The sequence below is a fragment of the Acipenser ruthenus genome, chromosome 30 (genome assembly GCF_902713425.1).
Source record: "Acipenser ruthenus chromosome 30, fAciRut3.2 maternal haplotype, whole genome shotgun sequence".
NCBI classification, from domain to species: domain Eukaryota; kingdom Metazoa; phylum Chordata; class Actinopteri; order Acipenseriformes; family Acipenseridae; genus Acipenser; species Acipenser ruthenus.
In genome coordinates this window covers 8,947,306-9,055,368 of record NC_081218.1, presented here as the reverse complement: position 1 = coordinate 9,055,368, position 108,063 = coordinate 8,947,306, and the positions used below count along the sequence as shown (strand labels likewise).

The 108,063-nt window shown below is 42.5% G+C and overlaps 3 protein-coding genes and 1 long non-coding RNA gene across 9 annotated transcripts; all 4 read left to right on the top strand.

Moving 5' to 3' along the window:
• Window positions 1–9,731: 9,731 nt before the first annotated feature.
• LOC131702774 (uncharacterized) lies at window positions 9,732–13,654 on the top strand. Its single transcript, XR_009309524.1, has 6 exons — window positions 9,732–10,671; window positions 11,300–11,457; window positions 11,573–11,687; window positions 12,537–12,725; window positions 13,040–13,140; window positions 13,267–13,654. It is a non-coding gene; the product is annotated as an uncharacterized LOC131702774 (long non-coding RNA).
• Window positions 13,655–15,698: 2,044 nt separating this feature from the next.
• On the top strand, window positions 15,699–41,026 carry LOC117964403 (mitogen-activated protein kinase 14A-like). 3 transcript variants are annotated; one of them, XM_059004923.1, is made up of 12 exons: window positions 15,701–16,215; window positions 24,027–24,156; window positions 26,953–27,011; window positions 29,318–29,429; window positions 30,321–30,350; window positions 30,836–30,883; window positions 31,174–31,288; window positions 31,457–31,528; window positions 36,363–36,442; window positions 37,484–37,562; window positions 38,003–38,176; window positions 38,981–41,026. In XM_059004923.1, the coding sequence occupies exons 1-12, from the start codon at window positions 16,097–16,099 to the stop codon at window positions 39,046–39,048; spliced, it is 1,086 nt and encodes a 361-aa protein (XP_058860906.1). In that variant the 5' UTR covers window positions 15,701–16,096; the 3' UTR covers window positions 39,049–41,026. The 3 variants fall into 3 exon arrangements, with proteins under 3 accessions (XP_058860905.1, XP_058860906.1, XP_058860907.1); XM_059004924.1 differs by lacking the exon at window positions 36,363–36,442 and adding an exon at window positions 35,039–35,118; XM_059004922.1 differs by lacking the exon at window positions 36,363–36,442 and adding an exon at window positions 35,039–35,118 and having other exon boundaries at window positions 15,699–16,215; window positions 31,174–31,528.
• A 4,822-nt stretch (window positions 41,027–45,848) lies between these two features.
• On the top strand, window positions 45,849–66,158 carry LOC131702772 (mitogen-activated protein kinase 13-like). Its single transcript, XM_059004925.1, has 12 exons — window positions 45,849–46,145; window positions 50,119–50,248; window positions 50,854–50,912; window positions 51,031–51,136; window positions 53,061–53,090; window positions 56,747–56,794; window positions 57,416–57,530; window positions 58,256–58,327; window positions 59,270–59,349; window positions 60,071–60,149; window positions 61,210–61,383; window positions 62,556–66,158. Exons 1-12 carry the CDS (start codon window positions 46,033–46,035, stop codon window positions 62,636–62,638), a joined length of 1,089 nt encoding a protein of 362 aa, XP_058860908.1. The 5' UTR covers window positions 45,849–46,032; the 3' UTR covers window positions 62,639–66,158.
• A 1,999-nt stretch (window positions 66,159–68,157) lies between these two features.
• On the top strand, window positions 68,158–88,779 carry LOC117397295 (bromodomain and PHD finger-containing protein 3). Of its 4 annotated transcripts, none has more exons than XM_059004686.1 (13): window positions 68,158–68,176; window positions 74,884–76,327; window positions 78,617–78,773; window positions 79,129–79,260; window positions 80,592–80,720; window positions 81,382–81,694; window positions 82,136–82,675; window positions 83,293–83,727; window positions 85,987–86,080; window positions 86,407–86,504; window positions 86,924–87,021; window positions 87,198–87,352; window positions 87,807–88,779. In XM_059004686.1, the coding sequence occupies exons 2-13, from the start codon at window positions 74,901–74,903 to the stop codon at window positions 87,988–87,990; spliced, it is 3,762 nt and encodes a 1,253-aa protein (XP_058860669.1). In that variant the 5' UTR covers window positions 68,158–68,176; window positions 74,884–74,900; the 3' UTR covers window positions 87,991–88,779. The 4 variants fall into 4 exon arrangements, with proteins under 4 accessions (XP_058860669.1, XP_058860672.1, XP_058860671.1 ...); XM_059004689.1 differs by lacking the exon at window positions 68,158–68,176 and adding an exon at window positions 70,391–71,093 and having other exon boundaries at window positions 74,887–76,327; XM_059004688.1 differs by lacking the exon at window positions 68,158–68,176 and adding an exon at window positions 70,391–71,093.
• Window positions 88,780–108,063: the final 19,284 nt, after the last annotated feature.

The window sequence follows — 108,063 nt, the reverse complement described above, 5'->3', positions numbered from 1 at the left end:
CTAGACTAGACTGGATTAGACTGGACCTGTGTGGAAGCCCTTGCTTTCAATATACTTGGTGTCCCTCATTTACCCAGGTGTTTCCATTTTTTTGTTCACTACCTGTAGGTTTGTTGTTTGTTTGAGTAGTATTGTTCTTTGGGATAAAAAAAATAGTGAGCTCAAGTCATGTTGTTTCATAAAAATGCCAGGTGCTCAGTGTTTGGTATTTGAATTGCCAAAATGAGTTGATTAAGAATCTGTATAAATAGCCATTTGAAAAGACATGACTTTAATTAACGCAAGAACAAAAGAAAGATATGACCATGCCCCGCTTGAGAAATGAAGATCGCCTAGTTGCTATCGGCATGATTGAAAGGGGTCGTCTGTGAGAGAAGTTGCCCGGAGAGTGAGGTGTTCTGCTTCAACAATCAACAGACTAGTCCAGAGAAACCAGGAAACCAGCTCTGTGATGGACAGACCACGTCTTGGAAGGCAGAGGGTCACTACACCGCCCCAGGGCCATCACATCTGACTGATCCATCTGTGTAATCGTTTTCAGACTGTAGTGGATACAACATAAGAAATTCCAGGAAGAAATAACCCGCGCATCAGCAGAATGATTGTAGCTCACCGTCTGCATGAAAATGATTTGCATGCTAAAAGGCCGTTCAGGGGTAACATGTTGACAGCTAAGAGATTAAATTGCCGTCTTCTGTGGGCCAGAGAACATCTGAGGTGGTGGCAGAGAGAGTGGTGGAGTGTTTTATTCACAGATGAATGCTGTTTTGCCCTTGACAGACCTGACGGAAGACTGATTGCTGACTGTTGCGTTTTCAAGCCAACCTGTGGGGCGGTGGAAGTGTGATGATGTGGGGAGGAATCTCCTTTAACACAAGAATGCCTTTGTTGCAGATTGAGGACAACCTTACTGCTCAGCGATACATTGATAAAGTCCTTGAGGCAACAGTTTTTCCGTTCCTGCAAGCCAATCTGGAAGAGTAGATTTTCCAGCAGGACAATGCAAGACCACACAGTGCTAGGATTACAATTGCATGACTTCAAGAAAACAATGTTGAGGTCTTGCCGTGGCCAGCGTTTTCTCCTGACCTGAGTCCAATAGAAGATCTGTGGGACCACATCACCAGTGCCATCCACAGGAGAAAACCGCGACCAGACAACCTTCACCAGCTGGCTACAGCTACACAGAAAGAGTGGCGGAACATCCCACAGCAGTCTATCTAGAGGCTGATCAGGTCAATGCATCAATGCTGCCAGGATTGTGTTAATGCTCAGGGAGGTCATAACTGATACTAACTTTGTAAATTTTTCATTTTTGACAGTGTGTCACGTTTCATACTGAAACGTTATGATCTTTGATCTGTATTTTTGTTCACGTTTTCTGTGATTTTATTTGATATATGTGTTTAAAATATTTGATTAAATCCATTAGACCTGAGTGTTGCGTTTCTTTGGTGCAGCAGTATATAATTACTTTAGGCTGTGAACCAGGTTATACTGTGTGAATCTGGGGTTGAAGGAAACTTGGTAGATGATTGTTTTTTATGTATATTATTATTGCCCCTAGTGTTATTATTCATCCTATATTGCTGCTAATATTGTTCCTCTTTTTACTATTTTCACTATTTATATTATTTAGCGGAGTGTATACTATAGGCCCTGGGGAGCAGTTTAACTTCAGTAAAGTCAAGACTTTTAAGGGTGGCTGGGTCAAGGAGATCATTATATGTTGCTTATTTAAATACAAATGTTGAGTTACATTTTTTTCTGAATAAGACTATACAATTTTGAGCACCTGAGGTTCAGAATTTGCGGGACCTGTGTGGTTTTGTGGCACAGCACTTCTATACAGAAGTCCTCTCTTTCATGAAAATGCAGTGCTTTGATTGGGTTTTTTTTCCACATCACGTGCAATCTTTCTGCAACCACCGGCATCAAATTTCTGCAAAATATTTGCTGGAGAACAAAGAAGCTAGTTAATTGTCCCGTTTCACTTTTTAATAAAAATAGAGTTGGCAAAAACATTTGTCAGAAATAAAACGCAAATAAAACAGAAACTCTACATATAATTTAAAACCGATATTATACTGTAATACAGACAGTTCACTACACACCAATCAAAGCAACTGTCTATATACCTGTGTGACAGAAATACAATGATTCTTGGTTGTAAATCTCCCTCCCGACCTGTGAGGGCGCTAAGCAGCAAGAACAGAGTTCCCTGGACGGACTGGCCTGACAGTTCTTTCCCAGGGTTCAAGGGAAGTCAGCCAGCTAGGAAGGGGGCGAGACTCAGTTGCAATAACGCATTGACCCGGAAGGGAAACGACGTGGCAGCCACAGATTGGAGAGGCGGTTGCACTCATTTACCAAGGGGTCATGCATAAAAGGGGACGGAGAATCGTAATCTGTTCCTTCACACTGGTTTGTGTAAATAAACTGAGAAGGACTGTGAGAGACCCCGTTCCGTAGTAAAATGTACCGTGAGTGTTTTGTTTGTCTTGTCTTGCACATTACCAGACAGCTAACACAGTTCCGGAGCTGTCGCCAAGGACCAGCACTAAGCCAGAACGGCACTTCACCAATAGTCACAAAATAAACTGTATCACCCACCATGAGCACTACTGCACGCACCCAGGACTGGTGACCGTGTATGTATTATTGTGGGGAGGATATTGTGTTTATTAGTTTATCATTTCGCTTTTCCAAACTGGATTAAAAGGCTCTGTCTGTTTAATTACCGCACTGCATCACTCCTGCACCTGTTTCCACTCATCCACTTTGCCAGAACCTGCCACTCACAAAAGCAGAGAAGTGGGGAGTTATTTTTTCTAGTAAGAAGAAAAGGGGAGATATTAGTATTGAGTTTGAGGGACAACAGTTAAAGATAGTGCCGGCGTTTAAATTTCTGGGGGTTTTGTTGGATGCGAAATTGAAATGTACACAGCAGATAGACAAAATAGTTGTTAGATGTAAAGGAAGGATGAATTTATTGAGGAGTATATCAGGGAATGTATGGGGAGCAAGCATGAAAACTTTGCTAATGGTTTATAGAGCATTGATTAGGCGCATACTGGATTGTGGATGTATGATACATGAGGAGGCAGTTAATAAGGATTTGGGGAAATTGGTTGTGGTACAAGCTAGGGCTCTTAGAGTATGCAGGGGAGTACGGTGTTCATCTCCGATTGCAACACTGCAAGTAGTTACTGGGGAAATGGCACTTTATTTAAAAAGGAAAATGCTGAGAATTCAGTACTGGGTTAGGCAATGAATGGAGGAGATGGAAATCCTGTCCAAAGTATTTCTGAGCCTTGTTGGGAATATGAGGTAATGAAGAGTAAAAGGAATGTGTGTGATAAAACTACTGGGGTGAGAATTCAAAAAGACATTGAGGATCAGGAAACATTGAGGTATTGTATAGGAAGGGTAAGATTATAAAGAGCACATTCTAATATGAGTCTGTAGGGTCTTAGAACGCCTCGGATTGATTGATTCTTGTTGAAATAAAAACAGAAGGTGAAGGACAGAGGTGAATTTTGTAAACGGGCATTGAGATGGGTAAATAATGATTGGGAAAATGATTGTAAGTTGTTTACAGATGGGTCACAAAATACAGGTAATGGCAGAGCTGCAGCAGCTTATTATATACCAGAATTTGAGGTGGGAAAGCATGTTCGTATTGCAGGTGATGTGTCAGTTATGACAGCAGAATTGATAGGGATTATATTGGCATTGCAATGGATTGTAAATGTCAAGGTGAATAGAGCAGTCATCTTTTCAGATTCCTTATCGGGATTACAGGTGATTAAACATGGAGGGGAGGGTGACAGAAGAGATTTAGTGCAGGAAATTTATTTTCAGAATGCTGCTATTTAGGTTTAGACATAGCTTCAGTATGGATTCCGGCTCATATAGGAATAGATAGGAATGAGAGGGTGGATACGTTAGCTAAAATAGCAGTGAAGAAAGAGGATATGGGTGTGTAGTATGGTTTAAATGAATATTATAGAATTATTGAGAAACAGATTATTAATGAATGGCAGACTAAATGGGATAAAGAAAAAAGGGCAGGAAGTTTTATGAGGCTCAAAGTAAGGTTAAAATAAGGGAAGGGTGTTATGGGTGGAATAGGAAGGAGAAGCAGCATTAATAAGGCTTCTTATAGGGCATTCAGCATTAAAGGAACACCTGTATAGAATTGGAGTGCATGAGAATGGGATACAGTGCCTTGCAAAAGTATTCGGCCCCCTTGAACTTTGCGACCTTTTGCCACATTTCAGGCTTCAAACATAAAGATATGAAACTGTAATTTTTTGTGAAGAATCAACAACAAGTGGGACACAATCATGAAGTGGAACGAAATTCATTGGATATTTCAAACTTTTTTAACAAATAAAAAACTGAAAAATTGGGCGTGCAAAATTATTCAGCCCCTTTACTTTCAGTGCAGCAAACTCTCTCCAGAAGTTCAGTGAGGATCTCTGAATGATCCAATGTTGACCTAAATGACTAATGATGATAAATAGAATCCACCTGTGTGTAATCAAGTCTCCGTATAAATGCACCTGCACTGTGATAGTCTCAGAGGTCCGTTTAAAGCGCAGAGAGCATCATGAAGAACAAGGAACACACCAGGCAGGTCCGAGATACTGTTGTGGAGAAGTTTAAAGCCGGATTTGGATACAAAAAGATTTCCCAAGCTTTAAACATCCCAAGGAGCACTGTGCAAGCGATAATATTGAAATGGAAGGAGTATCAGACCACTGCAAATCTACCAAGACCTGGCCGTCCCTCTAAACTTTCAGCTCATACAAGGAGAAGACTGATCAGAGATGCAGCCAAGAGGCCCATGATCACTCTGGATGAACTGCAGAGATCTACAGCTGAGGTGGGAGACTCTGTCCATAGGACAACAATCAGTCGTATACTGCACAAATCTGGCCTTTATGGAAGAGTGGCAAGAAGAAAGCCATTTCTTAAAGATATCCATAAAAAGTGTCATTTACAGTTTGCCACAAGCCACCTGGGAGACACACCAAACATGTGGAAGAAGGTGCTCTGGTCAGATGAAACCAAAATCGAACTTTTTGGCAACAATGCAAAACGTTATGTTTGGCGTAAAAGCAACACAGCTCATCACCCTGAACACACCATCCCCACTGTCAAACATGGTGGTGGCAGCAGGGACAGGGAAGATGGTTAAAATTGATGGGAAGATGGATGGAGCCAAATACAGGACCATTCTGGAAGAAAACCTGATGGAGTCTGCAAAAGACCTGAGACTGGGACGGAGATTTGTCTTCCAACAAGACAATGATCCAAAACATAAAGCAAAATCTACAATGGAATGGTTCACAAATAAACATATCCAGGTGTTAGAATGGCCAAGTCAAAGTCCAGACCTGAATCCAATCGAGAATCTGTGGAAAGAACTGAAAACTGCTGTTCACAAATGCTCTCCATCCAACCTCACTGAGCTCGAGCTGTTTTGCAAGGAGGAATGGGCAAAAATTTCAGTCTCTCGATGTGCAAAACTGATAGAGACATACCCCAAGCGACTTACAGCTGTAATCGCAGCAAAAGGTGGCGCTACAAAGTATTAACTTAAGGGGGTTGAATAAGTTTGCACGCCCAATTTTTCAGTTTTTTATTTGTTAAAAAAGTTTTAAATATCCAATAAATTTCGTTCCACTTCATGACTGTGTCCCACTTGTTGTTGATTCTTCACAAAAAATTACAGTTTCATATCTTTATGTTTGAAGCCTGAAATGTGGCAAAAGGTCGCAAAGTTCAAGGGGGCCGAATACTTTCGCAAGGCACTGTATGTGTGGAATGTAGTGTAAAGATAACATTGGAGCATCTGATGGTTGAATGTGTTAGATATAGGAAGGTGAGAGAAGATATGTGGAAAGAATTAAGGGATTGCAATATTTCCAATATTTTTTTTTAAATGGTATAGGTGATGGAAGAAAAATAGAAAAAGGTATTATTGGATGTATTGCAAAATATATTAGAAAAACTGCAAGATTCAAGAATATTTAACATACAGAGATTTTAAAAGGTTAAGTGTTCACAGTAGTTTTAATAGCCAAATCTGAACAGTAGGTGGCAACAATAAGTTTTGACAGAAGCTTGGTGGCCATTAACAAAACAGAAGAGAGAAGTGGGGGCTATACAGAGACCAGGCCTGTCAACTCTCCCGTATTCACCGGGAGTAAATCCCGTATTTTGGACCCTTCTCCCGGACATCTCCCTAGGTAGGACTTTTTTTTGTTAAATCTACCAGCACTAGGACTGTGCAGTTTTGCTAGTTTTTAAACACAAATTATGCCTGTGTGTTCCATCTTTAAAGAACATTATTAAATATTTAAAAATGGACACAAAGTAAACTGACCTTGGAATGATCTAAACAGCATTTGAATGATGTGTGGTTAATGATGACACTGCCAGGGTCAGGGTATATTCGGTTTGTTTTTCAATCCCAATTTCATTTTAAAATCAATTCTAACATCACAATATAATGTGTGGCTTAGGTGGCACATTTCTTGTAATATGCAAAGGCTGTTGAAGTAGGAGTTCCAACAAACCCCATCTCTCAACAGCTGCCTCTGGAACTTGCTTGTGATCATGTGATTCTCCTATATGTTCAAGCAGTTCTGCAACACATAGTGAGGAGCTATTGTGCCAGTACCACAGTCAAATGCATGCCTTGTAAATTACAGGAAAAAAAAATGATCGATGCTATTTTCAGACAGTTATGTACAGTTAAAATACCTTATCTTTACTCTTCTATATGTTGGGCACTTTGGTGATTATTTGTTAATTTTATTAGCATTAGTCTTTCTTTCCCTTCTTCTTAGGTGAACCAGACCACCCAAACCCCCGAAACGCCAAGCAGTCAGCAGCACTGTGGGAGATGTAATACAGATTCTCCATGGCAACGGGACTAAGGATATCCACCTCTGGCTTTGGAGATTTGCCACTCAAAGAGCGCTTTTTGAATGACGTTTTCCTTTTCCTGGATTGGCGCTGTGCGGTTTTTTTTTGTTTTTTTTTCTCGCTTTTGGGAGGCTGAAATGACACATACAGCTATTCTTTTCAAATTCTTCTGACACTGTTCACAAGCCCAACGATGTTCACTTGCTTTTGTTCAATGTCAAGTGCCAGCTTGTCCGTTCACACTGCAGTACGTCTCAATTCTGACATGCCTCATATTATTATTTGTTTATTTAGCAGATGCCTTTATCCAAGGTGACTTATACAGAGACGAGGGTGTGTGAATTATGCATCAGCTGCAGAGTCACTTGCAACAACATGAAAGACGGAGCACAAGAGGTAATGTGACTTGCTCAGGGTCACACAGTGAGTGAGCCGGGATTTGAACCGGGGACCTCCTGGTTACAAGCCCTTTTCTTCAACCACCGGACCACACAGCCTCATACACGTTACTTGTATCTTTTTATACTAATAGTGTTAAATTTAAAGAAGCAAGTTGTGAAACACATGGGTATTTTGTGTATTTAAAAACATAGATAGGGCACATTGAAATTACATTTAAAAACAAACAAACATACGGTTCAAAATAGAAACATCAAGGGTTTCATAATTCTATTCCACAACTCAGTGCGGACATTCTTATACAGAAATACAGTGTCCTTCCCATTAAACATTAGTGAGTAAAGATATGTTTTATGCAGCTAAAGCCACAGCTGATTTGATAATTCTGTTAAGCATGGCTTTGCATTAACGCTGAAGTGCATCGTTTTGTTACATCTTTAATACGCAGCACCATTGGGAATGCTTCTTTGTTAAGCACCTGTCCTTCTTCTGGTCCTGTTTCTCTTCATGAAACTGAACGGGTTGTGTTCAGGTCCTAAGGAGAGGAGGAATCCAGCATTGGTTAGGTTGTTGATTAACCCCAAGGATCCCTCAAATTGAGATTACTGTTCATTAAGGGACTGACAAGTTTGCTATCATCTGCTTCTCTTTTCATATTAGATTAGATTGATGGGTTTTTTTTTCAGTTATCATTTTTTCCAAATGGCATATTTTAAATACACTGTACAGCTCTGGCCAAAGGCTTTTCATCACCCTATTGAATCCACTGTTTTTTGCTTCATAATGTTAACATATTGAATTACATACCGCTTTGTAGTTTTTCATATACTTAACGAAAAACTGACAAAAAATGAAAAATGTGACATTTTGAAATCTAACATGAAACACTGTATTATGGCTTTTGACTTTTGCGATATCATTGTGTAGTTTATTTGATTACATGATGTCAAATAAAATATCTGAATTATGTTCACAGTTTTTAAAAAACAATTAAGTCAGACTTTTGGCCATAGCTGTATACAGGTCGCTATAACCCTGTCCTTCCCTAAAGGGAAGTAGAGTTGAGGTTGTTCCGCACCAGAAAGAATATCAAGGCGGCGGAACAAGCCTGCTTGCTGCTACAAAAATTGCACAATACTAAACTTTACCGATGCGTTAGGAATAGACAACATTCATTTGTTCATGCTTTTCACATGTCAGCTAATTGCATTCCGCATTACAGAAAACGACATTATTATTATTAACATTTGATAAAATAAAAAATAAAAAATACCACTGTACTCACACTGCTTTCACGTTTCACCATTTACTTCTCGCCCATAGTGAATGCCTGGTGAAGTTTGTTTTGTTGACTCAGTTGCCATGGGAACCTTTAAAGCTCCGTGACAAACTTTACTCAAATGCACAACTGTACAGAACACACACCCTCAGGCATGTACTGTCTATATTCACGACAACAGACTACTGAACCAATTAATTCCAGATGATCGCTGGATACACAATAAACAATTTGATAATTTCCCAAATAAAGTACGAGAGATGCAATGTAACAAAAATGTGAACTGCAAAAGCCGGAGCATCAAACATCAACGACAAAGTTTAACATTTGAATTGAATTTGAATTGAAATAGACAAAGCTCAACACTCGAAGTCAATATGCCAAGTTGAAAATGTTCAATACACTAATTTAATTAATTATACATAAAATAATTAATGTAATTAAGCTCAGTAATTAATACGGGAAGTTAAAATCTTGAATACATTGATTACAGTTTCTGTTCTAAATCAATACTGAGCATTGTGTTTCAAGTTAAGGTGCTTTCCTATTTGGTCATTCTGTTCCCCGGGGACTGCCCCTGTCATGGTAAATTTGACACGCTAAAGAGATGCTTTGCACTGTTTCTTAAATCAAGTGGCCTCGAATAAATGGTCTACTATGTCTGCTTAGCCTACCTATCAGTCTGGGAAAATTGTAAAATCGACAATTGACTTGTGGGTGTTAACATCAGAACTCAAGCTGTCGTTATCGTACTCTCAAACAAACAAATCTGCCTGGATCCCTGCATGATATAAATGTGTTTCTTCATTTGCGCTCCCTTCTTTTTATTATTCATTGGTGTTTGTTTACTACATGCCTCCATAGCTGAGCCTTTATCAGACAGTCCTTGTCGGTGACTGTCCAGTTTGTTCAGCACGTACTTCTGCCAAACTTAAATTCAAAGCACCATCTTCTAAATGGGTTGTTATATAATTTCAAAAACATTATTATTATTATTATTATTATTATTATTATTATTATTATTATTATTATTATTATTATTATTAATAAACGTACTGATTGAAAATGATCGTTGTCTTCTGCAGGCTCGGTGAGGACAGAATGTCAAGGGAGTGTTATGATGATGATGTTGGAGAAGTCTTTTGTGGGAAAATATTTTCGCATCGATGTGATTGGTGACTGGCCATTCTTCTTGAATGGAAAGCTTTTGATGTACAAAGCCTGTTGATTTGTAATTCAATGACCTGAATTAAATACACAGTACTCCTGCACTGTGTGGCATCAATCAGGCTTTATTTTTGCGAAATGCAGGGTAGGAAAGGCTCTTGCATTGGCTTTAAAAGCATGTTGCTGATCATACTAAACATATGTGCTACAACCTTTGTTACCTTTGTTACATTTGTTGACTGCAAGTGCCCAGAAATAGGAACCATTTACTCTAAAATGACTGTTCTGAATGGGTTTTATTTCTATCAATTATTACAAATTTGCAAGTAGATGGAACAGAGCAGTGGGTGTGTTAACTTGCATCTCTCTACCTTGCTTGGTGACATGTAGTTTCTTTTAAAAGGCCAACAATTTCTCTTTCTATAGACAATAAGGGAGTGCTTGTGTCCCTCTCTCCAAGACTGTCCGCACAGTGTGGATATAGCTTAACCGTTGACTTTTTAGGAAATGCCAAGTTCCTTGCTTCTGAGCTGTTTTGCTTGGAACACAGTCAGTCAATTTAATTTCTTGTAAACATGTTTCTAATGGTGACATGTTGTGATTTAACTTTGACTTCTATGACTTCAACTTCCTCCTATGTTCAGAGCATGACATGCCCTTATTCTCCATGGGCGGAGAGGGAAATTCTGTGTGTAAGAAACTACATGGAGGTAAGGGCTGTCGGGATTTGAGTGTTGGGTGGGGGTGGGTGTGTCTTTTTTTTGTGTGTTTGTGGTGTTACTACAGAAGTGCTTCATTCCTGACTAATCTCAAGAAGAGGTGTGCCACTGACTGAACCAAACATTGTTCAAGATTATCCTGACTTGTCCCCTGCATACCCTGAGGTAAAACCATCTGATTCATTCACGTCCCCTTGGTCTTGCCTATTGAGGTCTACTGTCTCATCTAGTTGAAGCAAAATCTAACGACCCCTTAACTTTAACCTGTCTCCCAAGATGACTGCCATATTGAAATTGTGTGACATTAAGGCATTGGCTTTGTATACATGTATTCTATGATTTCCTTTTGTAAAATGATTGTGGAGAAATTAACCCTTTCTTGACAGTTTTTGCAATGTTGTCACTGCCAGTGTGTAAGCCTTGTATTTCAACCATTTCAGGTAGTTGTAAACCTTTCATGCTAAATGTATTATGAGCTTTACCTTTTGAAGACTGCTGCATAGGTACAATTTCATCTGTTGTCCTAAAGTTTGATACACTGATGTCTAGTAAATGTATCAGATACAGATCACATGCTTTCACATAGGCTCTCGTATGCAGTTGTATTTGAGGATTTACTCTGTTCCATTAGATGTCAGGTGAACACATAACTGTTTTCAGTGCTACATTGTTAAACTTTCACACTTCAGTTTTTAGTTCAGATTTATTAAACATCTGTTAAGACCAGTCCTTTAGACCTGGCGGGTGCTTGGTGTTCAAACTCCCCAATTCTAATGAGATTCTCTCCTGCTAGGCAACTGCTGTTGACAATAGCATCTGGAAAATCATGTTCCATCTGCCAGAAAATAGAAAGAAGGCTATGACTGTTGCTCAGGCTATGAAATAAACACTACACCAACTCAAATTCTGGTCAGAGCTGCATACAACTCCATAGAAAGCCAGCCTCGGGTGGTAAGTAGTCTAGGTGCTAATTCAATTGATGTCACATATGAAGTACGTGCTGAAACTTTTTAAAATGTGTAATTTGGGTTCAACAGATTACTGACCTGATGTATTGTCTCTGTAGGTGATCAGTTCTTCAGGCATCAGAAGCAGGCTTGACTTTACCTTGAAGGATATTAAGACCATGGTTGTGGTGGTTAACTTCTCTCTGTCCTGCAGTTTCCGTACAAAGATGATTGGTAACTCCTGCAGACCAAGCATTCTGTTTAATAGCTGCCTTTTGAGATTGGTGCTAATCTCTTTCCTTAACGTGGATCTAAATGCATGTTTTAGATAGCTTGACCAATGAAACTATGGCAGCTCTTGCTGTGAAAGTGGAATCTCTCCCAAGTCGATTTAACTCTAAGGGATCCGAGCTGCCGGCCCCTTCAGTCTGATGCTATCAATGCGTTTTTTATTTCAGTGTCCACTCCTGTGGCACAACTAGAAGGGTTAGTATTTACACATCAAAATAACTGCTGTTGCCCTCCTAGAGGGTACCAAAAACAATACTAAGTTAGTCTAGCAAATTCTGTAGATAAACTTGTGGTGTTGTACTAACTGGAACAAATATGAAATCCCAAAAGTGTATTTTCAATTATGAAACTGAACTACTTGTAACCAAAATCATATCTGAAATTCTGAAAATTGCAATTGGTACTAAATTAGTAAGCAGCTGGGGATGATCCTGAGATTACAATCGACCCACTTTTTTTTTTTTCCTCTTCCAGTTTGACAACCTCCTGACTTATGAGAATGAAGTGCTATTCATATCTCACCAGAAAGGATTGCATCACAAATGAGTATCTATGATTGTGCATAACTCTAACACAACCTCCTGTTTCCAGGTTGAGAGTTGCTTGTCACTATCTGGTCAATGACACAAAGGTAGTACAGTTTTTGTACCAGAATAATCCTGCACCTGTAGTCCAGCCTGGCTTGGGACCTTGTGGTCATCATGCGGCTTGCACTGGGTATGACTTGAAGATTTAAAATATAGATGCTGTAGTAGTGTTTCCGTCTAAAACTTCTCCCTTGTGTCTCTGCAGATTCAAACTACAATGACCTCCTATGGAGCTCAGGATTACCCTGCTGAAGTACTTAAGAAGACCTTTGTATTTTGAGGTAGATCTCCTGTACAGCAGGGATCCTCAGGCTGAATTGTTTTTTGGAAAACTGCTGGGCAACCTATTCTGTTGACTGGAATAGCTCTCCAAAGTGGGATATGTTGTGGACAGGTAAGATGCTGGAATATGATATTGCTGCTACAAACTATAGGAATTGAAATTCTGACTGATGTGCTCCTGACTAATATATATACAGTATATATATACTATATATATATATATATATATATATATATATATATATATATATATATATATATATATATATATATATATTTCTAGCTGTGAGAACTCTGCAGTGGAGTACTTGACCATCTTTCACCCAGTCTCCAGCAATGCGTGTGCTGTTCCCTTCCCATCTGAAGAGGTTTGAATTTGCATGTGTTTCTTTTGTCCAGTTTACTAGACTCCATTCCTCCCTGTAGGTCACAGTGCTGAATGGATGGTGGTGCAATAAAGACACTTGTGTCTTCTGGCCCAATTGAGCTGAAGAGAGATGAATCCCTTTGCTTTATGCCAAGACACGGTAATATGCATAATGTGAACACAGTTGCAGTAAAATTAACTTTTACATGGTGTGGGTTCACTTTGGGGTACGCCTGCTTTTGTATTCCACTAACTTTATTTTATTTATTTTTTTCTTCTCTTGCAGCCCAAGTCAGCGTGGTCCCTTCTGGGAGCTGCAATGGGGTGTGTTCAGTGGCTGTCTCTGTAGCTGGAGTTATCTTCTTGGAAAGTCAGCATGGTCCCTTCTGGGAGCTGCAATGGGGTGTGTTCAGTGGCTGTCTCTGTAGCTGGAGTTATCTTCTTGGAAAGTCAGCGTGGTCCCTTCTGGGAGCTGCAATGGGGTGTGTTCAGTGGCTGTCTCTGTAGCTGGAGTTATCTTCTTGGAAAGTGTATTAATAAATCTTGTTTGTAAAGTCTGGCTATGTGTGGGGTGGGTTGTGTGTTGTTGTTTTTTTGTTTTTTTGTATATGTTTTCTTTCTCTTGCACCATCTAGTGGTTACATTACAAACCTGCAAGATATTTTATTAATAAAGGTTTTAATTTATGTATAAGATGTATCCATTGAGACTGAGGCCTTATTTACAAGGGGGTCCTGTTAGACAATAAAACAAATACAAGCAACACAATAAATACATATGTGCTTCAAACTTAGGCAGCACCCTACACAAGAACAACATAAATAAGACATCTGTGTTAATGTGGACTACAGGAAAAACAATGGCAAGAGGTTCTAAGCAATTCCCAAATACTCTCTTTATAGGAGAGAGTGTCAAATTCCATCTTCATACTATGAAAGAGATCCACTTTGGGAGCTGATAGGTGAAAGATGGTTCTCACAAATGTGTGTGAACCTTCGGGACTGCCAAACTAACAGAATCCTGAGAGAGTAAACTGTTGCAGTGTTAACCCCTTTCACCAGAACAGTCAGATAAGGAGGTACCCAGCATTTAAGAACCTGAAAAACAAAACAGCACCCAGGAAAAAGCTTATTATTAGTTTAATGAGAGCCAGCCTAGTTAGACCATGGTGTGTCAAAGAGGGACAATCTAGAACAAATCTGAAGCAAAAATTATACATTACATCCAATTTGTGTAAGGACTGCTTGGAAGCATACTGGTAGATCTAGTCACCATGATCTAGGATAGGAAGAACAGTAGCCGTCACGTTAGTCTGCTAGATTGAGAAAAAAAAAAACTTCTTATTCCTAAAAGGGAAACCTAATTATAAAGCCAATTTATTAATATTATTGTTAAATGTAAATTGGTCATCATCCATATGCCTCAATATTTCTAAGAAGAACCTTTCTTAAATATCTCTCCATGCAATGTAACAATAACCCAGCACAGAACCCACAACCTTCCTCCTATCAGAACAGCATTGTTTGTGTTTTAGATACATTCAGTAAGAATCTATATTGAAATAGTTTTTGCTGTCCAATATCAAATGCAGTCTGCAGATCCCTCTGCACTGCCTATCTAGCATACCCTACTGTGTTCAAAATAGTGTCATTAGCGTATGCATGGATATTTGTGTTTGTGTTCCCCAGATCTTAGGTTATTAATATAAAGGGTAAAGAGGATTGGTCCAAGGACTGAACACCAGCACATCTGTCAGCATCTAAAGTTAGTGCTACATCGTGAATAAGAACAGCAGAGTGTGCTGTGATTGGATCGAAATCCAGATTGATGATCTGCCAGGATATTGTTCTGTTGTAAAAAACTCTTTCATGCTCATTTACTAAACTCTCAAATATTTTAGCAATAACTGGTAAAACAGATATAGGTCTATAATTAAGACCTGGATGATCGCCTCCCTTAAAAACAGGGACATTGTGTGCCACTTTCCACATTGATGGCATTTAGTAAGAGAGAGAGAGATTAAATAAATTAGCTAATGGCTGAGCAATAAGGCTAGCTGCTACTTTTAAAAAAATACAGCACCAGACTGCCTGGACCAACTGACATTTCATGATCAAGATTCGTTAATAATTGAAGTACCTCTGCTGTTTTTATACAGTACTATGAAAGTACAACTTAGCTGTAGTCTTTTGCTGTCTTAGATCAGTTAAATTAGAATCAATACGTGACAGAGGCCAGTGTTACAGAATGTTCAAATGCTTGACTAGCCCTAATAAAATGCCTTTTAAAGCAATCAATAATGTATTTACCCTCAGTATAATTAAAATGTCACGTGTTGAGAGCTGATGATACACCCGCACATTGTATACTTTTCACGTTTCCAGAATGTGTGTGGGTCATTCACATTGCCAGTAGTTAGTCTCAAAAAGTAATCTGATTTCAAAATTAAATGCGTGCATTTATTCTTCAAAGTACGAAACTGTTACCAATCATGTTCACATTTTGATTTTGGATGTGTGCTGGCCGTTGTACTGTAACCCAAATGCAAATTATAATAAAGAAATTAATTTTTTTTTAAAAATCTAAAAAAATAAGGGCAGTCTTGCGGTGCTCGGAACAGACCTGGCAGCGACAGCAGATTTGGGGAGTTTGCAAAAATTCCTCATGAGTTTACGCTCGTGGGAACTCCCCACATTGCAGGATTTTAAATAATTTTCCTTTTCCTCCTTACTCCGCCCGGGATGCTTTGCACATGTCAACCATCGGTCAGTTAGACGAGCTCCCGCGAGAAGCGCTGCTGAACGCGAGAGAGGCGTGTAGAGGAGCGAGTTGCACTGCGAGTTCTAGACAGGCTGTGAGCGATAAGGCATTGCAGAAGAACAGGCAACCGAGTGAACAAACCGGAGATCAAAAAAAAAAAAAAAAAAAAAAAAACCTGTCTTGGATCGCTGCAACCACCGTCTATCTTACTCCTACTGTTAACTTTTCAAACGCACCTGGATCTTTGCAACTGAGTGCGCCTGCATGTAATTTTTACGTTTAAATTGTTTTTAAAAAGCAGAAGTTCAGATAAGTTGGTGTGTTCCTGCTCGTGCAGGGGATTCGTTTCTGTAGGAATGTCGCACAAGGAGAGACCCACTTTCTACCGACAGGAGGTCAACAAAACAATCTGGGAAGTCCCGCAGCGGTATCAGAGTCTGTCGCCGGTTGGTTCTGGTGCTTACGGAACAGTATGGTAAATATATATTTGATTGCATTTAGTGGTTAGGTTATTGCACAATTCATTGCGTTACGTTGGCATTGCAGGCGTACAGGCCCGTGTTCTTGCTCAATCAAAGCTGACACACACACGCAGGCCCGCCTCGCTTCACTGACACACACTCAGTCCAGTTGTTCACTCCATACATACAAATATTACAGCCATTCCTGCAAAGAAGGTGCGTCAAAGATGAATGCCTGGACTGAACAACATAGGTTTGCCGTTGTGATCTGCAGCCCTCTTTTGTTACAAAAATAGAAAAGGTTGTCAGTGTTGCATGCAGTTGTACCCTTTGATGCTGTGTAAAAAAAAACAAAAAAAAAAAAAAACATGCTTTGCAGTGAGGTACCTGCACATTCACTGTAAGGCTTTTTAAAAGCAGGTTTGTAAATTGTGGTGAGCTTACTTTTTTAATGGACTTGTCCATTGTCCAGAGTTATAGTGTTGTCAGTTGCAGTGTTTAGCTAGCTTTCTTACTTGCTTAGGCGGCTAGACCTACATGAAAATTATCCGGATTCATTTTTTGTATTAAAGTATTTTATTACATAATGCAGATATGATTTTTACAGAACAGGCACGTCCTGTGTGTAGTTTCTCCAGTTATGGGGCTAGATTCTCATTTATATTTTGGAGCTGCTCTGTTTCAAATGTATAACAAAAAAAAAAACATATTTTGTACTGCCGACTACAGTCCCAAGAGATTCAAATTTTGTTTAACAGGAGCTTGTAACTGTGTGAGTTTGTTTTTAAAGCTGAAACATTGTGTTAACATGTTGCTTTACCGTGTTTTTTCTGTCGGGGTCAAATAGCAAGCCCAGCGGGACATGCAGCAAGTATTATAAACTTCTCATTTAACGATACATATGTTTGCTAGGATCCGATGATCCTCGTTGTTTTTTTTATGATGCACAAATCATTTCTTTCTTCTGCAGCCCTAATCAAGTAGTTTGGCTTGAAGGTCACACAGCAGTGCATCAGAGCGATTGGTTTTCCAAACTTTTAAAGAATTGATTAGCTTTGTACACAACCACCTCTATCTTTCGTGGTAGGACTACACTTTGCATATTTATAGTTTTGAAACATTCTGCGTCTTTAAAAAATAAATACAAATAAGATCCTAATAAAAGTTGCAAGTGGTTGTGAGACTCCTTGTGTGTTTGGCAAGATATTTTACTTCAGTACAGTATGAGCTTGCTTTATTGCTATTCTGTACTGTAGTGGGCATCTGATTATGTAAGACTATATGATGTAATGGCAGTATCGACAGTTATGACTCAGTAAGGTGGAATAGTTGGAGCTCTCAAAGGTCCACGGCCCATGAAGTCATCATACTTAAACACTTAAATTAGAATTTGCAACATTTTTTTGGGATGTGGTGCCCCATATAAATATGTTCCTTTACCTCTTGTGTTTTGTGCTCTGATCAGTAACATCAGCATGACAAACAGCATTTTGTTCTGCTTCCTGATCAGAGCTGGGTATTGTGTTTAACCTCCTTCTGCTGCAAATATAACCCGAGCACACTGATTTCATCAGGTCTGGTCTTGTGTCCTTGTCCTACCCCTACAGCTAAAACTACATATGTTTTTGCAGGGGAATGTAAACAAACTAAAAGGTTGTGTAAATTGCACAGGTAGGTGTGGGAGACTGCAGAAAGCAGACATTCATTTTATTTGTAAACACTGCACTCTTCACACATGCAACAAAAAGTTTCATATTTCGTATTCTGGACAGGCACTTCAGGGATCAGAGGGCATGCAGTTAAGTGTAATCCTGGCTAGTGCTGAAGGCACTCTGTTTGACCCGTCTCTTAGCTAGGTGACGGGGCTTGCTGCAGGTTTACTTTCATCTATTACTTTCAGACATGTGTTCCCCTGTGGATGAGAGGGCTGCACATTCCTTTGTGTTTTGGAGACCCTGAAGCAGTAGTCTTGTGGGATAGTGCACGCAGCGAGTCCTGTAGGAACCAACGCTGAGAAAAGCAGCAAACTAATAGCGTCTAGGCCAGGAAATGTTTTGGAAAGCACCAGTCGCTCCATACAGCACCTGAGAAGGAAAGGGGGATTCCTAATGCATCGGGACAGGCACTGGAGGAATTCTGAAATGGACGATTCTAGAGTTAAAGGATTAACAGCAGAACTGCAGGATGCACCTGGTACTGAATCACCAAATTTAATCGGGGGCATTTAATGTTAACTTTTATTTAACTTTTATGGTTGTCTGAAGGCTGTTGGATTCCAAAATTTTAGGGGAGAATGGCAACAAAAAAACTAATATATATATATATATATTTTACTGCATCATTCACACTGGTGTTATTTTAAAATAAGCTGCTTTCAGGAGACCTAACAGCTGTTCATCACTGTGACACAGAGCACTCTCCATTGCTTTTGCCATTGCCTGATGTGAAGTTTTTGCATGCAGCAGAAGAAAAATGCACCAATAGACTCAAAACGAAACCTAAGCTGTGAACTCTGTCACATGATGAGAGGCTTAACTTCAGGCAATTGTAGTTCCAGCTGGGAGTACTTTTAAACAAGCCATGAACCAGATAGGTGGCTTTTACAGTGCCTGAGAAATATGTACGTAACCTTCGGTGCCCTGGCTCCCCAAAATGAAAGGGGCTGAGATTAAAGAGTTAAAGCGAAAGTCACTGCTTGCAAAACAACACCTAGGCTATCCAACACTATTTTTATATTTATTTATTTATTTTAACAGAGCTACTCAATGCAGCTCACAGTGCTTTCGTCACTGACACCCACATTATTATTATTATTATTATTTATTTCTTAGCAGATGCCCTTATCCAGGGAGACGTACAGTTGTTACAAGATATCACATTATTTTTTACATACAATTACCCATTTATACAGTTGGGTTTTTTTACTGAAGCAATCTAGGTAAAGTACCTTGCTCAAGGGTACAGCAGCAGTGTCCCCCAGCTGGGATTGAACCCACAACCCTCCAGTCAAGAGTCCAGAGCCCTAACCACTACTCCACACTGCTGCCCATCCTTAGAGATTGTTGTAGCGTTTCAGGCTTTCTAAATTGGGTGAAAAATACAGTAGCTTGGTGTCTTAAAATATCTCTGCAGGATTTACCCGCACTGAAAGTTGCAGATATGTGGGAGCAACTTGGAAAATGTGCGATTCTCGCGCTGAAATTCAAACTGTGTGTGTGTGTGTATATGTATATATATATTATTATTATTTTATTTTTTTTAAAGAATAATACTTTGTAGCTATCTGATGCACCCTTGTAGGTGTGTCTGTAGTGGAAATCTAAAACAGTGATGAGATGTTTTTGCCAGTCGTGAAGTCCATTCTCTATAAACAAACAAATCACAAAGTTCCTTAACAAGGTGGTTCAGTGTGTATTTATATCAAACAAACTCGCGGGGACTTGGCTCACTTGACTGGTAGCTGAAGATAACAATTAAAAAAATAAAATTGGAGTTCCCAGAAGACAGTTGTGGGTGCTGGTTCAGTAACACTGCAGGTTTTCAGTGATCAACACAAGCAGGTCTGTTGACTTGAACAGCAAACACTTGTATTTGTCAGCTGAGTAAGCATGCTGCCACGGCTCTGCAGAGCGTCTGGTCAGATGCAAAGCATCTCTCACATGTCACTGCCCAGATTCACACGTGCTCACACTGCAGTAGTGTACATTTCATTTTGAAATCATGCATCTTGCACCTTCACTGTAAGGCTGTCGATCTACATTTCAAAAGATGCAGTATTTGAACTCTCTGTTTAAATTGTCCTTGTAGCATTTGAAGCATCACTTCCGAAGCGCAGCTTGATTTACATTCATAGTTATCTTTTTTGTATTTTTCAGACTGTACACTGATTGGGTTCAGTTACAGTGATTTGTTTACAAAGCATCAAACTACTTCAGATGATGCAAGATCCTTCTAAAGCTTTACAGCCTTAGTGCAGTGTGCTTTTTTAAATGGCCTTTTCCTTGTACTGGAACATGAACTGAAAATGTTTACTCTGTGAATTAGTACACTACAGATCGGTCTTTGGACTCTGTGCTATTGTACTTCCACAAGCTGAGCTCTGTTCCCCAAAATGAAAGTGAATTAAACAGGAAACCTACATTTTATAGATAGATAGATAGATAGATGTATGTATGTATTTATTTATTTATTTATTTATTTATTTATTTATTTATTAAATAAATAGTCAAGCACTAATATTTTTCACTAAGCAACCATTAGCAGTACTGTCTATTCAAAGCATTAACTCTCTATTTGCTTAGTTAAGTTTATTTTGCTTCCTGCATAGTGAAAAGCAGCATGTGCCAGTGGTAACTGGAGGGTGTCTCATCGGATACACAAGGTCAGACTTGATGCCACAAGAGAAGACGTGCTGGGAAGCAACAGCAACAAAGCGAATCCTGCCTTTAGGGAATGTTAACAAACTAGACGGGCAACCAAATGCACAAAAGGCTGCTTAAATTGCGTCTGTGATAACACGTTACAGGAATCTCGTGCAGTGTATCGGTAGAGTTGATGTTTTCGTCATGATTGTACATTCAAGATATCAACCATCCCAAATATACAAACTGTTTTAATACATATACTGGCGGCGGGCGCTATGCTTTCACACTGGTCTTCATGATGACCCCTGTACTGCTGTAGGCCGTGTCATTGGCAAAATCATAGACAAAGAAAAAAAATAGCAAATATATTAAATGATTACTTTTCACAGATTTTTACAAAGGAGGACACGGACAACATGCTCCACATGTCGACCTGTTCCTATCCAGTTTTAAATAACTTTAGCGTGAGAGGCAAAGGTGTTAAAGGGACTAGGAGCTCTTAAAATAAACAAATCCCCTGGGCTGGATGAGATCCTCCCAATAGTACTCATAGAAATGAAAGAAATTATTTACAAACCACTAACCAAGATCATGCAACAGTCTCTTGACAAAGGGGTTGTACCGACAGACTGGAAAATTGCAAACGTAATACCGATCCACAAAAAGGGAGACAAAACCGAACCAGGTAACTACAGACCATTAAGCCTGACTTGTATTATATGTAAACTTATGGAAACTATAATAAGATCTAAAATGGAAAATTACCTATATGGTAACAATATCCTGGGAGACAGTCAGCATGGTTTTAGGAAAGTGAGATCGTGTCTAACTAACCTACTTGACTTTTTTGAGGATGCAATATCGACAATGTATAATTGCAAAGCATACGACATGGTTTATTTAGATTTCCAGAAAGTTTTTTACAAAGTCCCGCATAAAAGATTAATTCTCAAATTGAACGCAGTAGGGATTCAAGGAAATGCATGCACATTAATATAATCTAATCTAATCTAATGATTTAGATTCTGGTAGAGTAAGCAGACGACACAAAAATAGGAGGAGTGGCAAGCACTGTTGCAGCAGCAAAGGTCATTCAAAATGATCTACACAGCATTCACAACAAGGCAGACACATGGCAAATGACATTTAATAGAGAAAAGTGTAAAGTATTGCATGCAGGCAATAACAATGTGCATTATAAATATCATATGGGAGAAGCTGAAATTGAAGAAGGGATCTATGAAAACGACCTAGGAGTTTAAAACTTTACAATGCATTAGTAAGACCTCACCTAGAATATTGTGTTCAGTTCTGGTCACCCTGTTACAAAAAGGATATTGCTGCTCTAGAAAGAGTGCAAAGAAGAACAACCAGAATTATCCCGGGTTTAAACGGCATGTCGTATGCAGACAGGCTAAAAGAATTGAATCTATTCTTGAACAAAGAAGACTACGCGACTACGCGGTGATCTGATTCAAGCATTCAAAATCCTAAAAGGTATAGACAATGTCAACCCAGGGGACTTTTCTGACCTGAAAAAAGAAACAAGGACCAGGGGTCACAAATGGAGATTAGCTAAAGGGGCATTCAGAACAGGAAATAGGAGGCACTTTTTTACACGGAGAATTGTGAGAGTATGGAACCAACCAGTAATGTTGTTGAAGCTGACACTGGGATCCTTCAAGAAGCTGCTTGATGAGATTCTGGGGTCAATAAGCTACTAACAACCAAACGAGCAAGATGGGCTGAATGGCCTCCTCTCGTTTGTAAACTTTCTTATGTTCTTATATTCTTAAGTACTCTACCAACCGCCTTTGATTGCTGTGGCCCCAGCTTGTGCAAATATCTCTAATGGAATAGAAACTAACTCACTGGTGCTTTGTAACCAGCTGTGTCATGTTATGTCCGTAAGGAAACCTATTGTTTTTTGGCATTTTGTATTTTGGAAGAATGTGACTGCCAGTGCTGTGTCCAGTTTTAACAGCATGTTCCAGGGGAAATTGCAGGTCAATGGAAAAGTGTTCCTCTAAACCATTTTCTTTTTCTTCCTGAGCTGGGGCTGTGAAGCCAGTGATATTTTCTATTCTTGGACTATAAAAAAAGGGCTTTCTGCAGTCAAGTTTATCGTGCACAGGCTTTTGAACTTGGTCCACAGTTGCATGTAACCCACCCGCCCACACAGCATCATAAACACTAGTTACAGTTGGACAGTGGGTCTTGCAGACACTTATCAGCTGTAAATGCACTCAGTTTAATGCTTTTCAGCAATGAAAATGCATTCAGTAGGTTCAAACCTGCTGTGGTGGGTTGAGGTCATGTGTTCTGTGATCATGAAGACTGGTGTCATGTGGAGCTCACTGCTGAAATGTGGTTTGCACAGTGACATGTGGGGGTGTTGGCGTGATACTCGTGAAATGGTAGTGCTCTGAGTCTTAATGGCTTTGCTGCACTCTGGGTGTCGGTTTGCAAGCTGTTTCACATGCTGACTGACCGCAAGTTACAGGGGCTTCTGTTTGTTTCTGTCTGATTTATATCTAGAGGAAACTGAGAGCTGCTTCTGAACTTAGCTGGAGGGAATGTTTGCATTGCAAGTCATTTTGCTTGTCTGGCATTGCTGGCAGTGTTGGTGGATTGCCTGGATACATCACACGCCGAGCCAGCCCCGCTGTGCCGAGCAGCAGGCTCACTCTGGGGTTCTTTGTGCTGTAAGGATGCTAACACGCTCACCCCACTGCTAACACTGCAGCACCCAAACACGCTCACCCCACTGCTAACACTACAGCTCCCAAACACGCTCAGCCCACTGCTAACACTGCAGCTCCCAAACACGCTCAGCCCACTGCTAACACTGCAGCTCCCAAACACGCTCAGCCCACTGCTAACACTGCAGCACCCAAACACGCTCACCCCACTGCTAACACTGCAGCTCCCAAACACGCTCACCCCACTGCTAACACTGCAGCACACGAACACGCTCCTGCACAGACCCAAAAAGTTTTGCATTGCCTAGAATTTTAGGACTGAGACATAATTTCAAAAATGATATATATATATATATATATATATATATATATATATATATATATATATATATATATATATATATATATATATATATATATAATATATTATATTATTATTATTATTATTATTATTATTATATGTGGACCGTGCAGGAGGTGTTTGAGGCTCTGCTCGTGGTTCAGTCCGGGACCGTGCGGGAGGTGTTTGAGGCACTGAGGGGTGAAAGTCAAACCAAAGCAGTGCCTTTTTTATTTACTTTTGGTGTGTGTCAACTAAGAGTGCAGAGTTTATTGAATTTTGTATTTTTATTTATTTTTTAATTTTTTTTAAAGACTGAAGTAATCTGGTCACCAAAGTAACTTCAATTATTTATGTATGTATTTTGCTGTGATTAAACATATTTCTATATATTTGTATGTATCTCTCTATTTCAACAGCTCCTCCACTGATGTCACATCAGACCTCAAGGTGGCTGTGAAGAAGCTTTCCAGACCTTTTCAATCCATCATTCATGCAAAGAGGACTTACAGAGAGCTGCGGCTGCTCAAACACATGAAACACGAGAATGTAAGTGCAGACAGCCACCCCGCTGCATGGCAATGTTCAGTGTAGTGCCGCTGCAAAGCTAATGGAAGCTCTCCGTGCAAGATCATGTCCTCTCAAGCACTGCAAGCACAGCCCTCTGCTCTGCAAACTGGTGTGCTCTTGGGTTAAAAAGCTGCCACCGTACTAATGGTTTAAAAGATTGCCTTTGATTACATTGGGCAGCAGTGTGGAGTAGTGGTTAGGGCTCTGGACTCTTGACTGGAGGGTCGTGGGTTCAATCCCTGGTCGGGGAAACTGCTGTTGTACCCTTGAGCAAGGTACTTTACCTAGATTGCTCCAGTAAAAACCCAACTGTATAAATGAGTAATTGTATGTAAAAATAATGTGATATCTTGTAACAATTGTAAGTCGCCCTGGATAAGGGCGTCTGCTAAGAAATAAATAATAATAATAATAATAATAATAATAATAATAATAATAATAATTAAGTTACAGAAGGAATATTTTCTTGTGTGGCTGTGACAGATGGCCCAGTCTTGGCCAGCTACCTGCAGACTCGCTTTCCGATTCTCCCCCTGCACAATGCTTTGCTCCCTGGAGTAAACCCTGTCGCAAGGTCTGCTTCCCTTGAGCTGTGACTTCATCCATGTAACTGCAAAACCTCTTTTTCTGGCTGCTATATTTCTAAAATTCGCAAGATTAATGTGGAGTTGTTGTCTATTCTCTCTTGAAAAGGCTGCCAGAGTTTTGTGGCTGTTTTTAAATGCATGAAATCAAAAGCCTTTGGGGTTGTGTTTTTTGGAAGTTTCACAAAGCACAGGGTGCACACCTTTCCATATTTCTACTAGTGATTTTGTGTTGCCTTTTAAGTGACTAACTGATGCAAGTCTGATGCCAACATTGATTTTAAAACAGAGCTTGAAGCCTATATATATATATATATATATATATATATATATATATATATATATTATATACAGTGCCTTGCGAAAGTATTCGGCCCCCTTGAACTTTGCGACCTTTTGCCACATTTCAGGCTTCAAACATAAAGATATGAAACTGTAATTTATTGTGAAGAATCAACAACAAGTGGGACACAGTCGTGAAGTGGAACGAAATTTATTGGATATTTCAAACTTTTTTAACAAATAAAAAACTGAAAAATTGGGCGTGCAAAATTATTCAGCCCCCTTAAGTTAATACTTTGTAGCGCCACCTTTTGCTGCGATTACAGCTGTAAGTCGCTTGGGGTATGTCTCTATCAGTTTTGCACATCGAGAGACTGAAATTTTTGCCCATTCCTCCTTGCAAAACAGCTCAAGCTCAGTGAGGTTGGATGGAGAGCATTTGTGAACAGCAGTTTTCAGTTCTTTCCACAGATTCTCGATTGGATTCAGGTCTGGACTTTGACTTGGCCATTCTAACACCTGGATATGTTTATTTGTGAACCATTCCATTGTAGATTTTGCTTTATGTTTTGGATCATTGTCTTGTTGGAAGACAAATCTCCGTCCCAGTCTCAGGTCTTTTGCAGACTCCATCAGGTTTTCTTCCAGAATGGTCCTGTATTTGGCTCCATCCATCTTCCCATCAATTTTAACCATCTTCCCTGTCCCTGCTGAAGAAAAGCAGGCCCAAACCATGATGCTGCCACCACCATGTTTGACAGTGGGGATGGTGTGTTCAGGGTGATGAGCTGTGTTGCTTTTACGCCAAACATAACGTTTTGCATTGTTGCCAAAAAGTTCGATTTTGGTTTCATCTGACCAGAGCACCTTCTTCCACATGTTTGGTGTGTCTCCCAGGTGGCTTGTGGCAAACTGCAAACGACACTTTTTATGGATATCTTTAAGAAATGGCTTTCTTCTTGCCACTCTTCCATAAAGGCCAGATTTGTGCAGTATACGACTGATTGTTGTCCTATGGACAGAGTCTCCCACCTCAGCTGTAGATCTCTGCAGTTCATCCAGAGTGATCATGGGCCTCTTGGCTGCATCTCTGATCAGTCTTCTCCTTGTATGAGCTGAAAGTTTAGAGGGACGGCCAGGTCTTGGTAGATTTGCAGTGGTCTGATACTCCTTCCATTTCAATATTATCGCTTGCACAGTGCTCCTTGGGATGTTTAAAGCTTGGGAAATCTTTTTGTATCCAAATCCGGCTTTAAACTTCTCCACAACAGTATCTCGGACCTGCCTGGTGTGTTCCTTGTTCTTCATGATGCTCTCTGCGCTTTAAACGGACCTCTGAGACTATCACAGTGCAGGTGCATTTATACGGAGACTTGATTACACACAGGTGGATTCTATTTATCATCATTAGTCATTTAGGTCAACATTGGATCATTCAGAGATCCTCACTGAACTTCTGGAGAGAGTTTGCTGCACTGAAAGTAAAGGGGCTGAATAATTTTGCACGCCCAATTTTTCAGTTTTTTATTTGTTAAAAAAGTTTGAAATATCCAATAAATTTCGTTCCACTTCATGATTGTGTCCCACTTGTTGTTGATTCTTCACAAAAAATTACAGTTTCATATCTTTGTTTGAAGCCTGAAATGTGGCAAAAGGTCGCAAAGTTCAAGGGGGCCGAATACTTTCGCAAGGCACTGTATTCCTTTTTTTACTATGAGTCTTATGACAGAGCTTGTTACCGATACACTATGGCTAATCAAGTTTGTAGCAAAACCTGAAATTGATGAAACTGCTATGCAATAGGAGTCTTATTTCCATTCCTGTTATTACTGTAAAATTGCTAATCAAGAAACCAGCATTCTATGACAATACTGTTTCTTTATTTGTGGGCCTTTTTCTCTTCCTCTAGGTGATTGGACTATTGGATGTTTTCACACCAGCAACAAGCCTGGAAGAATTCAATGATGTGTAAGTTAAACCTCACGCCCATCTCATAGCTGCATTCTAAACAATATAATCCTCTATTTCATGTGTTTAACACAGTACAGTGTTACTCGACGCATAATGAAGAAAATGAATTCTGTCACTTCTGTAATGAAATCCTGGCTCTGCCAAAGGGAAACAGTGTTAAATAGGATGAATGAGTTCCACTGAGATCTGAGCATATCTATACTGCTCTTCTGGACAAGAAAGGAAGGACTGGCTTTATCAAAGCAATTCATGTCAGTCAGGCGTTGGTTATTTCAGAAGTGAGGATTACTGAAGATGGAGAACAAAGTGTCTCCAGTGGTAGTCTGCTCAAAATACATTAACTAAAGTAGAAATGGATTAATAACAGCAGCAGTGCATTCTCCACAGCACACAATGTTTTTATTGTTTTTAAAGATGCATTTCCACTGAGTAAACACAGCTCATGAGCTGCCTGAAACAAAGAAGATTCAATCTTGTTTACCTTCCTAATGGAGAATCCAGCGATTCTCAGCAGTGAGCTGCATCTTTCATCTCCTATCAACTCGAGATGTGCACGAGCTATAATAATGGACAGTTCATTATTACTGCGCTGGAGACGTGGAGATGTTGAATTTTCTCTTTGACTCAAATGGTAATACTTGAATTTTAATAACTTAAAAATTGCAAAGTGCATCAGAGTATAACAAAGTGCAGTAAGATAGACTTTGACGCTGTTGAAAGGAGCACTAACCAAGATTGTAAATGAGTTAACTTGCATGTGGCCTGACTGCAGCGAGACCCCTGCAGTGAGTCTGCACTTCTGTACAGGGAGAAGGTTTGTAATACTGTTGCTCATACTAAGGGATTGGGAAGGGGATGTTCTGAACTGTTTTAAGGGCTCTCTCCTTGTTCTTGGCTGCCCAAGCTCGGAGTCGGATTGGTGCTTTCCTCACTCTGGCCCCTGCGGGGTTAACAGGAAATGAAATCCCGCTCTTGCATGAATGCCATGCGATGACTCCGGTTGGATTGAAGAGTTTTTATTTATTTCTAGCAGGCCAACACAGGCTGTAAAACAAGGTAGAAAGAAGCAGGACTCCACTGTTTGTAAGTCATTAATTCAGCTCAAATTTAAGTTTAAAAAGAATAAATCAGAAAATCCGTGTACAGGATTCATTTACTGCGCAGGCCTACTAAACAATGAGCAGCACACATCAAGGGTGGATTTAAGACTCCCTGCATAGCAGTTTGGTCCATTCCTGGTTTTGCTATGAGTTTAGTAAGACACGCCTGAGCCTGTTACCTATACACTGCAGCAAATCAAGCTCGTATTAAAACCTAGAATGGGTGAAACTGCGATGCAAAAGGAGTCTCATTTCCATCGCTCCACATGGAACTCATTCGAACAGGAAATGTCGTGGCCTAATGCAATCGCCAGACTGCCTTCTGACATTCTTAAACCCTGGACCCTTTGTGTACGGATACTTGGGCATCAAGAGATAACACTGCTGAGATGTGCAGTGCCTGTGATTTGAATTCCTTTGTGTACGGAGACCCTGTGTCAGATACTTGGGCATCAAGAGATAACACTGCTGAGATGTGCAGTGCCTGTGATTTGAATTCCTTTGTGTACGGAGACCCTGTGTCAGAGATACTTGGGCATCAAGAGATAACACTGCTGAGATGTGCAGTGCCTGTGATTGAATTCCGGATCAGTCACTTTCTCCAGCTTTTTTTCTTTGGATGCAAGAACTACAGGTCTTGGAAGGAAGTGTGTGTTTTGGTTTGTTCGTTTACATTTTTTGCTTGTAACAAAATGGCTTTTCAACGGATGTGTTTCTGTTTGGGTAACTGCAACTCATTCCTGCTATTTCCTATAATCTTTCTTGGCGAGTATTCTTTGATGTGGATTAAGTGTTCTTCTGCCAGACAATTACTTCAACGTTTAGGTTGCCTGTCAGCCCTTTGCTGAAATAAAATGACTGAGACACAGCATCTGCAGTGAGAGAAAAGAAAACAATGATGATAATTAATAAAGATTAATGATATTAATAAGAATAACAAGTTATTAATGGAAGCCAGTGATGCCATGTCTGCTGAATAATTCTTTGTGGTCCTAGTAACAGGGAGGTCCCTCTTGGTAATGCATTAAAAGCAGAACCCTTTATTCCTCCCAGGGACTTGCAGCACACACACAGACACGCTGCGTTTTTAATGACTGAGGTTCAGTCTTTATGAAAGATGCACAGATACAGTATATATATGATATTCTATTCCAGTATGTGAACAGTGTTGATTTGAGAGTAACTGTTAACACACTGCTCCAGGTACCTGGTGACAGACCTGATGGGAGCAGATCTGAACAACATTGTGAAATGTCAGAAGCTCACAGACGACCATGTGCAGTTTCTAATCTACCAGATTCTCCGAGGTCTCAAGGTAGGCAGCTACAGCACTTCATGTTCAGGAATGTCTCTTGGTGGCTTTCCAGTTGGACGTGTTTCAATAGAGTCCTTCTTAGTACCACTTTCTCATTGGATAAGATTACATTGACTGTACGCACTGCACCCTGCCTCTACAAAAATTGATTAACCGTATTGATTATCACATCTAAGACTACATGTACAATAATGGTTATTGGCATGCATCTGTGTATCACACTTACATTTTTAGATATTTCCAGAGAAGCGGTTATCTATTTGGTCCTCGGTAAGGATATCTACTGGGACAAGTTAAATTCTGCTAAGAAATAAATAAATAAATAATAAGTTAAAGAATGTGAAGAACAGAGGGAGCCGCCTCATTGGCAGACACATGTTCCAACCTGTTCAGAGGTCATCATACCAACAGCTTGGAATTGTGGCTGATTCCCTTGACAACCAGTTCAGTTTGGGAGGGGTGGGGTGCTGGTGCAGTGTTATAGGCCTGTGGTGTTTCACGAGCACACCTGTGTGTGTGTGTGTGTGTGTGTGTGTGTGTGTGTGTGTGTGTGTGTGTGTGTGTGTGTGTGTGTGTGTGTGTGTGTGTGGATATTGTACCAGATCTGCTTCTTATTGCGCTTCAGGATCATTGTGTCGTGGCTCTTCACTTGTGGATTGCTTGGCTAATGATCAACCAGTTCACCTTCATTTCATGTACTTTTGTTTACAAGAAGCTGTTCAACTCTGTGAATGCATGTTTGCCAGGCCCTGTATTTGATTTATTTATACATTTGACATGTAACTTGTCAAAGAATGCAATGTGGTATAGATTATGATGACTATGGCTTATGCACAACTATAAATTGTTCATTGTCGCCAATTAATTTTTATTTTCTTTTTCCCCCTCCAGTATATACATTCAGCTGATATAATTCACAGAGTAAGTATCTCAGTATCTCTAGTGTAATCCCTGTGGAGCCACAAGTATTTTATAGGCAACTGTAAGTGTACTACAGCTGCTCCTGTTTACTTTCTAAAGTGATATGAGGCTAGTTAGCTATTCATGCAGTGATGAGTTACAATATTGAATATTGGAGAACCATTAGCATGCAAACGGATTTCTTTTTATTATCGTCCCCTCTCGCTGTGTGACCAGCCTGGACTGGAAATGAAACGTGCCTGTGTAAATATTGAATTGAGTGATGTAAAGATTTCATTGCGCTCTGTTTGGAAGCACAGCTCATTGTGCATTGCTGATTGAACTCTGGTATCTCGGGGTGCTTACTGCTGGTGAGGGGAAACAGAAGGAAAGTTGAAACGCAAGGTATTAAGGAGGCCGTGCTTTGTTTTGATGTAGATTTGGTTTAATCCGCTTTTAATACAGAAACATTGAACAACAACTTATTTTTCTTCCCCTACTTTCAGGATCTGAAACCCAGTAATTTGGCAGTAAACGAGGACTGCGAATTGAAGGTGAGAAACTGTACATGCTTTCTGAACTTACAAAGAATATAGATAAGATTAAAATGAGCTTTTATAACTGATTGAACACACAGAGTAAAAAGCATGCTGTCTGAATGGCTAATTTTTTTTTATTTTTTTTTTTTTTAGTTTCAGCACAGCATTTTGTGGTCTTGTTTTGTTTCCGAAAATTAGCAAACTGACTGATGCCCATTGCATGCAAGGCTCCTCGTGTGTGTGTGTGTGTGTGTGTGTGTGTGTGTGTGTCTTATTTTATTCATGGTGCCCTTTTGTTTTCCCAGATTCTGGACTTTGGTCTGGCCCGTCACACGGATGATGAGATGACAGGCTATGTGGCGACGCGGTGGTACAGAGCCCCTGAGATCATGCTGAACTGGATGCACTACAACCAGACAGGTGTGCGGCAGGGACATGACTGTGCTCTGTCTGTGCAGTACACACACACACACACACACACAAACGCATATATATATATATATATATATATATATATATATATATATATATATATATATATATATTGCATGTGTACTCCTGTTTTAAAACCTGTGTTTCTTTTTGTAGTTGATATTTGGTCGGTCGGGTGCATTATGGCTGAGTTGCTCACCGGAAGGACCCTGTTCCCTGGCACAGATCGTATCCTTTTTTATTATTTCCTTTTTGTTTTGTATCCATATCTATTTTTTAAAAGGGCTCATTTTCTTGGGTATTATTCTGCATCCTAACTGCAATAGGATAATCGCGTGATGTGCTGGATTCAATGCAGGCTGTTTCCTGTATCCTGTTAAATCAACACATGGATTGTTTTAGTTGGGCTGCAGTTGCCTGCTGTAAAATGATGGTCTTTTAACACAGATTTTATTTTCTGTTTTTTAATTGTTACAAAGTGTTTGTAATTAAAAAAAAAAAAAAAAAAAAAAAAATCTGATTCAATTTCCTGTCAAAGATCCTTCCTGCAGTTAATTAATTTGGCCACCCAGGGGCACTGTGTGCTATAGGAAAAAAAAAAGTGAATAATGAGGTGTCGCATGTGTTTTCTTTTTTGCACATCCTGTTGAGGTTGAAATTACCATTTGGAGCAGGTCAACGTTTAACTGAAAAGTGTTTCCTTTCTTCTTAATAAGAAATTGTTATATGCTTATAGAAATTAATGTGTTGGCTACATTTGTGGCCAAAAGTTAATCATATAAAACCTATTAATAATTGTTATTTGGAATTAACCTTGTAATGGCCAAGTATTTGAGAAAAGTTACTATATTAATGTAAGTGGACTATGGGCCCAATTTCTTTTTTTCAACTCTGGGCAAATTGCCCATATAATGCATTTAGTATGGAGAGGCAATTTGCCCATTGAGGAAACATAGGACCCAGTTCATTGTACCAAACACAATTAAAGATCTGGCCTGTAACTCATGTAGAGGATGTGCTGGTTAAAAATATGTCCATTTTATGACATGGACCCCCCCCCCAGTACAATTCTGGAGTAGGGGTGTATATCTCTCTCTATGTAAAGTACAGTGTTGTCATGCCCCAGTATATACATGGATATTCCATAAGCTTTCAGAATATGTGCTTCTGTCATGTGATTGTGAAAATGCAGAGTGGATTTTGCAGTAACATTTTTGCCTCTGCATGTTATGCTAACTCATTGCTTTCAGTGATTCTCTCCGCTTTCACTACGCTTTTGCCTCGTCTTACCTGTTCATCGTGGAGCAAGAAGAGCTTGAATTTGCATGTGCCACAGTGCCTGAGATTTGCATGTTCATTTGCCTCTCGTAACCTGTATTCTTACTAACTATTCACACAGACCAGAATTGGAGAATGCGTGTGTTACATGTTACATCTGATTTTATAAATATGCCATATCAATATTTTAATTTGCAGGACAGGTAACTGATATTCCCTGTTACGTAAAATGAGAAGAAATACTTGCTAAATTATAATCTTAACAATGTTGCAAAATAAGCACAATTTAAAAAAAATCAATTTTGTTTTTAGATGGTGTCGTAAAACCAAGCAGCCCTGTCCCTGCATAAACAGAACAGATGTGAAGAATCAATAGCAATACAATAGTGACTCGTTTAATTTGCTCTTTTTCAAATCTTCTTTCAAGAGCACAGAGAACTGGGCGGCAGATTTATGAAATTAGGTGTAACTTATCTAACATTATAGATGGTCTGTGTCTGTGCAACAGAACACAGAATAAAAAAATGACATTACCATGGCATGCTGAATCATGTGGCGTGTGTGTGATTGATTGATTCCCCCCCCCCCCCCAAGTTCAGATGCAGTTTTATTGTTAGCACAGAATTTGAGTTTTGTAAAAAACATATTAGAGTTGCGACAGTTTTAATAGAACCAGGATCGTTGTTCAGCTTCAAGTTCACACCTGACAAACCCACCTTTTGTTCTCAACATGTTTGCCAGAGTTGAGAAATGAATTTGCACACAAACGGTGCTTCATTTTGCTTAAATCTCAACTTGATGACCCCCTAAACATGATCAGAGCAGTAGGGATGCCGAGGTGATTGGTAGCTTTATTTGGACCTTTTCATGTGAGATGTCTTACCCTGCCAGTGAAATTCCATGTGCTCAAGCTCCTTAATTGGTATTCAGAAACAGTTCTTCTCAAGCTCTCAGACAAACGCAGCAGCTTCACGTCAGTCTGAAGCTGTCGTCATGAGCAGCCAGGGCCTTGATGTGAAGGTTATGCTGTTGACTGCAAGTTTAATCCACATTAGATGCAGCAGTCACTTATACAGCACAGTCAGAGCTCTGCAGCAGTCACTTATACAGCACAGTCAGAGCTCTGCAGCAGTCACTTATACAGCACAGTCAGAGCTCTGCAGCAGTCACTTATACAGCGCAGTCAGAGCTCTGCAGCAGTCACTTATACAGCACAGTCAGAGCTCTGCAGCAGTCACTTATACAGCACAGTCAGAGCTCTGCAGCAGTCACTTATACAGCACAGTCAGAGCTCTGCAGCAGTCACTTATACAGCACAGTCAGCTCTGCAGCAGTCACTTATACAGCACAGTCAGAGCTCTGCAGCAGTCACTTATACAGCACAGTCAGAGCTCTGCAGCAGTCACTTATACAGCGCAGTCAGGGCTCTGCAGCAGTCACTTATACAGCGCAGTCAGAGCTCTGCAGCAGTCACTTATACAGCACAGTCAGAGCTCTGCAGCAGTCACTTATACAGCGCAGTCAGAGCTCTGCAGCAGTCACTTATACAGCGCAGTCAGAGCTCTGCAGCAGTCACTTATACAGCGCAGTCAGAGCTCTGCAGCAGTCACTTATACAGCGCAGTCAGAGCTCTGCAGCAGTCACTTATACAGCGCAGTCAGAGCTCTGCAGCAGTCACTTATACAGCGCAGTCAGAGCTCTGCAGCAGTCACTTATACAGCGCAGTCAGAGCTCTGCAGCAGTCACTTATACAGCGCAGTCAGGGCTCTGCAGCAGTCAGCTTGCACAGCACAGTCAGGGCTCTGTAGCAGTCAGCTTGCACAGTCAGGGCTCTGTAGCAGTCAGCTTGTACAGCACAGTCAGGGATCTAGCAGTCAGCTTGTACAGCACAGTCAGGGCTGTGTACATACCATAGATTAGTCGCGTGTACAGCATCTCTGCTTGTTGTGCTTGTTCACTGCTTTCTAACTGACACGTTTGACAACTTTTTTTTTTTTTTTTTAATTAACAAAAATAAAAAGCACTTTTACATTTACATGCAGAACTCTAACTCAAATGTCGGCGAGATGCTCTGCATTTGGCTGGAATAAATAAATTCACCGGAGAGTTGGGAGGTGGGTGAATTGACAGATTACTTTTCTGTTCTGTCACCTGGATTGCTGGCATTTGGTATGATGGGTACATTTAAAGTTTCTGGTATCGATGGGGTGGGGGGGGGGGGTTCTAGTATATTGAGAGAAAGAGAAGTTAGTTTGCCAAAACACTGGCCTTCAGGGTCAGTCCATAGTAAGTACACGTTAATCTGTGGAGTCTGCCTCTTGCACTGTACTGCTGCACCATTTCAAATACACAAGCAGGGTTACTAAAGGTACAGCACACCTGTCGCAACTCTAAGTGGGTTCATCATTTTGTGTTTTGTAGCCTCTTCCCCAAACGTTTTCCTTTATGCTAACCTGTTAGATATTGATCAGTTGAAGCTAATAATGCTGCTCGTCGGGACCCCAGGGTCAGAGCTCTTGATGAAACTATCTTCAGAGTCTGTGAGTTGACTTTGCCTGTGTTCTTGGGCTGCTTTTTATGTAGTGAAAGGCCTGGCGACCTTTTCTATCCTTCTTTTTTTTTTTTTTTTTTTTTTTTAACTTGTTTTAAATACAGGGATGGCATAAAGTTACTTGGCTTGGGGGTATGTCAACACGTGCCATGGCTTTATCAAGCTGTTGTATCTCGCTACAGCCACAGAACACAGCGAGGCCTGTATGTTCATTGATTATGAGCAATACGTCTGTGTTTTGAGGCTTCGGCTCATTCGTTCAGCATGTGATGTGAGCTTCAACAACACCCCCTATGGACCAGTATCAGAGTTCTGGGTAATACTTTCAAATAATGACGGCAATTTCATAATGAATTCTGACTGAACACTGCAGGAATAACACCTCTTGGGCACTTCCTCGGAGCATCCATTAATGCAGCATCCATTATTGAAGTGTTACCAGGTTCTGCACTCTACGTCGGCTAGATAAGTCACAGCATGCGTGGAAGTACCCGCTTCATGTCAGCCCTGTGTGTTTTGTCTTTTGTGTGTTCGGACAGCATGAAACTCTGTGCCTTTCTTTACTGCTTTGATGCAAATTTGAAACATATGAACATGATCTGCTCATAATTCTGGGGGGGAGCGAAACATGCAACACACAAGCTTATTCACATCAGGTGCTCTTTTATTAAGCTTCATTACAAATACTGTAACTGTTACATTACAGTAATGGGGGGGCGGGGTGATAAAGAAACTGGGTTTCTAACACATTTTTTCCTTCACAGCTTCAGATTTCTTCCTTGCAAAGGGAGTTGTCAGGAATTGAAGGGGTGGGGGGTGGGACTGGAGAGGGAGATGCCCTGTTACTGTAACCCAAAGAAGCTTCAGAATTGCCTGAACCAGACCCCCACCCCCACCGCCACTGCCACCTATGAATCTTGTAGTCGTGTCCCCCCCCCCCCCCCCCAAATTCCACCTTCCAAAATGTACCACTGATTTCTGACCACTCCCCTAGTTTTGGTTTTCTAAGAAGTCTCCCGTAATGCTGCATTAATTCACATGTGTTTTTCTGTTGTACTTTGACCTTTACTACTAACCTTGCATGGTGTTGGCGCCCCTTGCTTTGCTTTCCATTTCTTCCTTTCTCTTACACCTTGGAGTGTTTTTGTATGTGAAAACCTTGCAGATATACATAAAGAAGTGTGCTTGTTTTCTTGTGTGTGATTACAAACCCCTTGACCCGGGTATATTAAGATATAAACCAGCTACAGCAGATTATGCGTCTGACAGGGACCCCCCCTTCGACTCTAATTAGCAGGATGCCCAGCCACGAGGTGAGACCCCCGCTTCACTCCCCCCTGAAGGTGCAGCGCCCAATGCCATCGGCCTGGGCCGTTTTACAAATTCGTTTTTTTGCACACAGAAGTTACCCCCATTTTGTCTGATATGCTCCTGAGCTACATCTTGATCTGTAAATGATCTACCCATTATTATACACTGCTGCTGTAAGTAGGATCGTGCTTATTTTTTCTGGTATGGCTGGTTTTTAAGATCCAGATTAGCACTAGTCTTGCACTAGCTGATGTTAGGGGAGCTAGTCCGTGGCTTGTGCTAATGAAGTAAACCCAGGCGTCAGTGTGGCAAGCAGGAAGCTTGCTTCCCTGAAGCTGGAACTATCAAGGGGGATGTAAAGTAACTGGGCCGGTAACAAGGTCTGCTGAAGTAAGCGTGCACAGAAGGATAAACATCGCAGCATTTTGTAAACCGGCACCAAGGAATTGTGTCTTGGTGTAATGCTATGCACGGTTACTGTGAGACGCTGCAGCTTTGTAGAATGTATACTAACATGGAATCTAAAGCATGTGTTTTGAAATCAGCATTACTTGAAGGCATCAAAGCCAGGCATACATAATAACAACAACAAAAATAGGAAAAAGAGCTAATTATGTGAAGTGTCTTTTGTTGTATGCAGTCAGCTGTTGTTCTAATTAACGGGGGGAGTAGACCGCGGGTGGGGCTGTTCTGGAGGTTCCCCCGCCAGCACCACCACCCTGTAGCGTGTTTTTCGGGGTGTATGCTGCGCTTGCCAATGGTCCTCAAAGGCTGCTTGGAACTCTAATTGCACTTGTAACACCCCGATTGACAGGTCTTAGGAAGCTGCTAGTTGCACTTTCATTTTCTCGGTCTGGCCTAGAATTATACAATCAAGGATAATTGCACAGACATTTTACAAAAGTCTTAAGCTTCTTTTGCAGTGGTGTAAAAATGAGTCGACTGCTTCTGTTTAATCATGGTCCCCATGACAGTAATGTGTGAGAGAGAATGATACTTGTGTGCTGTATGTCATGTTCTGACTTTTTAACCTGTTTCAACAGGCCAGAAATTATATTAAAACTCTGCCTCACATGCCAAAAAGGAACTTTGCAGATGTGTTCATTGGAGCCAATCCAACAGGTAAGCATTGCTGAAATAACAAACCAGTGTTTTAGAAGTCCCTCAGTAATGATAACAAAGCACAATGATATACAGTTGTGTCAGAACAGCTTCTCTAGAACATGTTGATATGTAATTTCTAAATTCTATGGCATTGGTGCTTTAGCTAATAGAGATGTGCAAACCCCCCCCCCCCCCCCCACACACACACACATTTTAACAGTGCGAGTGCTTTATTGGTCATACTAGTAAGGTTTATAGATTGAAATGAGTGCTGTCGTACTTTATTTACACATGAAGTTGACACTATGACAATGTGTCCTGTACTTACGAATACATGATTATTGTATTTCTAATCCTATGCTAAAAATGCTGTGTTTTGTCAGTATGCAAACTCCTATGGTTTGCAGTCACGACATTGACTCGCACATTACCTGGTGTTCTGTTTCTGTGCTGCTCAGCTGTCGACCTCCTGGAGAAGATGCTGGTTCTGGACACAGATAAGAGGATCACGGCGGCCGAGGCGCTGGCACACCCCTACTTCACACAGTACCACGACCCCGACGACGAGCCGGAGGCAGAGCCCTACGATCAGTCCTTCGAGAGCAGGGAGCTGGAGATCGAGGAGTGGAAGAGTAAGTGCTTCGCAGTGGCAGGGCCTGAACCCCCGCATTTCTGAAACTGAGCAACTGGCTTGCATTCTATTGTACAAATAAATAAAGGTTACCAGCTTCTTGCTCTGGCTGCATACCCTGAAACAGCAGTCACGGTCCTGGAGGGCCGCTCCACTCCAGGTTTAACAGGTAAAATGATAGAATGAACTGCTTTAGGGTCTGGATGCAGGTTTAATTTGGTCAGTTGAACAATTTAGAGCCGGGTTGGAACGAAGACCAGGAGCGGAAGGGCCAGTCTTGACCCCCCTGTCCTAAACTCTCCCAGGAGGGGTTTCATACCTTGAAAGCGCTGCACGAGACTTGCACATAGACAAGATAACTGCTTCACATGTACTTGCGCTGAAGGCTTCTTCAGCTGTCTTGTGCATATCAAGTCAATAATTGAGCTCAATTCCTCTTCCAGAATCATAACTGAGACTGGTGTACAGCTGCTTTGTACAGCGCTTGAATTGTTTCATATTGTAAATGTTTAAGAAGGAACAGAGTTTAGGGGTCTGTGTGGGTCCTGTGCTACAGGGACCAGCTATTACTTGTTTTAAGGATTGTTTGTTTTGTGTTTTTTTTTTTTTTTCTTTCTTTTGTGTTTATCCCATTATAACAAATTGATTCAGTGTAGCAGCCCAGGGTTACAGTAGTTTACTGTCGCCAATGTTGGAAGCAAAGTCCCTGGACCTTGATGTGAACTCAAGCATGCTGTAAGCTCAAGTGATTCCCTCACACTTGGACTGTTTAAAACATCTAATTGATATTTTCTGTTTTTTCCAGGGCTAACCTATGAGGAAGTGATCAGCTTTGAGCCGTCTCCTTTTGATGCAGATGAAATGGAGTCTTGAGTTGCTGAAGTGCTGCTGCTGTTTCACACGCGTTTCGTTTTCCTGTCGCACTGCAAGGACTTTCTAACTCGCTGGACCTTTCCTAAACATCATTCAAGTGCCTGCTGTGTGTCAGTGGTGGGGGGCTCACTCTCTGTCTGGGTTAAAGGGTTGAGAAGGCTTCTATACAGCTTGGACTGGGTTCTTCCTGCTTGTGGGTTAAACTCTTCTGTTTCAGGACTGGGACAAAGTATTTTATTTTGTATTTTTGTTGTTTTCTACCATAAACTTCACTAAGGGTTTTACAGATGAGAGAATGATTAGTTTTTTTTTTTTTTATGTAATTGAATTAGGTCATCTGGAAAGGCTGGTTAGTTGTTTCTCTTTCTTCTGGAGCATACAGCTACAGTAATTAGACGGTTCCCTTTCCATCTATGGTGTCGTTTTATTTGTAAACGCCGGAGTTGCAAATGGGATTAGGTGCCATGAGCTGCCAGTAGATATGGCAGTCTGTGTGACTTGTGTAATGTGCACCACACCAGGGATGTGGCTCTGAACACAGTAATATTAAACACCACAGCAGTAATATTGTACTTCGTTCACTCGAAGAAGAGAAGAGACGTCCTCTTGTAATATGCAAGCCAATTCATACTGGTATTGTGTTTTTATAATTTTGCGCTATTTGGAATTGTCACAGTATTATAAATTGAATGCAAGTGAAATACTTTGCAGAATAGTGCTAGGAACGATCTTAAATTGCAGTTTGGAGGGAGTTCATTTTTTTTAAATGCAAATGATCAGATGAAAGGGTAAATGGTAGAAAGACACCTGTGTGTGTGTGATTTGTGTTTTTTTATTGAATATTGTGCAATTCATTTTAAACAGGTTCATTCTCATGTTGGAGGTTTCCAGTTCAATTTTGATTTCAAAGCTTAACATATCGTGTGTGTGTGTGTGTGAGAGAGAGAGTAATCCTTAAGGAATATGCTGTTTTCAAAGTAAAACAATTTGTCCCAGTTTCTCTTGTGCATTTTACCATGTCAGGTCACTGTGACTGTTCAGTATTTTCTATGTTAAGCTTTTGCAAGCACTTGTAATTCAGATATATGTTTGTAAGCCTTCATATTAATGTAATAGTGCATGCACACTGTGTACACAGACCTGGGGAGCCCTCTTGAGCTTGAGCCAGGGTGCACCTCTCGCTTTATCTTAGAAAAGTTTGTTATTTGAAAGTAAACACTTGTTTTTCTTTTATTAATATTATTATTAATATAAATTAGTGGTTTGAAGAACCTGAAACTTCATTTTGGGGTGGGCAATCAGAAGAGAGACCAAAAATCTGAGATTGCAAACAGAGAAGCTGAATGCATTTCTTTATATAAACTGGTGAAGCGATTTAAGGAGAGTGCTTTACTTGTTTCCACGATCGCGCACCGCACCCTCTCGCACGCTACAGGACAGGCCTGGGGTCTGCTTCTCAAGTTCTTGCAGATGTGTCTCCGTAGTTTTGACACGAGACACGCTCAATCCCAGCAAAATCCATTCAGGTATAAATAGAATATTTACAAAATGCAGTTCAGGATGTACATACATAGATCAGTTGTTTGGGGAGGGAGGGGTAGTTTTTTTTCATTGTAAGATGTCCTTTACTCGATCCTGTAAAGCAATATCTCTGACGAGCATGTCTTTTCTTTTTGATGTGTGTGTGTATGTATAAGGGATTCGGAATGGGAATGTTTTAATAGTGAAAATGTAAAAAAAAAAAAAAGGTAAAATACAATAAAATGAAAAAGTTAGCATAACAAGTATTTATAAATGGGTGCGTCAACACAATGTTCGTTTTTTGGTTTTTTTTTAGAATACACTTCCATTATGCAGAGATTAAAACTCCTGTTCTATTGTGTACTCGTAACGATTCATTGTCCTGTTAAGTGATGCAATCTAGAGTAACCATGCAGTACCACTGTTTCAAAATAAATAAAGGCAATTATTTTTCAAATACTGTCTGTCTGTTTCTTATTGGGAAGAGATTGTAGCAGAAGTCTGTTGGTAAAGAAGCCGATGAGCCTTCGACAACAACTACACAGGCTGTCCAGCTCTGGGCTGGGTGGGATAGGGTTTTTCTGCACCTGTGTGCAGTGTGGCATTCTTGCACTGGGCTGGGTGGGATAGGGTTTTTCTGCAACTGTGTGCAGTGTGGCATTCTTGCACTGGGCTGGGTGGGATAGGGTTTTTCTGCACCTGTGTGCAGCGTGGCATTCTTGCACGGCTGGGTGGGATAGGGTTTTTCTGCACCTGTGTGCAGTGTGGCATTCTTGCACTGGGCTGGGTGGGATAGGGTTTTTCTGCACCTGTGTGCAGTGTGGCATTCTTGCACTGGGCTGGGTGGGATAGGGTTTTTCTGCACCTGTGTGCAGCGTGGCATTCTTGCACGGCTGGGTGGGATAGGGTTTTTCTGCACCTGTGTGCAGCGTGGCATTCTTGCACGGCTGGGTGGGATAGGGTTTTTCTGCACCTGTGTGCAGTGTGGCATTCTTGCACTGGGCTGGGTGGGATAGGGTTTTTCTGCACCTGTGTGCAGTGTGGCATTCTTGCACTGGGCTGGGTGGGATAGGGTTTTTCTGCACCTGTGTGCAGCGTGGCATTCTTGCACGGCTGGGTGGGATAGGGTTTTTCTGCACCTGTGTGCAGTGTGGCATTCTTGCACTGGGCTGGGTGGGATAGGGTTTTTCTGCAACTGTGTGCAGTGTGGCATTCTTGCACTGGGCTGGGTGGGATAGGGTTTTTCTGCACCTGTGTGCAGCGTGGCATTCTTGCACGGCTGGGTGGGATAGGGTTTTTCTGCACCTGTGTGCAGTGTGGCATTCTTGCACTGGGCTGGGTGGGATAGGGTTATTCTGCACCTGTGTGCAGCGTGGCATTCTTGCACGGCTGGGTGGGATAGGGTTTTTCTGCACCTGTGTGCAGTGTGGCATTCTTGCACTGGGCTGGGTGGGATAGGGTTATTCTGCACCTGTGTGCAGCGTGGCATTCTTGCACGGCTGGGTGGGATAGGGTTTTTCTACACCTGTGTGCAGCGTGGCATTCTTGCACTGGGCTGGGTGGGTTAAGGTTTTTCTGCACCTGTGTGCAGTGTGGCATTCTTGCACTGGGCTGGGTGGGATAGGGTTTTTCTGCACCTGTTTATTATTCAAACTAATGTCCTGTTTGAAATATTCATAAGTGGTACCTATTGAAAGCATGTTCTCACAGTGCAGTGCCTGAAGCTCCTTCAATACAATATGCTGGTTTTTGTTCTGCTTGGTCTCTGTCTTGTGAAAGGCGCTGCTGTTTATCTCCACCAGCACACAAATATGTGATATAATTGATGAATCTGCCTGCTCAGTAAACAGCATCCTAGCACCACAGTAGTACCGGCCTGCTCTTATGAGTTAGCTCATTTTCACTAATGGTAATCATCTGGGGGTGGGAAAGCGGCACGTAAAGATGTTTAATTTTTTTTCAGATTTGCTGCACTGAGGTGCCTGTCTGCTTCTGCTGATGGACACTGAAAATGATGTCAAGAACAAAACAAACCAGGGGCTGTAACTTCTCGGCAGCCTCCTGAGTGGCCAGGGGCAGGCGACGAGGGTGGTGTGGCTTCCCCCGTCTGGATGTGATGCTGTACCATGCGAGTCTGGCCTGCCCCTTCTCAGCTGGTGTCGCTGCTATTGCGGTACTCCAACAGCAGCTCCCGCAGCTTGGCCTGCTGCTCCGGGCTAAGCACCTCACCGCTGCGGGGCCAGACGGCGGTCACTGTGGCTAGAGTAGCGTCCTCTCCCGGGGGTGGCGGCGGCTGGGCTGGGATGGGGTGGCTGGGCTGATGAATCCCTGGTGGAAGGGGGTGATGGTTTCGGGCTCTGGCGCATTAGTTGGGGTCCAAGCTGTGCTGACTGGGCCCCGGTCTAGGGTGAGACCTGGATGCTGCTGTCTTAGGCTCTAATTTTGTGTTGGTGGTTGTTTGGCGGAGCCCGCCGACCCCTGCGTGTCCGTCCTCGTGGATGTGTTGGTTCTCCAAGCTGGTTGGACGGCTGGTTCCTCCAGGTGTGCCATGGTGACGGCTGGGTCCTCCTGGAAGTGTAGGGTACCTGGATCGCCATGGTCCCTCTTCCCTGCATGGGCGCCAGCTCCCCAGTGACTGCAGCGCTGCACCGTTGTTGGCTCGAGCTAGACCTGCCCCTGGATCGTACCAGCATCGCCGTTGATCCCGTGTTGACCAAGGCTGTGCATGAAACCTCCTCCACTCGGACCAGGATTGGGGCAGAAGTCCCCCACAGAGGTCCTCCCCATGACAACAGTGGGCCCTGTTGAAACTGTGGCGCTATAAGCTACTACTTAGGGGAGTGGAGCCCCAGTCCCCCAACTGTACTGTTAGGCTCCCCTGGCTGGCAGTGCGATGCGGTGCTGCCAGCTGCTTCTTGGGGGGAGTGGAGCCCCAGTTGTCCACAGCCTCAACACAAGCGTGTGCAGGGACCAGCCAACCGGGGGTCTTGTGTGGATGTGCAAAGTGACAAGTTCCGGGAGCCAGGCCTCTTCGGTCTCCTCTTTGCTGGGCTGGACCTTTCGCACTGTAGGCTGATGTCCCGGTTGACGTGGCTGGGACTCAATTGCCACAACCTGGTTCACCGCCACCTCCAGCGTCTGTGGGCCAGTGAGGCGAACCTGGTGTCACAGCGACAGTAGTTGCAGGCTGTGCATAAAGGCCTCTAGGGCTATCCTCTGTCGCTGGAATTGCAAGCCCAGGTAGGCGTCGCAATACCGGAATCGCTCAGGTCCTAGGCAGCCAGGGGAGTTCCAAGGCGATCCTCCTTGGTAGTCAGGGGTGGACTTCAGTTTAGCGGTTAATTAAGCATTAAGCCGGGACTCTACACTTGACAGGTAAAGCGTGCTGCCAGTGGTACAACTACAGCTGAGCAGCGTAGTGCTACTCAGACTGTGACAAAATAATACAATAAAAACAAGTCCAAAACACACTGTTTTGGCCATGTGCTACAGCCAACTAAATGCAGTCTCCGGTCCTTTTTAGTCCTGCTTCTCTTTGGTCTCCTTGCTGTTTCTTCTGTTCTCTTTCGTCTCACTCCAGCAGCGGCTCGCTCGTCTCCGCAGCAGCCTTATCCCCCGCATCCAGGGTACGCCCCCAGTGCACCAGCCACCAATCCCAAGCAGACACGGCTTCCTGCTCTTGATCCCCTGATTTTTACAACATCTCGTCCCTCGGTTTGTGACAACAATGTTACAACCGGTCCCGCTCGCACAGCAAGCCGAGCTTCTGGTTGGTAGCGATTCATCCGTTTCTGATGTCCCTGAACACATGCTGCCATTGAACTGTTCACCCTGGGTCACAGAACCTTCCCAACTTTTATTAAACTGGGTTATTCTTTCAAATTTACACAATCTAGCCTCCTAATTCATACAATCCTTACCTGGCACCTAATCTGGCAGATTAATTTAAAATAAATGCATTTAAAACTAAATGGGAGTCTGTTTTGAGATACATGAGCTGGCTTTGTTACAGACCCTGTTCCTGTCAGTTAACTATAGTGCTGTGCTCGTCTGCTGTTTAGAACATGTACCCACAGGTATGGGCGTCCACAGAATTAATTCTGGGGGGGGGGGGGGCAAGGTGTTTAAAAGTAGTCGAGTAACATGGTTTTGTGTTGCATAATAATTCTTCTAAGTCTCATTTACATTAACAACTCAGACTTAAGATAAAATTCGATGAAAACCAATACTGTAAAATGTGCCTCCAGTAGGGTTTTTTTTGTAAATTCAGATCCCCCATCGAGTACTAATACAACACACTGTAGTACTGGGGGGGGGGGGGGTCCATCGAGTACTAATACAGCACACTGTAGTACTGGGGGGGGGGTCCTCTCAGAACTTCTCAAAATCACAGAACCATCAGAGGTATAGAGACTTTATGATCATACCGTGTATAGAGATTCAATACGTTTTGCCAATTCCAGTTGTGAGAATCCTTTATTTGTGCATTCTGTATAGACCTAATCAGTCTTACATCACTTGCAAATAACCCAGATAGCCCAGTTAAATGAGACTAGGTTGAGCTGCAGCACATCTTTGGGAAGCTACACTTGCTCATTACTCTTTGCAGCTTACAGCAAGTAAAGCATCCTTAGTTGTGTCTTGTTTACATTAGGCCGTCAGCAGAAGGTGAAAAATGTGGCTAGAAAATGACTTTCGTAGCAAACTAGTTGGGGCTAATTTTATTGCAGTTTTACATAGCCTATAATATGCCTGACGTTCTCCATGTTTTATCCTACAGTTTTCTGTCACCACATGACATGGTGATGTCAAAAAGGGTGTTTTTTGAGCCTGGAGCCATGTTAGCGCCTCTAACTTATTCAATTTGTTTTAATTGGACAAAATGCCAACTCTGTGCCCTGTTTGCCCTCTGTTTTTGTATCAAAAACTTTTAAACAAGTGACCCGAAACGATTTAACCCCTGAAATACCCCAGTTACGTATTCAATTTGCGTTACATTTGCGGGATGCGAACAAGAAGCTGGAATGCGAATAGGAAACCAACTTCAGCATCGTAACAAACGAACTGATTGATCGACGCTGCATATACGTATACTCTGCCAAAAACTGTACCCTATAGAGTTGCTAGTAGTATACAGTACTGGTAAAATGTTTTTTTTTTTTTAAGTGTTCTTTTATGAACATGTACTACGTCTTTAACACTTCCCACACAGACAGCGCGAATGAAACGCCTAGACGGACCAACAAGCGACAACTGGGAAAACGTGTTCTGTACCAGTATCATTGTAGTTCAGGTGAACTAGTCTACCGGAAGTGGGTGGGAGTCGACGTCATTTGCAGTATCTTCAAGCTCAACGCAGGCAGCTGCAGGAGTTCGTAGTGTGGGGTTCTTCCTGTGTTTGTTCTTCTGAGCTTTGCATACAGAAGTATGTATTATTATTGATCGACATTACAAGATAGCACAATGAACCCCAACAGGCTGTTTCACAGAGAGGAGATCAACAAAACGGTTTGGCAAGTCCCCGTGAAATACGTGAACTTGAAGCCAATAGGATCCGGAGCTTACGGCTCTGTCTGGTAAGTTTCACTGCACAGAGTCTGCTACTGTGTGTTTGTATTTTTTTTAAAGATGAAGTCGATTTGCATGGGTCCTTTTTACTTTGGAGGTACTGTATTGCGATTTTTTGTATTTTGTTTTTCGAGTTTACAACAACATCGCTTTTAAAGTTGGTAAAACCATGCGCTTAATTAAACGACACTACACTAGTAATGTAGCAGTGCTTAGAAATAATGCAAAGTTTGTATACTTCCTTATGGGTACGGCACATGCCATAACTTCATTATTTGAACTTGAAGAGCTTTATTGGGTTGCATGATTTCTACCTCTGGGCACACCCACGCAGCAGACATATCTGCTTGTTTTCTTCTATAATGCATCATGAATAATTCAAATAGATCAATTTCAGCCCACACACCCTACTACTTGCTCAAGCAACTTTGTGCCAATTTGAAAGCACAGTGCTTGATGTTGGCATGTTTTGTTGTACAATAATTTGTTTAACAATGTCGAATACTGTACGCACAATAATACAATATCCCTATCATCTCAAGTTACATTACTGTACCTAAGACATGCCCTATTTCAACAGATGCCAATTCCGAAACACAAATCCTGCTCCACGTTTGTGCAGTTTATTGCATCCTGTCTATGCAGTTGCAATGCATCAATGAACCAGCGCTGTTTGTGGTTGAACTTCTGCTTGTTATAACAGATCGTTCAAATGCAGTAATGTAACCAAGCCATCGCCAGCGTAGGAACATGAAGAGTTGCATTAAGATTCAGTACAGCTGAGATCTGAAAGACATTAAGCTGTTATCAAAAGTGACAATTGTTGTTGTATGTGAAGCATTTCCGAGCATGCCAAGGGTTTCACATAGATCCAAATAAATAATTACATTACAGCTATCAGTCCTATTGGAATGTAACTTCCTCTAGTGACAGCAATGACGTTCTACCTTGTAACAAGACAGACAGAGTTGTACTTTTCAATTCATCACAGAACAATGACTTCCAGATGAGGGCGGAGCTTCAGCATTACCAGGCAATGGAAACTTTTGGAAATTTAAGCTCTGTTTATGCCAAGTAATCCAAACACAGCAAATAGTCTTCCAAGTTCTGCTAGTACTGCCCCCAAAGTATGTGCACAGTGCTCTGCCACCTGTCTCCACCATTTTGCACATTGCACCGCTTAACTACACATGAGACAGATTCTAATGATCTGAACTATGCTGGATCGTAACAGAACTGCCCTACACATGAGACAGATTCTAATGATCTGAACTATGCTGGATCGTAACAGAACTGCCCTACACATGAGACAGATTCTAATGATCTGAACTATGCTGGATCGTAACAGAACTGCCCGCATGAGACAGATTCTAATGATCTGAACTATGCTGGATCGTAACAGAACTGCCCTACACATGAGACAGATTCTAATGATCTGAACTATGCTGGATCGTAACAGAACTGCCCTACACATGAGACAGATTCTAATGATCTGAACTATGCTGGATCGTAACAGAACTGCCCGCATGAGACAGATTCTAATGATCTGAACTATGCTGGATCGTAACAGAACTGCCCTACACATGAGACAGATTCTAATGATCTGAACTATGCTGGATCGTAACAGAACTGCCCTACACATGAGACAGATTCTAATGATCTGAACTATGCTCTGCCTTCCCCTGGTGTTTGAAATGTTTTACTTGTAATTGAGCTTGGTGCATTTAGCACAGTGTTCAGAGTGTTTTAATTGTGCTTGGTGCATTTAGCACAGTGTTCAGAGTGTTTTAATTGAGCTTGGTGCATTTAGCACAGTGTTCAGAGTGTTTTAATTGTGCTTGATGCATTTAGCACAGTGTTCAGAGTGTTTTAATTGTGCTTGGTGCATTTAGCACAGTGTTCAGAGTGTTTTAATTGAGCTTGGTGCATTTAGCACAGTGTTCAGAGTGTTTTAATTGAGCTTGGTGCATTTAGCACAGTGTTCAGAGTGTTTTAATTGTGCTTGGTGCATTTAGCACAGTGTTCAGAGCAGTGGCGGCTGATGGCCAAAAAAAATGGGGAGGCAGAAAAAAGGCAGAAGGCGTGGGGCTCCCATTAACCCCCAGCAACACTAGAATCTTACTATTGTATTCTGACTGACAACACTTTTCATATTATTATTATTATTATTATTATTATTATTATTACTATTATTATTATTATTATTATTGATTTATTTGGCAGATGCCTTTATCCAAGGTGACTTACAGGTATTACAGGGCAGTACTGTACAGGGTTACAATGCAAGATTAATATTTAAATACAGTATAGTTTACAGTAAGTGCAAATAATACTACTAAAATACAACATGAACTAGGATGCAACAAGTTAGGATTACAATAAGTTATGTCTCCAATGACATATTAGTAGTGCATCAGCTGAGGATCCAGTAACATGGTGCTGAGGTCAGGTAAGGGTAGATCAAGAGATCTGCAAGTGCAGCCTAAACAGGTTTGACCCCAATTCAGCTGTTAAACACATGTTCTCCACTAGCCAACAGAGAAAAGAAAGCAGCAGCCCATCATAGTTTATTATAATACACTTAACTGTTACACACTGCCAGCATATGCTTAAAAATGCACTGTATACAACTAGGGATGTGAATTTTAAACGTTTAAATGTATATTTCTAAAGAAGTGGTAAAACGTTTAATAATATGCTAGACGTATAAACGGTCACATGACAAATGTCACCAAACGCATATTTTTGTATGCATTAATTTTAGTAATTTATCATCAGTAGTCCATCGCGTATGAGACTGCTCTAGTGCCACAGTAAGGATGGATATTATAAAAAGGAAAGGGGTTGGCATTGCCTCCAAATAGCTTTTCTGATTGGTGCAACAGAAAGATTGACACTGGGGCGGGTTTTATTCTCGGTCGATCTGGCGCTTCATTGGTGCACTGTGTGTGTGTGTTCATGCCTGTAGTAGGCGTGGTATGGTATCAATTCCACGGCGGGATAATAACGTTAATGATAAGCTTTGTTTGCTGAGTTTGTTCTATATTTAAAATGGCATCTCTAAACAAAGGAAGCCACGTTTGGAAATATTTTGAGGAACCTGATGAGAAAACCGTTGTATGTAAATAATTATGCCAAACAAAATTGCCGTACCACAAAAACACAAGTTCAATCCTTCACCATTTGAAATGAAAACATTCAGAATTATTGTGGATGGAGCTACTGATGGCAATAAAAAGCACACATCCATAACAACATTTGGGCGTGATCACATTATTCCCTATAACGACAGTGGACCCCATTCTCCAATCTTCCCATAGGTGGAAGGCTTTTTTCACTTGAAATTGTTCTGTAAGCTTTGGACCAAACGGCCGTTTATGTTTAGTACAATTTATTTGTATGTTGGAACTACTGCACAAAAGTAAATGACCCCTGAGACACACTTCACTCATAATAACGCATACTCAGCAAAGCAGTGCTTCAGCAGGGGGCGGGAGGGTTTGAGTTGCTCCTCCAATTAAAACCAGGGATCAGACTAAGCCATCTGCCATTGCTAGTTCTGTACTGTGTGTGGTTATAGCAGATAGGAGGTTGTAATGGAAGCTTGTCTCCTCTGATGACAAAAACTCTCTGCACCCCTCCAATTAAAACCTGTGCTCAGATCACGTGATCTGCTACTGCTAGTACTGTGGTTAATAGCAGATAGGAGTTTATAACAGAGACTTGCCTCCTCTGAGGAGCCAGAACTGCTGTTACTATAGGAATGTTGAGGGTTTAGGTTAAAATGTCTTTTTCTTGTAGACCAATATTTTTGATTTGTTTCATTGAACATTATTATATTATGATTCTATCTATCTATCTATCTATCTATCTATCTATCTATCTATCTATCTATCTATCGATCGATTGATCGATTGATAGCTCTTGTAGTTGTGCTTGGTGGATTAAGCACAGTGTTGTTTGCCTATTGCTTACTCCCAGTTCAGCCATCAATGTCAAAACGGGAGAAAAAGTGGCCATCAAGAAGCTGCATCGGCCGTTCCAGTCAGAGATCTTCTCCAAGAGAGCTTGCCGGGAGCTCAGGCTGCTGAAGCACATGAAGCACGAGAATGTGAGTGAGGTTTCCATGGGCGTTGGCTCAGAACTGGAAAACAGGCAGGCTCTCTCCCTTCAGTCAGGAGCAGCCGGGGAGCAATTGGAATATACAGTGTTCAAACACACTGACCTGTTCCATCTTGCATTGAAGTGCTGTTCTAGAATGTGGGGGTGGGGAATGGAACACTCTGCTGTTCAGTCAACAAGACCGTCATTGCCCTTTCTTGCTGTAAATTTGAAGTTTCATCTGCTTTATCCATGCTAACACCATGCTTTCCACATGCTTGAACCATGCACTTTACAAATGTTTTTAGCAATGCTTTACCACGCATGTCTTTGATTTAGCTGTGCTTTGTCTGTTTTACTACACTTGCTATGCTTTTATCACAGTACACCAAATTTGTATAAAGTGGCGCCTGGGCACTGGGGTTTTTCTTCAAATTAATATCATGGGTTCATGATAAGCATTGATAAACATGGATGATATCTGCACCACAACCAGAAACTGTCCTACATCAATATTGAATCTAAAAAGCAGCTGCAAGCACAGTAATAATGAGTGTTGAGTATTAATGTAACCCTGCGGCGTGGAAAGTGTTAACGTCTCACTCTGTGCATCAGGTAATCGGGCTTCTGGACGTGTTCACTCCTGCTGCCACGCTAGAGGACTTCCAGGACTTGTGAGTCTCTTACCTTTAATTTGTTAAAACTGATCCTGTTTGTTGCATTGCCTGTAATGAGTACCATGGACAAGCATTCCTGCTTCTTTCCCAGCTCATCCCTGTTCTCCTCCCCCAGCTACCTGGTCATGCCTTACATGGACATGGACCTGTCTAAGGTCAAGGGCGTGCTCTCCGAGGACAAGATCCAGTTCCTGGTTTATCAGATTCTGAAGGGACTCAAGGTGGGTTGGGTTGGAGACTTGTGAGGACGGATGGATTTACTTTTATTGTTTAAAATTTTGCTGCAGCACAAAGTTACTTTGCTATTTTTTTAACTAAATTAAAAAAACTAAGTTAACTATTAATGTTGTTGTAATGTACAATATAAGTGCATGTAGCCCTTATAAAAGTTTACCATAGTGAAAGCATGCTAAAGCACGGGTAAGGAATAGCGACGCATGGTGAAGTGTATTAATAAACATTGTAAGCAATGGTAAATGTATAGTATAACCATGGGAAAAGCATAGCAAAAATATGGTGGCATGCTTTTATAAGGGGAGCTCTTGAATTCCAGTTTTATCAGTGCCCTCAGTACAGTACTTGAGGAGCTGTATTTGTACTTGCTCGTTGAGTGGTGGGGTTCTTTAACCCTTGGCTGTATTTGTACTTGCTTGTTGAGTGGTGGGGTTCTTTAAACCTTGGCTGTATTTGTACTTGCTCGTTGAGTGGTGCGGTTCTTTAACCCTTGGCTGTATTTGTACTTGCTTGTTGAGTGGTGGGGTTCTTTAAACCTTGGCTGTATTTGTACTTGCTCGTTGAGTGGTGGGGTTCTTTAACCCTTGGCTGTATTTGTACTTGCTCGTTGAGTGGTGGGGTTCTTTAACCCTTGGCTGTATTTGTACTTGCTTGTTGAGTGGTGGGGTTCTTTAACCCTTGGCTGTATTTGTACTTGCTCGTTGAGTGGTGGGGTTCTTTAACCCTTGTCTGTATTTGTACTTGCTCGTTGAGTGGTGGGGTTCTTTAACCCTTGGCTGTATTTGTACTTGCTTGTTGAGTGGTGGGGTTCTTTAACCCTTGGCTGTATTTGTACTTGCTCGTTGAGTGGTGGGGTTCTTTAACCCTTGTCTGTATTTGTACTTGCTCGTTGAGTGGTGCGGTTCTTTAACCCTTGTCTGTATTTGTACTTGCTCGTTGAGTGGTGCGGTTCTTTAACCCTTGGCTGTATTTGTACTTGCTCGTTGAGTGGTGCGGTTCTTTAACCCTTGGCTGTATTTGTACTTGCTTGTTGAGTGGTGGGGTTCTTTAAACCTTGTCTGTATTTGTACTTGCTCGTTGAGTGGTGGGGTTCTTTAACCCTTGGCTGTATTTGTACTTGCTCGTTGAGTGGTGGGGTTCTTTAACCCTTGTCTGCTCTTAAATGAAATCTGGAGGCCAGTCCTGTTTATTTTGGTGCGGCCTTCGATGGCGACTTTGAACTGAGTAGGTTTTACAAAGCCAAAGTCAGAACTAAAAAACACTGACCGCCGCTGAAAGCAGTTTTAAAATGGAGCTACACGAGATGCAAGCTGCACTAGCCTCTGGACTGTGAAGACATGTTTTGTTGCTGTTTACTCATCTGTTATGAAGGAATAACATATCGATTGTCTGTCTGGCTACTGTCCTCTCGTTTAACACCTGACAGGAATATTTATATTCCTCGTCTCTGGCTTGGCTAACTGCTCTAAAAATGCTTGATGTAAAATCGGAATTTCAGTTTTTATGTTCCTGTCCTAACAGATGCAATCCCAGCTGGGATGTTCATGATTATCCCACCCCAGGAGATGCCAATCCGAAAGACGCTTGCATGTTTAGTTTTATCTTCAGAACTGCTGCTTCAAGTGTGACACGCATTAGTATAGATTTACATTGGCACACATTCTTGAGGGGATAGGAATTCTGGTCACGGTAATCTACTTATGCAAGAGTTCTGGCTTCTGATTGGTTAGGAGTAATGAGGGCTATAGATTGAGAACTGCTTATTTATTTCCCTGTCCAGTGGGGCAGATTATTGTAACCCTCCTTTCATAGTTTTGACACCAGGAGTGTGTTGTGCTCATTATGTCCATTTTGAATTGTGTGCCTGTGTGATTGTCTGTGCATCTCATTGCTTTCCTCTTTCTCTTGCAGTATATTCATTCAGCAGGAATTATTCACCGGGTAAGTTCAACTTCACTGGCTTATACAGTATGTATACTAGGGATGAACAGAGCTTTTCCGTTAACATCCTGCTGTGCTTACAACATACAACCACTAGGTTGCACTGTGTGCTAAGTAAGAAATCCCCTTTTCCAAGGAAGGGGAAATGAGAGTAATTGATTGCAGCCCTTTCCCTGCTGTCCCACATCCAATAAGGTTTATCAGGTATTCCAAAATAATTGACTTTGATGTCTTGCATTCACGGGAGTGTCAGATTTTCAGTTTGCTCTTTGATTTTCTGTATCTGTGCTTCAGTCGTTCTGCAGGTCCGATATCAGCCTGTGTTGTGGATGGGCAGTGGCTTCTCTCTCTCTCTCTCTGTCTCTGTCTCTGTCTCTCTGTCTCTCTCTCTCTCTCTGTCTGTCTGTCTGTGCTTCAGTCGCTCTGCAGGTCTGATATCAGCCTGTGTTGTGGATGTCTGCTCTGTAGGCAGTGGCTTCTCTCTCTCTCTCTCTCTCTCTCTCCTGCTTCAGTCGCTCTGCAGGTCTGATATCAGCCTGTGTTGTGGATGTCTGCTCTGTAGGCAGTGGCTTCTCTCTCTCTCTCTCTCTCTCTCTCTCTGCTTCAGTCGCTCTGCAGGTCCGATATCAGCCTGTGTTGTGAATGGGCAGTGGCTGCTCTCTCGCTCTCGCTCTCGCTCTCGCTCTCGCTCTCGCGCTCTCACACTCTCTCTCCCTCTCTCTCTCTCTCTCTCTCTCTCTCTCTCTCTCTCCCCCTTCTCTCTCTCTCTCTCTCTCTCTCTCTCTCTCTCTCTCTGTCTGTCTGTCTGTCTGTGCTTCAGTCGCTCTGCAGGTCTGATATCAGCCTGTGTTGTGGATGTCTGCTCTGTAGGCCGTGGCTGCCCTTCCTCTATCTCTCTCCCTTTACAGGTTCACTTTCACAATGCTCTGAGGTCTTGGGTTCCGCTTCCACCCTTCCCTGAAGCAGGCTTACAGCAGCAGCAAAGCCTCTTCCCTGAAGGCTCCACGCTGCTCTTTGTGACGTGCTTCATGTGAAACTGCAGATCCAGCCCAGACATGCTCACCTCCAGCCCTCATACAATCGCTGCCTGTTCCTTTGAATCCTGGCAGTGATGGGTGACTCACCCACCTTATCAGTGAAGCAAAGTTACGAGAGTCAATCATTTTGCTAGTAGCTCAGTAGCTCGCATTTTAAAAGCTATTTAAAAAGCTATGTAATTCCAGCTCTGACCCTGCTAATGGAAGTCTTTGGTTTCAGTGTGTGTGTGTGAGCGGTAGGTACAGCACAGTCACATACACCACGAAACTGAAACTATCAATGATTTAAAGATAACGAACAAAAGAAAAAAAGAGTCTTCGATGTGCTAGCAAGTAGAAGTTGTATTTAATTCAGCTAATTGCAGAGTGTATTTCAGCAGCAGGTAATTCAGTATCAAAGTATGTGGTTACGTAGCTGCAGTTACATGGCTTGGGGCTGAGGGGCTGCTAGGAATCCGATCAGCTCATCGCAGCCCGCTCTGACCTGCTCCGATCTGCCTGAGTCTGCTGCTACTGCTGATTAGTTTCACATCATCAGAACACCTTGTTCCAGGCTGGGTACATTGTGCACTCAGGCCTGTCTGTCTGTCTGTCTGCCTGCTACATGTACAGGTGTTATTAGTCCACATTATTATTATTATTATTATTATTTGTTTATTTAGCAGACGCCTTTATCCAAGGTGACTTACAGGGACTAGTGTGTGTTGTGAAGCAAGAGGGAAACAACCTGACTTCTACAGTAAGAACTCTCAAATGGAATTCAAATTTTTTCCCCCCAGTTGGTGCAAAAGCTATGAATTACACATGAAACATTGAAAATCTTTATAAATTGTGTGCATTCTTTGTCATAATAGTCTTGCAGTCTTGGCCAGTCTCAAACTGACTTCAGGAGGAGTTCTGACTAGAATTGCCACTCGCAGTGTGTGTTATAATTTGAACTAGCAGCAGTTTGTATTTGAATGAAAGCTATGAGTGTCCTGAGGTTGTATCTGTTCACTGGTACAGACAGAGACAGTGGTAGTTTTAATTGAAGGACGGTTTGTTGAAAATCCTGTCCCCTGTGATTTAATTGGGAAGTAATTGCTTGAGTTGCAAGATCCTGAAATTGCAGTTTTGCAGGCTTGTCTGAACTGTGATTTGTTTGAACTTCCAGAAGCAAATTAAAACCCACAAGTCTGCGCTGCAGCGTGTGCGATTGCAGAAGCATGTTCATGAAATATGTATATACGAAGAAGCAGCGTGGGGATTCACACAGATTATAAAATCACTGTCACAGCTGCTTCTGAAAACCAAACTAGCTTGAGGAAACACACTGCTGGACTGTCAGGGCTCGGCTACCGCAAAACACTGACATTGACAGAGCAGCCGACCACGCCCCCTGTTTGAATCTAGAGGTCAAGAGTCCTCGCAACAACAGGGGCTCCCGAGTGGCGCATCCAGTAAAGGCGCTCCTCGCAGGATGTGCCCTATAGCCTGGAGATCGCAGGTTCGAATCCAGGCTATGTCACAGCTGACCGTGACCGAGAGTTCCTAGGGGGCGGCGCACAATTGGCTGAGCGCTGCCCGGGTAGGGAGGGCTTAGGTCGGCAGGGGAATCCACGGCTCACCGCGCATCAGCGACCCCTGTGGCCGATAGGGCGCCTGTGGCTCTGCAGCGGAGCCGCCAGATCTGTGTTGTCCTCCGGCACTATAGGTCTGGTGGCATTGCTGTGGATCTGCAGTGCGAAAAATGACGGCTTGGAAGGAGCACGTTTCGGAGGATGCGTGTTCCAGCCTCCGTTTCCCGAGTCGGCGCGGGGGTTGCGAGCGGTGAGCCGGGGATACAGATAATAATTGGGCATGCTAAATTGGGGTGAAAACCGGGGTAAAAATAATTGGCGACGACTAAATTTAAAAAAAAAAAAAAAAAAAAAAAAAAAAGTCCTCGCAACACCCTCTATTTAAATACACTTTAGCAAACAGGAGCGTGAAATGAAAACACTCCTGAGGATTGTTGGCTGCCAGTGGCTGGCTGCTCCTTATCAGCACACGTGTAGTCAGTGAAGTAGGGACCTCACTACACTTCTCAGCCTTGTTAGCTGCTGTTTGCTGTCTCCTCTGCACGTCCTGTTCACAAAGCCAATGTCAGAGAATCTTTAATTCGCACCAGCTGCAAGAACCTCATACACATGCACACAGACCATGTTAAATGGAGCGTTTTGTTTTTGGATCCGTTTATAAATCATATGTAAATGTGTTAACCATTATTACCAAGCAAAACCAGTTGAATACAATAACATGTGAATGCCACATTACTACTGTAAAGCTTCAAGTTGTGCTAGAAAGGAATTCTGAAGTTTTTAATGCCTCAGTTACATATTCTTACGATGTTGTATTATTAAACTGTACTGTTTATAACATGCTTTATTTACGTATGAATTATTCCTTGTTTATTACAGATCCTTAAACTAAAGTGTTACCAAACTATATGCTGTGATCACCATGAAATAATAATACACAAGGTCTCACTGTTTGTGATCACTCCTTGCTAGTCCTAGTTTTTATATTCAGCATTAGGTGTACCTTATTCTGGCCCAGTTTCAGAACAGCCACAACTGACACCTCTTTTGTAACCTGCAGGACCTGAAGCCTGGAAACCTGGCCGTTAATGAAGACTGTGAACTAAAGGTAATTGAATTCTGCGACATACATCCTAAATAATACCCAGGTGCGGGAGAGCGCTGTGTTGGTCTTTACACATTTAAACAGCATTCCATTAACAAGAATGTATTGCTAAGTGTGTGACTTAAGACTTTATATAGATAGATAGATACGTATAGTGTTGTAGTTTATTGCCCAGGCAGTTTTTGTTTCTTGCTTTTCATGGGGGCAACATTTGAAAACATTCCACAAACATATGATAGGATGCCCTTAGTCCATGTTTTGTACATGGTCACGCTTCACTTGCTTTTAACACGGTCTGTTGCAGTAAAACTTCTTAAGCATGATGTCAGTTAAAGACTGTTGTGAATTGTTCATTCACGTTTTGCTTCCACTACTGCTGTCTTAATATTTCGCCTGCACAATTGGATTTCAGTGTGCCAGTCTCACTTTGTCAAGCCCCAGTGCATACAGCAGAGTTCCATGTCAGACAGTTCCATCCACAGAGTGAGATTTCTGCACGCGCTCTCCCGCTGCCCTTCAGAAAATGTGAAGAGGAAATCATTTGTCAGTCCAAATATACATGTGAAATAGTCACCCCCACCCACACAATACCCACTGCTGGGATCTAACCCCCTGCCCCCCTAGATCCTGGATTTCGGTCTGGCAAGGCACGCGGACCCTGAAATGACTGGCTATGTGGTGACACGTTGGTACCGAGCTCCAGAGGTCATTCTCAACTGGATGCACTACACCCAGACTGGCAAGTCACACACTTTCCTTCCTTCCTTCTTTGCAATGCTCGTAATTGTTTAAATGAACCAACTCACTATACTGACAATATTAAACTTGGAGTGGTTTCGCCCCACAGGGCTGGAGTCACCCATCTTCTCTGTGGGCTTGGCAGGCAGTCTTATCTGGCACTGTGTCTGTTTATGACTGCAAAAGCCACGAGGCTTATAAACGAGTGATACAAACTGCAGCCAAGGACAGCATGACCCTTTATACATCAATATAATAATCCTAATACATTGCAGACAGTAACAGGCCAGGATTCTGTAATGCAGGACTGGAGCATTTTCATTGTAATGAGTGCTGGGGAGGGACTGCAATTTTAAATACTGACTTTGGATACTGTTTTAATTCTGGAAACTGGTGGTTATTAATCTTTTGCTAAATTATTATTATCTGTTTATTTAGCAGACGCCTTTATCCAATGCAACTTACAGAGACTAGGGTGTGTGAACTGTGCATCAGCTACAGAGTCGCTTACAACAACGTCTCACCCGAAAGACAGAGCACAAGGAGGTTAAGGAACGTGCTCAGGGTCACACAATGAGTCAGTGGCTGAGCCGGGGACCTCCTGCTTACAAACCCGTTTCTCTAACCACTGGACCACAGAGCCTAGAAATCACAACTAGAAATGCAATGGTATTACATCACATGTTCCTGTACTAATCCACCTTTCTTTCTTTCTTTCCTACACAGTGGATATTTGGTCTGTCGGTTGTATAATGGCTGAAATGTTAATTGGCCGCACCCTCTTCAAAGGAAAGGACTGTATCCTTTGTTTCCTCAGTGATTCAAGTTGAGAGGAAAGGACTGTATTGTTCTCTGTATTGCTCAGTGCTTCAGGTTGAAATTCACAGCTAAAGTGCATGTAGGGAGGGGTGCATCTTTTTCTGTACATGGGGGGTGGGGGGATGTTAATATTTATTTAATATATTCCAAACTTCAAGAGCAGGAACTGTCCTTGGGATGTTAATATAAGCACAGGCAGAGCAGAGTGAGGGGTTTCTGTGAACCTGAGAGACGGCTCTCCTAGACCTCTCTGGGTGTAATCGGTGATGTTCATGGTCCTGCGCTGGGGTTTCTGTGAGAGACGGCTCTCCTAGACCTCTCTGGGTGTAATCGGTGATGTTCACGGTCCTGCGCTGGGGTTTCTGTGAGAGACGGCTCTCCTAGACCTCTCTGGGTGTAATCGGTCATGTTCATGGTCCTGCGCTGGGGTTTCTGTGAGAGACGGCTCTCCTAGACCTCTCTGGGTGTAATCGGTGATGTTCACAGCCCTGCGCTGGGGTTTCTGTGAGAGACGGCTCTCCTAGACCTCTCTGGGTGTAATCGGTGATGTTCACGGTCCTGCGCTGGGGTTTCTGTGAGAGACGGCTCTCCTAGACCTCTCTGGGTGTAATCGGTGATGTTCATGGTCCTGCGCTGGGGTTTCTGTGAGAGACGGCTCTCCTAGACCTCTCTGGGTGTAATCGGTGATGTTCATGGTCCTGCGCTGGGGTTTCTGTGAGAGACGGCTCTCCTAGACCTCTCTGGGTGTAATCAGTGATGTTCCTGGCCCTGCACTGGGGTTTTTGTGAGAGACGGCTCTCCTAGACCTCTCTGGGTGTAATCAGTGATGATGTGGGTGGGGTCAAGGGGTGAACCGAGAGGTTCAATGTTATTGAAGCTCCACTTCAGGTCACAGAGTTGTCCTTGACCTACGATGACCAGACATGGATCAGCTGACTGAGATCGTGAAGGTAACGGGTGTCCCAGGACCAGAGTTTATTCAAAAGCTGGAGAGCGTCGAGGTAAACATTATGCTTACAAAATCAAGTAGGATTCTGACAGTGTTTTGCACATGTTGTTTTTAAAGCTTCTGCCTGCCACACAGTAAGTACAAATTTGAATTAGAAAAAAAAAAAAAAAGATTGAGGCGGAATAAATTCAATAAATGTAAATTCAAATTCAATGTTGTAGACAGAGAAAGCAGCACTATGCTAACTAATGAGAATGAGATCAGCTGCAATACTGTCGCTCTCCATTAGAGGGCAGTGCTTGTGACCTCGTCTAAGAGCAGTAGCAGTAATCTGGTGTTGTGTGGGCACCGTTCCAGGATCTCAAGCCTTGCCCTCCGACACCAGTCCCACAGACTCCAGGTACTGTTTCATACAGTATCTCAGCTTCATACTTCTTCAAGTCCTCAGGCTTACAGACTGACTGTGTGACACAGTGAGCTTCATTTCACATTTTGTTCATGTACGGCAGCTTGGGGGGGATTTGTACAGCTTTGAATTGGTTGAGCAGTAAAGTGATTTAATGTGATGATGACCATCAACGTTATAACAGCTCTGCATTTAGTAGTTTAACTATGCAATATGTTGGTGTTCGTCACTAGAAAATTCTAAATGCCGCAGGTAGTGTATCTGTGTGGATTGGGTTGGGTTCTAGGTATATTAAGTGTCATGCTTCTCCTCTAAGCTGAACTGCCTGCTTTAATTTAACAGTTTTCTTTTTCTTTATGACTAACAGGCAAAGAGTTACATCAGATCTCTGCCACATTTCCCAAGAAAAGACTTCTCCCTACTCTTCCCTAGAGCCAGCCCCTCTGGTGAGTCCTTCAAACCAAGTGGAGTATCCATAAGGTCTGGCTCTGAAGTCAAATGCACGGGAGGGTAACCTCCAGAAGAGCAATCGCATTTCAGTGTGAAATGGAACAATTCAGAGGGGAGGGGAGGGTACGAGAGATGCATTATATACTGTGGAGCGCTTCTCAACAGCACACAGGGTTTAAATGGAACAGTTCAGGGGAGGGAGATGCATTATATACTGTGGAGTGCTTCTCAACAGCACACAGGGTTTAAATGGAACAGTTCAGGGGAGGGGAGGGGAGGATACGAGAGATGCATTATATACTGTGCAGCGCTTCTCAACAGCACACAGGGTTTAAATGGAACAGTTCAGGGGAGGGGAGGGTACGAGAGATGCATTATATACTGTGGAGCGCTTCTCAACAGCACACGGTTTAAATGGAACAGTTCAGGGGAGGGGAGGGTACGAGAGATGCATTATATACTGTGGAGCGCTTCTCAACAGCACACAGGGTTTAAATGGAACAGTTCAGGGGAGGGGAGGGTACGAGAGATGCATTATATACTGTGGAGCGCTTCTCAACAGCACACAGGGTTTAAATGGAACAGTTCAGGGGAGGGGAGGGTACGAGAGATGCATTATATACTGTGGAGCGCTTCTCAACAGCACTGTGGAGTTTTTGACAGATCTTTAATGCACTGTACTGTATTGTATTGTACCTTTTTCATTATGAGCGGTTGGTGTATGATTGTTACATAAGCAATGAGGAGATAGTCTGAGGAGTCCGTTTGCAGTAGTAGACCCAGCCCAGAGATGGAAATAAGACCCATTGCATAGCAGTTTGATCCATTCGTGGTTTTGCTGTGAGTTTAACAAGACACACCTGAGCTTGTTACCTGTACAGCTATGGCCAAAGGTTTTGCATCGCCCTACAGAATTAACATTAACATTTTGCTTCATGAAGTTGAGTGAAACCTGCTGAATATGTTACATTAACATATTGAATTACATACTGCTTTGTAGTTTTCCTTATACTTGGCCAAAAACTGACAAAAATGGTGTGTTTGTGCCCCCCTCAGCGGTGAACCTGCTGGAGAGGATGCTGGTCCTGGATGCAGAGCAGCGCATAACGGCAGCAGAGGGGCTGGCTCACCCGTACTTCGAGCAGTACCGAGACCCAGAGGAGGAGACGGAGACCGACCCGTACGACGACACACATGACAAAGCAAAGCTGACTGTCAACGAGTGGAAGAGTAAGGAACCAGCATAGCGACCAACGCACCAGAGACACAGGGAGAGGATGTGGGACAGCCCAGAGACAAGGGGGAAGGCGGACATGGGACAGCCCAGACTCCCAGGGGAGGACATGGGACAGCCCAGAGACACAGGGAGGACGTGGGACAGCCCAGAGACACAGGGAGAAGACGTGAGACGGCCTAGAGACACAGGGGAAGGATGTGGGACAGCCTAAAGACACAGGGAGAGGATGTGGGACAGCCTAGAGACACAGGGAGAGGATGTGGGACAGCCCAGAGACACAGGGGGAGGACGGACGTGGGACAGCCCAGACACCCGGGGGAGGACATGGGACAGCCTAGAGAGACAGGGAGGACGTGGGACAGCCCAGAGACCCAGGGGGAGGATGTGGGACAGCCCAGAGACACAGGGAGAGGACGTGGGACAGCCTAGAGACACAGGGGCAGGACATGAGACAGCCCGGCGACACAGGGAGAGGATGTGGGACAGCCCAGATTCACTTCCCTTAACAAAATCTGTACTCGCCACTGGTTTCTTAATATCATACAGGGATGGAAATAATACTCCTGTTGCATTGCAGTTTCACCCACATGATTAGCCACAGTGTACAGGTAACAAGCTCAGATGTGTCTTGTTAAACTCATAGCAAAACCAGGAATGGATCAAACAGCTATGCAATGCAAGCCTTATTTCCATCCCTTGTCTAGTGCCTCTGAAATGGCAACACGGTGCTAGCTCTGCAGAGCCTCTCTACATGCACACTGATGTGGAGGGAGGGGTCACCATCTGAAGTCCTCTGTTGAATGTTTTTCCATGCAGCAAATGACAGCAGCTTAAAAACATCACCCCCTGGTGGATGATAGTGAAATTGCAGTGGGAGATAATTAATCTGACCAGCTGAGTCTCATAGCGCTGGCTAATTAAAAACAAAAAAAAACCTCTAATGTCTCAAGTTCAGCTTGGCGTGGAGGTGAAATATGTGAAGAATGTGCGGATGGAAAGGATGTACAAAGTGAATCCAACAGGAATCCAATAGTTAAAATCACTTTAGTATTTCATACCTGTATCAAGTTACTCAAACTTGGCCTGCTTGCTAACAAGGTCTCTCTCTCTCTCTCTCTCACACTCACTCTCACTCTCACTCTCACTCTCTCGCCCTCCTCTTTAGGGCTCTGCTTCCATGAGGTGACGAGCTTCATCCAGTTCCCGCGCAGAGAGTCCAAGCGGAGGAACACTCTGGTGCTGAAGTGACTCGGCCCGCAAAAGGAGCGACCTGCCTCCGACATTCCTGAAGATCTGCACAACGAGAAACTAAACCCAGAGAAACAAACAACCACAGAAACCTGTTACTGACCCCAGAGCCAGTCCATGAGGAACTTTACATGGCTTCATTTCATTTAGAGTTTCCACTTTGGGATAGACAGTACACCTGCTGCAACACTAAATGCAGCGCGGCATCTTAAGAATGAAAACCCCAGTGAAACTGACACAGTGTTGCTTCCAAGGCACCGTGTGAAATGTACATTTTGGTTTGTTCTTGAGTGATCAGTCCTGTGATCTAACTGGAATAAATACAATTTCAAGACCAAAACTACGGTCTACTACAAAACCAAAGAACATTTCTTTAAACTTCTGCTCTTGTTGATGAACTAGCCTTGCAAGGAATACATTTAGATTTACCTGAAAAATGCACCAGTTTTGCCATTATCCTCCAGATAGCTCTTGGCGCGGTCTGGCCAATTCTGAAAACATCCCCTACAGCTGGAAAAGGATTCGATACTTGTCCTCTCGTTGCGCACACTCAGTGTCATCATGGATGTCAAATATTCAGCAGTAAGGAGTTTTTAATATGTATCCACCATCTCTCCCTCTCTGCTGTGCTCGCTGGTGCTCCGATGTGTGCACGGAGAACAATTTGTTGTAAGAGTCTCCAATATATTCTTTTTTTTAAAAATCAGATATCTCCTCAAATTAATTTGATAAAGAATAACTTGTTAAAGCAACTACATATTTAAATAATGCATAATATACCTTTCTGTGTTAGGGGAGGATAGGTGAAATGGTAGTCGTATCAGCCCAGAGGCGATCGACAGAGAGAAGGAGAGGTGATGCATTTATTGGACAAACCTCAGGTCTCCTCTTCAGGTGAAAGCAGAAAAGAAGAGACCTTTGAGGTCTTCAACGCTTGTGACTTAGTCCAATAAAAGGGATCCCCTCTCCTTCTCTTCGTATTGTGATGTATTTCTGTGCTTTGTAAAGCTTTTTCAGTTTATGTATTTTGGCCAAAATTGACCCTTGTGCCATATGTCATATTTTGTCAAGCACACAACAGAATTACCTACCAGGTCTGTGCAATAACAGCACAGTGTTCCACTTCATTACCACACCAGAGGGTATGGCCCACGACCACCACCACCCTATAGCAGTTGAGTGAACCAGGTTCATTATAACTTTTTATACTTCTCATAAAATGAAGGTTTTATTTTCCAGAAATGTTCTCTTAACATTGACTGTAAGGCAACAGATTGCCGAATGACTGCAAATGATTTGGAGTCTAACCTTATGAATGTGTCTGCTCCATGCAACGCTTCAGAATTAACACAAGATCATGGCTGTGTTGAGGGATTTGAAAAAGGGAAAATAGACGAAATTGAGAAAATGAGCAGGTACTGGGGGACTGAGAAAACAAGCAGGGACTGATAGAAAACGAGCAGGGACTGGGGGACTGAGAAAACAAGCAGGGACTGGGGGACTGATAGAAAACGAGCAGGGACTGGGGGACTGATAGAAAACGAGCGGGGACTGATAGAAAATGAGCAGGGACTGGGGGACTGAGAAAACGAGCAGGGACTGAAAAAACAAGCAGGGACTGGGGGACTGAGAAAACGAGCAGGGACTGAGAAAACGAGCAGGGACTGAGAAAACGAGCAGGGACTGTGAGAAAACGAGGCTGGGCGGGCAAGATTCTATTACTCGAGACAGATATCGAGTACTGAGCACAGATAACTGATGGGTGAAATCAAGGGTGCTGCTTGTGGGTGACTCAGTATTACTTCTGTAGTAAAGATCCTCTACACAGGGTTGCTACTTGCCTCCCTGGAGCCAAAGTCAGGGACATTTGAGTCGAGAAATAAAATACTTGACATCAGAGAGAAGATTTTACAGAATCCATCTATTATGGACCATTCTTCCTTACCTGAACCAACTAGACCTGATAGAGTGACGCTGGAGGCTTTTTTCTCTGATTACCATACAAGACCTGACCGCATTAGTTCTGCATATGAGACCTGCATGTTCCCTTGATCCTATCCTGACCAAATTATTAAAAGATGTTTTCTGTGTTTATTAATACACGTATTTTAACAATTCTGACTGAATCACTTTCCTGTGGTATATTCCCTCTGCATTTAAGGTTCCGGTGGTAAAGCCCTTGCTCAAAAGAAACAACCTGGACCCTAAATCCTTTATTAACTATAGGCCCATATCCAATCTGCCATTTTTATCAACGCTTCCAGAGAGAGTTGGTGCCAACCAATTACACACGTTTCTAGCTTGTAATACTGTATTTGAGAGTTTATCAGGAGGTGTCCTATCTTGGTTTAGGTCTTTCTGGTAGGTTTCAGTTTGTCTCTATCAGGGAGATGAAGTCTGATTTTATAGAAGTTGCCTGTGGTGTTCTGCAGGACTCTATCTTGGGTCCTTTGTTGTTTTCATTGTATGTGCTGCCATTAGGTGACATTATCCGCAGGCATGGAGTGAACTTCCATTGCTATGCAGATGACACTCAGCTATACTTGTCTTTGGATCCAGGCAATCCTTCTACTGGGGTGCTGTTAGCTGCTTGCCTTGCTGACATCGTGTTGGGTGTCACAGAGCTTCTTCATGTTAAATTCTGATGAAACAGAGTTCATGTTGGCAGGCTCACAGCACCAACTAAAAAATGACCATTTATGGAAGTTAGACCTTAGCAGTCTCTCATCGGAAACTAAAACTGGAAATGAGAAATTTTGGGGTCATTTTTTTATCCTGATCTATCATTTGAGACTTGTATTAGGAAAATGATTAAAGTATAATGTTATCATTTGAGAAATATAGCTAAACTTACACCTATTATTTCTGTACCTATGCTGAGAGGCTAATGCATGCCTTTGTTTCATCAAGAATTGACTATTGTGATACTCTTTTCTGTGGGATTCAAAAACGTTTGGTATCATCAAATGCCATTGCATGAATACGAACTAAAAACAGAAAAAGTGAACATATTCCCCCTATCTTTGCACTGGCTCCCTGTGCAGTTTAGAATACATTAAGACTTTGCTTTTAGCGTATAAAGCCCTCCGTGGATTAGCACCCAGTTATTTCCCGTGCACTCCTGGTCGCACTCTCAGATCCCAGGATGCGGGCTGCTCTTTATTCCAGGGTACGAGAGGAAGTCTCCAACACTATGGAACTCTGCCTTATTCTGTCAGAGAAGACTCTTACTGCCTTTAAAAGAAGACTCAAAACTTAGCCTTCTTATCGTAGGTTTTATTATACAATATAACTGCTTTTTTGTTGTCCTTTCTAATTTCAAATTGTATTAATGTTCCTATGCTGTTGTTTTTGTTGTTCTTTTTATATGAACTGGCTTTCTTTCTGTTATCAAATTTTGTGCTTAACTGCCTTTATTACAGTGGATTGATTTCTTACTTTGTGTAAAGCGCCTTGGGGTCCATGTGACACAAGGCGCTATATAAATATAAATACATAAATAAACCCTGACAGGCTCAGACCTTGACCCCAATGCAAGTGCTAGCAGGCTGGTTTAAAACCTGCAAAGGAACTCGACCTGGCCAGCGAGCCATGCATGCAATGCTTTGTGCACAGACCAGGCTCTGTAAAGGGTTGTGATGAGAACAGCAATCTCTCTCGGTTCAATTCAAAGGTGCTTTATTGGCATGACAGACATCAGCAGTGTTGCCAAAGCAATTAAATTACATCTCATATGAACAATATATTTACAATAACAATATAAATAATAACAATGATGATAATTCTGATATTAATAATAACAATACAACAATAATAATAATGACCACTAGTATATAGAATGCAACAGTAGTGGTATAAAAGCAATGCCCCTATGCAGAGTGTTCACGGTGTGTCCCTCAGGTTGTGGCAAGCTGCTACATATTGGGCAGCCAGTGGGGCTGTGTGTCCCTCTCCCAGTAGGACTGCCAATTTTTCTGGGTCAGTCAATTGTGGGAAGTGTGGGAGGGAAATTTGTAATTTTTTTTAAAGGAATATGTCTCTTGTTTGGGAGTATTTCACACAATGTAGGAGAAAGTGCATTCCTGTCTCACAGTGACCACAGAGCCTGTTCTCTCTGGCCAGCCAGGACTGTTTGTGTCGACCTTTTTCAATGGCCAGGTTGTGGTCACTGAGTCTGTACTTGGTCCGGATCTGCCTCTGCTTTGTGTCTCTAACAGTGAAGAGATATTCTGCTAGAGTAAAGTTTCTTTTTAGGGTCCAATAGCAATCAAATAATTCATTCTCATTCTCCCTCTCTCTCTCTCTCTCTCTCTCTCTCTCTCTCTCTCAGCTCCCTTATCATGTATGCATGCTAGTCAGCAAGCTAGCTGACCAGGTTTAATGATTTCAGAGCTGAGTGGAGTGAGAGAGACACACACGCACCCTTCTATCTGTTTCTCTGTGGAGATAATCTACAAAGTCCGGAGCCTTAGGGTTGGGCGAGTGGATTATCCCTTACAAACATTCAACGCTACCCCAGTGAAAAACCTAACAGAACCTCCATCCTCTAAAGAAAATAAATGGGTGTATTACCCTGAAAAGCTCTAGTAGAAGCATTAGCTGACAACAGCATTTTCAGCAATGGGAGAACGACTGCTCATTCATACAGGTGCTCCTGGTGCAGCAGCACACCAGGTAGGGATAACACTGCACCATCATGCTTTGTAACTTTGGTGTGTCAGGTATGAGAATGGGTCACACTGTGGTACCATTGTACTAGTGACCCATGCTGGCTCTGCTGACCCTGGTAGATATATTAATGACAGTAAGATTTGGAAAGGTTTGCTGTTTCCTCCTCTGGAACACTTGTAGCTCTCCAATAAATACAATACAGACCTGTGCAGTACTCACTGTAACTGGGACTTGAACAAGGTACTTTACCTAGATTGCTCCAGTAAAAACCCAACTGTATAAATGGGTAATTGTATGTAAAAATAATGTGATATCTTGTAACAATTGTAAGTCGCCCTGGATAAGGGTGTCTGCTAAGAAATAAATATATAAATATATATCAAAGACCCAAAGAAAGCACGTAAAGGCTTTAAAAAAAAGTGTCTTACTAAGGTGCAGGCAGGACCAGCACAACGGGGGCTGATTAGAGGGGAAGACTGGTAGTAAAGGGTTAAAAAACCGTTAAAAAAACAGCAACAGTGAATGTATTGTTGAGTCTTCGTCCTTGAGATGTGTACTTTTAAATGTACTGGAGCTAGACCTACCTGTAAACCTGGTTTAAAACCAGCTACATGGTTCGGTTATTTACTTTAGTTATCCCAGTTACACAGGCTGCTTCAGACAGGCAGATCGAAAGGTTAAAACATTTTACTTATTTGAGAGAACACTAAAACGCTGGGGGTGACGGGCACGACCAGCTGTTTGGGTGAATTCTGACGCCACACTGAAGTTGTTAAGTCGCTGCTGCAGTGAAAAGCAGAATGGGGTGGAGGGGTGCTCTAGTACTGTGTACTAAACAAACGGCACGTTCTGCTCGTGCCCGGTCAGGTAAGTCACAGTTTGCATATATTTAAACATTGATATTAACTGCTGGGTTTCCACTGGGTAGACTACAGCGTGTCTTGTTTTAAGCCACGCAATCTGTATTAATTGTAGGCATGTGTTACTACCAGAATGTTTATTTGCATTAAGGCAGCTGATTTTGCTGCTGTCGGTAGCTTTACAAAAATACTTACTGCCCTAACTCTCAATTTAACGCAACTAAGATAATTGATCGGTCTAAGAAAATAGTAAAGACAACCACGTAACGAAAACAACAACAATACTTCTAATGTTGCTTTCATATATATATATGTGAGGGAACTCGTCCAAAGACGAGTGCAGTAGTTGTCGTAGATGCTGCTGTACCATTGCCTAGGAGACACAATAACAATGCCGCCTTCTTTCACAGTGCACAGTAAGCAATGTATAAACACGGAATATCTATATCATATATATATATATATATATATATATATAGATAGATAGATAGATAGATAGATAGATAGATAGATAGATAGATAGATAAGTACATAAATGTGTATGCACTGCTATTGTTAAAGTGTAGTTAGTAAGACTCCATTGGCAGCACACTGTCAAGTTTGTAAGCCATGCAAACCCCTTTTAAATTTCTGATGATTACTACCAATCTAATTTTTTTAAGGTTGTGTTGATATTACAATAACACGACACTGGTAATAATTAAGTGTATTGCAGATGTAGGATGACGTGGGCTTCAATAGAGTATGAAGACAGCGATACTACTAGCACCTACAGTACACTAAAATATATTGTTGGCGCTTACTCGGAACGTAAGAGAAAGAGTTTGTCCATAGCACTGTAATGCACACACGGATGTGTCTCTTTCTTGTTAGCTTTGTGTTGTGATCTCGGCTGCACTGAATGTACTGCACGGACGGGTCTCTCTCGTTAGCTTTGTGTTGTGATCTCGACTGCACTGAATGTACTGCACGGACGTGTCTCTCGTTAGCTTTGTGTTGTGATCTCGGCTGCACTGAATGTACTGCACGGACGTGTCTCTCGTTAGCTTTGTGTTGTGATCTCGACTGCACTGAATGTACTGCACGGACGGGTCTCTCTCGTTAGCTTTGTGTTGTGATCTCGGCTGCACTGAATGTATTATTATTATTATTATTATTATTTATTTCTTAGCAGACGCCCTTATCCAGGGCGACTTACAATTGTTACAAGATATCACATTATACATTATTTCACATTATACAGATATCACATTATTTTTACATACAATTACCCATTTATACAGTTGGGTTTTTACTGGAGCAATCTAGGTAAAGTACCTTGCTCAAGGGTACAACAGCAGTGTGGATTGAACCCACAACCCTCCGGTCAAGAGTCCAGAGCCCTAACCACTACTCCACACTGCTGCCCTCTAATGTACTGGCTACTGCACGGACGTGTCTCTCGTTAGCTTTGTGTTGTGATCTCGGCTGCACTGAATGTACTGCACGGACGTGTCTCTCGTTAGCTTTGTGTTGTGATCTCGGCTGCACTGAATGTACTGCACGGACGTGTCTCTCTCTCGTTAGCTTTGTGTTGTGATCTCGACTGCACTGAATGTACTACGGGTCTCTCTCCCTCAGTCTCGTTAGCATTGTGTTGTGATCTCGGCTGCACTGAATGTACTGTATGGACGTGTCTCTCTCGTTAGCTTTGTGTTGTGATCTCGACTGCACTGAATGTACTAAGGGTCTCTCTCCCTCAGTCTCGTTAGCTTTGTGTTGTGATCTCGACTGCACTGAATGTGCTACGGGTCTCTCTCCCTCAGTCTCGTTAGCTTTGTGTTGTGATCTCGGTTGCACTGAATGTACTGCACGGATGTCTCTCTCCCTCAGTCTCGTTAGCTTTGTGTTGTGATCTCGGTTGCACTGAATGTACTGTATGGACGTGTCTCTCTCTCGTTAGCTTTGTGTTGTGATCTCGGCTGCACTGAATGTACTGCACGGACGGGTCTCTCTCTCGTTAGCTTTGTGTTGTGATCTCGACTGCACTGAATGTACTGCACGGATGTCTCTCTCCCTCAGTCTCGTTAGCTTTGTGTTGTGATCTCGGTTGCACTGAATGTACTGTATGGACGTGTCTCTCTCTCGTTAGCTTTGTGTTGTGATCTCGACTGCACTGAATGTGCTACGGGTCTCTCTCCCTCAGTCTCGTTAGCTTTGTGTTGTGATCTCGGTTGCACTGAATGTACTGCACGGATGTCTCTCTCCCTCAGTCTCGTTAGCTTTGTGTTGTGATCTCGGTTGCACTGAATGTACTGCACGGATGTCTCTCTCTCTCTCGTTAGCTTTGTGTTGTGATCTCGACTGCACTGAATGTACTACGGGTCTCTCTCCCTCAGTCTCGTTAGCTTTGTGTTGTGATCTCGACTGCACTGAATGTACTACGGGTCTCTCTCCCTCAGTCTCGTTAGCTTTGTGTTGTGATCTCGACTGCACTGAATGTACTACGGGTCTCTCTCCCTCAGTCTCGTTAGCGTTGTGTTGTGATCTCGGCTGCTCTGAATGTACTGCACGGGGCTTCCATGTTTGCCACCAAGCCCGGTCATCTTGTGTGTGTTTTTTTTAAGGGGCGTGTTCTAACTATCTTGATTGAAAGCAAAGGCTTCTTTCCCTAGCCATTGCTGAAAAGAAAAAAAAACTCCATTACCAGCACAGGGTCGCAATCTTCTCGGGTTTCTCTTAAAAACCTTCAGATTACAGACTTTTCGGCGCTTATGTTTCTCTAGGAAAACGTTTAGTCGAGACCATTATGGAGGTCTGAAGCCGGAAAAGATACGATTTTGCCTCCAAAACAGTCGTTTTTCCGGCCGCAGCAGAGCGACGACTGGTCCTTCTTTTTTAAGGTGCCCTCTCTTGCTGCATTCATTTTGCGTTTTGAGATCAAGGTAAACGTGTAAGTTCAACTATTTCTTTTCTATTACCTCCTGATGTCATTTTAATCTGGTCGTAGAATCTGGTGTTGAAATTCATAATAAGAATGTAGATTGTCATTGCTCAGACTAGGTGGCTCAGCGAAAAGGGAAAAAAAAGGTTACAAAAAAGCGACCACGATTCCGAGGAAAAAGACGAACCTGTTGTATTAGAGGAAATGCGCAAGTCTGTCGTTGTGGTGTTCGCTGTTTTATTTGTACTTTTATTTTTTTTTTAAAGGTTTTATTCAGTAAGGTTTTTGGAGAGAAGATGGCCGCCATCTTCTCGCCTTCTGGAAACAATTCGATTCAACCAAGCACTGTTGCTTAAGCCCGCCCCTTCTATGTGTGGATTGGTCAGGAGAGTGGTAGTTCAGAATTCTTTTGCTTTAGCGGTTGCCGATTGGCTTCTTGAACTCTCAGTTGTGTGGTCTCGGGTTAGGGTGAGCCTGGCGGTTTGATATTTAACAATTTCCACCAAATAATGTTACAAGGAATAATACTGCAGCGAATAAATGTTTTTAACGTACATATTAGAGACACGTTCTGGAAATAGCGGTGTCCGGCGGCCTGTAGTGTCTTTGCGGCATTAGTGTGTGTGTCTATGTTGTATCACTGCAGCAGGGACTTGATAATTTTTCATGTGGACCCGCCCCCTTAAGAGAAATAAATAAAAACATTTCATCTGAGTTGCCAGTTGTGAAAGTAAAGATTTTAAGCCCGACCCCCTGACCTAGTATTGCCCCGTTTTTTTCTTTCCCTTTTGAAGCTTCGTTTTCAAAGCCGTCACTTGCAAACGGTGCCAAGATAAATATAATATTCTAGTCTGTGTCGTTGATTGGTAATTAATAAATAAACACAGCATAACTTCCAGTGTCATTTCTCAGCAAGTTAGTTATCTGGCTTGTTTATATTGAACCCCTAGCTTTTTGACCTGCGAGTGTTTCTTTCGAGTGTGTTTGTGGTTGATGTCATTGACAGGTGACATTTTATTGACTAAGTAAGACTCTTTGAAGCCTTGCCGGTGATTTCATTAGCCGGCATTTTTTCCGCTCCTCCAAATCACGTGGCAGCAGCAGTCCAGTATCACGTGATCTGATTTATGCAACGCTGATTTTTAGTTTGACTTTTTTTTTTTTTTTTTTTACCAGGGTTGCTGTCATTTTTTTTTTTATAACATGCTTGATAAATTAATATGTAGTGTTTGTGTTGTCATAATAAGCTAATTCTATGCACACATTTCGCGAGTTGCTTTTGACCGGTATTGCAGTACGATAAGTAGTTCCACCTGTAATAATAATAATAATAAAAAAACATGCAGCTTGGATAAACAATTTGTTAATTTAAGTGTTTTTTTCCTTTGCTGCCTCCCCCCCCCCCCCCCCCCCAAGATTTTGGCATACAGTGTTGTTCTGCTTCATGTACAAACAGGAGCATTTGTCTCGGTGTTTTTGCAGTTGTCCAACAGTAAGCATTTGTTGCAGTTGTCTCACATCAATTTTCATTCTAGTAGTGGCAGTAGTGGGGGAACAGTTTACCTAACGGACAGTGTCTGATATCCCTCAGGAAAAAGGCACAAATAATAAAAAAAAAAAAATACAAAAAATGATTTGATTAATTTTTTCTAGCTAGGTTATTCTATTCGCATGCCTTTTTGTCTGTCACTATCTTCTTTTCTGTTGGAATTGGAGTACTGTTTGAATGTACCTGAAGTTTATAGATAAGCTTAAAGCTCAAGTTTGTGGATGTTGTTTTTCACTTTGATAGAAGCCGTGATCTGGACTATAGCGCCGGTGTAGTGTTAGAAAGTGGTACATCATCAGAACGTGGTATGTGTACCACAACTTGACTCATGTAATGGCAGAAAGTGGTATGATGTCATATTTTGGTACATGTGTAATCATTTGCGATCTGATGGGTGTTTTCTAAAGAGGCACATTTACCATTAATTATACATCATTTTTTTGCAAACTTAAACTGGCCACAGACCATTTAAAAAAAAGAAAAAACAATTCACGAGAAGTCCTCTGCAAAGTTGCACAAGTAAAAAAAAAAAAAAAAAAAGTTCAAGACCTAATGTATTGCATCAGGGTTGGCTGATTTGATATCAAGTTGATTTAAATCATGATTAAAAAAAAAAAAAATCATTGATTTTAAATCATTTTTTATTTACTACCTATTTAATATAGTTTCTCAAGGCAAAGTATGTTTTTAAAAACCTTTTATTAACACAAACATCTTGAACTCTTACTGTCTATAAACTAAAACTCTTAGGGCTGTATTCTGACAGTGCAAATGCGAGTGCTTGCCCCCGATTCTGTGGCGCATAAATGGAGCGAAGATGTAAAAAAAACAAACAAAAGAAATACTGCTCTGAAATGGTATTCTGAAGACATGTCTTGCCCCTTTATAGGGCACCTGCCCCATCATTAACATATTCACCGAAGCGATTCTGACGCGATTCCCAAATAGACAATTGAGCTCTGTGTTAAGAGCCGCTGAAACCAGGTTTATTTAGTGGCGCAATCAGGAACTTTAACAATTGAACACACTATAAAAAGCAAAGTAGTCCAAAGCAACAACTGCGTGTGTTTGGACTGACACAGAAAGAGCAAATCCAAGAAAGAAAAGTGTTTTCCTGCCCCCCACAAGCCTGTATTTGGACAACTGTTGCTGCTGTCACTTCATTAAGTTTGCTTGCCTGTTTCCTGGCCGCAAGGTTTTGTTGTTTCTTTGTTATTTTGGGCTGATCTAGTTGAATCCAGCACAGCCCCCTCCTCCCTCCCTCCCTCACCTCCCTCCACCTCGCATGGGTCTGTTCTGGGGCATGAGAAATCCAGACACCAGAGCAGAATAACAGGTTTATGAAAATACAACGGTACGCTACAACACTTTCAATTGAAATTGTATCGAAACACTTAAACCCACAGGAGGCTCTGCAGTCTGCCTCCTTCTTGGCATTTGGGTGACAGCTCAGGATGGTCACCCCCCCCCCCCCCCCCCCCCCAACCTGATTTTCTTTCCAATTCGCTGCTATTCTGAAATTGATCTGCATGCTTCTGGGAATTGGGTCGTCACCAGGCGCTGATCGCTAGTTTACTGCCCAACCTTCTAATTATCTGCTCTTCTGCATTAATGTAACACTTCTAATACACTGTTGCTTGCTGGGTGGTTGGCCTGGTGCAGCGCAGTGTTATTTTTGGAACCCTTTCATGTGCTGTTATCTGAGAGACAGGGCTGTAATTTTATAGGAATGCTAAGCCTCTCTGAAAGGCTTGAGATTGCTGGGAATATGTGTGTGTGTGTGTGTGTGTGTGTGTGTGTGTGTTTGTTTTCTCTAGGGTTTAATACAAAAAAATAATACCAAAAAAAGGAAGGCCTTCTCTTTGTGTACTTGCCCCCACGTCGCCTCTTTTACAGCAATAATATAAGCTGCAATAAACATGCTTTACTGGAATTGCCAAGAATGTTTTGACTTTGAATTGCATTGCCACTTGATCAAACTAACAATTGTGACGCAAACCAGATGCTGCTGATGATGGTCGTTGCATTACTTGCATATCCCAAGATTCATTTTCATTACATGTCATAAAATAAATAAATTGCTAGGTCCCACCATGAGACATGAATAAAATATAAAGTAATGATGAAATTCTTAAACAACATTTTATTTATTTATTTAAATATGTAATTATTATGAATTCTCAGTACAGCTGAGCATGGATCTGCTGTTTCTAACGGTCTCTCCGTTCTGAACCTCTCACAGCAGCTGGCGGCTGGGAGATGAGGAAGCCTCGGAGGAAGTCGAGACAGGCTGCCGAGGGCCCACGCTCCCCGTCCCCCTACCGCCTGAAGTGCTCGCCCACCCGGGAGACGCTCACCTATGCCCAGGCGCAGAAGATGGTGGAGGTGGACATCGACGGGCGGCTGCACCGCATCAGCATCTTGGACCCGCTCAAGGTCATCACGGAGGATGAAATGATGGCGCAGGACATCAGCGAGTGCAACAGCAACAAGGAGAACAGTGAGCAGCCGCTCAGCCCTGGCAAGCCTGGCAAGAAGCCGCCGACCACCAAGGGCAAGAAGAAGGAGCCGGCCAAGAATTCCTCTTTGGGTGCGGGGGGTGGAGGAGGAGGGGGGTCCCATCACCACCACCACCACCATGCCCTGCCCAAGCCCACCTTCAAGATCCTGGAGTCCTTCACCCCGACGGACGCCCCGCCCATGCCGGCTGCATATTACCGCTACATGGAGAAGTCCGTGGACGAGCTTGATGCTGAGGCGGAGTACGACATGGATGAGGAGGACTTCGCCTGGCTGGAGATGATTAATGACAAGCGCAGGTCTGACGGGCATGCCTCGGTCTCCCCGGACACTTTCGAGGTGCTCCTGGACCGGCTCGAGAAGGAGTCCTTCTTGGAGAGCCGGAGCCAGGGCCCCTCTCAGACAGTCATCGACGAGGACGCCTTCTGCTGCGTCTGCTTGGACGATGAGTGCCACAACAGCAACGTCATCCTCTTCTGTGACATCTGCAACCTGGCTGTCCACCAGGAATGCTACGGCGTGCCCTACATCCCAGAGGGCCAGTGGCTGTGCCGCTGCTGCCTGCAGTCGCCTGCCCGGCCTGTAGACTGCGTCCTTTGCCCGAACAAAGGCGGAGCCTTTAAACAGACAAGCGACGGTCGCTGGGCGCACGTGGTATGCGCCATTTGGATCCCCGAGGTCTGCTTTGCCAACACGGTGTTCCTGGAGCCTGTGGAAGGGGTGGAGAACATTCCCCCTGCCCGCTGGAAGCTGACCTGCTACATCTGCAAGCAGAAGGGGGTGGGCGCCTCCATCCAGTGCCACAAGGCCAACTGCTACACCGCCTTCCACGTGACCTGCGCCCAGCGGGCTGGCCTCTTTATGAAGATCGACCCTGTGCGGGAGACCAGCGTCCACGGGACCACGTTCTCCGTCAAGAAGACAGCCTTCTGCAAGGCCCACTCCCCGCCGAGCACCAGCAGGAAGAAAGGAGCCGCGTCCAACAGCGAGGGGGAAGAGGAGGAGGAGGAGGAGGAGGAGGAGGACGAGGTAAGGACCCGTGCGCACCACAAGCGCACCCTCAAGAAGGCGTCCAAGCTGAAGCGCAAAATAAAGAAGTCGATGGAGGTGGCAGCCAGGCGCTCCTCAATGCCTATGGTGATGGTGCCACAAATCCCTTCGCACAGGTGGGTGAGCTTCAGGCTGCAGACTTATTATTTTCTTTGGTTTGGGTGTCTGTTTAACCGTTCTGTTGCTTTGTGTCCGTCATACTCGACAGAGTCGGAGTAAAGGTCTTGGTGTGCATGATAAGATTTTTTGCTGTTTCTGTGGTTCACAATTTGCAATAAGCAGCATAATTGTTGCAGAATGCTTTCAGCATTGTGGTTAATTTCACAATTTATTAATTGGTCTAATTCACTGTTAGGCTGTTTTGACAGTACATTGACATGCCTGTGTTTTACTGTGTAAGGATCAGTCACTAACTTGCTACCCTAAATGCTTGCTACCCTAAATGCAAGTCAGATATCGAAATGACAGGTAATGACATGGCAATGTCTTTAAATGTGTATGTAAGCACAATACTGCTGTTTCTAAGGAAAGTTTTCTAGTTCAGGGGCTGTATTACAGAACAATTTCCTTACTTGCTTTCCTATCTTATCTTTCATGGCTAGGATAGGATTTTTTCTAACTTGGTATTACAAAAGCATTTCCTAAGCCAGCAGTGTCTACAATTTCCAAAATGTCTCATCCTATCCTAACATTAGTTAGGAAATCCTATATAACGCCAGTCTTATCCGTAAACGACTGACCAAGTCTGACTAGAGCAGGTTACAGCTCGAGCTTCAGGGAACTGTCACCAGAATAGACATGTTTTTAAGTTATGGCATCTAAACTCAATTGAGTTGTGGCAAAGAAACGTGGGGCTCTAAATTTTACTCGGGAAGAGAAATAAGGATCGTAGAAAAAATGTACAATAAAATCTAGTTAACAACAATAAATAAATACCGCTATGTAAAGAAATAAAAAATAAGTAAAATAATGAAGCAATTATTCAATTTCAGTCATAAACATTTTATTTTAATTAGGAATGGCATCCTACAACAATATCTCACGGCTAAAAATAAGAACAGTACTGTGATGTAATTCTGTACATTACAGTCCAAACTTGTATTTTTCTAGTTACATTACTCCTCAAGTAAAGTTTCAAATATCAATTATTATATCTCATGATCACCGGCAGTGACGTGTGAGTGCGTCTAACTCAAACTGCATGCTGTCCCGTACATAACACAATGAACCACCTTCTCACGGGAGGTGGGGCTGGATCTAGACGTTACACGTAGCTTACTGTTAAAGGTACACATCCCAAAATATATTAATGGATCATTATGGATTACTACAGAATATGTAGTATATAATAAGACCTAAATGCCCAGAAATTTGTGCAATACAAGACTTAAAATATAAAGCATTTTAAGTCTACAAACAGACATGTAGGTCATCATGCATGGTTTGTTCAGATCTTGCAAATTAACAATTTTCTTTTTCTAACTGACAGATAGGAAAGGTTCCATCCTAAATGTCAGGAAAGAAACTTAGGAAATGACCAAGTTAGGAATGTTCTGTCTTATGCTATTTCCTATCTTAAATTAAGACAGAGCATTTTCAGTAATATCAACTCTCCTAAACTTCAGTTAGGACATTCTATCCCTGAAGATAAGAATATCTCTTAGGGTGCTTTTGTAATATGGCCCCAGATATCTTATGTTAAAAATGTATACATTTTGAATGCTTTGTGAATCTGAAGTGTAGTAAACTGACCGAGACAAGTTCTCTCGGTCGCTGGTGCCAGACTTGCTTAAGATGGGTTTACTGCAGGGTTATTTTGTCAGCCTTACTCTTTTTATTATTTAGGGTTATCCAAGATTTTAAACATGGTTTGAAGAAACTGCAGGATGTCCAAAATATTTATGTTTTTTGTTGTGCGATAGTGAAATTTATATTAAATTTATAAGAATATCAATTGCAGATTTAAACACAGGAGCTGCTAGCAGATTACTCTATGGGACACCTGAAGATAAATCTCATTGATTTTTAACTGAAGAAAGGGAACTCTTTATATTTTCCGCTACCTTTAGAGGCAGAGGTGGCACTCATGGGGTGAAGAAGCTTACCAAACCCTCCTTGATCTGAGACAACAAATAAAACCCAGAAATAATGTTTTAGTGCAGCATGCACATTCGAGTGTCAGACAGGCTTTAAAGGGGGAACAAAAACTGTTTGTTTAATAAACAGTGTGGACAATATAAAACGATATCCAGTCCTGGTTTCATAATATAATTCAAGCTTGTTGCTCTACCTGTACATAATGGCTAATTAAACTCCTGCAGTAGTAAAACCTGGAGAGGATAGAACTGCTGTTCCATCCTTGCGTTCGCTGTAACAATGTCGCTAATGTCGCTCTTGTTGCACAGGTTAAATAAAATCTGCACTGGCGTTTCTGTTCAGAGGAAGAACCAGTTCATGCAGAGGCTGCACAATTACTGGCTGCTGAAGAGGCAGTCCAGGAACGGCGTTCCCCTGATTCGCAGGCTGCACTCGCACTTACAGTCGCAGAGAAACACGGAACAGGTAAGGGTGCTGGCGGGAGGAGGGGCACGGCTCCTGTCCTGACAGCAATTCAACTAGGACAGCAATTGGGGAACGCTTACAAGTTGGTTGACTATAAAACCGTGTTAAGGCTGGTTCATACTTCAGTCTTGAACGTCACCAGCAACTCCTTGGATCGGCAGACAGTTGCACAACTAAAGGTGGTAGAAATCTAGGCAAAAGGCACACCCGCAGTTGTTCATGGTAATGTATAGACCTTATACACGTGGCCAGCCTTGTAATATGATAACTTTTTCTATTTTTTTTTTCCTTAAACAACTTAGTCAGGTGTCTGCCTGCTGCTGCTGACACGGCTGTTGTGTTGTTGCGTTCGCAGGTGGAACCGGACGAGAAGACGAGTGCGGTGAAGGAGGAGCTCAAGTACTGGCAGAAGCTGCGGCACGACCTGGAGCGGGCGAGGCTGCTGGTGGAGCTGATCCGCAAGAGGGAGAAGCTGAAGAGAGAGCAGGTGAGGGAAGGGGTGGTGCAGCGCAGATACAGGTCCTGTGCTTCAGCTCAAATGAAATGAAACAGTTGTTAGGTTAGCTGCATTGATACAGAGCAGGGATTGTTTTTTCTAGTGGTGGGCAACGATATTAAAATTTGATATCGATATTGTGCATATAGTTTGATAAAGTCTTTCAAAACACAGAAAATTGCAAATAATCCTATAGGAATTTTTCTTCACACAAATAAGTTTTTATGCAACTTCCCAACATTTCAGTATGTTTAACATACCTTTGTCAACACGTCTTTGATGTCATTCACTGTATAGCTAATAATGTAACAATCTACTGTTCCTTTCTCTCTATTCTTTGAGCAAAAACTTAATTAACAGATAATTACATATGAAAAGCAGTAACTTACCTTAACTTGGTGGTGCTTTGCTTCATAATATTCCATATCATCCACTTCAAAGCTTAAATATTTCCATACTTCACTGCACACAGTCTTGTTAATTTTCTTGAGATTCTAGAAGTAATCGAATCTTAAACTGCTCTGCGTATAAATGTGGACTCACCACACCTCTAAAAGTATTAAGTATTGTGTCATGCTGAATTTTTTGCATTATTTTGAGATGTGTTTATACTGTTTTGATGTCAAAGTACATCTCGTTTATAATACAGAAAGTAAAGATCTAACCACGGCAATTAAAAATGAATAGCGTAAGTAATGACACAGATAAAATGCAATGAAACACTGACAGCCGCTTATCTCCAAATAATGCAAAACGGACAACCGTGCCAGACTAAATGCAGCATGCAATAACATGTGGAATTTGTAAAAAAAACAAAACCCAAGTGCATTTAAAATGATTGTTGCTCTTCCACCAGTATTGTGCACCTGTCCTGAATATTTAATCTCAGTCTTTAGAGATCGGGGCAGCTGTTAAGATTGGCTCAGGTCTTTTATTTACCTGTCTGTGGTAAAGTCCTGTCTGGGCTGTGCTTGTGAGTGCGATCCAGCCCTGGGCTTGTGAGTTCGATCCAGCCCTGGGCTTGTGAGTTTGATATAACTTTTACACTAGTCCACTCCTACACGCACCTTTTATTTGTTTGTGAGGTGAGACCGTATCCAGCAGAAAGGATGCAGATGTTTAAATAATCACACTTGCCATTGGGCTTGTGCTTGAACAGGACAGCTCCTGAATGAAATGTTCTAACCTCTGACCGCTGTATTTAATATGAACCGCCTCGGACATATAAATAACATATTTCTATGGGGGATTTCTCTGCTGGTAAACTGATGACTGAACTCCATAGTTTTTTTTGTAATTGTTGTGTTCTGTTCTGTTTGCAGGTTAAAGTCAGTCAAGCAGCAATGGAACTCCAGCTCACTCCCTTCATTGTACTCCTGCGCACAACCCTGGACCAGTTGCAGGAAAAGGATTCAGCACAGATCTTTGCACAACCAGTTGACCTGAAAGAGGTACATGCTGGCCTGCCCACGACCGCTGCAGTGTTTTTATGTATTTGGCTAATGATCTGGCTCATGCAGTATATCTTCTTGGAACAAACTGAACTATCACATACATATGCATGTCAAAGGAAAAGGCTTTCACAGCCCCTGATTTAACACTAGTCTTGGTGTTAGTCTAGTTAGTGCTAGAGACAACCTTACCTAAGATAACATTGGGTAGGGTTAGTGCTAGCCGGCTGTCTGTGCATTGGATGGTGGGTCTCATGAACGGATTAATCCGATTTTTGTCTCCATGTTTAATAAATTATTCCTTCTATTTTTATCCTGATGAATGATTTAGAAATCAAAATGACTACACTTGGAGGCTAATTAGTGTTAATTGGGCTAATTTCCCATTCATTTGAGAGCAGGTGTCTGAATGTGTGTTGATTATGTCATGTGGAGAGTATCCTCTTCTAAAAGAAATGCGACCATAACAGAATCTTCTTGAAGTGCCTGTGAAAAGCAGTTCTTAGAACTTCCAGTACAGCACAGCTACAGCTGCTTTCACGTCTGCAAGCTCCTACAACTTGTACATTAACCCTTTTATCCAGTTCACAGTGTAAAGACACTCCCTTTATCCTGTACATAGTCACATTCACCCCCCCTCCCCCCCTTCTCCTCACGGCAGGTCCCAGATTACCTGGAGTTCATCTCCCACCCCATGGATTTTGCCACCATGCGGACAAAGCTGGAGTCTCATGGGTACAGGACCTTGGGCGAGTTTGAAGTGGACTTCAACCTCATCGTCAGCAACTGCTTGAAATACAACGGAAAAGACACGATATTCCACCGGGCCGCAGTGCGCCTACAAGAGTTGGGCGGAGCTATCCTGAGACACACCCACCGGCAGGCAGAGAACATCGGCTTTGACCGGGAAACTGGCATGCACCTCAGAGAGTCGCCCAAAACAGAGGACTTCTACCGCTTCTCCTGGGAGGACGGTCAGTGGAGTCCAAAGATTCAATAACCATGTGTTTTCCTATTATTATTATTATTATTATTATTATTATTATTATTATTATTATTATTATTATAAACGTGATGGCTGTGTGAGAAAAAAAAAACTCAACAAAAAACAACTTGTGTCTAGATAATTTTAAACACGTTTACTTTTACAAACTTAGCACACAGAGAGAAAAAAATGGTAATAAATGATTGTATGGGATAAGTTAAGAAGGTGACATTTTAACTGAAAAATGACTTGGGTCAAAACTATTGGAAGGACCCTGGCTTGTCCAAACAAGATCTTCTTCCTCCTAGCATTTCTAATGTTCTGATGATGAATAAAAACAACTTTGACCAAAAAATATTTAGCTTCAAATCAGTAATAACTTTTCCTTTTTTCCATTTGCCTCTGCCCCTCCGATCTCTACTGAACGCAGTGGACAACATCCTGGTCCCGGAAAACCGCGTCCACCTGTCCCTGGAGGACCAGCTGAAGGAGCTGCTGGACAAGCTGGACATGGTGAGCTCCATGCGCTCGAGCGGCGCCCGCACTCGCAGGATACGCCTGCTACGCCGCGAGATCAACAGCATCCGGGGTAAGAGACTGCTGCACAACGGGGAGCGAGGCCATCACCTGCGGGGGGAGGAGACCGACCGGGAGCACAGCCAACACCAGCTGGGGGAGGAGACCGACCGGGAGCACAGCCAACACCAGCTGGGGGAGGAGACCGACCGGGAGCACAGCCAACACCAGCTGGGGGAGGAGAGCGACCGGGAGCACAGCCAACACCCGCTGGGGGAGGAGACCGACCGAGAGCACAGCAAACACCCGCGGGGGGAGGAGACCGATCGGGAGCACAGCAAACACCCGCGGGGGGAGGAGACCGACCGGGAGCACAGCAAACACCCGCGGGGGGAGGAGACCGACCGGGTCAAATCCCGGGGTGAGGAGCGAGGGGGCAGCCCTGACAGAGCAGGTGTGTTTTACCCAATAGAGCCTTTTAACTGTATCAGAGGGTTTTACAGATCCCTGATTTGTTAGCACTTTTCCTGGAATATAATTCTACTATATTATTACTGCGGCACATGTACATTAAACCTGTCTGTTGCCAGTACTAGAAGAGTCCCTTTCCTTTGTAAATCTACTTGGGCAGTAATGTCTCCACCACATGGTAATGTGGTGGAGACATGTAATGTCTCCACCATGTAGCTCATAAGCCACTGAATAATGTGTACATATCACGGATGTAATGCACGTATCACTGATTTAATGTGAGGGGAGTGGGTATTATTTAATCGATTTCACCTGGATTATGTCATGGTCCTGTGATTGTCACCTGATAGGGCTGGCTATATATACAACACACTTAATAATAATAATAATAATAATAATTATTATTATTATTATTATTATTATTATTATTATTATTATTATTATTATTAAAAGGCATCCTACACATGTATTGTGTTGCCGTCGTCTTGTGCTGAGAGAGAGAGAGAGATGTGTTCACATCACCAGCTATTGACGTAGTTAAAATCGTCTTGGACTGGCTCTTGTGTCCTAACTTTTGTTGTTGTGTTTTTTTTATTGCAGGTGACACAAAATCCACCCCACCACCCACCCTGGAGCCCACGGGACCCCCCCCTTCCCTCACAGATTGTGACGCCCACGAAGAGCCGCCCACCCTCAAGCCCATGGGAGGGGGGGTTGAGGGCAGGGCTCAGAGCCGACTGCATAAGCGCTTGAAATCGGACAGCGAGATCCTGACCAGCAAGCGGCTCCAGAGGGAGAGGGAGCACGGCGGTGGAGCCACAACCCAGCGACTGCTCAGCGACAGCGGCGTCAACGGGATCCCCGGTGTAGGCAGGCGCACCTCCGTCCTCTTCAAGAAAGCCAAAAACGGGGCGAGGCTGCAGAAGGGCTACGAGAGCCCACTGCACAACGGGGACGAGCACGGACCCCCGGCCCGCAAGAGTGGCACCTCGGAGAGTGATGGGGAGAAACCCCCGCGCAGGGCGGCAGAGGCAGGTGAGGGGAGTCCCTGGGCTAATGCAGTGGTCCTCACTTTATTTATTTATTTTATTTAAACATTACACAGGGTATTGAACTGGAATCACTTCTAATTCCTCTGCTGCTATGTCACTATTCAGGATCGTTGGCTCCTGTCGTGGTCACAATTTGCCAACATGCGGGCCACTGGGCTGACGGGTTAGGTCTGAGGGCCACGTTCGTGTAACTTGGCTTGGCGGGATTAACCAGGGCTAGATAATTTTGCTTAAAAACAGAATATTATCTAGTGGCTGCCATCCAAGAGTTTAAAGGCTAAGAGGCTCAAGGTTAGATGTACTAAAGTGTTGCGCCTGTCACAAACCAGTTGCAAACGAGTCTGAAGTCTAGGGTGAAATGTACTAAACATCCGCAATGCTCAATGCATTTTTGAGGCGAACACCCAAATACCTATTTTTCCTTAAAAGTAGGGTGTACTTACAAGCCTTGAAAACAAATTTCTATGACATTTCTGGTTTCCCCGATGTGTTGGGAGCAATAGACTGCACACATATTTATTTATATATTTATTGCATTTATATAGCGTTTTTATAAAAAAGCATCGCAAAGCACTGTACAGTACATGGCATGTCACACATACAACTGCCATAATCAGACCATTTAAAAAACATTTTAAATAACAGTATACAATACAAAAGCAGTAATTTAAGTTACATTAAACCCACGAAGATAAGAAAAAAAACATTTTATAAAAGTGTGTTTTTAGTCTTGACTTCTGTTTCAAATGAAGGCAGAGCATTCCATAATTTAGGAGCTCTACAAGAAAAAGCCCTACCTCTCCGTGTTGCTTTTGTTGACCCTAGGGATGACCAGTAGCCCCGCATCCTGTGATCTCAGAGTGCGGTTTGGAAGATACAGAGTCAGTAACTCATGCAAATAACTAGGTGCTAATCCATTCAGGGTCTTGTAAATTATAGAATCTGATGGGATTAAACTGCCTTTTATTATTTATTTGAACAAATGTCGCACGACTCTTGCAATGCTAGAGATCTCGCTAAGATGAAGCAACACATATTTAAATAAGTAGATTGCGGCTTTCTTTATTAACATGTTTTCTCTTGGTATATACAACAAAATGTATACTTTGCGAATTGTTGCAACAGAAATGCAAATTGCGGTATGTTTGCGCTACCCCGCAGTTTTTTAGAGTGCCAAAACCCCCATAGACAAAGATGGGTTTATACAATCAAGAGATTGAAAAGAAAGCCGTGTGTGAGAGTTATTGTAAGTATCTGTTCATTCATGTATCACGTGAGTCCTGTGATGCTGCAGGTAGTTAAGGCTGCTCATGTTGTTTATTCAGGGATCGAGTGGGTCCTGTGATGCTGCAGGTAGTTAAGGCTGCTCATGTTGTTCATTCAGGGATCGCGTGAGTCCTGTGATGCTGCAGGTAGTTAAGGGTGCTCATGTTGTTTATTCAGGGATCGAGTGGGTCCTGTGATGCTGCAGGTAGTTAAGGCTGCTCATGTTGTTCATTCAGGGATCGCGTGAGTCCTGTGATGCTGCAGGTAGTTAAGGGTGCTCATGTTGTTTATTCAGGGATCTTGTGGGTCCTGTGATGCTGCAGGTAGTTAAGGCTGCTCATGTTGTTCATTCAGGGATCGCGTGAGTCCTGTGATGCTGCAGGTAGTTAAGGGTGCTCATGTTGTTTATTCAGGGATCTTGTGGGTCCTGTGATGCTGCAGGTAGTTAAGGCTGCTCATGCTGTTCATTCAGGGATCGAGTGGGTCCTGTGATGCTGCAGGTAGTTAAGGGTACTTGTGTTATTCATGCCAGATTCAGTTCTCCTCACTTCACATGTATATTTGTGCAAGCTTTTGCTCTCGCCTCTGGGTGTCACCAAAGAGCTGCTACAAGAGCTCTGTAAAAGCACTGCACTGCCTATTTGGTAGGGAATGAAATAAGGTTACAAGAAAGATCAAAATGTAACAGAAGGTATCCAGTGGTAGTGTGTAAAAACAAAAACAAAAAAAAATGTAATAAAAAATACTCAATTGAGAGCTCATAGACTATTGTTACGTTTTAATGTGCAAATGCAGACCGTTATTAAAACTGAACATCTCTGCTATATTTTCACCTAAAAATCATAACCATGTTGTATGTTTTATTTATTTATTTTAAACACTTTTTAAAATGTGTGATTTACAGATTTAGCATTCAGAGTGTGTGTGTGTGAAGTGCCAGTTGCAGTAATGATGATGTGTTGTGTGCTTTGCACAGGGTTAACGAACGGCTTTGGAAAGCACGCACAAAGTGGCTCAGACTCGGAGTGCAGTTCATCATTCACGGCTGCTGTGCCGTTTGAGAAAGACGGGTAAGAAACCTTCCACAAGGGACTGTCTGAAAGGGCTCTTTCACTGGTTAGACTGTAGTGTGTTCATGTTTATTATTATTATTATTATTATTATTATTATTATTATTATTTGTGTTAGTATTGCATTTTCTAAGTGAGATGACCCAAATGAAAAGGTAAAGCAACAGCTTTCGAAATGAATATGGCTAATCCCATTTTTTTTTTTTTTTTTTTTTTACTTTGTTAGTCGCCAATACAAAGCTGGTTATGTGGTTAGATTGTCATTTCCAGCTCTGTTGGGCTATTGAATAGCAGATTTTAAAAGCTAAATCCTTTTTGTCTTGCAGGAGCACTTCTCCTCCCAAACGCAGTCGTGGAAAGCCAGCACTTTCCAGGGTTCCCTTTCTAGAGAGCGTTAATGGGGACTCTGATTACACCTCCACAGGTAGGAGCGGAATTTCACCTGTCAGCATTGCCGAGTGCTGCGCTGTGCCCTCTGGAGCCTGGGCCCTCGGCCCTGCCGAGTGCTGCGTTGTGCCCTCTGGAGCCTGGGGTCCACATCTAGACCCCTGCATAGCACACACACAGCAGTGATGCAGTTATTTCTTACCAGCTTCCAGTGAACTGCACGTATGAGCAAATAGCAGTGTGGAGTTCATTGCATCCTGGTAGAAGCCCAATCACAGGGAATTAATTAGTCTCTCTTTATATTTGCTGGAGTTTAAACATCAAGATTAAACCCAGATATGATCTAGAAACATGCCCCCTAACAATAGAGGATCAGTTTGTGTGTGTGTGTGTGTGTGTGTGTGTGTGTGTGTGTTTAACACACAGAATACATTTATGTTTCTGTTTTTGTGATAGGCAGAAATATCTTGATGCCATTTGAAAGCAATGCAGAACTGGAGACTTTGGACCTTGTGTGGGCAAAGTGTAGGGGGTACCCTTCGTATCCGGCGCTGGTGAGTTAAGACCGGGGGGTGGGTTTAACTTGTTGTATCTACATACTTCTATACTACCTTTCATTTAGCTTGAGTGTTAATGAAACCGCTTAACGGTTTTATAGGGCTGCCCTGTTTTGCATTATTCTCACTGCCGCAGCTCCCTGAAGTTTGTCTGTTTGTTGAATTGTTGCCAGATTATCGACCCCGAGATGCCGCGGGAAGGTTTGCTGCACAATGGGGTCCCGATCCCGGTCCCCCCTTTAGATGTGCTGAAGCTGGGGAAGCAGATGCAGAGCGAAGCGGCGGACAGGCTTTTCCTCGTCCTTTTCTTTGACAACAAGAGGACCTGGTGAGTGGAGAGAGAGAGCGAGAGAGCGAGAGAGCGAGAGCCGCCGCAGCAGCGTCTGCAGTGCCACATGCAGCTCCTTTATTTAAACTCTGTCTCATGTTCCTGTTCTATTTGTACACAAATGTAATTCCTTGGTGGTTTAATTGACTGCATCCTTCCATGCTATATAATATTCCTTCCTCAGTTTTTACTAGCGAGTGAAATGAAAAGGCGCACCTCACAAGGAACAAGTAACACAAGCAAACTGCTCTACAGCTATCTGCTAGCGTTTTGTACAAGACTGTGTCTACCTTTCAGAGATTAAACGTCAATTAAAAGTCAATGTAAGATCCTCAGAAAACTTAAGTTAACGGTCATACCGATAATTTAAGGATTACCGTTTTTTAAACGTTTAAAATCTCTACAGCCCTGGTTCTCGGTCACTTTGTAATGTGTTTATTTCTTTTGACACCAGGCAGTGGCTTCCCCGTGACAAAGTCATGCCCCTGGGAGTGGAGGACACGATGGATAAGCTGCGCATGATGGAGGGGCGGAAGACCAGCATCCGCAAGTCCGTTCAGGTGGCGTACGACCGCGCCATGATGCACCTGAGCCGAGTGCGGGGCGATCACGCCTTCATCACCTCCAATTACCTCTAGAAACACAAAACAAGGCTGTGTTTGTATTAAAGGACAACCAAAACTATTGAAGTACTGTTCCGCAAAAACGTCACAAGAGCTTTTTTTATTTTATTTTATTTCTATTCATTTTTATTCACGTCTTTCTAAAGAAGAAAGAGAAAAAAGCATCACTGCCATTTCTTGTAATATAATAGCTTTTTACTTTAATCTTTTATGAACCTCCTCTTGTACATGGAAAGCACATTTCATGGTACTCTTGTTTTTGAAATGCATTTTCTGAGGGCACTACGAGCTAGACGATTATGTAAATACTTGTAAAATAATGTTATACATTATTGTTGGCTGCACCATTCATTAAGCGTCTCTGTGGTGCTTACAGTTCCCTTTTTTTAAACCACAAAAATGTAATTTATTTAAAAGAAGAAGAAACCATGTCGTTTTGACAATTGAAAATACTAGATGAGTTATTAAATATATATATATATGTATATAAAAAACAACGAATAAGCAGTGGGCTTGTGTGACCTTGTGTATAACATTATAAGGTTTTAAAAACATTTTTATTACATTTTATGATTTCATTTGTAATGTTTTTGAGATGTTTATGGGACCTAAATGTTGCTGATAGTCCACTGTAAAGCACAGGATGTTGTATTTATTGTAGAAAGTGTTTGCTTTCTAGATCTGTTTATAACATGGCTATGAGAGAAATTCTACGCTTGTACAAAATGCAGATTTTACCTACTATATAACCTGACTGTCTGAAAGTATATTTTCTCTCTTGAGAAATAAATGTTCTAATCTACATTTTCTGCTTTCTACATTTCTTTTATTGCTTCCACCTTTTTTTTATTTTTGTTTTAAGAATTCTGGTAAAAACTGCACTTTAATATATATGGACCACATTTATTTATTTTTTACACAATATTCCAATAAAGTTGTTTTGTTATTATTACTAGCAATTCTTATTTTTAATCTGAACTTTGGGGTTATTAAGATGCTTGTGGAGGAGCAGGCATGGTTGACTTGTGTAGAGTTTTCTTGAATCTCTATTCAAAAAGCTTCATACTCATAGCTTACACAACAAACTGACTGGGGCTGAAGCTGTTGTGCTATAGGTGGGTGTAAGCACAGCCCTGTGATACAGTAAGCAAAAGAACTATGGGGAGTGATTTTTAAAGGGTTAAAACTCATAACCATTGTCAATGAGCCCTACCACGTACATAATTGATACCCCTGCTTCATTAAAGCTGCATTCCCCTTCCCTGGAGTTTTTAAAAGTAATTGCTGTTCATTATCAGAGCACAGCAATACTTGGTAGTGGACTTGGCATGAGATACAATTACGATGGCGTGTATACTTTGCTGCCAGTTTTCCCTGTTGAATAATCAAGGGTTTTTTTTTTATGTAATTGACAAGACAATATATAGGTATTCTTTTAAATGACATTTTCAAATGGGGAAGATTGCTGATGGAAATGACCACAGCATTCACTAAAATAAAATGAAAAGTTCTACTGGCTAAACCTCCAGTGTGACATACATATGAAAAGGTGACCTTTTGATAAAGGTTGGTAGTGAATCAATAGCATGCTTTGGCTCCAGATGCTTCCGCTCCTCTGAGTCGGGGTGCTGCAGTGGATATGCCAGCACAGCTGTTTGCATTGACCCTGCGCAGCTGCCATTCAGGTAGAACACAGTGCAGGGAGCCACATGTCTGATCTGATCATTGCCTAATACGGCTCCTGTTCTATCAAACCAGATTGCCTGTGCAAGTGATTGAGATATTGAGACAAGTCCAGGACCTTTGCATTCTCTTTCTAGCCATGTGGTTCATTTAGCTGGAGTGAATCCTGAATAATCTGTTCATCCCCCAATGTGTCTTGCATGATGATGAAGAGAGTAATCCAAAGTCATTTCACAACCACCTATTACACTTGACATTGTGTGGGTTGCAAACTCTGGGCTTTCATTTTTCAAGACAGCAGTAGAGGGAAGCATGGAGCTCCGCCGGGTTCACACGCAGTAAGAGGAAGACAGCAGTAGAGGGAAGCATGGAGCTCCGCAGGGTTCACACACAGTCTTTCTCTCACTATTCCATTCTGCCAGTCCCACAGCCAGGAAGATGACCTTGTTAGTGTTTGTGTGAGCCGGGTGGACACATGTCCAGGACTCAACAGTTGCCAGTATTGCTGTGCACAGCATTCTCATCAGCAAGTGAACAGAGCAATACTTTTGTCTTGAATTCATGGAGAAGTGAGTCCCCGAATGTAGATTGCTGCTCAAGCTGTGTGCTGATTGATAAGAGCCCCCAGAGTAGCATATTACCCGACAGGCCAGCTGCACGTGTGGCTGCTGTGCAGGGCAAAACTGCCAGGAGAAGCCAGCGACATTCCTATCACTTCATTAACATGCAGAACTCCTGTTAGAAGAGCTGTGCGATCTTTCCCAAAAGAGTTTAAGGGGTTTATTATTTATTTAACAGGAAAATAATCTAAGTGACACCAATGTTTCTTGTTCTAGCTAGGGCTGGTTACAGAATACAGGTTTCAGTGGTCTATCAGATCATTGTAACTATTAGTGACAGATCCCCAAGTATATTTGTACTTTGTTACTATATATATATATATATATATATATATATATATATATATATATATATATATATTATAGACGTAGAATGCTTTGCAATCTTTAAATGAAACCCTGTTCCAATGTTTTTTCAGTAATTCAGCCTCTGTTTGAACCTTGCTAATACCTTGTGCCTGTGCAACAGATGTATGTGATATTTCAGAGTGATTTAAACTCTGGTGTTCTTGCGACCTCCATCTGGGTGAATCAGCGGGCACCAGCGTCGCGTGGCAGCGTGTGCTGAGTGCTGGTGGCAGCCAATGGGTTAAGACGAGGAGAATCAGGGCGTGTCTTCTTATCTGTCAAGCAGGCCAATGGGTTAAGACGAGGAGAATCAGGGAGTGTATCTTCTCATCAGTCAAGCAGGCCAATGGGTTAAGACGAGGAGAATCAGGGAGTGTATCTTCTCATCAGTCAAGCAGGCCAATGGGTTAAGACGAGGAGAATCAGGGAGTGTATCTTCTCATCAGTCAAGCAGGCCAATGGGTTAAGACGAGGAGAATCAGGAAGTGTATCTTCTCATCTGTCAAGCAGGCCAATGGGGTTTCAGATGATATACGAGCGTTAGCCCCAGCGACAGCGCATCAAGGTAGATACTGCATCACGACCTCCCCCTGCTTTGGATTAAATGTGGGTCTGGTTTGTACCAGCTCATCCCGCATTTCAGGCTCTTAGGCTGCTTTGCTTTTGGAAAGTTTTAAAAAGCTGGACAGATGGCCGGGGACTACCTTAAATGGATTTACCATAGTAACATTGCAACTTCACATGCTCCATAGGCTTGATCTGCTGTTTCCTGAAGATGAACCAGTCCCTGTGCTGTAGGTCATGCCAGTGTTCTCACTGCAATCAGAGAATGTGGCCCTAGAGCACTATAGAGGAGGGGCGGTGATGATACATTTGAAAAATCTTTGAACATTTCTTTCTTGCTTTGGTGATTCTGTACTGCAGGCTGTGGAATTAATGTCAGGCACTGCTGGCGGGATCTTGCCTGTTCTAGGGCTCACACTGATTTTTTTTCTTTTTTTGCAGGACAAATTGGAAATGGACTGCAGAGAAAAGAGAGGTGATGAAATGCATTAGATTGGCGCTGATTAATTGAAGGCGTCGTGCTGAATCCGAACACCTTAATTACTGGTGCAGGATTTATTGGCGGAGGAAGGAGGATGGATATTGGAACCGGCGTGTGATAGAATAAGAAGGAAAGCTAGTTAAGCCTTCTCATTGGAAACATTTTGGAAAATGTAAAGTGAAGGTGAATGATTCAACAGAGCCGCAATACATATGTGCAATTATAAATTATAAAGGCATTTAAATAAAGGAAAAGGGTCTGTGTATCAAGCATGGATTACAAAATGAATCAGTCTGTTCTGCTGTGCAGTAAAGCAGAGCCTGTAGGCAGGGTTTGGGGGCTAGGAACAGAGAAAGAGTGGTCATCACCTTGAGGGGAGATGATAGGACAGATTAATATGATGGCAGGATCTCAGGATTGTGTTCTGCAACATTAGCTTGTTTGGAGCAGCAGAGAAGCATGCATCAGTAGCTAATTCCAAACTGGCCCTTTATGGTCATGCTGAATGCAATGCAGTCACACTTTAGTCCTTGGTTCTGCTAATGAACTACATGTGAATGCACTACAAGCTCTGGTCGAACTAGAAAGCGAATGATGAGGGATTGAGGCATGTGTTCTCTGCTGTAGTATATTTGTAAAGTACTGCAACACAATACATCTGCCTGCATTGTCCCACAGACAAATCTGCATGCAGGGAATGGATACAAATAGACATACAGCCACAGACTACATGGCTGCAGAAAAGTGGAAGGTTGTGCCAGTGATGAATGGGGTCTGCCACAAAACCAATTGGAGATAAAAGGAGAAATCCTGCAAGAGGGTAGATGAAAAGGCAGAGTGGGGCGAATGCTTGCCAAGCTTGAGTACACAGGTCCTATGATGAGGAGGACGGCAAGGTAAATGAAAACCTCCATCCTCATTCTGTGAAATTAAAGAGACATGCCATCCACATTTTTACAGCTGCATTCCTCTCATGGTCATCTTTCAAATTTAGCTCTTAGAAACAGGTTGAAAAGGGACACTGGCTGGAATAGCTCATCATAGTTCAGCGTCCCTGTAAGCCTTTGTTTGTTGTAAAGCTGTCTCCCCTTTATTTTGCTCTACCTCAATCAGAGCCTGTTTATTCCCTGTGCTACAAATGAAAACAACTCACAGGTTTAGAGAGGGAGCCACATCCAAGGTGTTAAAAGCCTTTCAGTTTGCTCTTAGCTAAAACATCCTGGCAGAGCACTTGAGTGGCAGCCTCACACCTGATTGCACTTTAAGTAGGGCTCTCTGAAGCTCGACTCCTTCAGGTCTCCCTGTGTTGTGTGAGTTTAACAAGGAGCAGGTACTTAGGGATCCAGCACAGTGTTTCACAAATAGCCAAGATAGGAAAATAAAAGTATATTCAAGGAAAAGAAAAAGAAAAAAGCAACAGAGAGAAAAGTGGTTCTTGCTGAGAAGTCGATCATTCTAAATGTTATCTCCTCCTGGGCACCAGACAAGAGCTCAACCCAATGAGCCCCATCTTTAAACAACACAATCGTTCAATATTAACCACGCTTCATAATGTTAAACAACATGCTGAGCACTGAAGTTGTTTAAAGATAGTGCTCACATAATATATGATACCCTTGAAGTTGCATTAACGGTGAAACAACTTCCATCATAAAGATTTGAGTTTTGGACGTCACTTGTGGCTGTATTCCCTTCACACTGTTATCTTTTACCAAACTGACCTATATGTCTTGTAAATCTGGACGAAGGTGCACGTTGTTGATTTCACTTGTTCATGTTTTAATCTTGATGTTGTTCAAATAAAAGTTACAAATATGTTGGTGAACAAATGCTGAGTGTGCATACTCTTTGCTGCATATATATATATATATATATATATATTTATTTTATCCAGCACTGGATTCAGCGAGAGGCGTGAGGTACCTGGATTCAGCGAGAGGCGCGAGGTACCTGGATTCAGCGAGAGGCGCGAGGTACCTGGATTCAGCGAGAGGCGCGAGGTACCTGGATTCAGCAAGAGGCGCGAGGTATCTGGATTCAGCGAGAGGCGCGAGGTACCTGGATTCAGCGAGAGGCGCGAGGTACCTGGATTCAGCGAGAGGCGCGAGGTACCTGGATTCAGTGAGAGGCGTGAGGTACCTGGATTCAGTGAGAGGCGTGAGGTACCTGGATTCAGCGAGAGGCGCGAGGTACCTGGATTCAGCGAGAGGCGCGAGGTACCTGGATTCAGCGAGAGGCGCGAGGTACCTGGATTCAGCGAGAGGCGCGAGGTACCTGGATTCAGCGAGAGGCGCGAGGTACCTGTATCTTACCGGATGTGTGTCCTAAACATACTGTCCAGCGCACCCTGCAGCGGGAATCATCTGGTGCTGTTTCAGGGCTGGGGTTCCAAAGCCATGCAATGGAAGAGCAGAGGTTGAGAAGTGGGAGCTAATGCACAAGCAGGGAGCCATGCAATGAGTCAACAGCAACTTAATATGTAAATAAATATCTATCTGTGTCGCTGGGCATATTCAAACTGGGGGCTTTATCTTCAGCAAAGTAGGTTGCCAAAGCTTTATCTTGAATGGTGAACAAATTAGGTTAGCTCACACGAGGGGGACAAGGAGGAACTATCAGGTCTTTTTAATCAGCCTTATTTCTACTTATCAGCTGTCAAACCTAATGCAAATCATTAATCACACTTTTTTTTTTACTTCCATTTGCCATGATTAAAAATTCAGATCACAGGCTATAGCAACCCTAGCAAGCAAACTTTTTTAAAAATGTTGCGATTATTGGTGTTCGTTTAGCCGTTCGTAATTAGAGATTGTTTAAGCTTTTGGGCAGCATTTGACCTAGAGCAGTTTCTTCATCGAGGTAAAGTTTGATTAAGGCTCATTAAGTGAGTCAGCACAGCACTGTGCAAATGTTTATGTGACCTGCCTAATTGGGAGTAGAGGAGTCTGAGGTCCAGCTCTGTCACTCGGTGTGAGAATGTAATTGGTATTCAGTGACAGGTCCTGCAGCACTGTCATGAGCATTAATACCAGGCTGCACAATCACAGGTCCAGAAGCAATGCTGTAGTGACTAGAGCATTAATACCAGGCTGCACAATCACAGGTCATGCAGCAATGCTCTAGTGACTAGAGCATTAATACCAGGCTGCACTGGCTCCCGAGTGGCGCATCCAGTAAAGGCGCTCCTCGCAGGATGTGCCCTATAGCCTGGAGATCGCTGGTTCGAATCCAGGCTATGTCACAGCTGACCGTGACCGAGAGTTCCTAGGGGGCGGCGCACAATTGGCTGAGCGCTGCCCGGGTAGGGAGGGCTTAGGTCGGCAGGGGAATCCACGGCTCACCGCGCATCAGCGACCCCTGTGGCCGATAGGGCGCCTGTGGCTCTGCAGCGGAGCCGCCAGATCTGTGTTGTCCTCCGGCACTATAGGTCTGGTAGCATTGCTGTGGATCTGCAGTGTGAAAAATGACGGCTTGGAAGGAGCACGTTTCGGAGGACGCGTGTTTCAGCCTCCGTTTCCTGAGTCGGCGGGGGGTTGCGAGCGGTGAGCCGGGGATACAGATAATAATTGGGCATGCTAAATTGGGGTGAAAACCGGGGTAAAAAATAATTGGCGACGACTAAATTTATAAAAAAAAATAAATAAATAAATAAATAAATACCAGGCTGCACAATCACAGGTCCAGAAGCAATGCTCTGGTGACTAGAGCATTAATACCAGGCTGCACAATCACAGGTCCAGAAGCAATGCTCTGGTGACTAGAGCATTAATACCAGGCTGCACAATCACAGGTCATGCAGCAATGCTCTAGTGACTAGAGCATTAATACCAGGCTGCACAGTCATAGGTCCAGAAGCAATGCTCTGGTGACTAGAGCATCAATACCAGGCTGCACAATCACAGGTCATGCAGCAATGCTCTAGTGACTAGAGCATTAATACCAGGCTGCACAATCACAGGTCCAGAAGCAATGCTCTGGTGACTAGAGCATTAATACCAGGCTGCACAATCACAGGTCATGCAGCAATGCTCTAGTGACTAGAGCATTAATACCAGGCTGCACAATCACAGGTCCAGAAGCAATGCTCTAGTGACTAGAGCATTAATACCAGGCTGCACAATCACAGGTCCAGAAGCAATGCTCTGGTGACTAGAGCATTAATACCAGGCTGCACAATCACAGGTCATGCAGCAATGCTCTAGTGACTAGAGCATCAATACCAGGCTGCACAGTCACAGGTCCAGAAGCAATGCTCTGGTGACTAGAGCATCAATACCAGGCTGCACAATCACAGGTCATGCAGCAATGCTCTAGTGACTAGAGCATTAATACCAGGCTGCACAATCACAGGTCCAGAAGCAATGCTCTGGTGACTAGAGCATTAATACCAGGCTGCACAATCACAGGTCATGCAGCAATGCTCTAGTGACTAGAGCATCAATACCAGGCTGCACAGTCACAGGTCCAGAAGCAATGCTCTGGTGACTAGAGCATTAATACCAGGCTGCACAATCACAGGTCATGCAGCAATGCTCTAGTGACTAGAGCATCAATACCAGGCTGCACAGTCACAGGTCCAGAAGCAATGCTCTGGTGACTAGAGCATCAATACCAGGCTGCACAATCACAGGTCATGCAGCAATGCTCTAGTGACTAGAGCATCAATACCAGGCTGCACAATCACAGGTCCAGCAGCACTGTCACACTAGAGCATTAATACCAGGCTGCACAATCATGCTTATAAACTGCAATAGCATTTATTGACTTCCAGTTGGCTCTCATATCTTCTTTAATGAGATTTAGACGGCTCTGCTACTCCCGGTATAAATAATATACAAAGTTACTGTATGTCTTTCTGGGTATTCCCCTAAGTGCTGAATCCATCATGACCACAATGCTTCTTGATTCTAGTGCTGCTGTTCGGCTGTGGGACTCCACTGACCACTAGGTGTAGCTATTTCCCAAGCCTTGCTGGCAGAGCTAGTGTACTCCTAGACTGGGCTAAATTTACTAAGCTTCAGGGACTCGACTCATGAAGGAGCTGAGGCAATGTAATGAACTTTTGCTGGTGTGTTTTGTGTTGCAGGCAGGTATGCCTATTTATGTGATGCCATGCTTGGGGTTCAGGGAAAACAGAGCACTCAATAACTCAATCCTCTTTACTGGGTTTACCTGTTTGCAGTCTAAATTCCCCAAATAGAAAGATCTTTAGGATGCATTCAAACTTTTTATGTAGAAAGCTTTACGAAAGTGTACCGGTGTTTGCACTAAGTCTTATAGAGTATACTTATTTGTGATCAGGAGCAGGAAGTGGGTGAGAATTGGAATCTTGCTGTGATGATTCTGATCGGAATTCAAGAGAACAATGCCCAGCGAGGGAGGTAAAGATGACATTCTTATACTATTAGGACAGAAACTACAGGCTATGTGTCCAACGAGAAATAACCCACCATCATTAAACCCTGTGATTCAAGTCGAAATACACGTCGGCAGCCCATTTATAATAATCTTCAGCAATCCACGTGACAGAACATTATCCCGGTTTATTCATCCGAGTTAACAAATAGAAAAGAATAAACAAAAACCTGAGTCTAAATGAATCCGATCTCTTGAGAGCCAATTCCAAGATGAACATTGCTTTGGAGTCTTATACACATCTAAATCATGCTTGAGTTTGAATACCAGGATTGAAATAGCTTCCAGATTACTGCTGAAGCAGTATTGTGGATGCCGTATATCAAAAGGCCCACAGCCGCAGGTAGTAGGGGCATGACATTCTTTATAGCAGGATTTGTGAGTCTGTATTACAGTGTGAACTCTCCTCTTGCCTGTGCATTATATACTCTGAACTAAGTTGACTAAGCCTGTCGCGGAGATGATTACATCCCTGATGAATTAGTCAATAAATGTGTGCTGAATTTGACCTGCAATGCTGAGATGACTTATTACCACTGCTCATTACAATCTATTAAGAATGGAATTAAAGCCCTCCATTCCAAAGGCTGCGGAGGACGTTCTATTCGGAATGTTCTTAACATCACTATCAGCCAATCAGGCAGCGTCAGTGTGGCATCCCAGAACTCTGGAGGAGATCTAAGTGTGCTGGCATTGGTGCTTCGGGAAGTAGTGCAGACGGGTTTCCATTTCTAATATACTGAAGGATTCGGTGCAAGATAATGCGTTTTTAATTATTTAATTTATACCGGCAGGGTTCAAGACTCATTAGAGAGAGTATTAGTTAGAAGCATTGAAAAATAATGCAAAAGAAAATGGCATAAGGTCCTAGGTTTCACAATACATGAAAGGAATTCCTAATAAAAACACTGTCCTTTTGTTGAGGTCTAGAACGCAGCAGCTACCATTCCGCTATCGTCATGACAATGCCTAATTTACAGCTCTCTCTAATTAGGGAAGTTTTACCTACAATCATTACTTATTTACAATACTCACAACTCCCATTAAGAGAGACAAATCATTAAAATGATTAAGCAAAGACTGTCAGCCTTCACGCTAAATAATCAGGCACAGATAGGAAAAAAAAAGATTCCAGCTGAGACGAACTAGCTAATGAAAAGAAATAATGAGTGGCTGAGGAACTGTGGTGCCGTGTGAGCTGGGTAAACAAGGGGGTAAGAGTTAACAGCACCATAGTTTATATTACAATAGGGGAGGTTCATCTTAACCCTTTGGACAAGTGAAACAAAGGTTTTAAAATCAACTCCTTACCTCTTTTTAACTCTAGCAATACTATTAGACTTAACACCAATGCTTAATACTCACCAGCCACATATGTCTAAATGTCATTCTGAAACTCGCCTAGAAGCTGCAAGGTTTATGAGTAGTTTGAATGCATGAAGAGTGACTTGGTAAGACTTTATGTTGCAAATCCTAACCCTAATGAAAAACTCCAACCCTAACCCTAACCACAACCCTAACCCTAACCCTACCCACAACCCTACCCCTAACCCTACCCACAACCCTACCCCTAACCCTACCCCTACCCCTAACCCTAACCCTAACCCTACCCACAACCCTACCCCTAAACCTGACCCACAACCCTACCCCTACCCCTAACCCTAACCCTAACCCTAACCCACAACCCTATCCCTAACCCTAACCCTACCCACAACCCTAACCCACAACCCTATCCCTAACCCTACCCACAACCCTAACCCACAACCCTATCCCTAACCCTAACCCTAACCCTAACCCTACCTACAACCCTACCCCTAACCCTAACCCTAACCCTAACCCTACTCACAACCCTACCCCTAACCCTGACCCACAACCCTACCCCTAACCCTACCCACAACCCTACCCCTAACCCACAACCCTACCCCTAAACCTAACCCTAACCCTAACCCTACCCCTAACCCTAACCCTACCCACAACCCTACCCCTACCCCTAACCCACAACCCTACCCCTAACCCTAACCCTAACCCTAAACACAACCCTACCCCTAACCCTAACCCACAACCCTATCCCTAACCCTAACCCTACCCACAACCCTACCCCTACCCCTACCCCTAACCCTAACCCTACCCACAACCCTACCCCTAACCCTACCCCTACCCCTAACCCTAACCCTAACCCTATCCACAACCCTACCCCTAAACCTGACCCACAACCCTACCCCTACCCCTAACCCTAACCCTAACCCTCAACCCTATCCCTAACCCTAACCCTAACCCTACCCACAACCCTAACCCACAACCCTAACCCTACCCACAACCCTAACCCACAACCCTATCCCTAACCCTAACCCTAACCCTAACCCTACCCCTAACCCTAACCCTAACCCTAACCCTAACCCTACTCACAACCCTACCCCCAAACCCTGACCCACAACCCTACCCCTAACCCTACCCACAACCCTACCCCTAACCCACAACCCTACCCCTAAACCTAACCCTAACCCTAACCCTACCCCTAACCCTAACCCTACCCTCAACCCTACCCCTAACCCTAACCCTAACCCTTTCAATAACTAACTCAGTGTATATAGTTGTTAAAGAAGTAGACGTACGGTATAGGTTATAGGGTGCTGAAGTGCACACATGTACATTATACAGTATTCTGTTACATGCACACATGTATAATATACAGTATTCTGTTACATGCACACATGTACAATATACAGTATTCTGTTACATGCACACATGTACAATATACAGCATCCTGTTACATGCACACATGTACAATATACAGCATCCTGTTACATGCACACATGTACAATATACAGCATCCTGTTACATGCACACATGTACAATATACAGCATCCTGTTACATGCACACATGTACAATATACAATATCCTGTTACATGCACACAATATACAGTGTGCTTTAATACAGCAGTTGGAAAAACAAATCTTTAGGGGTGGGGTGGGGGGTTCTAAATCTAAATGCAGCATAAACTCCAGTGGGGAAACACCATTGATTTTAATTACATTCTTAACTGAGAATTGGTCCCTAGACCTTTGAGTATAATTATTGTTCTCTGATTTATGGAATACATATTATACAGTATATGTATTCATCAGCTCAATATAATACTCCGAAAAGCAAACTGGAAATGATTTATAGAGTAGTTAATGAGTGCGTCTTCAATGCTGTATAAATTGCCTTTCTATGAGGTCACCACCTTTTCTTCTCTGCATGGCTACTCCTCTGAAATATGGTGGAATTGGAACAGAAGAAAATGAAATGTCAAAGCTAGCTTATCCATTTTTGAAATCCATGATACAGACAATATAAACATTACAGGGTGATCGACCCTCATTGTCACGCCCAATAAGATCCTGGACAACAACCAGCCTCATTAAATTTATTACTGGAACTACGGTTTTGTTGGATTAAACTAAAGCTTAGCTTGCTCCCTGGGTCAGTGCATTGGGAAGTGGCTTAAAGCATTGTGCCACCTTTGCTGACAGAGTGCTATAATGATCCTACAATTAGAAGCTCCTGTTTGGTTTGAGTGTGCATCGTGTGCCGAGGTATTGCCCTTCTGCATGGGACATGCGCAAGTCCACACTGTGCTGTGTTAGCCAGGAAGCTGTATGGTTTGAGTGTGCATCGTGTGCCGAGGTATTGCCCTTCTGCATGGGACATGCTCAAGTCCACACTGTGGTCTCTGTTAGCCAGGAATACTCTCTGAACACACTCACTCATACACATCTCCACTAGTTCTAAAACCAAACTGATCTATACAATTAAATCTGTCAAAGAAATACATTTCACAGGCTCAAAAACAGACCAGGTGAAAATAAGCTGTAAGCTATATTCAAAAAGGGTTCAGTTAGAAAAGACACAATTGGGGTAAACTTGCCCCCCCCCCATTCTCATTGTAGTAGAACTAGCAGCTCACATTGTGTCTGGTTTAGCTGAGTCTGCCTTGCCTCCCAATAAAACATAAAGATGGAGGGGGGGGGGGGGGGGGGGGGGGGGTACAAAATAACAACATTGGAGAGCAAGTTTCTATTTCAGCCGACGGCCAAGAGCAGTGTTTGGGTTCCTGCATTGAACAGCAGTGGAGATGGGAGAAGGGCAGTCAGCTTTTTTTTAACCCTTTAAATGTAAGTTATACTTGTAGACAGACACCCTCGGCTCCAAAGTGGGCATGTAAAAAACAGCCCAAACTTACAATCAGTGATTAGGAAAGTGCAGGGAAAGTCAATGTGGTTTTTTGCTTTAAATGTAAGCATACAATGCTGTGGGAAGCTATTGCAGTACAGCGCCCTATAAAAAGCTAAGATTATTGAACCAGCTGGGTCCATGTTTTTAGAAGCCTAGGTTTAAGTTCCAGACTGTTTCCACCCAACAGAGTGATATGGTAAAGCATGAGGTCGAAGAATAGGAGAAACATACAGAATAACAGCAATGCACCTTTACCATGATAAACCCGGACGTTGGATTAATGCACTGTGAACCCTCGCCCCTGGTTGAACCTTTATTTGTTCAAATCGTTTTCCACTTTCTTATTCAATTCAAAGAAGGGCAGTATTAAAGAGAAGGCAAGGCCAATGACAAATGAGTTAAAAATCTAAAGGTTCTCCAAATGTAAAACATATTCACTTTAAAATTTCAATTTATCATGATCTAAAAAAAGAATGAATGGTGCAGAATGATAGCTGGGCTGAGTTGCTATAGTAACCATATCAGAGAAAAGAGGAAAGCTAAAAGCAGAATAGCATCTACTGCAAACCCAGGGAATCAACCGCTCTGTTCTGCTGATCTCAAGACAATAGCTAGAGAGAAACAAATAGGAAACTTGACCTTGTATTGATACAGCATCGGTACAAAATCAAAGAAATGCAATAAATGCTTGCTGAGGCCTTGAGGTCTGTATACAACTGATAACACTCGGCTGGGTCCGAATACAGCCAGAGAACACTAAATAAACTGACACGCCTGTGTGATTGTCATAGCCTTGTACACAAAGGGATCTGTATAACCCTTTCATGCGTGTGCTGAGCCCTAGAAAATACTAAGCATTAAAATGTTTAAGAAATGAATAATTTGGATATAAAGGAGGTGAAAGGTCGGAGATGAGAAGTGGAGTGTAGAAGTGTATGCAAGTGTTAAAAAGAGAAAGAAAAGAACATACAGCTAAATTACCATCACTGAAAGGGACAGGGCTCCATAGAAAGCTCTCTGTGAGTAGGAGAGAGCATGCTGTCTGGATATAATCAGCCTTGCTTTATTGAAAAGTGAACTTGAACTGAGAAGAAGACAGAATTGTGAGTGTTTCTTTTAAGGGTGTAACCCATGCCGACTCTCCTCTAGTCTCTATATGGAAGATGCAAATACATGATAGCCATGGAAAAGCAATGGAAAAAAAACATTTTCAATGAAATAATAATATTTATTATGTGTCCAAAACTACTTTTTTTCAGCTATGTTTGAAAATATGTCATCCATGAAAATGTTAATAACCTAAGCGGCTGCAGATTTGAGGTATGTGAAGTTCTGTTTCACGTGTGCCTGCCTGACTGGCTTGCAGCCCCTGAGCTGTAAGTCCACCATAGCCTTCTTTCTAACGCCTTGCCATTGTGCTGAATGTGACCCATAAAACACCAGCCCATGCCTTATTGATGGTTGATGGTAATAGCACCACGTATCCCATTTCAAACTAATCTGGATTCTGGAGTACACTGTAACAGCTCACTGCAGTTTACAGCTGCACTCCCTGAGCACAAATTCAAAATCCTGATGCACCATTTATTTGAATGTCTTTAAGATATAAACACAGAAGCCTGTTGTTTGGAAACGAAGGCTGTGCGTATGTGAGGTCTGTCTGTAAACGAAGGCTGTGCATATGTGAGGTCTGTTGTCTGGAAGCAAAGGCTGTGCATATGTGAGGTCTGTCTGTAAACGAAGGCTGTGCATATGTGAGGTCTGTTGTCTGGAAACAAAGGCTGTGCATATGTGAGGTCTGTCTGTAAACGAAGGCTGTGCATATGTGAGGTCTGTTGTCTGGAAACAAAGGCTGTGCATATGTGAGGTCTGTCTGTAAATGAAGGCTGTGCGTATGTGAGGTCTGTTGTCTGGAAACAAAGGCTGTGCATATGTGGGGTCTGTCTGTAAACGAAGGCTGTGCATATGTGAGGTCTGTCTGTAAACGAAGGCTGTGCATATGTGAGGTTTGTTGTCTGGAAATGAAGGCTGTGCGTATGTGAGGTCTGTTGTCTGAAAACGAAGGCTGTGCGTATGTGAGGTTTGTTTTCTGGAAATGAAGGCTGTGCGTATGTGAGGTCTGTTGTCTGGAAATGAAGGCTGTGCGTATGTGAGGTCTGTTGTCTGGAAATGAAGGCTGTGCGTATGTGAGGTCTGTTGTCTGAAAACGAAGGCTGTGCGTATGTGAGGTTTGTTGTCTGGAAATGAAGGCTGTGCGTATGTGAGGTCTGTTGTCTGGAAACGAAGGCTGTGTGTATGTGAGGTTTGTTGTCTGGAAATGAAGGCTGTGCATATGTGAGGTCTGTTGTCTGGAAACGAATGCTGTGTGTATGTGAGGTTTGTTGTCTGGAAATGAAGGCTGTGCGTATGTGAGGTCTGTTGTCTGGAAATGAAGGCTGTGCGTATGTGAGGTCTGTTGTCTGGAAATGAAGGCTGTGCGTATGTGAGGTCTGTTGTCTGGAAATGAAGGCTGTGCATATGTGAGGTCTGTTGTCTGGAAATGAAGGCTGTGCGTATGTGAGGTCTGTTGTAGCTGTCTGGTGTTCAGTGCTTGCAATCACTCGGGGGTGGGGTTCTGAGCTCTGTTCTTCCAGTACTGAGTTCGGCCAATTGTGCGCCTCCCTCTGGGAACTCTCGGCCACGGTCAGCAGTGGAATAGCCTGAACTCGAACCGGCGACTTCCAGGCTATAGGGCGCATCCTGCACTCCACGCAGAGTGCCTTTATCGGATGCGCCACTCGGGATCAACAGCGGTAAACTTTTATAAGGGGAAAGCATTTGGCAAGCAGTTAATATTCTACAGTTAATAGTGTTATTATTGCATTTCTTTGGCTTCTGAATGAAACACAGAGCACATTTATTTATTTAAAATCAAAACATAAATAAAAAAAACTTACAAGCCTCTAAATGAAACGTCTCAGTTGCTTTTTTTCTGGTTTGCTAATTTTATTGGGCGAGTTCTTCCTTTTGAAAATGGTTATAATGATTTTTGAGCTTTGAGGATCCAGCCCTGTGCATTGTCCTCAAGAACACGCTCCCTCCCTATTTATGTACATGCTTTAAATAAAAGCAGCATGCACGATATTGAGATTGCGCAGATATGTGTGTATGCCATGGTAACATGATGCAAGAAGAGTTACATGAGAAGAAAGAAGACAGACTGGAGGTCCAATGGAAAGCAGCACTGCTCTATGAATATCTCTGGAAGAGTATTATTTGAATTGCATGTAAGTATGTTTTGAGCAGAATGCTCTGTAGGATAGCAAAGCCACTGCTGCTGCAGGACACTGTCTGTTGGGGCATCAACTGGCAGTTTTCCAATTCCTTCAAACTGGTGCACCAGAGCCCTCTGTCCTATAGTGGAGTTGATGAAGTGCATCGATTCACTGCAAAGAAAAGACTGTTTGAGAACAGCAGCATGGGCTGTGTTGGTATCGAACAGGGACACACTGACACGCACATGCACACTCTCTGCTAAATGTATTTAGAACCTTGTCTGGTTTGTTAGAGTGCAAAGGCTGAGCTTTAAAGCTGTATTCATTTAATTTCAATATGGTAGGACTGTTGTCATCAGCGTATCCTTTTTCTGTTATATTTTTACACAACACAGCACACTATTTCCATGGCTTCCACTCTTCCTGAAGCTATGAGGTCTGAGTCTCACATCTATCTTGAAATGGATTACAGTCCGCAAAAGCTTAAATTAACTAATAACAATTAAAACCCTGTATAGGTATGGCATTTAACACAACTCAGCGTGACACCTACATGAAGCGTGCAGTTTGAAGCTTTATTGCATGCCAGCGATCTCATAAATAGTGGAAGATGTCCTGTGTTTAACAGCAATAAACCGTTATTAATTTAGGAATGTAAAAATTCAATTCAGGGCAATGCTTATTTGGGGTCTTTTTAAATTGTTGTTGAATCATTTTCTACATGGCTTTTTAAGTGGGTTGGTTGTAAATACTTCAGCAGTAAAACAAAAATAATTGAATTCTATTAGGAAAGACAGCTTTTAAGGGAATTATTCATATAGTAATGAAAGTTCATATTTTCTTGTAAGGAAACATAGCAACACTAGCATGTACAGCATGAACACCCACTCTCCACAATTAATAAGTAGTGTCTTTAGAGGTCAATATAATGCAGTTTTATGAATCATTATATATATATATATATATATATATATATATATATATATATATATATATATATATATATATATATATATATATATATATATGTTTGCAAATCCACCGTGTTGCTCTTAATGCTATGTAATTGGTAATTGTCATTGTCGTATGCCGGTATTATAATGGCCTCCCAGTGGCAATGATATTTGTATATATTTTTTGAAGGGAATACCCTGAGCTGGCCTTTAAAGGGTTAACTACTCTGCCAGCATTGCTGACTTCTGCGTTAAAGGCTAATTCAGTGTAATCTACTCAATCCACTCAATACATAACAATGAGGTGCCTCAGGTGCAGGGGTCGGAGAAGAGCTGCTTGAGATCTCCATAGAAATAATACATTTCCGACTCTGCAGGAATAGACTTCTCATATAGATTAGCAACGCTTCTATAGACTCATCTGCATATTAAAAGCTGTTGCACTTATACATGTCCTTTCCATAGATACTGTATGCTGTCACTGTATTCATTATTTGGATGAAATAGATATATTTACTGGTAAGATCTTTTTCTGTTAAAGAAAACTGCAGTTGATATATATACAGAAGTGCTCAAATTTGTTGGTACCCCTCCACAAAAAATGAAGAATGCACAATTTTCTCTGAAATAACTTGAAACTGACAAAAGTAATTGGCATCCACCATTGTTTATTCCATATTTAAAGAAATCAGACTTTGCTTTTGATTTTTTATTCAACATAATATTGTAAATAATAAAACAAATGAAAATGGCATGGACAAAAATGATGGGACCGCCAACCTAATATTTTGTTGCACAACCTTTAGAGGCAATCACTGCAATCAAACGTTTTCTGTAGCTCTCAATGAGACTTCTGCACCTGTTAACAGGTAGTTTGGCCCACTCTTCCTGAGCAAACTGCTCCAGCTGTCTCAGGTTTGATGGGTGCCTTCTCCAGACTGCAAGTTTCAGCTCTTTCCATAGATGTTCGACAGGATTCAGATCAGGACTCATAGAAGGCCACTTCAGAATAGTCCAATGTGTTGTTCTTATCCATTCTTGGGTGCTTTTAGCTGTGTGTTTTGGGTCATTATCCTTTCGGAGGACCCATGACCTGCGACTGAGACAGAGCTTTCTGACACTGGGCAGTACGTTTCACTCCAGAATGCCTTGATAGTCTTGAGATTTCATTGTGCCCTGCACAGATTCAAGGCACCCTGTGCCAGGCGCAGCAAAGCAGCCCCAAAACATAACCGAGCCTCCTCCATGTTTCACTGTAGGTATGGTGTTCTTATCTTTGAAAGCTTCATTTTTTCGTCTGTGAACATAGAGCTGATGTGATTTGCCAAAAAGCTCCAGTTTTGACTCATCTGTCCAAAGGACATTCTCCCAGAAGGATTGTGGCTTGTCAATATGCATTTTAGCAAATTCCAGTCTGGCTTTTTTATGTTTTTCTTTCAAAAGTGGATTCCTCCTGGGTCTTCTTCCATGGAGCCCACTTTCGCTCAAAAAGCAACGGATGGTGCAATCAGAAACTGGCATACCTTCACCTTGGAGTTCAGCTTGTATCTCTTTGGCAGTTATCCTTGGTTCTTTTTCTACCATTCGCACTATCCTTCTGTTCAATCTGGGGTCGATTTTCCTCTTGCGGCCGTGCCCAGGGAGGCTGGCTACAGTTCCATGGACCTTAAACTTCTTAATAATATTTGCAACTGTTGTCACAGGAACATCAAGCTGCTTGGAGATGGTCTTGTAGCCTTTACCTTTACCATGCTTGTCTATTATTTTATTTCTGATCTCCTCAGACAACTCTCTCCTTTGCTTTCTCTGGTCCATGTTCAGTGTGGTGCACACAATGATACCAAACAGCACAGTGACTACTTTTCTCCATTTAAATAGGCTGAATGACTGATTACAAGATTGGAGACATGTGTGATAGTAATTAAAGAAACTAATTAGTTTGAAATATCACTATAATCCAATTATTTATTATCTTTTCTAAGGGGTACCAACAAATGTGTCCAGGCCATTTTAGAATATCTTTGTAGAATAAGCAATAATTCATCTCTTTTCACAGCTTCTTTGCTTTATTCTATGAAATACCAAAGGCATGCAAGTATACATGATAAAATAGCTTTTAATTTCATCACTTTTCAGGAGGAATGAGGCATTATTTCAATGAGCTGTAAGGGTACCAACAAATTTGAGCACATCTGTATATATACAGCTCTGGAAAAAATTAAGAGACCACTGCAAAATTATCAGTTTCTCTGGTTTTACTATTTATAGGTATGTGTTTGGGTAAAATGAACATTTTTGTTTTATTCTATAAACTACTGACAACATTTCTCCCAAATTCCAAATAAAAATATTGTCATTTAGAGCATTTATTTGCAGAAAATGACAACTGGTCAAAATAACAAAAAAGATGCAGTGTTGTCAGACCTCGAATAATGCAAAGAAAATAAGTTCATATTCATTTTTAAACAACACAATACTAATGTTTTAACTTAGGAAGAGTTCAGAAATCAATATTTGGTGGAATAACCCTGATTTTCAAGCACAGCTTTC

Excerpts from the sequence above, each read along its gene's own strand:
- LOC117964403 (XM_059004922.1), top strand. The coding sequence starts at position 16,097 with ATGTCGCACAAGGAGAGACCCACTTTCTACCGACAGGAGGTCAACAAA. Across the intron at positions 16,216-24,026 it reads GGTGCTTACGGAACAGTATG|CTCCTCCACTGATGTCACAT; the intron begins GTAAATATATAT and ends CTATTTCAACAG. Across the intron at positions 24,157-26,952 it reads AACACATGAAACACGAGAAT|GTGATTGGACTATTGGATGT; the intron begins GTAAGTGCAGAC and ends CTCTTCCTCTAG.
- LOC131702772 (XM_059004925.1), top strand. The coding sequence starts at position 46,033 with ATGAACCCCAACAGGCTGTTTCACAGAGAGGAGATCAACAAAACGGTT. Across the intron at positions 59,350-60,070 it reads AAAAGCTGGAGAGCGTCGAG|GCAAAGAGTTACATCAGATC; the intron begins GTAAACATTATG and ends TATGACTAACAG. Across the intron at positions 61,384-62,555 it reads GACTGTCAACGAGTGGAAGA|GGCTCTGCTTCCATGAGGTG; the intron begins GTAAGGAACCAG and ends CCTCCTCTTTAG.
- LOC117397295 (XM_059004686.1), top strand. The coding sequence starts at position 74,901 with ATGAGGAAGCCTCGGAGGAAGTCGAGACAGGCTGCCGAGGGCCCACGC. Across the intron at positions 79,261-80,591 it reads AGAAGCTGAAGAGAGAGCAG|GTTAAAGTCAGTCAAGCAGC; the intron begins GTGAGGGAAGGG and ends TTCTGTTTGCAG. Across the intron at positions 82,676-83,292 it reads GGGCAGCCCTGACAGAGCAG|GTGACACAAAATCCACCCCA; the intron begins GTGTGTTTTACC and ends TTTTTATTGCAG.